This window comes from Bos mutus, chromosome 8, assembly GCF_027580195.1.
Source record: "Bos mutus isolate GX-2022 chromosome 8, NWIPB_WYAK_1.1, whole genome shotgun sequence".
In the NCBI taxonomy this organism is placed as follows: Eukaryota; Metazoa; Chordata; class Mammalia; order Artiodactyla; family Bovidae; genus Bos; species Bos mutus.
Window position 1 is genome coordinate 64,195,574 of NC_091624.1, and position 144,179 is coordinate 64,339,752.

The 144,179-nt window shown below is 39.3% G+C and overlaps 1 protein-coding gene and 1 pseudogene across 5 annotated transcripts; one reads left to right on the forward strand and one right to left on the reverse strand.

Moving 5' to 3' along the window:
* The first annotated feature begins 8,764 nt into the window (after nt 1–8,764).
* CEMIP2 (cell migration inducing hyaluronidase 2) lies at nt 8,765–91,806 on the forward strand. 5 transcript variants are annotated; one of them, XM_070375771.1, is made up of 24 exons: nt 8,765–8,890; nt 27,376–27,718; nt 34,349–34,489; nt 35,061–35,622; nt 39,487–39,656; nt 43,421–43,609; nt 45,333–45,502; nt 46,816–47,025; nt 47,329–47,534; nt 47,676–47,745; nt 52,468–52,596; nt 54,372–54,460; nt 59,837–59,968; nt 61,594–61,629; nt 62,356–62,511; nt 64,982–65,159; nt 67,665–67,880; nt 71,955–72,163; nt 75,878–76,060; nt 78,312–78,531; nt 83,003–83,101; nt 87,397–87,551; nt 89,364–89,467; nt 89,806–91,806. In XM_070375771.1, exons 2-24 carry the CDS (start codon nt 27,388–27,390, stop codon nt 90,000–90,002), a joined length of 4,152 nt encoding a protein of 1,383 aa, XP_070231872.1. In that variant the 5' UTR covers nt 8,765–8,890; nt 27,376–27,387; the 3' UTR covers nt 90,003–91,806. The 5 variants fall into 5 exon arrangements, with proteins under 5 accessions (XP_070231872.1, XP_005887901.1, XP_070231873.1 ...); XM_005887839.2 differs by lacking the exon at nt 8,765–8,890 and adding an exon at nt 9,490–9,983; XM_070375769.1 differs by lacking the exon at nt 8,765–8,890 and adding an exon at nt 11,911–12,064.
* Nucleotides 49,407–50,672, reverse strand: LOC102278197 (phosphoglycerate mutase 1-like; annotated as a pseudogene).
* Nucleotides 91,807–144,179: the final 52,373 nt, after the last annotated feature.

The window sequence follows — 144,179 nt, forward strand, 5'->3', positions numbered from 1 at the left end:
CTTAACAACTGGACCACCACAGAAGTCCGAGATATTTTTTTATTACTTATTAATATTTTTTTATTAAACTTAATGGCTTAAAATAACAACTAGTTGATTTGCTAATGATTCTGAAATCTAGATTGGGCTCAGTTGGGCAGTTCCTCTGCTGTTCTTGCCAGTGGTCATTCATATGGCTGTGTTTATTTGGTGAGGTAGGTGGGGCTGACCTCAGCTGGGATACTGAGGTGGCTGGGTCTTCTCTCTCTATAAGATCATCTCTCATCCTTTTACCCCGCACATGGTCTCTCAGTATAATGAAAAATTGAAAGTAGAGCACTCTTTCTATGTGGCTTCTCCAGCAGGGTAAACAGATTTTTATATAGCAGCTCAAGGATTCCAGGGACACAAAGGTAAAAGCTGTCAGACCTTTTTAAAATTGTTGCTTATGTTCAACTAAGCAATTTTCTATATTTCTATATAAAGTGAAGAATCTGTCTAGAAAATTCTTAGACCTTAATAATTTCTTTTTATTTGTTTGGTATCTGGATAAGGCCAGTCCAAGCAGAAATTATGCAAAAATTTCTCCTGAGTCCATAAATTCCAAGCCTAGATTCCCTGGTCCTCAGGGCTAAGCTTGCTCTAGTCCTTCCTTTTTCAGCATTGTAACTCATCTTCCTTCTGAAATTTCTGTTCTTAGGGTTAACATCCTTAGGTCTTGATTTAACTATCACTTCCTGCATTCAGTTGGCCCTTGAACAGCTCAGAGGTTAGGGATGCCCACCCTACATGCAGTTGAAAATTCTGATATAACTTTGCAGTTGGCCCTCAGTACCCCAAGGTTCTGCATCCATGGATACAACCAACCTTGGATAATGTAGTACTGTTGTTGATTAGTTGCTCCGTTGTATCTGACTCTTTTGGCACCCCATGAACTACAGCCTGCCAGGCTCCTTTGTCCATGGGATTTCCCAGGTAAGAATACTGGAATGAATTGCCATTTCCTTCTCCAGGGATCTTCCTGATCCAGGGATTGAGCCTGCATCTCCTGCATTGCTGGAAGATTCTTTACTGCTAAGCGATTGAGGAAGCCCATGTAGTACTGTGTAGTATGTATTTACTGGAAGAAAAAAAAAATCCACCTATAACTGGATCTGCACAGTTCAAACCTGTGTTGTTCCAGGGTTCCCTGTATTCTGTGACTATATTATCTTAAATATTAATACCTCCCCCCCACCTCACCTCCAACAACTTGCACGAGCACTTTTGAAGCCTCTGCTGACATTGTTCTTCCATGTTGCATTGGCCAAAGCAAGCCACATGGCCAAGTTCAGAGTTATTATGGAAGCGGACCTTGCAAGGACATGAATACCAGGAGATGTGGTTCATTGAGGATTATTGATGTAACTTCTATCACACTCATTGTTCATAATTTTGTTTATTTCCCTCAGAGAATTTATCATAACCTTTCGCTGATGGCTCAGATGGTAAAGCGTCTGTCTACAATGCAGGAGACCTGGGTTCGATCCCTGGGTTGGGCAGATCCCCTGGAGAAGGAAATGGCAATCCACTCCAGGACTATTGCCTGGAAAATCCCATGGACAGCGGAGCCTGGTAGGCTACAGTCCGTGAGGTCGCAGAGTCGGACACAACTGAGCGACTTCATTTTCACTTTTCTTTATATTATCATTTGCTTATTGACTTGTCTGTTTCTTTGTATTAGTGAGAGAAATCCATACTGAAGTGCTTTGGCATTGCTATCTTGTTCACTTCCAAAGTCTATCAGTGTTTGCCACACAGGCCAACAATAGGCATTAATATTTGTTGAATAAATAACTGAATTTTCTAGGCTGTGTTCAGCTCATTTCACAAAAGACCCTGTGGTGATATGACCATGGAGAGGGTTGAAATTCTTTCTTCCATTTTGAAGCACATTGTACATTTTAACAGTGTTTTTCTGAAAATAATGCCTCAGTTTAAAGACGTGTTGTAAATTTTTATATCTGAATGGAACATAAAATCAGATTTTTCAACTTCTGTCATTTTGGCCATTTTTCATTGTACTCTTAGAAATTGGGAAACATTTGATTAATTTTGTTAGCTTAGAATAATAAATATTTCAAGTAATCTTGATTATCTTTCAGAACAGTCTCATATTCATTTCTTTACAGTGGAATATAGACATGTTGCAAAAGAGATTTGTGGAGTTGAACTGGACTGATGGTAACTTCTGGCAAGTTGTTAATTGTGGATTTTCAAGTCACTGGTGATTTCAAGTTTCCTGAAGAGGACTTTTTTTTTATCCAGTTGAAACTATAGGAATTTATTTTTTTTTCCTTGTACTTTATTTAGCCTTTAATAATAACTATGGGAAACATAGAGAGCTTTTACACAATATACTTTGGGGAATTTGGCAGCTACAAATTTATGCAGATAAGGTGCTCTTAATCATGCTTTTTCTTTCTAATTCTATTCCTTTGAAGAGTTCACAGGATTCTTGATCTTTCAGTGTAGAGTGAGTTTATGCATCTTTGCTGGTTGCCTGGAAGGGAAGAACAGGAAAGAAGGGATAAAACCCAGGAGACAATGCATGATTTCAGGGTATTGGTATTATTTCACATGAAAATCTATATACATAACCAACTTTCTCAATTCTTACACAAATCCACTATTTAAGATCTATCAGTATACATCTATATATGAATATAATTAAAAGGTGTTATATTTCTCAGGTGTATTTTTCAGTTTACTTATATCATACAATCCTCATACAGCAAACATAAGATAGTGGTACCAATACTGTATGTATTTTAGACATTATATAAGAAAATTTTAATCCAAAACAGCAGTAGCAACCCTTTTTAAAAACAAATTTCTTTCTTTATTTGGGTGGGCCAGGTCTTAGTTAGGGCACATAAGATCTTTTGATTTTTGTTGTAGTGTGCGGGCTCCTTAGTTGTGGCCTTTAGTTTGGGATCTTAGTATGGCATATGGGCTCTAATTCCCTGACCAGGAATCAAACCCAGGTCCCCTGCATTGGGAGTGTGGAGTCTTAGCCACCTGACCACCAGGAAAGTCCCAACAGTAGCAACTCTTACAGTTTTAGCAACTTCATTCTAGCTGAGTGACCTCAGGCTACTCATTTCCTTTCTTAGGGACAGTGTCCTCAATTGTGAAATAAGACAATTGGGGAAATGTCCATTCTAGTTCTTGGGTTTGGGTGACAGCAGCAAAGCAATATCACTTATATAAAGATGTCTGTAAAGGCCTTAAAATAGAAAAATACTAAGGGCATATAATGTAAGAGGGTTTTGTACAAAATCTGAAGGAATCAGGATGGGATATCACTTTTTTCCAGAGTAAAAAGTCATGTTATTTAATAGAAAAAAGAAAAGATAAGTAATTCCTACTTAGTTAACAGAATTTAGAGGCTTAAAAGAAAATAAATATTTTTTTTTCCTTTCTCTGAAATGACTGTCAGAATTTTAGCTATATCTGAATTGCTTACATCATATTGATACTTTAAAGTAAGAATCTAGGGGAATTCCCTGGCAATCCAGTCCAGTGGTCAGGACTCTGCAGGGAACTCAGATGCAATTCCTGGTTGTTGAACTAAGATCTTACATACGGCATGGTGTGGCCAACAAAAAGAGGGGGAAATAAAGCAGGTATCCAGAGAGTTGAACTGAAAATATATACAGTCCTCATAACAAGCTGATGAAGTGTGAGAATGAGGTTGGCTCGATGGAAGGACATAAAGAAAGAAAAGATGGTTTTGTAGACACTCAGCTGTATTAGAGCAGAGAAAGGTTACACTAATATTCTGTAATGTTATTGCACTGGGTCACTGCGGGGAAAGTTCCTCTAAGACTTTTAATTACTGTGAGGATGGCAAACAGCATATCAATGCCTTCCTAGTGAAGCATGAGTCATCTGGAGAATCATTTCCATATCTTCCACCAAAATGTAACTGGGAACAAGTATGGACAGAAAAACATGGTTTAAAAAAGATCTGTTCAGACCCTCATAGAATGAAAGGCTGTTTGTAGGAATTAGTTTCTACAGCCTTGGGGAAAACAGAAAGGGAAAGAGTGGGTGATAGTCAAGAGAGGTTCTGTCTTAAAAGGGTTTGGAGCTGGAAAATACAGAGCAAGAAGAGGCACTGAAATGCTGAGCATGAAGCTGAACAGACTGTTTCCAAATCATGGTATTTGGTCCTCTGCTCTCCTGCCCTCTCTCCAAGGGCTCTGTGAACTTCGTCATCCACTCAGTGAGCAGTGTCACTCAACAACTGATGCCCTGAGGATTTAAAAATGAATAAAGATCAATCTCAAATATCTCAGTCTTCAGGTCCCCAGTTTAGCAGCTGTAAGGGAATAGGTGGGATGGGAATAGCTGGGAGGGAGTCTTGTGTAATAATCACAGTGCATTGTGGTAATGGTTGTAGCAAATGAGTGTGCAGAGCCATTGGAGCTGAGAGGAGGCCCTCACTGGTGACTCTAGAATGTTCTCAGAGAGGGTAACATTTGCTACAACTCAGGAGAGGGAAAAGGATAGCGGCAAGTATAGTAAAAGGTTGGGCCAGTCAAGGGGCTAGCTTCCCAGGTGGCTCAGTTGGTAAAGAATCTGCCTGCAATGCAGAAGACCTCCTGCAGGAAACCTGGGTTCAATCCCTGGGTCAGGAAGATCCCCTGGAGAAGGAAATGCCTGAAAAATCCCATGGAAGTCAAGATACAGAATAGGAGAACTGGCATTCCAGAGATATGTGAAGAGGGAAGCCAGAGAGATTTGCAAGAAAAAGACGTATTTGGAGTCTGACTGCTATTTCTCATCATTTAAAAGAAAGTTGTAATGTCGTTTAGGTCAGCCGTGCCAATCTTTTTGGCACCATGGGGTGGGAGGGATGTTTTGGGGATGATTCAAGTGCATTACATTTATTGTGTGCTTTATTTCTAATCTAAGGCTGCTGCTGAGGTTGGGGACCACTGCTTTAGGTAATGTTCATTGCACGTATCTCATGGCCTTCACCTCCAGCCTGGATCCAAGAGCACTCAGTTTCCTAACTGCAGGTTGTGATATAAGATTCCAATTTAGCAAATCATGGAAGGCTAAAGAAGAAATGACCAAAGACACCCATAAAGCAATTTGCTGAACACTTGTGAGGTGTGCAGCTAAACTCTTTCGAGCATTACCAGATTTAATTCTCCTAATGATTCTATGGGCTAGGTACTATTTGTTCAGTCGCTAAGTCGTGTCCCACTCACTGCGACCCTGTGGACTGCAGCATGCCAGGCTTCCCTGTCCTTCACTATCTCCCAGAGTTTGCTTGTGCTCATGTCCATTGAGTCAGTGATGTCATCCAATGATCTCGTCCTCTTTCTATTCCCGTTTTTAAATAAAGAAACTGAGGCACAGAGGCATCATGTTCAGTTGAGCTATGCACTCTGCTTCTAACCCAGACAATCTGACTGCAGGGCCTCAAGGCTTAGCCAGTGTGTTACCCTTTCTCATGACTGTGAGCACTGCCACCACCAGGAATCAAAAAATATCAGATAAGTATCATCCCACTCATCCTGGGGCTTTCCCTCCTCACATGGGAAGGAGAGCACAACGGTGAGAATGAGGGTGTCACCACTGTGTGAGTGGGTGACATGGGGTTCACCAGCCAGATCTGCCTTCAAGAGAGGACATGCTGTCCAGCTCTGAGTGCTGTCAACAGCTGGGCCTTTCAGGGACTGCCTCAGCTGCTGAGTCGCCTTCTTGAGGTCATGCTACTCCCCAGGATGTACCAGATCCAATGACTAATTCAGAAGGCTGTAGAAAGTCCAGACATGTAGGTCCAATACCTCCTATGAGTCAGGCTAGCTGCAGGGCCTCTGAGGTCTGCTGAGCCTGTTGTTGGGTTTACGTTGACGCTCCACTTCTCCCTTTGTTCCATCCTGCTTCCTGTTCCACCCTCCACAGGTGTCAACCCCATGGGCACTCCTTAATGATCGTCCTGCCACTCTGTCTCAGAGCCTGCTTCCCTGGGGACCCAATCGGTGACAACATCAATTCCATTCTGTTACCCCTCACTTTGTCTCCTTTGTAACGTCCTTTCACATTAGTTTCAAAACCATCCTTTTTTTTTTTTTTTCTGTTTTTTAAGGACCTTTGATTTTTCATATTTCAGATAAATATCCAAGAACAAAAGTTAATAAAATTCTCAAAGGTAGGTTACACAAAGATTTAACCTGCTCCCCCCCCTTTTTTGTTTTTGTTAATTGAATTTATTTAGAGCAGCATTAGGCTCACAACACAAAGCAGAAAATGCCATGAGTCCCCCTATATCCCTTGCCTTTCTTTCACATGCACAGCCTCCCCTATTGTCAACATCCATTTTCTTTGGTTTTGGCAATATATATAGGTTATAGAGGGGCTTCCCAGGTGACAGTAGTGGTAAAGAACCTGCCTGCAATTGCAGGAGAGATGTAAGGGATGCGGGTTGGCTCCCTGGATCTGGAAGATCCCCTGGAGGAGAGCATGGTAACCCATTTCAGTATTCTTGCCTGGAGAATACCATGGACAAAGGAGTCTGGTGGGCTACAGTCCATAGTGTCGCAAAGAATTGGACACGACTGAGCAACTGAGCGTGCATGCATACATAGGTTATAGAAATATGATCTCTTTAAAACCAAAGCTTTCATTACAATGGTTTATGTAAACTTTTAATAACTATTTTTGATTTTTGAGTTGTTGGCTGACTTTATTCCAATAGGCTCTTGCTGTGTGAACTTGGCAGGCTCCTTAAACTTTGAGTCTCAGTATCTTCATCTCTAGAATTGGGAGGATTATATGAGATGTCCCAACTTTAAACAAAGTGCTCGGCACATAATAAAGATTCAGAGAATGGACATTTTAATGTAAAGTTGGCACTGGGTATATTTGTTCCCTGTGGCTGCTGTAATATATTACTACAAATGTGGGGGCTTAAGACAACAGAAGTTTATTCTCTGAGGCTCCTGGAGGCCAAAAGTCTGAAATCAAGGTGAGAGCAGAACTGCTATTCCTCTGGAGGCTCCAGGGGAGAATCCTTCCTTGTCTCTTCCAGATTCTGGTTACTGCTGGCATTCCTTGACTGCATCACTCCAATCCCCGCCTTCCTGGTCACATTGCCTCTTCCTCTCTGCCTTCCTTTTGTAAGGATACATGTGATTGCAGCTAGGGCTTACCCTGAAAACCCAGGATAATCTTTTAAACTCAGGATCCTTAATGTGTATAGACTCTGTTTCTATATAAGGGGACATTGCTAGGTTCTAGTAATTTAAATCTGATTTTTTTGGGGGACCATTTTTTAGCCTACCACACAGGGTGACACAGTTCCTGTCCTGTCTTTTCAAGGCATGGTTCTGGACATTTTACTTTTCAGTTCAGTTCAGTTGCTCAGTCATGTCCGACTCTTTGCGACCCCCATGGACTGCAGCATGCCAGGCTTCCCTGTCCATCACCAACTCCCAGAGTTTACTCAAACTCATGTCTATCAAGTCGGTGATGCTATCCAACCATCTCATCCTCTGTTTTCCCCTACTCCTCCTGCCTTCAATCTTTCCCAGCATCAGGGTCTTTTCAAATGAGTCAGCTCATCGCATTAGGTGGCCAGATTATTGGAGTTTCAGCTTCAGCATCAGTCCTTCCAATGAATATTCAGGACTGATTTCCTTGAGGATGGGCTGGTTGGATCTCCTTGCAGTACAAGGGACTCTCAAGAGTCTTCTCCAACACCACAGTTCAAAAGCATCAATTCTTTGGCGCTCAGCTTTCTTTATAGTCCAACTCTCACATCCATGCATACATGACTACTGGAAAAACCATAGACAACTACAATTGTCGTTTGTTCCCCCCAGTTTTTCCTTGGAAACCATCTGCCTTATTTTAAGAACCTTCCTCCCTCTGGTTTCCGTGGTGGCTCAGCTGGTAAAGAATCTTCCTGCAATGTGGGAGACCTGGATTCAGTTCCTGGGTTGGGAAGATCCTCTGGAGAAGGAAATGGCTACCCACTCCAGGGAGTCGGACACGATTGACTGAGCGACTTTCACTTACCCTTTGACAGAAAGGACCGTGGGCATCAAAGTTGGGTGGTTTCTTTAAAGTCTCAGCATTAGACCGTGTTACTATTTTAGAGGCATCTTTCCAAGGTTTTATTTAATTCCAGGATGCCCTCTAGCACTTTTTCTCAAACTTGCACATTCCTGGCACCTCTAATTCAGTAGGTGGTGCTAGGTCCCGGAATCCAAAATTTTCAGTGCCTCTTGGGAATTTTACCAGAAAAAATTTAGAAAGATTAATTCCAACGAAGTTCTGAACCAAAACCCTCGAAATTGGGAATTCCCTTTCCCGCCTTCTGGATGTCACAGTTACATGACTGAGTTTTTATTAAAAGGGCGGAAGAAAAAAAAAGGCAAGCCTGAAAACTGAACGGTCCTATCTGTACAGTATCCACTGAAAGAGTTCCCTAGAGGGAAAACTTCCACTTCCGAATTAAGTGGCGGATGACGACAGCCTGGATTTGGCAGTCCTACTGCTGTCATTAGCCCGGAACCTCGTGGGTCTGACTGATCAAGCGCTGGCCGCGCCCTCAGCGGGAGCCAAGGCTTTCCTCGATGGGAGCAGCCCCAGCTGTTGTGGCCTCAGGGTATCCCAGCCTTGGTATGGGTGTCCATAAGAGAGGTACAGCGTAGTTGGGGTGGGCCAGAGAGTGGTTTTCAGCGCCACTCCCGCAAGCGACAGCCGCTCCTGAGTGGTGCAGGCAAGGGGAGTGGGGGAGACGTAGGTATATTTATACTGAACTGGATGCCGAAGTCACTCTGCCGCCGGAGGAGCTGTCCTGAGTTCTCCCGAAAAGGCTAAGAAACCAGCACCAGGGATTGGCCAGGTGGGGGCAGCCTTGGTGCAGTGGCGGAGCGCACAGAAAATTTTCGGGAGTTGTGGAAGTCCCTTCGGGGATGCTAGGCGCAGTTTGGCTCAGCCAGGAGCGATGAAGGAGCCTGTCCGGCTCAGCCTTGAGAGGCTGGGCCGCAAAGTCAGGCTCAGCCGGGAGGTGATAGGGGTAAAATGTCCAGGTCAGCCGTGGAGTGATGGGTGGCTAAGTGTCGGGTTCAGCTGGGAGTAACGGGGTGCTGTTGTCAGGCTCAATGGGGATGTAATGGAGGTGCAGAGTCAAGCTTAGCTGAGACCCAGTGGGGGCTCAGGTTAGGCTTAACCCTGGAGGTGATGCGTGCCTCAGCGGGGGGCGCTGGTTGGGAGGGCTGCACCGGCTACCGGGAGGTCAGGTGCTGTTCCTGGGCGCCGCAGCGAGAGGCGCTAAGTGCTGCTGTCCGCAGCTGGAGCGAAGCTGCAACAGCGGGCGGATCCCTGCGCGGCCACCACCTCCTCCGGCCGCAGGCTCCTCCTCTCCCCCCGCCTTCTTCGTCTAGCCCGCCCGCGCGCCCAATCCGTAGCCCTCGGCACCGCAGAGCCGGGCTGCTTGTCTGGCCGGCGGAGGCTGAGCGCGACTTTAGCGAGCCGCGGCGCCCGCCGACCAGGGACGAGCCCGACTCCCGGGACCCCGCTCTGCCCCCGCGCGGCCGCCCCCTCCCTGTTTTTGCTGGGACGCTCCGGCCGGAGCCACGATTCTCCTCCTCTTCCTCCCGAAGGGGAAGGGACGGCGAAAGCGGAGCGGCTGCACTGGAGAGAGAGAGCCGAGGCCCTTGCCCCGGAGGCTCGGGACTGGAGAAGGAGGAGGCGGAGGCGGAGGGAAGTGCGCGTCACTCCCGGGAGGAGAGTGTTTCACCTCCAGGCAGAGGCTGCGGCTGCCAGTTGCGTAAAAGCAGCAGCGGCGGCGGCGGCGGCAGCGGGCTCCGGGGCTGGACGGGCTCCCTGGCCATGGAGGGAAGATCCGGACCCGGGGACGCCAGGAGCTCTGCTCAGTGTCTTTGGACTGCTGTGTAGGCACCTGAATTAGCCAACGCTAAGCGGGGGAGGGGAAGGTAAGAAGCAACTGGGTCACCAGCCCCCTCTCCCTGCCTGGTCTCCCTTGCTCCCCGCTGGGGGCCACTGCGAGGACGCGGACCGTGGTCCTCCGGTCCTTCCTGGCTCCCAATAGTCGCATCTGGGCCTTTCTATTGAAGCGGCAAACATCCTCCCGCCCCCCAACAGCACCCTCCCGCCCTGCCCCCGCGCACCGCCTTTCCCCTCTTTGGATTAGGAGTAACAAGGCTCTCCAGAGTAAGTCCTCTCCATAAGAAAGGGTCTTTGGGAACCGAGTCTTGATTTCTTTTTCTCCCTCTCTCTTTTCATTACTTTTACGGGGAAGGAAACAATGGACCTTTGAAAGTCGGTGGGAACAGCCTTAAACTTTTTGGAAAGGGCTGGATTGGGGGAATAAACCCCACAGGAAGCAGACTACAGTGAAAGATTGGTGGAATGTGCATTGCAGACTTTCGGCTTCAGTGCGCGCGCGCGTACGCGTTTGGGGTGATCTTTGTCTCTATTCCGCTGGGTTGGTTCCCACCCCCGTTGTCCCCCACCCCAGTTTCTGTTAGTTAAGGTGGGGCGATTCTTTAAGATCTCGTGCAGCTTTCTTTAGAGCTGGGGAAAGGCTTAGCACTGGATCCTCCACTTCTAGCTTTCCAGTGCAAAGTTGGGAGGTCTTGGCAAAAGAAGGGGATCTGGTTCTGCGAGGACCCCTGAGTGCTGCAGTTAATGCTGATTGCTGCACTCCTTGCAATAAAACTAAGGCTCTGACGTCCCTGGATGCTCTTTGCTGAGGGTTGATTTGTGTCACCAGATTTCCCGTGGAGCGGAAGCCACTCACTTAAATTCTCCGCATTAGGTTAGGAAAACAGACTTTGATATATGTCTCCTTTCATCAGCACTAGGGGTTACGAATAGAGTGCTTCATAATTTTAAGAACTTTCATTCTGCACAGGAGCCACTCACTGGTTTGTATTCACTCCCCTTCTTTAAGTGTGATTGTGATGCGATATTGCATAATTTCATGTGTTGAGAGTGTGCAGATGCTACCTTCTGTAGCTCTTCCCAGAACAAAGTGAGAATGATTCAGAGGAAGGGGGATGAAGGGAAGTTTCACCTGAGCTGAAGGAGGACTGAATCCTCAAAACAGCCTGCTTACCTGTTGGAAACATCTCTGTTTTAAAAACCAGTACCTTTAAAACGTTAGCCTTATGGTTCTTTGGTTGGCTAGAATGAAGCTTTTAATGTTTGTTTGACCCTTGAAGGAAGCTTGCTATTTTCAGAATTGGTCGGGCATCACACTTTGGTTGTGTCTTTGATTAGCTACTCAAAGTTCCAAAAGAATTTGCATTTCTGGGCGAAATAGAAGATAGTGCATTTCTTCTGCTTAGTATGGGCTTCTCTTAGTAAGGGCTTATCTTCATGGACTGTATAGTCCATGGGGTCGCAAACAGTCGGACACAACACTCACTCACTCACTTTTGTAGTAAAGGTTGGGTAGCGCCTTCTGGTGCTTTATCCTAAAATCACACCTCTCAACTCTACAGGATGAGTGTGTGTGTGTGTAACTTAAAGTCTTGTAGTTTTTTCAGTTCAGTCCACTTGATGCTGTTTTACCTTAATGTGTTGAGAGGCCCAGAAAAGTAATGTTAAAAGTGAGTTCTGAGTCACCACCTCATTAACAGTCACAGACTCATTAACAGTCTGTGAATGAGCAAGCAGGCTGAGGACTGGGCACTGTGTACGTGGACAGGAGATTTGAATCAATAAATTCTTACATGGTACTTGTTTATATTTCCTTTGTCACAGCTAATTGTCTGAGTAAAGTCTCTTTTCTTGATCTGGCTGGTAACCAACCCTTCAAATTTTCAAAAGTCTCAGATTTCACAACAGGAAACCAGAATGGGACAACACCTTATTCATGTTCCAATAGACATAATCAAGCCTGTTCTCAGCTATGTTTGAAATGAAAAGGAAACAAAGCAAGAGAGTGAGGTAGGCTTGTGGGCAATTTCTGAAGTTGAAAAGTTACTACTTACTAGCTAGGTGCCTCTGGGCAGGTTTCTGCAATTGAGAATGATGAACCGGATGTCGGGTAAGAAAACTTAAATTTTCATTATCAAATTAACAGTTTTAGACTCACAGGAGATGCTGTATGTATGTAAATGCATATCTGTAAAGTGCTGTAAAATACTTATAAGTATTGCATCATCCTCCATCCACCCACCCACCATCCCTTCAGCTAACAACTGTTAACCACCTATTGTGTGTCAGGCTGTCTGGAAGCAATCTGATTGCCCACTCTCTTGGTGGGGTGTTCTTTTTGGTAGAGAGAGGGAGTTAGATGCAATGGTTGAAATTTGAGAGGTCACGAGGAGCAAAGATAGTCTGTGGTGGCCTCCATCTATAAAGAAAGATAAAACAATCTCTGCTGTTGAAGAAATGAGTCTATTCAGGGGCAAAAGGAAGTGAACAATTAGAAGGCCCAGTAAGTGGAGAATTATGCATAGAATGCTTTAGGAACCCAGAGGAGGATCCGAACGGGAATGCGAGGGGGAAGCAATTTAGTGAAAAAATAAAATTTGCCAAATCAGACAAAATAGTAGGGGCTGGAAACTGATGTTAGAGTACCATTTTGAAATATAAAGATTGGAGAAGTCAGATTTTAGTTGAAAACAAGGCTCTTACAGTTAACCATTTGTTTATTGGGCAAGTCCCCTGATTCTTCACATAATTGTTTCTTCATCTGTAAAATGACTTTATGGAATTCTTTGAGGATTAACTTTGATTTAATTTGCTATATATATGATCCCTGGTGGCTCAGACGGTAAAGTGTCTGCCTACAACGCGGGAGACCGGGGTTCGATCCCTGGGTCGGGAAGATCCCCTGGAGAAGGAAATGGCAACCCACTCCAGTACTCTTGCCTGGAAAATCCAATGGACGGAGAATCCTGGTAGGCTACAATTCATGGGGTCGCAAAGAGTCGGAGACGACTGAGCGACTTTACTTACTTACCATATAAGCTAGTGCTGTTTGGTACTCTCAAAATATGTTCTTTTTTTTAACAGCTGTAAATAGATACAGTTTATATCTTAGTGTAATTGGTCTCAGTCACAGATGTCTATTTTATTGGCCCTTTCCTGAGGGATCTGAATCCCATCTTGAGTGTAAGTCTTCAGCTGTTGTCATATGGTGAAGCTCACTGTTCCCATCATCTTCATCTCAGCCATAGGAAATCTTTTCATTGCATTTGGGTTGTGAACGCTAATTAGAAGTAAAAGCTGTCTAGTACAGTACATCAGATGAGAGGGGCTTGTCTGGGTGTGTACTGTAACTTCCGTGCTCTCCTCCCTGCCTCCCAAGCCAGGCTTGTTTTTCTCCTTTTCTTGATCCTAACAAAAAGCTGTGCATCTGTGTTTCTGAGACCATGAAAATCACCCTTAATAGTTTTCTCCATTTGTAAAGAGGTATAATTTTCAACTACCCTGTTAAAGACTGTGCTCTCAATAGCAACAGCTGCTGTCTAGGTGAAACTTGAATCTGTAAACAGTACTTGCTTTAATATATGTGCCTTAATTCTCCACTTGAAATAGACTTAAGCTCATCTGACATTTTAATAAATTGCCTTTGATAGAAATCCATACTCAGCTATTTAAAACTGCCATGTTACATGTGACTTTTTAGGGGGAAGGGTGGCATGACTATTAATCAGTTCTCAGGACAGTTACATGCTGAGTCTTGACATGCAGTTTAATGGGCTTCAAAAATAATATTAAAATGAGGAAGTTGAGACCCACAGAGGCTAACTAATTAGGTAAGGTCATGTAGTAAATTAATGGCTGAGTGGGGACAAGAACCCCTTTGTCCCTATTTTCAGCCAGCATTTTTTCTTTTTCTCCAATATATTCTATTATGCTCCTGTTTGGTTTTGTTAGAACTTAGTTATTTTAATGTTTTAATAGTGAAATAACTTGGATTTGGGCTTAGGAACCCATTGCACCCAAGTTTAAGGCAGACACTATACCTTCTGTTTCATTTGCGAGAATCTAGATGTGGTATGGTGCACAGAGGGGGTGAAGCTAACTTGTAATAAATTTGTCAAATAAGGAACTAAGTGTAAAAGTATGTTAACTTTACTTGCATTTTCCATAAATAGTATACCAACTTAAAGTATTGTTGAAGTGCACATTTTTAAAAAGAAGCAAGTTCCTGGGAACATTATTCAGCTTTGTGTTTGAATCATATGATAAAAACATGTTAGAAACAGGTTTGCGTGTTCTTTGGTTTTCCCTGTACTTGCTTTGAGAAGACTTTAATGCTGCTTGTTAGAAACTATGTTCAGCAAATGTCTGATTACATTCCTAAGATGTTCAAGGCACTGGCAAGTTGCTGTCAATGATACAAAGATGTGTGAGGCATAGGGTCTTTATTAAAATGTCTCTTTACAAAAAGTGAAACAGACTCGAAGCTGTGTATGACCTGAAGCATAGAATTCCTATCTCCCAATAAATGAGTCCTTGATCTAGTAGGCAAATCTGCTCTGAAATTATTATTAGACTAATCAGGCTTATAACAAGATATTTCTTTTCATTACACGATGACAAGTGATTAATCTTTTACATTTATCAGTGCTTCATCTTCATTTGGACTATAAATAAAAACTTGGCAGCATTTGATGAGATTTTATATTATGAAAAGTTTGCCTAGGAGAGCTTGTGGTGATCTTAGCTTTGCTGTGCTTACTCGCTCAGTCGTGTCCAACTCTTTGCGACCCCATGGACTGTAGCCCACCAGGCTCCTTTTGACTTTAACATTGCATTTAGAAGTGTGGCTGGAAGCAACATTGTTGTTGCCTGAAAAGGTTGCAGTTTGAGACAATCCATATGGAGCAACCAAGAAAAGAATTGTCCTCATTGACTCTGAGTTTGATGTAAGTATTCAAATATAGGCATATTCTCCACAAACTAGATGTCCTAGTCATGTCTGAATACTAAGTGTCTCTGAAGAATAAAATTATTATTGATTTGGGGGCTCTTGCCTAATTACTGGTTTGTAACTTAAGACTACAAGCCTTCTCTTATCATAATGGTCTCTGTTTATAGTGACTCATTTTCCTGAAGAATAAATGAGCTTTTTTTTTTTTAAACACACATCGAAGTTAGAAAGTTCATTTTAATATTTGAGGGATTGGAAAAATTAAGTGTAGCATAAGGACACATGCCTGATTCCTGTTTCAGAAGGAATGAAAAAAATGAGTCATTAAAAAAAAATGTGGCTAAAAAAAAAAACCCCACACATATAACATCGTTTTTGCTTCCCTGGTGGCTCAGTGGTAAAAGAATCTGCCTGCAATGCAAGAGACCTATCCCTGGGTTGGGAGGATCCCCTGGAGGAGGGTATGGCAAGTCCTCTTGCCTGGAGAATCCCATGGACAGAGGAGCCTGGTGGGCTACAGTCCATGGGGCCGCAAAGAGTCAGACACAACTGAACATACATGCATAGGATTTAAAAAATATTATACTTCATTAATGCAAAAGATATGGCTTTAATTGTTTAATAGGTGCTTAGTCATAGCCATCCCCTAACCATCCAATGTCATAGAATGAAGTGCCAGTAATGCTGCTGCTGCTGCTGCTGTTAAGTCGCTTCAGTCGTGTCCGACTCTGTGCGACCCCATAGACGCCAGCCCGCCAGACTCCGCCATCCCTGGGATTCTCCAGGCAGGAACACTGGAGTGGGTTGCCATTTCCTTCTCCAATGCATGAAAGTGAAAGGTGAAAGTGAAGTTGCTCAGTTGTGTCCGACTCTTAGCGACCCCATGGTCTGCAGCCTACCAGGCTCCTCTGTCCATGGGATTTTCCAAGCAAGAGTACTGGAGTGGGGTGCCATTGCCTTCTCCGCAGTAATGCTGAGAAGCTAGCAATTTGGTAGGCAGTGGGCTGTGTTTGAAGGTATAGGAGAAAAGGCCAAATGAGAGATGAATCATCTTCTCTACATGATTAATGACATCTTTCGATGGATGTTCGTTGCTGTTTTCCCAAGTGCCTGCTGATTTAGACACTGCCCTTAGGATATGGCCACACTTCACAATATATGGTCAGTTCTTGGATAACTTTCCCCAGCTGCCTGGTTGCCATGTCATCTGAGCTTGGGCTTAGCCTTAAAGTATTTCTTCTTGTTCCCAAACTGTGTGTGTGGCATGTGAGCTCATCACTCAGCCCCTGTTTGCCTCCTTCTGCTGGCTGTATTCTGTCCCTGTTCAGCCATGCAGAGTCTAGTCTCTGCTCTAGCTCTGAGTAATTGCTTGTTCAGTGGAGGTCCTACCTTTTGACTCTCTGGTACTCTTGAATTTGACGAATGTCAGAGAGACTGTGGAGGAGGTGTAATATGGTCCCTATAGTAGGCCTAGTTTTCACAAGCCCTAGGAGGACAGGGACTGTAATTCCTTTGTATTAATATTTTGGCCAGGAACTCACCTGTGGATGACACCCACCAGGCAGCCTGTCAGAGAATAATGAAAGACCTTATGAGTTTGTTGTTTTCTCCCTATGTTGGTTATTGCTGGACAATGTGTTGTCATTTTAGGGGCAAAATTCAGTGGTAAATTTTATTCACACATACAAAGGAAGCTATTAGTAGTAGTCTGATGGTATACATTTGGGTAAGTGAGTTTGGAATTAAATAAAATCAAGCTATCACCTCTTTAGACACACCAGCCCAGTGTCTTTGCTTCAATGTGTATTATTATTACTTGTTTACCTGTGTTAGCCCCGACCCCCACCTCCAACACTAGACTTTGAGCTCCTTCACTCCCCACCTCCAACACTAGACTATGAGCTTCTCTAAGGTAGAGATCATGTATATTTTTTGTATTACTGGGTCCTAATCTTCACAAAATCTGTCTCATAAGTGATGCCCAAGCCCGTACACATTCCCTGTTTGAAAAGGCTTTTCTCTTAGATATACTGTGTTAAAAATAGACTATGTTGTATAGGTAAAAAAATTACACATTTGGATTATGGTCCTAGCCCTATCGTTAATAGAAAATTTGCTTTGTTGCTGAATTGAGTAGCCTGGATCTCTTCAGTCTGGTCATCGCATTATTCATCTGGAATATTTCTTAGTTTGAAAGGCATGTCAAAACATACTTGTTACATGCTTCCTACTGACATTGCATTTTGATGTCTGTATATCACTGGATTATAAACTTTTGGTACAGTTATGCTTATTTTTCAAACACATCTGTATTGTCTTTTCTTTTTGTCCCACCTTTCAATGTTCTACCACCACGACTTTCTTGCATTTTTCTTCTGGAAGAGCATCTTAAAGCTTCGTCCCTGCAGCCCACAGGCAGCTCTGCCCTTTGCTGTGATCTTAATTAAATCGGCCTCCCTCAGGTCAGGCTTAGGCTTTGGTTCTTTTTTTCGAAGGCCAGCTGCAAGGCTGATGACATGCCTGCGCCTGCCATTGTGTGCCTCTGCAGGGCCATCCTTCACTGTCAGCAGGTTGGGAGTCTCTCCACAAGAGTGAAGGGGGATGGTCTAAAGACTTGAGAGGGAGAAGAAAAGAGAACAGCTTTTCAGGAGAAAGAATTAAGGAGAAAGAGGAATCTGAGAAATAATAAGCAGAAGAAAGGAAACAGAAGTGAGGAGCAGAGGACTGGTAGGTAAAATGACACTCTCATTCTGTCTTCAATTTTCCAAGTTGAAAAACAGTCATCCTCTAGTTTTATCCTTTAGTTTAGTTTTTTTTTTTTTTACTGCCAACCAGAGGCCTATGTACTTTGCTTTTTTTTTAAATTTTATTTTTGATTGGGCGAGGAATGTTCGGTATTCCTCACTTGTCACCCTTTCTTCCGCCTTGGTGTGTAAATCTGTATTTTTTGCTCCCTTTGCTTCTCTTTTGTTTCCCGGGATAATTCTCCAGCCTTTTCACTCTATCAGCCATCTTGGCTTTAGGGTCAAGCCTTGCTTTTCATGGATAGACTAACAGATTTGAAAAAAGACAGGATTAATGAGTATATTTGGTGGCAGACAAATCAGACATCTGCCTCCTATGTTTTGCATAAATGAGAGGAGTGAAATAATGAATTAAACTATTTCTTAAAGGGCCACTCAACTTAGCTTTAGAGTGGGAAAGTGTTCACTGGGTTTACTTTGGGCATTAGATAATATAAATACTCTTTGTTTTGAGAGATTCATATTTTAACAAGAGATTCCAATAGAATTTGCCAAGGATATAGACATGAAATTGTAACTAATGAGCTAATCTAAAATCCTTAAGTAAAGGCCCCATAAGCATATATTGTTTTCTTGTTTTCCATGTAAGCAAATTCTTGGTATTTGTAGTTAATTTTTCCTTTCCAGGGATTTACTGTTTCTTGACTACAGTTTTCTAACAAAGAGAGTATAGCTTAAATGAAAAGTAAATTTCTAAACAGGGAAAAAAATGTCTTCTAACTTTAAATAATAATTGTTCCAATGCAAATGCTTGTGGCAAAACATTTTTTAAAGTAAATTTAGTCTTTTTAGGGCTATACATTTGAAATGTATTAAATAGAGAGTTATTTCCCTTTGAGGGGAGAGATGTGAGCAATATAGGATGCCAAAGTAGAAGGCAAGTGTCTTTTGATATTTACATAGTAGGTTAACTTTTGAGTATATCATTCATCGTGTGTGTCTAAATTGACCAAGTGCAGAAAGAATAGCATTAAAGAGTCTCAGTCCCTTATCCTTTTACTTCGTAGGAAGCTATTTATCATTAAGGTTTAGTGCATTCCTCTTCTGCTTCTGAGCATTGATTTGGGTAATTAGCAAAATGAACAGGAACCAGTGCAGGTAAATTAACTGTGCACAGTGTCTTATTTCTTGGGAATGTACCAGGTGATAGTGACTCATCCTGATTTTGAGAGTTGAAGGAAAAAGACAGAAGGGCTGTGGCAAGTGCTGGGCAGGAAGGGAGAATGTGAATGTGACAGAGTGAAGGCTCTTGTTTAGACATCTCAGAGTATTCAGTTCTTTTAGATTCTGCTCACATAAAACCAAGCAGATCTCTGAATGAAAGTGAACTTAATTTTTTCCCACCTTCTGTCTGTTTTCTCTCAAATAGTTGTAGGAATAGACCTAGCATTTATGCTGAATTCCTTCACAGTGTTTGTTGTAGAAAAGGGTATTTTATCTTGTGTGCTCTGATAAGAAACCATGAAATAAAGTATATTCCGCTAAACTATGTATAAGAGAATTCCCCCTTCTGAAACTTCCTTTGCTTTGTTCTTTGCATTTGAAAATCTTTATATGAGAATATTGATAGCACTTAAAATTTGACAGTTTGTGAAATTAAAGATCCTAAAAGTCAGCTTTGCTAAGTTTGTTTCTTACTGAATAGTTTTTATATGATTGAGGTATTGAGCTCATTGTTTATCAGTGACATAACCTGAATCTAAAACAAAACTGGATGGAACATCCTACTTCTCCCACGCAGAGCCCAAACCTGAAAATCACCTTGATATTATTATTTTTTGTCCTTTTCCTATAAATAGGAGATTGGAAGTTAGAACTATTAATTGAAAGCTCAAAGCCATTAGAAGATAGTTAAGAATTTTATTAGGTCATGATTCCTTGTTCTTCAGTTGCTCAGTCATGTCCAACTCTCTGCGACCCCATGGACTGCAGGACGCCAGGCCTCCCTGTCCATCATCATCTCCGGGAGTTTGCCCAAGTTCATGTCCATTGCATCGGTGATGCCATCCAGCCATCTCATCCTCTGTCACCCTCTTCTTCTTTTCCAGCATCAGGGTCATTCCCCGTCATTACTAGTAATTATAAACAAAATTATCATTTGTTTTCATGATAATTTATGAACACCTCTCTTTCCTGGCGTGTTTACTTTTACTTTTTTCCGTGACTGAGCATACCAGTCAATGTGTTACAAAGACGTACTAAGATATTAATAAAAGGAAAAGTTTCCTTAACCAGGTTTTGGCCAATTGTACTGAAACTGCTGGAAAGTAGACTCACTTGTAAAACTGACCTTTAGCTTGGATACTGTTTCAAGAGTTATGTACTTGCTCCAAGAAAGATATGCTTGAGGAGATCATGCCAGCTTCTCGACTGTTCCTACAAGCCTGAATTTTCCATTCAAAAATAAGCTTTCATATCAAGTGTAGGCAGGATTTAGGAGAGCTTAAATGAGTCAAAAGTACTGCATTTTCATTAGGAGTTTAGTATGTTGGGGCTAAGGGCTTCCCAAGTGGTGCTAGTGATTAAGAACACACCTGCCAATGCAGGAGACGTAAGAGACTCATGTTTGATCCCTGGGTGGGGAAGATCACTTGGAGGAGGGCATGGCAACCCACTCCAGCATTCTTGTCTGGAGAATTCCATGGAAAGAGGAGCCTGGTGGGCTACAGTTCATAAGGCTGCCCAGAGTCAGACCCGACTGAAGCGACTTGGCACACATGGACATGTGATGGGGCCAGTATGTGTGGCATAGCAGTGGGCTTTGGGACTCCCTCAGCATTGGCTTGGAGGGGCTGGATGATTTTGCTGACTATGGGGCAACCGTACTTAACCACTGAGTGATGAGCACTTGTGGTAGGCAATTGGTCTTCTGTATTAACAGCTCAGCAGTAGAAAGAAAATGAAAACTCAACCTTTTTAAAGAAGGAATTTTCAATTAAATTGCTGCTATCTCTGTATTGAGAAGACGTTTCCTCTGATAAAAGCTTACTTGCTGTCAGCCTAACAATATAAAGTGAAATGGAACATTTCCTTTTTCCTAAGTACCTACTGCATTTTATAGTGTGTGGTTAAAACTTACAAAATATTGTGAAAGGTTGAGCTTGTCTAGATAGTTGGCTGCTCTTTATCTTTAGAATTCCCATTTGCATTTGTTAATAATACCTTTTAGTCACCCACTGGGTTGCATATTAGGGTTACATTTTATAAAAATTAATGTGCTGGCTTTTTTGCTTGAAATGTTCTCAGCTTTCTTCAAATTAGGGCAACTAATACAGAGATTAGACAGATTTCCCAGAGCTTCAGGGATGTTGAAAAAGGAGTCAATGGGAAATTCCAATCTGTGTGTGTGTGTGTGTGTATGAGAGAGAGAGAAAGAGAGAGAGGAAAACTTTTAAGTTCTAAGTTCAGTAAGCACTTAACTGAGTTCCTACTGTGTGTAAGTTCCCATGAGAATGCCAAGAAAAGTAAGATGTTGTACCTGCTCTTATGGGGCTTCTGGTCAACTGCAGGAGAGTGATATGTACTTACATCAATTGAAACATAAGATAAAAGCAAGGTGATTCAGTAAGAGTTTTAAACAGAGTACAGGGAAGAACAAGCAGGGAGCTTATTGTGGAATCCTGAGAAGGTGTCATGGATGAAATAGCACAATGTTTGAAAATTTTATAGGGGGATATTTCAATTTTCTTAACATCATGCACCTTTTTAATAAATCATATAAACCCAAAACTATGATCTCCTGGACAGGGAGGCCTGGCATGCTGCAATTCATGGGGTCGCAAAGAGTTGGACATGACTGAGTGACTGAACTGAACTGAACTGAATGTTATTGAAATTTCAAAATTAATTACTTTCTGAGATTATTTTAATTTATACTAAATAAATTAGTTGAATTCTCTTACCAACTGCATAAGCCCCTCCTGCAGTTTCTGTTTGAGGGTATACTCTTTTTGTACAAGAAAAGAATTTTATTTTAAATAACAGCAAATTTTTAAGATTGTGTGTGTGTGTGTGTGAGGACAACCGAGAATTTGACAGAAGTACTAGGTTTTAAAATACTTCCCTTTTTTCTCAGCATTTACAGATCTTTAGGTTGATATGATTTTTTCATATTTTTAATAATTTCTTTCATTATCTACTTTAAATTTTGCCTAAATCCCCTGTGCAGATTTTTAATTGCATGATTTTATTTTTAATTAAGTACTACCAAGCTTTTTGGGCTACTAAGTTTTTTAATCATCCAGGAAATAAATACTCACGAGATAATTCTTCCAAGGAACATCCAAATACCAAAAGTTATGTTTCAGAACCTTTTTAAAGTGTATTTCCAAATTTGATATGAATGACTTGGATTATTGTTCATTATGGATTTTCTGCATTTAGAGGTTTAACACAGTCTGTAATAACTCTTAAAATCTTGGTGTGTTCCTTCTGTATTCTGTGCGCTTTCCACTAGAAATACAGTCCTTTTAAAAATGACAGGTGATATAAACAAATGAACAGTGTATTAAGTAGAAACTTCAGGCTGTAGTAAAAATTTTAAAGTGACACCTAATGCTCACCTTGAGTAAAGCGTGAAAGACTGGGGGAAACTCTTCATCCTCTTTCCTCTATTAGGTCTCTGTTTTGGGGACATCAGACTCAAACTAATGCAACCAAAGGTAACAACCTTTCGGATTGAACAGCCTGAGTACCTCTCACAGTATTTTACAATATTTCCTTGGTCAATTTCACTCTTCCTTCAAGCAAGGGATTTAAAAATTGGATTTAGGACTCTATGTATAATAGTGTTTAAAATTTTATACTGTTTCACTTGTGCAAATACTCAAAATAAATACTTGGGATAATTTTTAAAAGTAAATAAATAAAATTGATTTTAGGAATTGCATTTCTTGGGGATGCTGTATATCTTTTGTCTTTTCACCCATAGTTCTACCACAATTCTCTAATGACAGCAAGAGCTCACAATTATTTATTGAATGAGTGAAATGTCATTTTTTCCCATGAATTATTGAAATCTATAACTAGCAATTAATATATTTTAAAGTAATTAATTTATAATACCAATCCTAAACTAAACTCAGTAAATGTAAAGTGAAATCCTAAAGCAATGTATTTGTCTTATATATTGTAAAATCATAATAGAGATTATAATCTGCATATAATATTATTTTCTTGTAAATTTACTCTTAAATATAGTTGCAATAATTTATAATTTAAGAAAATAATGATTGTATTTATTACTATGTATTTTCATGTTTTTCAGTAAAATAGAGCTAATGGGCTCAGAATATATAGAAAAAATATATATTGTTTTGGAGGAGATTTATAGGGAAAACACATCATGATTATTTCTGATTTATTGATCGTGTCAGTTTGTGATTAACACCATGTGAAATTTCATGTTAGGATACCATTTTGTGAATGTGAAGACAAAATTTTTTCCAAGTGGGATGGTGATTTCATTGAGCCTCTCAGTGCCTTTTTTGTTGTTGTTGTGGGTACATCTGGAGACATTATCTCCCACAAAAGGGGCCTCCAGCCTGTTAAGTAATAACAGCCTTTCTCACCCTGAAACAATAAAGTTTCAGATGATTGCAGCTTCAAATAAAAGAGTCCCACTCTCTTTCAGAGGAGATTATAGTCTGATTCCCCTCTCACCCTGGTGAGCCTGGCACTCAAGAATATCTAGTTTAGTCCTTTCTTTGTTAATGGATGATCATAAAGGGGTCTTTGTCATACTTTCTCATTTGTTTCAGCAGGGTGTATCCATTATTTTGTTCTGCTGCTTGGCACATGCAGCAGTTTCTTCAATAGCACCTTGAATCATGTTGTTTTCCCTTTGTTATGGAGCTTAAGCTTCATCTAAATAATTACTTTTGTTCAGAAATCAAACTCCACAAACCAAGTGCTTTTGACAGACACACTGACTCTCAGAATGTTCTTTGCCCCATGTAAAATCAGCATCAATTCCTGATTAGATTCCCTTTCTGTCCCCATTAATTTCCAGGTCGTTTGGGTCCTGGGAACACTTATTTGTGGCTTCTTTAATTGGTCACATTTTGTGTTTAGTGGATTTGCTGTAGTTTAGAGCAGTTTAGAGGTACCCTTTTTTGTTGTTTTGGCAGGGGATGAGGGGGATTAATTGTAAGAGTATTGAATGAAGTCAGGTGACTCTGAGATGCTACAGTTGTTAAGGAGGGGAAGTAGTGAACATCATGTTTCTTATTTATCCACAGCTGTTGCAGTAAGAACATTAAATGACAAGGCTTCTTTCGCTTTCTCCCCCTCCCTCCCTTCTTCCATTCTTTCTCTTTTTCTCCCTCCTGGCCCCCTTCTGTTTCATTTGACAAAATTGGAGTCAGGTTTCATTTAAAACTTATTCTTTTATTCAAAAACTAAATGCTTAATATAAAGAATATAGAAAGTAAAAAGGACTGCCTTTTTGCGTTTGTGTCAGGTTCTCTTAGATTAGAAAGAATTATATATAGTCTGGTAGACTTCTGCATGAAGAAGTTCTGAGAATACTAAAGTGCCCTTTCAGACTCAACACAGTTTTGGTTATACCCTTGCAGAATGGATTCTTTGAAATTACTGTCTCTCAAGTGTTTTGGAAGACACCTTAGTGTAATTGTTAGTCAACATTCTTAGGTTCAAGTCCTGGTTCTCTGTAAACTAGCTAATTAACTTTTCTAGTCCTCAGTTTCTGGTGTGTAAAATGGGGATAATTGCACCTATTCATAGATTTGTTGTATTAAATGTGTTAGGTGAGTTAACACATGTAAGGTGTTTAGAACAGGACCAGGTAGGAAGTGCTCTAGCAATGTTCAGTTCAATTCAGTTCAGTCGCTTAGTTGTGTCTGACTCTTTGTGACCCCATGAATCACAGCACGCCAGGCCTCCCTGTCCATCACCAACTCCCGGAGTTCACTATTTTTTAAAACCATCTTAAACATGATATTTGAATGCCTGCTATTTTTTAAAACAAAATTTCAGTATTTAAAAAGATAGTATAGACTTTCTCATTAAGTGAATTCACAGGCTATTAAGTGATAGCATGGTTAAAAATAAGTTATATTACCAAGATAACAACAAGAGTGTGATCACTCACCTAAAGCCAGACATCCTGCAGTGTTAAGTCAAGTAGGCCTTAGGAAGTATCACTATGAACAAAACTAGTGGAGGTGATGGAATTCCAGCAGAGCTACTTCAAATCCTAAAAGATGATGCTGTTAAAGTGCTGCACTCAATTGGCCAGCAAATTTGGAAAACTCAGCAGTAGCCACAGGACTGGAAAAGGTCAGTTTTCATTCCATTCTCAAAGAAAGACAATGCCAAAGAATGCTCAAACTACCGCACAGTTGCACTCATCTCACACACTAGTAAAATAATGCTCAAAATTCTCCAAGCCAGGCTTCAACAGTACGTGAATTGTGAACTTCCAAATATCCAAGCTGGATTTAGAAAAGGCAGAGGAAACAGAGATCAAATTGCCAACATCCACTGGATCATAGAAAAAGCAAGAGGATTCCAGAAAAACATCTATTTCTGCTTTATTGACTATGCCAAAGCCTTTGACTGTGTGGATCACAACAAACTATGGAAAATTCTGAAAGAGATGGGAATACCAGACCACATTACTTGCCTCCTGAGAAATGTGTATGCAGGTCAAGAAGCAATAGTTAGAATGGAAAATGGAACAACGACTGGTTCCAAATTGGGAAAGGAATATGTCAAGGCTGTATAGTATCACCCTGCTTATTTAACTTCTATGCAATGGCACCCCACGCCAGGACTCTTGCCTGGAAAATCCCATGGATGGAGGAGCCTGGTAGGCTGCAGTCCATGGGGTCGCGAAGAGTCGGACACAACTGAGCGACTTCATTTTCACTTTTCACTTTCATGCATTGGAGAAGGAAATGGCAAGCCACTCCAGTATTCTTAGCTGGAGAATCCCAGGGATGGGGGAGCCTGGTGGCTGCCGTCTATGGCGTCGCACAGAGTTGGACACGACTGAAGCAGCAGCAGCATGCAGAGTATATTATGCAAAATGCCGGGCTAGATGAAGCACAAGCTGGAATCAAGATTGCAGAGAGAAATATCAATAACCTCAGATATGCAGATGACACCACCCTTATGGCAGAAAGTGAAGAGGAACTAAACAGCCTCTCAATAAAGGTAAAAGAAGAAGTGAAAAAGCTGACTTAAAACTCAACATTAAGGAAGATCATGGCATCCAGTCCCATCACTTCATGGCAAATAGATGGGGAAACAATAGAAACAGTGACAGACTTTATTATGGGGGGCTCCAAAATCACTGCAGATGGTGACTATAGCCATGACATTAAAAGACGCTTGCTCTTTGGAAGAAAAGTTATGACCAACCTAGAAAGTGTATTAAAAAGCAGAGACATTACTTTGCCAACAGATGTCCGTCTGGTCAAAGCTTTGGTTTTTCCAGTAGTCATGTATGGATGTGAGAGCTGGACCATAAAGAAAGCTGAGCAGAGAAGAATTGATGCTCTTCAACTGTGGTTTTGGAGAAGACTCTTGAGAGTCCCTTGGACTGCAAGGAGATCCAACCAGTCCTTCCTAAAGGAAATCAGTCCTGAATATTTATTAAAAGGACTGATGCTGAAGCTGAAACTCCATTACTATGGCCACCTGATGAGAAGAACTGACTCATTTGAAAAGACCCTGATGTTGGGAAAGATTGAAGGCAGGAGGAGAACGGGATGACAGAGGATGAGATGGTTGGATGGCATCACTGACTCAATGGACATGAGTTTGAGCAAGCTCCATCCAGGAGTTGGTGATGGACAAGGAGGCCTAGTGTGCTGCAGTCCATGGCGTTGCAAAGAGTTAGACACCACTGAGTGACTGAACTGAACTGAACTGAAACATGTATGCTTGCCTGTTGGAACTTGTGGTTCCACCTTGTGGTCCTTTGACAGATGGACTTTAACTTCCGTTTGAAGAGCTTTACAGTAATTATACTCAAGGGTGAACACCTGATTCAGTGTCACCAAGGTACATTTAAAAATATAAACTCCAGGGCCCACTTTCCACCCACTGAGCCAGAATCAGTGGGGTGGAGAGCCTAGGAATATACTTCTTTAACAAGCTTCCCTTGTGAATCTTATGCACAGTTGAGAAAAGCTGCCCTAGAACAGTGGTTTTCAACCAAGATGCCCATTAGAAAATCTGTGTCATTTAAAAGCTATGGTGGCTTGCCTCCTGACAATATTTGGGGTGTGGCACTGGGCATTAACATTATCAGGTGATTATAGTGTGTAGAGTGGAGAAGCAGTGGTGTTAGAAGTAGATCACTGAAGGTGATTGTTGACATAGTTTAATATATCAGGATGTAAGCTGACTTGATATTTTCAAAAAAGTCATTACAGTGGTGACTGGGGAGAAGGAGGGAGATGTTTTTGCTTCATGGGTACAGAGTTTCTGTTTGGGATGATGAAAATGCCCTGGAAATGGATGATTGTGATGGTTGTACAACATTGTGAATGTGCTTAATGCCGCTGGATTATACATTTATAAATGGTTAAAATGCTAAGTTTCGTGTTATATATATTTTACCACACTAAAAACAAAGGCATTACAGTTCTCACATTTCTGAGCCTAAATTTTTTTTTTTTCTGTTTCTTTTCACAGTGACAGTGTATCATGCATGCCACTAATTCCAGGGGACACTCCCCTGCTTTCCTGCAACCTCAGAATGGAAACAGCCATCATTCATCTGGCTATGTTCCAGGGAAGGTTGTCCCACTGCGTCCCCCTCCTCCTCCAAAGAGCCAAGCTTCAGCCAAATTTACCTCCATCCGACAGGAAGCCCAGGCCAGCTTTGGTTTTTCATCTGAGGAACAGCAAGTCCAGAGAGAGCGCCAAAAGCAGAAGAGGCACAAAAATACTTTCATTTGCTTTGCTATTACTAGTTTTTCATTTTTTGTTGCACTTGCAGTCATTTTAGGAATATCCTCAAAATATGCTCCAGATGGTGAGTGCATATAGGAGAAGAAAGAAGGGAAGGAAATAGAATAAACTCTGAAAAATCTTTTGTTATCTTAACTTGGCTCTAGCTAACTTATATATAACTAGGTAATAGGAGCTATAACTTCTTATGAATGAGAGCAATTGTTAAAGGAATCCATTGAAAATGATAAAAAGATTGCTCTTCCTTTCCATTTTGCCACTTTGCCCCAGGGCTCAAGACCTTCTTGGAACATTTCTTTTCAAAACAGTAATATTAAGAGTCTTTACTGAAATCTTGTGGTGGCACAATTTTATCTTTTGTAGTAAATTTTCAGATTGCCACAAGTTTTTAGTAATAAGAATTACTAAAAGGGAAAGTGAAGTTGCTCAGTCGTGTCCGACTCTTTGCAATCCCATGGACACCAGGCTACTCAGTCCATGGGATTTTCTAGGCAAGAGTACTGGAGTGGGTTGCCATTTCCTTCTCCAGGGAACTTCCCGACCCAGGGATCGAAGTCAGGTCTCCCACATTGTAGACAGACGCTTTACCATCTGAGCTACCAGGGAAGTCTTAAGAATTACTAAATGCAGGGATAAAGTACATTTAATTGGGGGAAAAAAGTGAAAGCAATAGGATTTGTGTTCTGCCATTTGAAACCAGTTGAGGGGACAGTTCCAAAAGAAGCTCCCAGTATTTTTTGAGGAATAACGTGTATCCTTAAAGGAAAATATCCATTAGTAGGTATAAGTTCTGATACACTTGGCTTCATAGTTAAACTTCATTTAGGAAGATTTTAATTTCTTAAATGGTTTTTGCTTTTTGAGTTGGTAACATAGCAGTACTTTGAATGATATTGTCAGTCAGTCTCAATATTGTGTTGCTAAAATGTGTGTGTGCTTAGTCGTGCCTGACTCTTTACAACCCTATGGACTGTAGCCCGCCAGGCTTCTCTGTCCATGAGATTTCCCAGGCAAGAATAATGGAGTGGGTTGACATTTCCTCCTTCAGGGATCTTCCCAACCCAGGGATCGAACCTACATCTCCAACGTCTCCTTCATTGGCAGGCAAATTATTTGCCTTTGAGCCACCTGGGAAACCCCAGTAGCAATAAAGACTGGCCTTATAATACATCCCATCCATCTCTAAAAATCAAAGGGCTCAAAGCTGTGGAGAAAGCAGACTAGGCCACCAGGATTAGCACCATATTGGTCTGCATTTTTTAATCGTCTACAACAGATTTTTGTTGAATTCAGTTCAGTTCAGTCACTCAGTCGTGTCTGACTCTTTGTGATCCCATGAATCGCAGCACACCAGGCCTTCCTGTCCATCACCAACTCCCGGAGTTTACTCAAACTCACGTCCATCAAGTCAGTGATGCCATCCAGCCATCTCATCCTCTGTCGTCCCCTTCTCCTCCTGCCCCCAATCCCTCCCAGCATCAGAGTCTTTTCCAGTGAGTCAACTCTTTGCATGAGGTGGCCAAAGTATTGGAGTTTCAGCTTTAGCATCAGTCCTTCTGATGAACACTCAGGACTGATCTCCTTTAAAATGGACTGGTTGGATCTCCTTGCAGTCCAAGGGACTCTCAAGACTCTTCTCCAACACCACAGTTCAAAAGCATCAATTCTTCTGTGCTCAGCTTTCTTCACAGTCCAACTCTCACATCCATACATGACCACAGGAAAAACCATAGCCTTGACTAGACGGACCTTTGTTGGCAAAGTAATGTCTCTGCTTTTGAATATGCTATCTAGGTCGGTCGTAACTTTCCTTCCAAAGAGTAAACGTCTTTTAATTTTCATGGCTGCAGTCACCATCTGCAGTGGTTTTGGAGCCCAGAAAAATAAAGTCTGACACTGTTTCTACTGTTTCCCCCTCTATTTCCCATGAAGTGATGGGACCAGATGCCATGATCTTAGTTTTCTGAATGTTGAGTTTTAAGCCAACTTTTTCACTCTCCTCTTTCACCTTCATCAAGAGGCTTTTTAGTTCCTCTTTACTTTCTGCCATAAGGGTGGTGTCATCTGCATATCTGAGGTTATTGAGATTTCTCCCGGCAATCTTGATTCCAGCTTGTGCTTCTTCCAGCCCAGCGTTTCTCATGATGTACTCTGCATAGAAGTTAAATAAGCAGGGTGACAATATACAGCCTTGACGTTCTCCTTTTCCTATTTGGAACCAGTCTGTTGTTCCATGTCCAGTTCTAACTGTTGCTTCCTGACCTGCATATAGGTTTCTCAAGAGGCAGGTCAAGTGGTCTTGTATTCCCATCTCTTTCAGAACTTTCCACAGTTTCTTGTGATCCACACAGTCAAAGGCTTTGGCATAGTCAATAAAGCAGAAATAGATATTTTTCTGGAACTCTCTTGCTTTTTGCATGATCCAGCGGATGTTGGCAATTTGATCTCTGTTTCCTCTGCCTTTTCTAAAACCAGCTTGAACATCTGGAAGTTCATGGTTCACGTATTGCTGAAGCCTGGCTTGGAGAATTTTGCGCATTACTTTACTAGCGTGTGAGATGAGTGCAATTGTGTGGTAGTTTGAGCATTCATTGGCATTGTCTTTCTTTGGGATTGGAATGAAAACTGACCTTTTCCAATCCTGTGGCCTGTGCTGAATTTTCCAAATTTGCTGGCATATTGAGTACAGCACTTTCACAGCATCATCTTTCAGGATTTGGAATAGCTCAACTGGAATTCCATCACCTCCACTAACTTTGTTCATAGCGATGCTTTCTAAGGCCCAGTTGACTTCACACTCCAGGACGTCTGGCTCTAGGTGAATTAGTGCCTTCTTAAATGGATATAACATTTGAGAAAAATGGCAATCCACTCCAGTACTATTGCCTGGAAAATCCCATGGACCGAGGAGCTTGGTAGCTATAGTCCCTGGGGTCACAAACAGTTGGACACGACTGAGCGACTTCACTTTCCTTTACTTTCCTTTACTGGTTATAGGCTTCCCTGGAATGAATCAGATGGTAAAGAATCTGCTTGCTATGCAGGAGACCTGGGTTTGATCCCTGGGTTGAGAAGATCCCCTGGAGAAGTGAATGGCTACCCACTCCAGTATTCTTGCCTGGAGAATTCCATGGACAGAGGATCTTGGTGGGATAGAGTCCATGGGGTTGCAAAGAGTTGAACATTACTGAGTCACTAGTACACTTTGACTTACTGGTTATAAGACTTTAGAAACATTAGTCTATTTAGTTTTCATGGGTGATTTAAGGGTCTTAAAGACTTTAAGGTTTAGGGGGAGATAATGTCAATACTTGTGAAAAAGTAGACCTGAAGTAAGAGAGATGTTCATTTGACTTTTTATTTTTTTAATGTATATGTGGTTTTTTTTTTTTTTTTTTTTTGAGTGTAGTTGCTTTATAATGTGTTAGTTATTAGTTGCTGCTATACAGCAAAGTGAATCAGCCATGTGTATACATGTATTCCCCTCTTCCTTGGATTTCCTTCCCATTTAGGTCACCATAGAGCATTAAGTAGAGTTCCTTTTGCTATACAGTTGGTTCTCATTAGTTATCTATTTTATACACTGTAATGTATGTATGTCAATCCCAGTCTCCCAGTCCATCCCACCCTACCTTGCTGCCTTGATATGTCTCTATTTCTGCTTTGCAAATAAGTTCCTCTATGCCATTTTTTCTAGATTCTATGTTTTGTGTTAATATAAAATATTTGTTTTTCTCTTTCTGACTTATACTTCATTCAGTATGATAGAGTGATGTTGAGGTGTCTCTCAACATCTTTGTTGGCCAAGCCAGTGGACCACATAAAGAACTTGCAACATTGCTTTTCATTGCACATACCATTGACTTCTTTCCTCTTTTCTCCAGAGAAATAACTATGTTCACTGCTGTTGATTCATTCTTTCCAAGCAATCTGCAGTAAATGGATGCTAGATTATGGAAAACCAGAGCTAAAATCTGTGGCTTTAATTGACATTTTCATATTCCAGCTAAGACAGTGAATTGGTGATGTGGTTCCTTGACTCAATATTTTTTAGTTTCACATTTTGGCAGCATAAGGGCAGAATATCAATGGAAAGATCTGGTGCTGAAATATTTCAGAATCAGCCCTACTGTGGTTACTGCTGTTACATAACTTTAATAATGGATCCCACTATTCAATAAGTGGGTAGCCAAGAAGGTGGGGCTGGCTAAGCTATTTTTCGATGCTTTCTGCAGACTACATGTTTTCTCATTAAATGTACTTTACTGGAAAAAAACAGATTGGAATTTTGGGTGATAAAAAATTTTTAGTGAATATAATATAAATATTATAAATATTTATAAACAATTAGGGGAATTATATAATTATTATAGTAGGCTTTAGATCTTTTGAGATTAGATTCCTTCTGAATTTTCTTCTCTAACTGGGTCCATTGCTTGTTTCTTGGGACCTACATTTGCTTGTGATATGATGGAGAATTCCAGTTAAATGTTTTATGGGTAGAGAGGGAGGTACAAGAAAAGCTCAAGAAATCCTCAATATTAAGTCAGAATGAATTCAAGACATTTCTTGTTTCTTTGAAAAGTTTGACTATTCTTAGTATATTAGTGATGATCATTGATTTATCAGAATTAAATATCAATGATTATGAAGCTGCTAGGACAAAATTAATTCCATGAAGTAATTGCCAAGGTCTTACCTAGTAGGACTAGTTTTAATGGTAGTGGTTACTATCACCTCAAAGAGAAAGCATAAACCAACATGAATGCTTAGAAATAGATGTTTGCATTGGTGGTGTACAAGTTCAAAATGAGGAATCACAATTTACTTCCTATAAAAAACTGTGTCTTTGTGATGTATGAAGTATCTCTACTTTTTCTCACATTATCCTGTAGTATATACCTTCCACCTTCATACAAGTGTATCCTGTCCTTTCTAATCTTTGCTTAGTTTAAATGTAGGTGACATCTGGCTATTCTAAATGAGCAACCAAATGGACTTGGACCACAAGGGATATTTGCATCTCTAGTATTCATATCTCCCCTTCATGCTCCTCTTATTTAAATTCTGTCCACTCTTTGGGGATCTAGGTCTGCTCTATTGAAGCTCTCTCAGTTACTCTAGCACCACCTCTCCTTTCTCTGAGCTTTTTTGCATCTAAAGAAACTACCATATTTTTCAGTATTATTTCATACAAAACTCTAAGGGCTGTGAGCTCATTCTAAATTTTATGTATTATAAACTTTATGAATTTTACACTGTCTAGTCCAGAGTGGACAAATTGGTCCTCCATAACTATACTTGGTCATTAATTGGTCAAAATTGATGTGATAATGGAGAGAGTAGCATGAAAACATATATACTGCTAATGCTGCTGCTAAGTCGCTTCAGTCGTGTCTGACTCTGTGCAACCCCATAGACAGCAGCCCACGAGGCTCCCGTCCCTGAGATTCTCCAGGCAAGAACACTGGAGTGGGTTGCCATTTCCTTCTCCAATGCATGAAAGTGAAAAGTGAAAGTGAAGTCGCTCAGTCGTGTCCCACTCTTGGCGACCCCATGGACTGAAGCCTACCAGGCTCCTCCATCCATGGGATTTTCCAGGCAAGAGTACTGGAGTGGGTCGCCAGTGCCTTCTCCAAACATATACACTAACATATGTAAAATAGTCAGTGGGAATTTGTTATATGATTCAGGAAACTCAAACCAGGACTCTGTGACAATCTAGAGGAGTAGGATAGGGTGAGAGGTGGGAGGCAGGCTCCAGAGGAAGAGGACATATATATATCTGTGGCTGATCCAAGTTGATGTATGGGAGAAATCAACACAATATTGTAATTATCCTAACATTAAAAATAAATTTTAAAAAATTGGTGTGATATTTTTTCCTCCCTCTTCCAAATTATAGCAGAAATGAAAGGTCTCATGCATTAAATGGCTTTGGCAATGCAAAATACTTTTTGATTTTCATCAATCATGTATTCAAGAGGCAAATTGTAGCAAAGGAACACTGCAAGGAAAGTAAACCTCATTTCTTAAAGGGGAACTTTCATATCACTCAACTTGCTGAGTAGTCTTGGGTTTGGCTTCTCTAATCTGTAGTTTCCTCATCTCTGAAAATGAGAAGTCATGTTTTTGACCATTTGCCTCTTGCAGTTTTGTTGGGGAAATGTACGTGTCTGAAGATACCGCTATTTATCAGCAGCTGCCTTTGTGATAAAGGAAGTCCCATTATCACCTGCTTTATGATTCACCATGCATAGGAAGGAACCTGGGAAGACCTAATATACATATTGCTTAGCAATTTTCCTGTTTTTTTTTTTTTTTTTTAATCTATCACTGTGTTGTGAACTTCTTTTCTTTTCTAAACACAATTCAGAGTTTTACCTCTTACTGTTGATTTGTTTCCAGAGTAGATAGTTCAGAGGAACTCTGTTTTTACTGGACTCTGACCCAAACTAGATGGCAGCAACTTGGTTTTGTGGTGAAACCTTTTTTATGTTTTGAGGAAGTAAAGGATTTGACATAGCTCTGCTTGGTGGGATGGGGTAGGAATTCCATCGTTATGGAAAGAAATGAAAATATGTCAGCCCATTACTTGAAAATTGCAATAAACAACAGCAGTACTTGAATTTGGCTAAAGGTATTTTTGTGTCTTGTTGGTTTAATGGGGTATTGATGTTGCTTTGTTTTATAGAGAATTGCCCAGATCAAAACCCCCGTCTCAGGAACTGGGATCCAGGACAAGATTCTGCAAAACAAGTTGTTATCAAGGAAGGAGATATGTTTCGTCTGACCTCAGATGCCACAGTGAATTCTATAGTTATTCAGGATGGAGGTAAGTAACGGTCCCTGTCTATGGGAACAGCAACACTTGATGTTCTTTATGTAGAAAACTATCATTGGCATTTAGAATGTGGTGTCACTCTAACTGTGGAGACAGGAAAGATTCCTAAGTTAGAACCGTAGAATTCAACAGTGAGAAGGGCCTTAGAAATCACTCAAGTCAAGACCGTTGATTTATACAGAAAGAAAGAGCTCCAGAAGGTCATTTCTCATAGCTAAATCTTTGTTACAACTATGGAGAGTGATGAGAGAATTAATGTAGGTTAATATAGGTAAAAATGAGATTCAGATGTGTAGAGTCTTAGATATTTTTCTAGAAATGATTTACCTTTAAAGTGAATGGATTGAAATTCTTACACATGGGCATGTTTAGCGTGTTGAGATATGAATTCTCCACTTCTTTGTTTTTAAAACAGATTCAATTTTCTAAGCAGACTTTTAGTAAATTCTTTTTCCCAACTTAACTGCGCAAGTGCTTTTTTCCCCTCTTAAGATGAAAGCTATTTTTCTGTATCTTAGAAAGATATTTCAGAAACTGGCTTACTTAGTGTTATTCCCTGCAGGACTGCTTGTATTTGGGGATGATAAAGATGGATCCAGAAATATTACTTTGAGGACTCATTACATCCTGATCAAGGATGGTGGGGCGCTTCATATTGGAGCAGAAAAATGCCGCTATAAATCCAAAGCGACAATTGCCTTGTATGGCAAGTCAGATGAAGGTGAAAGTATGCCAACATTTGGCAAAAAATTTATTGGTGTGGAAGCCGGCGGGACACTGGAATTACATGGGACACAGAAGGCATCATGGACATTGTTGGTGAGAACTCTGAATTCTTCAGGCTTGACCTTTGGCTCCTATGCCTTTAAAAAGGACTTTTCCAGGGGCCTCAATGTGAGGGTCATTGATCAAGACACAGCCAAAATTTTGGAAATTGAGAGATTTGATACCCATGAATTCCAAAATGAAAGTAGGCGACTTCAGAAATTCCTGAGAGACCAGGATCCAGGACGGATTGTTGCCATAGCTGTTGGAGATTCAGCTGTTAAAAGCCTCTTACAAGGAACCATACAAATGATCCAGGACCGGCTGGGAAGTAAGCTGATCCAAGGGCTGGGCTACAGGTAGGCATGCATATCTTTTTTTTTTTTTTTAGCATGAAGATATATTTTACAATTTTTTATTTATTTAATTTTGACTGTGCTGGGTCTTCCTTGCTGCAAGGGCTTTCTCTAGTTGTGGCGAGCCGAGGCTGCTCTCTAGCTGTGGTGCTTGGGTTTCTCATTGTGGTGGCTTCTCTCGTTGGAGCACAGACTCTAGGGCCCTCAGGCTCAGTAGTCGAGGCTTGAGGGCCCAGTTGCCCTTTGGCTGGTGGGATCCTCCTGGACCAGGGATCAAACCCATGTTCCCCTCATTGGTAGGTGGACTCCAAACCACTGGACTACCAGGGAAGCCCCATACATATCTTTTTTTTACTTTCCTTCCCCCTGCATATTTGAATCTGTGTCTGTGTGAGAGGAGAGTGTGATGGAGAAAGTCAGGTGTCAGAATGGCCTCTACAATTTGGAAGTCTGGTTGCCTCTTGCTTTGAATTGGAGGACAGAATACTGGTTACAAAGCTCTTTTCAAAGCTTTGATTTACGAAACACTTTGTGAATCTTAGCATTGAACTTGTGAAAAATTAAGAACAGGAGTGTGGTTCTGAAAAACAATCAGTTTAAGGAAATTGACTTCCTTCTTATAGTATCTTCTGAAGATCATATGAAATTCAGGCTAATTGAGGCACCTTATGAGTTGGAAGGGAGAAGGCAATGGCACCCCACTCCAGTACTCTTGCCTGGAAAATCCCATGGTCGGAGGAGCCTGGTAGGCTGCAGTCCATGGGGTCGCTAAGAGTCGGACACAACTGAGCAACTTCACTTTCACTTTTCACTTTCATGCATTGGAGGAGGAAATGGCAACCCACTCCAGTGTTCTTGCCTGGAGAATCCCAGGGACGGCAGGGCTTAGGGCCCCATTCTGAGCTAAGGTGTAAAAGTTGTCTTAAAAGCATGAAGAGGGGTGGAACATGCACAGGTTTCTTTTTCTTTTCTTTCTTTCTCTTTTTTTCTTTTGTTTTTTGAATCCTTTAATTTGAGTCTTGTTTGATTGGCACTGTCCTATGAGACCCTGGCACAAGTTGGAGGGCTAGGAAGTTCATCCAAATAGTAGTATTCATTCCTATAATTTATTCTTGTCTTCTTGTGCCATATTCTGGTTAATCATGATTTCTTAATGCAGTTCTGGGGAAGTAGCTGGCTCAACATTTACAAAGCAGAAGTTTTCTGCTTACTATTCACAATAAAGTCAGGGGATATCTGCAGTGAAAAGTTAGAGAACTTCAAAACTGGCATGTTGAAATGATCTAGTTTCTCTTTTTTTCCTTTGATGGTTGATTTATCTAGTTATTATTTTTTCCTTTGGTTAGTGTTGGAATGGAATATTATCTGTAGAAGTTGTAGAGAAAGTTAAGACAAAAATTAGTGAAGAAAAAGGGTCTGTAATGGTTTTAAAACTCTTTTTACTCACACAGGGAATATTTGTTGTTGTTCTGTCGCTAAGTCATGTCCCACTCTGCGGTCCCATGAACTGCAGTATGCAGGCTTCCTTGTCCTTCACTATCTCCCGGAGTTTGCTCAAACTCATGTCCAGTGAGTCAGTGATGTCATCCAACCATCTCATCTTCTGTCGCCCCCTTCTTTTCTTGCCCCCGGTCTTTGCCAGCAACAGTCTTTTCTAATGAGTCGACTCTTTGCATCAGGTGGCCAAAGTACTGGAGCTTCTCTTCATGCTCATGTGCAGGTATTTCTGTAATTGATAGACCTAGGAGTGAAAGCATGGTCTGCTCAGATACCCACTCTATTTCATTATCCAGTAGTACCAGAGATAGTAACTTTTGTTTCTTTATGTCATTATTGTTCTAGATTTGTGTGATCATTAGCTCTGAATGTTTTGTTTAACTTTTGGGGTAATCTTCTCCCTATTGTTTTCAAATTCCTTTTAAAATATTGTGGCTGATTTGACGGAGAAATTAGAATTGTGATCCTTTGCCAATGTTCCTTTGCATTGCCATTATCTCCAGGGTACATAAACATGCCCCTTTGAAGATAATGTTCTGGCACGTTGAAATTTTCCTCAAGTGGAGGAGGGAAGTAGGAGTGTTTTGGAGATAGTGTCAGTAGAATAGAACATTGTTTAATAGTTGCTGAGGCAGTTCTGGTAAATAAAGGAAGCCTCTGATAGTCTTCCTCTCCTTCCCTCATATAGGAGATAATAAATTGAAGCATTCTTCATTTGATTCTTTCTGCTGTATCAAAGAATATAAATAGAGCTATAAAGCACAGTCAGCCAAAGAGTAGCTAATCCATGCAGGGGCGGGTGTGGGATTTGTAAGGATGTAGGCATGCATTGGTTAACTTTCATCTGTGAATATCCAGCCATCTGTCTAGCATAGATTATATTTGGCATTTTTTCCCCCTACAATAGGAAGTTGAGATTTTTCTTTTCATGTTTTAAACCAGGAGTCTTAAGGCTAATTTTCTGATGTTTTGTCTTTGTTCTTTCTTTCTTTCTTTTTTTTGAATTGACTTTGATCATAAGCTTGAGCAAAGTCCCTGGAATGTTTATCACAGTATCACAGTAATAAAATGGTGTTTTTCAAGTGTATGCTTTCAACAAATAGTTATAAAGCATATAAAATTAAAAACCTGTTGAATAGTGATTCTATAGCTTTAATAATATTAAACTAATAACCCAGTGGTCTCAGCTTTGTTTTCACATCTGAGATCTTAAAAAGTCCCATGCCCAGGGCCCACTGTACATCATTTACATCAGATCTCTGAAGCATAGGACATCCTCCCCGCTCCCCACTGGCAGTGTGTGCAGTCAAAGATGACACTTACTGCTCTAACCTCTGACCTGTGACTCAGGTTCTCAGTGTGGTTCCCAGACCAGCAGCATCAGCATCACCTGGGAACTTGTCAGTAATTCTATGGCCCCACATCAAACAATCAGAAGGTGGGGCCCAGCAGTCTGGTTTAACAAGCCTTACATTTAATTCTGATACCAATGAGGTTTGAGAACTCCTGCTCTAACTTGGTGGTTTTCCAGTGTGGCTGCACAGTCAGAGCATCTGGGGAAGTTTAAAACAGACTAATGGTAGGCCCCACCTGTAGAGATGTTGGTTGCATTGGTGTGGGCTGGGTCTAAGCTTGGATATGTTTCTAAAGCTCCCATATGATTCTGTTATGTAGTTAGCTTTGAGAACATTGCAGAGATAAGAGTGGAAAAGAGACCAGACAATAATCATTTAAAAAGAAATGGGGGCTTCCCTGGTGGCTCAGATGGTAAAGAATTTGCTTGCAATGCAGGAGACCTGGGTTCAGTCCCTGGGTTGGGAAGATCCCCTGGAGAAGGGAGTTGCAATCCATTCCAGTATTCTTGCCTGGAGCATTCCATGGACAGAGGAACCTGGTGGGCTACAGTCCTTGGGGTCACAGAGAGTTGGACACACTGAGTAACTAACACACACTGGTGATCCAGTGGTTAAGAATCTATCCTCTAATGCAAGGGATGCAGGTTTCATATCTGGTTGGAAACTGACACCCCACATGTTGAGTGGCCAGAAGATTAGAAAAAATAGTAAAAAAAAAAATAATGTGAATGAAAAGAGTGTGCATTGAGGAAGTCAATGATTAATTGAAATCATAGTAATCAGTGTTTCACCTGTTACAGAACTGGACAAACAGGGATTTAAAATCCAGGTGCATTTCCTTCTGTGATGTCAGTTTTTTCAGTCAAGTTTGTACTTGCAACCACATGTGGAAAAAGAGTTGGAGGGATTGACAAAAATGAAATAGAATTAATAGCACCTGTCATAACATCTGTGTTGGGGATTTGGGTCAGTACCATAACAAATAATCAGTTGCACCTGCTCTTTTTCCTTCTAGGCAAGCTTGGGCTTTGGTTGGTGTCATTGATGGTGGCAGTACTTCTTGCAATGAGTCTGTAAGAAACTATGAGAATCATAGTAGTGGAGGGAAGGCTCTCGCCCAAAGAGAATTTTATACTGTGGATGGTCAGAAGTTCTCTGTGACAGCTTATAGTGAATGGAAGGAAGGTAGGCGAGCAGTTTATACTCTTGTTAATACGTTGGTAAGTATTGTGACAGACGTTTTTTAAAGTGACATTGTATTCAAATGACAGTCTATTTTGATTTCTCAACTGGTTGAAGAAGAAACCTGTAGTTTTCCAACTATAGTTGATCTTTTAGGCTGAAACAAAACTTTTTTTTTCTGGATTAGAAAATGATCTAGTTTAGGCATCCTCAGTTGGACATTGTTCTTCATTCTTGAGTCATTAGGTGTGGTTAATGGATTTGTTTCCTAGATTTAGTATCAGTCGAACCAATCTGGATGTGAGCTGTCTTTTATTATGTTCTGTGATAGTGAACTGGTTTTGTACTTTGGATCTTATTGTTATATAGCTGTATGGACAAATATTACCTTTAAACACACGCTGTGTAAACAAATTACTCATTTTCTTAGCAATGTTTTCATGATAATTCAGCTACTACGTTTATCTTATAGACAAACTGGAAAACGGAGAAAAGTACAAAATTAAAATTAATGTTTCACCCTATCATTCAGAGTTAATTAGCATTTAAAATCTATGTTCCCTCCCCTAGTGTTCATTTTGTCTTAACCTGCTTTCCTTTCCTTAAATAATATATTATAAAGTTATCTTAGGTCTTTACTTTTCTTGAGCATATTTTGAAAATTAGAATCCACCTTTCAGAAGAACTATCATGTCTAACAATGATACTCTGACTTTTTTTTTAATGGAAATTCACTGAAGAATTTCTGTATTTTGCTGCTAGATTTTTTTGGCTCCAGGTGAATTGGCAGTCTCCTGTCTGTGCTTGCCCACTACCTTTCTTTTCCAAGCCAGTATTATACCAAAATTAATGTCAAATGAGTAATTAAAAGGTGCTTTATTACATCTGTAATTACCCAGAAAGGTTTATTTTAGGCTGGCCACATACCTCTGTTTTTAGCAGTACTGTAGCAAAGTATTCACTGAAATGGATTTCTGGAGACAGAATGCCTAGGTTCATGTCCCAGCTCTTTTGCTTACTGTATGATGATGGCATATAACTTTAACTTCCTAACCCTTAGTTTCTTCATCTGAAAGTGGGGATAATAATGGAACTACCACATAGGGCTGCTGTGAATATCAAACATGAAGAATATGACATTTTTAGCACAGAGTATATAGTAAGCACTCAATAAAGGTTAGCGTTTTAACAGTAATGCAAACATGACTTGGGATATAACTGTATTTTGTGTCCTTGTAATTAAAAAAAGAGTCTTTTGCTTTAAAACAAACAGATAAACAGTTCCTGGTATATAATGGGACTTCCACATGCTCCATTTAAGGAGCCTTCTGAGTTTGAGGTGAGGAGATGGTATCTATTTATGGATGAGACTGGAATCAAGGCTAAGTTCTCTGCCTCCAAGACTATTGTTCTTTCAACCACATCATGGTTGGCCTCTGGCAAAAAACATAGGTAGATGAGAAATATTTCTGAGCAGGAATTTGGACTTGCATGAAGAGTTTAGTGGAACTTCTTTCAGTAAGATTCCAGGCAGAAGGACGACAAACTTGGAGTCAACATTTCCTTTGTGAGAACTTTTGCTTACATTTTCACATTACCAATGACTGCTCTTTTCTGGGAAAGTATACATTCTGGCTATCTATTGTAGGATATTGTTTGTGTTCTGTGTTCTCAGTGTTTCCTGTTTTCTGGAAGAGGTAGCAAGTCACTCCAGGAAGCTAGGATGATGAACGTATTTTCTTTCATACTTCCAGTTCTAGTGCCAGTAGGAGATATCTCAGGAAGGATTTTCTTCTACATCCAGAAAAAAGTGAAGAATTGTTGAATAATACAGATTTTTCTCTATGTAACCTTGCTTTTTTTTTTTTTAACAGAAACAAATTCTAATGATCTTTTAAGTTAAAACTTATTTATCTAGAAAAAATTTTTTAAAAACATCATTGAAATTTTTTATGAAAAAAAGTTAATATTTCTTAGTTTCCCTTTTTTAGATAAATCTTTTTGGTTAAATCTGAAATTTTGGGTAGTGATTATCATTGCTACCATGATATTTTGGCTTATCTTTACTCTTAACCTGCCTGTTTTAGTTCTTAGGAAGGAAGAATGATATAGAGGTTAGGAAAATTGGACTCTGGAATTAAATTAGCATTCATTGTGGGCTCTTTTTTCAGCTATTAGTCAGACTCCCTGGCCTTTGCTTCTTTTATCTCTAATGCATATAATAGTTCCTCTATCTCAAAGTTGTTTTGATGAAAGGTTATTATGTATGTGAAATCCCAATAATTGTTAACTGTCATTGATAGTTATTATCTTTATTTAGACAAAATTCCATTATGGGCTTTAGTATTTATGTGAAAGAAACATAAAGAAAAGACACTTTACATTTTTAGGTTCCTTCCTTTTTTTTTCTGTTTTGTTTTGGTGCTTTGTAGACACAGGAAAGCATGGTAGATCAGTCTAATGGAGCAGATTTCAGAACTTGCTCAGGTTAGGTATTATCAGGTATCCCTAAGACTGTAAGGATATTTGTATTATTCTTTGTGTCTTGCCTAAATATCCTGCATTTTGATTCCTCTAACTTAAGTAAATGAGTTTTTTTATTCCTATTATTGACTATTATATTTTTTTAAATTAAAAAAAAATTTATTTATTTGGCTGCACCAACTCTTAGTTGTGGCATGCGGGACTTTAGTTATGGCATGCAGGATATATTATCCCGACCAGGGATGGAATCTGGGTCCCCAAGCACTGCAAACTTGGAGTCTTAGCCACTGGACCATCAGGGAAGTACCTCATTGACTTTTAGGGTCAGTATCTTCAAGTAGCCCCAGAGTAGTTTGTCAATTAATTGGAAAGGTGATACTGAAATACAGATAGTAAACAGATATCTTTGAAATATGGTGTTTCCCCACATTTCCATATTTTCCATAGCTTCCATCTATTCCATATTCATTTGCATTAAATCAGGTTTGGGACCATGACAGGTTGTATCATGGACACTTTGAGAAGCAGGGAACAGTGTAGAAGCAGTGCAGAAGCTTCTGCACTTGGTTGCATGTTAAAGAGTGCAAGTTAGAGAGATGTTGGGTCAGCTTTTCAGTTTCCATCTGCCTAGTTGGGAACCAACTCTGAATTTCAGAAGGGGGTCTCAGGAAAGATCAGTGATTAGTAGTTTCTGGATTGCATGTCTGATGTTACCCCAGGAAAGGTGCTGAGTTGGCCTGGGGCACTATCACGTGGCCTTTAGGTCCCTTTGCAGATGATCGTGGGGACACTCATCCCTTCAGTAGACATTTGATGAGTCTGCACTGTGAGACAGAGCAGTGAATACATGGTGCTTTGCCCCCTTCACTGATGTCGCTTCCAGGGAGGTGAGCTGTCTTCCCATTGGAATGATACTAATCATACCAGAGTCAAATAACAGAATAAGAATACTGGAGGAATGGTTACTTCCAAGAGGATGTTTGGGAAGTCCAGAAAGGTTTGCCTGAACTTTATAAGATGAATAGTATCTTGGTTGGTAAATTAAGAGTGGATGGACACTGTAGACAGAGACTAAATGATGAGCAGAGGTCTAGAAGTGAGAAATCACCTAAGGCCAGCTTTTATATTTAATGTTAAGATTCTGTGTGTTCATGTCCTATCATTTCCTGTGCATGGGTCAGACTGAAGCATTGCTGGCTTACATTTATCTTTCGATTTGTGAATCAGTTGAAGGGGTTGATTTTAGAAAAAAAAATCACTTTGTTTCTTGCTTTTTGGTCTAGGTATTTCTTTTTCAGGTTTCTGGGTAGAGGCCATAGATGGAGTAAAACTGCACCTGCTGGATGATGTTAGTAGTTGGGAACCCGGAGATCAGATTGTGGTCGCAAGCACGGACTATTCCATGTACCAAGCAGAGGAGTTTACTCTTCTCCCCTGTCCTGAGTGCAGCCGCTTCCAGGTCAAAGTCAAAGGTATCAGACTGCTCAGAAGGCTTCTTGGGAAACACTCTTCTTGAGATACGATTCTTGGGATTCTTTGTTTTTCCTTGAGTCGTCATTGTCACCATCATTGTCATCAATATTGAAGGTCTTAGCAGTGGGGAGCTTTGAACACTAGAGTCCCAGAGGATGTTGGATAAAAGTAGTCATCAAGCAATAATGTTGCTGTTAATGATGTATCATAGACAAATCAGTGTTTTTATGCCAGTTTCTATGTTTAAAAAAAAAGAGATGCAAACTAGATGGATTGAATTTTTTCTTTGAAGATGCTTTCAAACTTCTTTTTTATTAAATTTCTGCTATTAGATAATAGTAAACTAGGTTTATTTTTTAAATAGAAGTGTCTCTTTTTTATGTAAAAAAATGAAACTCACAGTCTTTGAGTGTCTGCTTTCTTGGCCAGAAGTAGATCTCACAAATATTTAAAATGAAACCGAAAAGATACTTTCATAAAACTACATTTCCTATCATAATCTTGACGAATGTATTTTTTGAGAGAGAGCAATATACAGTGGGATCCTTACTGTAATCTCTGTTTAGAAAGGATGACTGACATTTACCAGTTACTTATTTTGAGGCTGGTGATAGGCAAAGCTTCTTCCTTCATTGCCTCAGTTATGGAATTCATTGTGCATTCATTCATTATATTGCTTTCCATGCTTCTGTAATACAAATTATGCATTATACATTTATGATACAAAACAAAAGAATTTAGAGTAACTATTTAATAAGTACTCACTCAGTGGGTACTTTAGAACTTTCAAGGTTAAAGGAAACTTTTTTGCTTTAAAAAAAATGAAATTGACTCACTTGGCAGTTTTTTCCTGCTTCACTCAGTGTTGTACTCTTCCTTCTTGACCATACAGGCCATAAGCAGAAAACTGAAAACTAAAAAATCATCATACCATCTGGCATTAATTTAGTTTGGAAATTCCCATTGTTCCTAACAAGTATACATGATAATGAATCTCCATTATTTGGTTTATTTGTGTTTTTCCTTCCTGAGTTTGTATAGTTAAGATCAGATAAAAGCTCATTGGTAAAGTGTTTCTAAGTTTTTAGTAAAGGTGGGGATTTAAATGTGCATAAGAAGTGGAAAGAAAAGGTCGTTATTTCTGGACTGTTAATGTCCAAATGCAGGTTACTTTAGCTTTGAAGGAGAAGCAAAAAAAACTTTCCACCCTATTATCAACATCTACAAAATCATTAGTTTTCCTAGGTACGGCATGCACTGGAGTATTCATGTATCCTCAGGGGAGTAGAACAAGAGCACATGGACAGGAAGCAGAGACAGCATGGATTCTTAGCTAGCTTCCAGATTATTGGTGCTGTTCAAGAGAAGACTGAACTATTGGCTTTGCCAAAAAGTTCGTTTGATTTTTTATGTAACATCTTCTGGAAAAACCCAAATGGAACTTTTTGGCTGACCCAGTACTTTAGGGAGGAGTAAGCTCTCTGTGTGTGGGTTTGATAGTTGGGAGTGAGGGTTAAGGGCATTGAGTGTGGGTGATTGGAGCAGAAAATCCATAAAATCTCTGCTTCCTGGGATTCTTTTGTTCTGAGGTATCGAAGAATGGAAACAAACAATAAATTTAATAATGTCTTGAAGTTACAAGATAAACATTACTGTCTTTTTGATATAAGTTTTATGTTTTCTTTGTTCTGATGTTATTTTTGCCTTGCCCTCATCGACCAGAAATGCCTCAGTTCCTGCACATGGGTGAGATTATAGATGGTGTAGACATGAGAGCTGAGGTTGGAATTCTTACCCAGAATATTGTTGTCCGAGGAGAAATGGAAGACTCATGCTATGCTGAAAATCAGTGTCAGTTCTTTGATTATGATACCTTTGGAGGACATGTCATGGTAGGCAAAAGGATTTAATGAATTCTTTGAAACTGTGACTGCTAAGTACATGTTTGACAAAGCTTTCAAGTTTTGGAATGGCATCTTTATGGCTATTAAAATCACATTTTATTTCTCTTTTCAATGACAAGGAGATTTTAGATGATTAAAAGATAACATTATATCTTCATGTAGTTGATCTGGACTCTTAGTTAAATCATTTAAGAATTGTCCTGTGAAGAAGGAAATCAATTTATATTGGGAAGAATCAGTTATAAAGACAAAAAAAACCAAATAATCTCAGTATCATGCATGCAATCTCTGAAAGGATCAGGTTTGTTTTTTTTTTTAAACATGATATTATGAAAGGGTAAGCAGTAGTGATGTACATATTCAAGATATGTTTCTGTAAAGATATTTTTTATATGCAGATTTTTTATTCTGTAAAAGTACTGAGCACTTATGTACTAAATGTTGCTCTGTGTACTACTAATCTATTTGACTCCTGGGCTGCATTTTGGCTACATGTGTCTTAAAATCAGTTTTGTGTGAGGAGGATATTATTTTTGGCTATGTTTCTGTTATGCTGATTTCTGAAATGTTGGTCAGTGTCATGACTTTGTTTTTAGTAGTGTGATTGAAAATCCAGAGTTTATAAATATTGAGACTGCCTAAGTTGTGGATCATAGAGGCATTTTTAAAAAAAAACAGAAGTAAACAACATTATATGCTAACTAAATCATTGAGGGAGGATTTAGAAATAATTATTTATCAAACTTCAGTGGAGATTATAGAAATGAAAAAACAAGACTAGATAGGAAATGACCAAAATATTTGAACAAACCCACACATATATACAAAAATCATTTTTGTAGCCTTCCTGGTTACCTTTCCTTGATTCCTAATAAGAGGCTATTTTTTATTACTCTTTAAAGTATTCATTTATGTAAAGAAGCATTTGCTAAATTCTGAGCTGGAGATCCAGGAAAACAGGATGTAAAAGAAAGATGCTTTCATTTCTGGTCTCCTTCAGATATTTTCTATTAAAACAATATTTTGGGGGAATTTCCTTGGTGATCCAGTGGTTGAGAGTCCGCCTTCGAATGCAGGGGACTCAGGTTCGATCCCTGCTCAGGGAACTAAGATCCCACATACCACAGGGCAACTAGAGAGCCCATGCACCCAACAAATATCCTGCACGCTGCAACTAAGACCTGATACAGCCAAATAAATATTTTAAATAAAAAACAATGTATTTTGTTACTTTGCTTCTGAGCTACTTTACCCTAAGCTACTTTGCTTATGTGTTAGTTTGATTTTTGGTTATCTTATAGATAAAGAAAAATTTTACTTCAGTCCATCTTTCTCATGTGGAATTGAAACACATGGGTCAGCAGCACCTGGGGCGGTACCCTGTTCATTTTCATCTGTGTGGAGATGTGGATTACAAAGGAGGGTACAGACATGCAACATTTGTGGATGGCCTGTCTATTCATCACAGCTTCTCCAGGTGCATCACTGTGCATGGGACAAATGGCTTGCTGGTAAGTAACCTCATATTGTGTTGATATATTTTATGAAAACAGTCACCTCTCCTTCATTCCCATGACTTGTCAATTTTATACAAGTAAGCCGTTGGGCCACAAGTCTTACTCTGTCCTGCTTTCCTGAGAATTCTGCTGTTTTTCTCTGTTCTCTTAAGAGATCAGTGAACCCTGACATTTGACTTTGCCCCATCAGCTAAGATGAAAATTTTTTGCTTTTGTACTCAGCATGCCTCATGAATAGCACTTGTCAACCACAGCCAGTCTTGTTACCAACGACATTATACACTTGTATTTTGGCAGATAAAAGACACCGTCGGATTTGACACACTGGGTCATTGTTTCTTTCTGGAAGATGGTATTGAACAGAGAAATACTTTGTTCCACAATCTGGGACTCCTCACCAAACCAGGCACACTCCTTCCCACGGATCGGAATAACTCCATGTGTATCACCATGCGGGAAAAAGTATTTGGAAATTATATCCCTGTGCCTGCCACTGACTGTATGTGAGTAATTGGTGGAGTGAAAAGCTCACGTGTGATGGCCAAGGCCTGTTGGCTTTTGGGGATATGTTTAGTGGGAGGTTTTTAGAAGATGGGATTTTTCCTGACGAATATTTAAATCACCTTAAAAAAAATGTCTTTCAGGGCTGTTTCAACTTTCTGGATTGCTCATCCCAACAATAATCTGATTAATAATGCAGCTGCAGGCTCACAGGTAAATAACACTAAAGTGCATCTGTGTTTTTGCATTCTTGTTTGTCAGTGTCCTGGTTTATGTGTATATGCAACAGAGTGTGTGGTAGTCTAACTCAAGCACCTTGCTTTCTGGTACTGCTTATTTTAGCCAGCTCTCAGAGCAGGCTGTGGTTGAGATGGTTCTTCTGTTTCTTCACATCATTTGTGCCAGTTAGTATTTATGAGTGTACAAAGACAGATGCTAAATGGAAGAAAAGAGGGGGCTAGTATATCGGGTTATCATGTCATCTCCAGAGTGTATTTTTAGTGTATTATGTACAATCCTTTTGGCTTCTCCTATTTCAGTCATGTGTTCATGAGTAAAAAAAGCCCTATGAGACTGGGTTATTCTGTAGAATATTATGACAATGGTCATTCTGGTCAAAGGGCATATCCTTTTTGTTAAATACAGGGATTTTATACACTTGGAAATTCCACCTCCTTAGTAAAGCAAGGACTCAACTGTGTGCCTTTATTTAATTTATGTATTTATTTTTGGCTGCACTGGGTCCTCGTTGCTTTTCTACGGCTTTTTCTAGTTGCAGCAAGCGGGGGCTACTCTTCATCGTGGTGAGTGGGCTTCTCATTGTGGTGGCTTAACTCTTGTTGTGGAGCACAGGCTCCAGACACACGGGTTTCGGTAGTTGCTCCATGTGGGCGTGGGACTGTAGAGCACAGACTCAGTCGTTGTGGCACACAGGCTTAATTGCTCTGAGATGTGTGGAATCTTCCTGAATGAGGGGTCGAACCTGTGACCTCTGCATTGGTGGGAGGATTCTTAGCCACTGCACCACCAGGGAACTTCAGCTGTGTGCCATGTACTAGTTATGAGCCTTATATTGTTTCACATATACTCAGGGATAATTTAAGAGAATAAATGAACTATTTTTGGATGACAGAAATGTCTCCTGGATAAACTCGGAGAAATTTACATCTGTAATTGAGTGTTTTTATAATGCAGCTGCTAATTTATAATGTACAAATGAATCTTTAAGACATAATACTATTATGATTATATCTATGCTGAAAACTGTATAGGACAGAAACATGAGCTTTCCAGCAAAACCTGAATATTCATATACATACATCATGGCTATTAACACTTTAAAAAGGAAAGGAATACCTATCATTGTTTTCCAGAATAAAGGAAAAAATTACCTGGAGGGAGTATTTCTTCAAGATAGCCAGAAAACAGGTATCACTGGGTGATGGTAGAATTTACATCTGTGGTTTTTTTTTTTTTTTATTGCATATCACTCCTTTATTTTATACTGATCTGGAAAAAAGATATTTTTAGTACAGTTATGCTCAAATGAGTACTGGGCCCACGTGCTGGGCCAAGCAATTGTAACATGATTCAGAAGTCAGGCACAGTGAGAGACACACTTGGACATGATCAAGAGGCATTCCGCTGCCACAAAACAGTACGGCAGGGGAGGGATTTTAAAACACACAGCAGGATGAACTCCTACACCTTAGAAGTCAAGGAGCTTATCCCATGATGGTATAAGGAATGACTTATTTGCTGATGACCACATGTGGGAATATTTCAACCGCCACTAAAAACCCCAGAAGGGTTTTTTTTTTTTGTATTTATATATATATTTTTTAAAGTAAATGCAACACAAAAACATTCAGGATTGATCCAGCCTTTTAGAGTCAGGGAGGAATATTTGATTGAGTCACCATGCAGGTTACATTCACCTTCCACTGGAATGACTGGAGCCCCGAGTCACCTAACAACTGTGCCCGGCTGGCCTCTGGGGACACGAACAGGCTCTTACTTCTCCTCATTGGTCACACCTCAGCATGGTTTTCTCCCTGTCCCCTACTCAAGCAGCTCCTTAGTAATAAACCACCATCAAATCCCCCAGTGATGACCTCTCAACACTTCTGGATAAGTCTTCCCTCGGCTTGGACTGAGGACCATGCCCCAGACGTGCCATTCTGACTAGACTGTATGAAGGGAGTGGGAGCAAGAGATAAAATGGCTAATGTGGAATTGGGAGCCGCTGGTCCTCACCTGTAGCTACAACTTACAATGCCTATAGATGTCATCAGTGGGACATGTGCCAGGGAGAGGTGCAGAGGAATAGGGTGGGCCAGGGCAGGGGAGGAGGGTAATCCTTGGGAAAGTAATCTGCTGCTTGCCCTCACTTCTTGGCCTTGCCCTGGGCAGCCACAGCCTCTATGGCTTTACGCATGGTCTCCTCATCCCTCAGGAACTGCATGGGCTTGATGGGCTTCAAGTTCTTGTCCAACTTATAGACCATGGGAATGCCAGTTGGCAGGTTCAGCTCCATGATAGCCTCTTCAGAGAGACCCTCCAGATGCTTGACGATGCGCCAAAGGCTGTTGCCATGGGCTACAGTTAGTACCCTTTTCCCCTCCTTGATCTGGGGGACAATTTCTTCATTCCAAAAGGGCAGAGCTCTGGCAATTGTGTCCTTCAGACTCTCACAGGAGGGCAGCTGGTCTTCAGTGAGGTCTGCGTACCTGTGATCCTTACTGATGTTGCTATAGAAGGGATGGTCGGGCTCCATGGGAGGTGGCGGGACATCATAGGAGCACCTCCAGATCTTTACCTGGGCCTCACCATGCTTGGCAGCAGTTTCTGCCTTATTGAGGCCAGTCAGACCCCCGTAGTGTCGCTCATTAAGGCGCCAAGTCCTCACCACTGGCAGCCACATTTGGTCAATGGCATCCAGCACTGTCCAGAGGGTCTGGATTGCTCTCTTCTGCACTGAGGTGAAGCAGATGTCAAACTCATAGCCAGCATCTCTCAGTGCCTGCCTGCCTCGTGAGCCCGGCTGGGCTCAGGTCCGCGTCCTACCAGCCGCTGAAATGGTTCTCCAGGTTCCATGTGCTCTCACCGTGCCGGATCAGCACCAGCTTGTAGGCAGCCATGGCTGCGGTTCGGGGTGCGGCGCAGACTCTGTGGTTTTTCTTAAAAACATAAAGCATAAGATTCTGCCTTGACAGGGCAGAGACCTGGGCATTCAATCATTTCAGTCTTCTATTCATTCATGTTTCATCAAATATTTCTTGAGCACATATAGGATTTATACTGAGATGAGATTTTGAGTAGAGGTGGCCAAGGATTTGATGTGCAGTCTTACCCCAGGATCATCTGATCTACATTACATTACAAATGAACACAGAGCAGAGACTCCTTTCAGCTATTTTCAGAAATCATGGGTTGTAGATCAAAGTAAATTGCAAAGAGTCCATGAAAAATGTAAGTTGTGGTTGCCAGACATCCTTATGAGGGCTCATTTGAGAAAAGAAGAAAGCAGGTGTCTATCTTTTTCCATCTCTTATATGTTCCTCTCCCTTTTCATTCTGTGAGTTCTTTTTTTTCTCTTTAGAAAAACTGCTCCTGTAAAGCTCATGTTTTGGCAAGGGTTTTCCTCCCAAAGTAAATCAAACCCTTTTTTCTTGTACCTTTCCACTGCCTTTTACAAAGCTCCCTTTACCTGTCTTGACACCACAGTGTTTTAACAGGAAACAGCTGCTACCTCCTTATCCCCCTTTTTCCATCCCTCAGCCCCAAACTCTACTGCGTCTTGGGAGGGTTCACTGCCCTTAGTTTATAAGGCTATGGTGTGGAGCCTTCTTCATAGCCCTCTGAGTCTGTTTTGTGCCCAAAAGCACAGAGGTGGCAGACACATTCTTCAGAGGAGTTTGTTTTTACTGAGACCTATCTGTAAAGTTTTATCATGGAAAAATGCCAAATACTGCTTTCATTTTGCTGATATGTTTTTCACAATTCATCTATGTTCCTAAAGGACTTTGTCAAAACTAGTATAGTACTTATTAGCTATACTTTAGTTGTCTCTGTGTTTCCCATGAGACTATGAATTCTTTGAGAATAGGCTATTGTATACCTGGCACTAAATGTATGTCTGCTAAATTTGAATCGATACTGTACTTTTGGACTATATATTTGAGTTTTAGCAATCTGCTTAATCAGTGTTCCTTGATGTGAATTGTCCTTCACATTGGGCTGATTTTTAATTAAATTGTAAAGTAAAAAAATGTCACAGAGATTAAGAGCATTTCATTTCATTTTATATCCTATTTTGAGTGTCAGAAAATTTCAAACTCTTAACACTGAGATTGAACAGACAGGACCCAGACTGAGACAGCATCCTGATTCATGCATGTGGTGGTTTTTTCTCTTTGGCAAAAATTTGCCTCAGGATAGGAAGGGCACTGGAGTTGTTTGAAAGAAGTCAGTGATCTCTGTGTGTTGATGGATAGTTGTTTAATAGGTATGACTCATCTATTGATCAGGTTTGGAGGTAAATAGGAAAAAAAACCCCATATTGCTAAAAGGCTATCCTGTCCTGGTCATGTGAAAGGAAGGGAGGCTTGTTTGGTTCTAGTTCTGCATGACTTTTTAAAGCTAATGATAGGAAAGTTATTTTGAATAAAATTTTGGTATCAGCCAGTTCTATCTTTTGTCCCATCTTAAAAGCAAAAGTAAATTAGCTTTTAAAAAAATCAAACCTGATACACTGCTTTGAGAGTTGGTTACATGAGTACACAACTTTTTAGAGTCAACGCTGAAGCTGAAACAATGAACAATTCGTGTTAAAAAGATTAAACTTGTTTGTGAAATGCTTAGTTTACGTGAGGGTGTTTCATAGAGTGGTTTTATAAAAGGATGCCTTTAATGACCTTGCCCTTTTAATTATAGGATGCTGGAATATGGTATTTATTCCACAAGGAGCCTACGGGGGAATCGAGTGGATTGCAGCTCTTAGCAAAACCAGAACTCACTCCACTGGGAATATTTTATAACAACAGGGTCCATTCAAGTTTTAAGGTAGGTTCCTAAGTTTTAGCAATCAGTATGTATAATTTACAGGATAAAGGATGGACTACTGAGAGATGTTAATACTAGTTAGAACTTGTCATCAGAGAAAGTAATTTGTGATTAAAAAAGCTGACTCTTAATCCTGCCCCATTCAGGATGTATAGACAGCTTTCTGTTTATATACACACAGAAATAAATGCTGTGGCACACATGTGCATGCACTCTGAATAATTATAATAATGGACTTGAACCATGAGTCTTCATCCTCTTTCCTTCCGCTCACTTTCCTTCCAATCTTTAATATCATTGCATGTTTCTAAGGACGTACACATTAGTGTATTATATGCTTTTGGGGCTTAAAAAGCATATTTTCTCTCTTTCAGTGCTGATGGAATGTCCTATTGGACATTTAATATAGTTAAACAGTGAAATACTGTTTGAGAGTATTTGACCTAATTTAAAATGATATGTAGGTCAAATAGATGAAAGGCCATTTAGGAACTCTAATTTTCATGGTATTTGACACTTAACCTCCTCGGTGATAAACACATCTGGTTCATTTTGTACTCTTGAGGCATCTTGATATTTTTATCATGTGATACAGTACCCAGATTCTTTCCTCTGATGTGATCCACATCAAAGTTCAATTAATAATTTCCCTTTATGAAACTCAGAGGATCCTCCTTTAAAAACCTAAGTGTGATATAATTTGAAGAACTTAGAATCACTTGATGAAGACAAGAGAGGAAAAAACTTTACACAGAATTGTGATATTTATGAACTGAATAGTTGATTAAGAGTGGTAATTATTGAAAACAGTGCTTCAAAGTAGAAGTCCTCAAAATTTTAAAATTATTGGTGGTATTACAAAAAAAACCTCATTCTAATTAATTTTGTAATATCATGTACCATGAGGAAATGTAATATTCTACTATATCAATTCAAAATAAAAGATATTAGATCTGAATAAAGGGTGGATTATTAGATTTTAAATTTAAATTTGTTAAATTGGAGACTACAGTATTCTTTCTTAAAATGCAGTTGATTACATAACCTTTATTAAAATCCTGTTGTCTGGATTCTTAAGCATACTGACTCTGCATCATCTGGCATTTGCTTCTCTTTAGTCTTCTTTCTTACCTTCCTCCCTCCATATATTTCCTGATAATCCATCTAAGATTTTTTTTCCCCTCAGATGTGCCATGCTTTCTCTCATCCCCAGAGGTTTTGTACAAATGATTCCCTGGAGTGCTTTCCTCTGGGTTCTTTAGATGTTTCCCACCCACTCCCTGCCCTTCAGTCTCTGACCTGGTCTTCTGTGTGGCTGGTTCCTTCAAGTGTCAGCTTTCGAATTCAGGACATTCCCTGAATTCTCTCTCCTGCCTTCATAGAAGGTCTCATCTTGGTGCCTTTCTTATGTGCTGCCAAAGCATCATCTATTTTCTTCGTTATATGCTTACTATATTGTTTTGTAATTGTTTATTTAATTGCGTATCTTCCTCCTCGTTTATGGAGTAACAGCAAAGACCATGATTTTCTGGGTGACGTATAATTCTTGGTGACCCCCAAGGTGGGCACTAAAGAAAGGTTTGACCAAATGCATAAAATTATTAAAAAAACACACAACAATAAAGTAGCCATTTTTGTAATACTTTTTTTGGCTGTTTACCTCTTCTCCCTCCTTTTTTGGTAGATGTGATAAGCTAAAACTTATTTTCATGTATCCTATATGTCATTATAACGTGGGATTTATATTCATTTCAGTCCATGATTATGTTTTCCAGGCTGGCTTATTTATTGACAAAGGTGTCAAAACAACCAATGCTAGTGCTGCTGACCCGAGGGAGTACCTCTGTTTGGATAACAGTGCAAGGTAGAACTGGTCCTTTTAAGTCACACTCGAGCCGTATCTTGCCAAAGTAAAACTTTCTGAGTTGAGCCATTGCCCTCTTCTCCAGTAACATAGTTAAACTGAAGTTTTCTAGGTTTGTAGGAGGGTTTTGAAAAAACATTTATTTTGCTGTTCTGGGTACTGTGGCTGGGCTTTTTATCTTAGTTAGATGCCAAAGAAATTGATGCTTCTTCTCTTTTTGACAGTTGCAAATTGATGTTAGAAAGAGTTGTAGAAAGAGAAATAAAGAGAGATATGTTGAAAAAGGGTCCAAATTTGGCCTACAGTAGAATATGATTCATCAAAAAATAAGCTAAGACGTTTTAGTATAATCCCTGAAAACCAAGGAATATGTAATTTATTGTTAGTGGTCAAAATGGAATATTGCATTAAATCTATTTCAAAGGGAAAAGTCTCAAACTTGATCAAGCTAGTTCTGGTTCAGTTGTTTGTAGTCTCAGATTCACATCATAGCTGGGCTCTTTGTTACTCTCCTTTATAACCACAAAATGTAATTGGTATATGGATCAGCATTTCAACAAAGTTTTTCTTTTTTTCTGAACATCCTGTAAATGAGCCAAAATAAATAAGATGTCTCCAATGGAAACAAAATTTTCCGGAAGATGGCAACCTAAGGTCATACTCAGTAGAAACTGTGTATGACCTTAAGTTGCCATTTTTTTCTGGGAAATTTTGTTTCTATTGGAGACATTTAATTTATTTTGGCTCATATACTTCATGTTAAAAAAAAAATTTGTTGAAATGCTAATCTATATCCCAGTCATTTTCCAGGTGGCTCAGTGGTAAAGAATCTGCCTGCCAACGCAGGAGACGTAGGAGACATGGGTTCGATCCCTGAGTCAGAAAGATCCCTTGGAAGAGGAAATGGCAACCTACTCCAGTATTCTTTCCTGGGAAATCCCATGGACAGATGAGCCTGGTGAGCTACAGTCCATGAGGTTGCAAGAGTCAGACATAACTGAGTGACTGAGCATGAGCATGATATGAGCCAAAATAAATAAAATGTCTCCAATGGAAACAAAATTTTCTGGAAAAGATGGCAACTTAAGGTCATATTCAGTAGAAGCTGTGTGTATGTTATTTTTCTATACTTCAGATGGATTGACCAACTAAAGGATTTGAAAAGGAGCTAGGTTTAATAGACTCTGTTTGCAGTCATTTATAAAAGGATGCCAGGTGCTGTTGTTCACAAAGGAATAAAGTAGGAGCCACTCTGTAGGTAGGTGAAGCAGAATCACTGTGACACAGTAATAAAAGAGAAAACCTGAATATGTTAGTCACTCAGTCATGTCCGACTTTTTGTAACCCCATGGACTGTAGCCCGCCAGGCTCCCGTGTCCATGGAATTCTCCAAGCAAGAATACTGAAGTGGATTGCCATTCCCTTCTCCAGAGGATCTTCCCAACCCAGGGACTGAACCCAGGTCTCTTGCAATGCAGGCAAATTCTTTACCATTTGAGCCACTATGGGTGGCACTTAAAGAAAAGGATGCCAGGTGTTGTTCACAAGGGAATAAAGTAGGAGCCACACTTTAGGTCAGTGAAGCAGTTTTACTTGTGACACAGTAAAACTGGGGAAATAAGTTAGTAAAACTACTCATTATGAAAGATCAAGTTAAGCCTGAAAAATATTAAAGCAATGCTCAGATGATGTTTGAGAAGTGGAGAAATTGTGAGTATTGTTTAAATAAAACGCAGAGTGGTAGACACTTAATAGCTGAGCAAGATATGACGTAGAAAAAGAGGAGATAAACTTGAGATGAAAAAGGAGCATATAGATGGCAATAAATTATGAACCAAAAAGAGAATATTAACTGACAAAACAAAGGAATCTTGCTAGAAGATTACTACTGTTTTTTGAGAGTTTGTTATAACTGGTAGAACTAGTAATGTGTGCTTTGCTAAGGTATTAATAGTATTAACCAAAAAATCTTTACATAAAACACAATCGACTCTCTTATCTGCCTTAAAAATTATATGTGTGTATATGAAGGGATGAATGAAGAGAATGTATTTCAGAATCTGTTGATGTTTTCATTATACTTGACAATAAAACAAACCTACTCATAATGGTTTAAGAAGCTCCTTAGCCTGTGTATGCATGTCTGATATCATGATAATGATGATCTTTTCTGTGCTCTCTATACTTTTCTCACTAGTTTATAAAGCATACAGGTTGGTAAGGAGTTAGACTCCATTTGGAAGTTGTTATTGAAAAGAACTGATTGTAGAAGAGTAACAAGACATTTGGCAACTAGTATATACATTTAATTTTGTATAAACTGATGAATAAAATATGCCCACATGCATTCATGCAGTCCAGACATGACTAAAAATGATGAAACTCAAACACAAATGAGTAATAAGTCAGCCCATGAATTAAACATCCAGTTCATGGGATTCAGAAGGTATTTAATGTGTTCATCAAAGGGGAAGCTGACTTAATAGTTAATCAGATGAGTCTTTCCTTATATCTTCAAGATGTGAAACTACAGGAATCCAAAGATAAGAATATTTTAACTCCAGAAAGCTCTCAGGTTAAGACAGGGAAATTTCATCTAAGAGAGTAAAAGAACATGAAAACTGACTAGTACATTTAAAGCAGAAGACAAGTGAGAGTCGGGGAGTGTGCTGAAGGCTCATAAGTTGAAGGGGATGGAAAATTAGCTGCATTTTCTACAGACTAAGTGGAAAGGAGGATGAAAAATAAAGGGCATTTAAGCAAGTGGTCAACGATTTATATGGATAGGAATTTCATAAAAAATGAGATGGCTACAGCAGAAAATTAGATGTTGCTTTATTGTATTTTTTTTTTGGCTTTCTTTTAGAACATTGTGTAGTTTCCTTTCCAGAACTGTTCCATCTGCTTGATATTATGAAATGACCGCAGATCTGTTTTGCAGCAGCTACAATGCCAAAAGAGTGGGCCACGGCTCAGTCTTTTTACCCCTTAGGTCAGAGCTATTTAGTGTAAGGGGTCACATACACAATCTTGTGGAGTGCTTTCTAGAGTGCTGTCCTTATTATCTGTTCTCCATGATCCTGTCACCAAATAGCAGCTAGTGACCAGTTAAAAAGTGAAATTCGGTTGTATCATTGCTCTGACTCCATGTTTCTGACAACTTTCCATCACACTTATTGATCCACCTACTTTATTCAGGTATGATTGACATGTAAAAAGCTGTGCATATATAGTATCAAGAACTCAGTAAGTTTGGAAATAAGTACACACCTATGAACCATCAAGGGCAAAGTTTCCTTCTGTCTCCTTTATGGACATTATTTTATGAAGTAAAAAATTAGTTTTTTTTGTCAAAAGACCTATAGACTAGCTGTCTAGAATTTATTTATCTTATAAAACTAAAGCTTGTATACCTTTGACCATCACCTCCCCATTTCCTCCTCCCTCCAGCCCCTGGCACCGCCATTCTACTTTTCCCATTGCATTTAGAATAAAGAACCACATCCTTGCCTGAAACATGCCTTCCTCTCTGTCCTCTTCCTCTTGCTTTGTACTTACCAGCCAACCTGCTTGTTGTTCTTGAACATGCCAAGCTCGCTCATGCCTTTGCACTTGCTGCTTTTTCTGCATAGCTGCTTCTCCCATTGTAACATACGTCTTTGGTGGGTACTGCCATGTCCCAGCAACTTTCAAAATAGCATTTGTGCGAATGATACTTCATGGTTATATGGTTGAAGCATCTCAACTTGCTGAATGGGTTTTTGTAAAACTTTCTAGTTTTTCTCTCTCCACCTCCCCAGCTTTGTAAGATTATGATGGAAGTGATCTTATTTTAAGTTAGGAGGCATTCTGGAATTATTTGAGCTGTTACACTTAACAGTTTTTAACGCCAGTTTTTTTTCCTTGGTCTTTTCATTAACATCCTTGTAAACATTTTAGGAAGAGAAAGAAAAAGTAAAATTGTCTTTATAACTAATAAGTCGATGAAATACAGTCTACTTTTTAAAGTGCTGATATTTTACTTTTTATATTTTTATAATAATAGATTTACAGTATATTAGTGTCAAATGTTGGAGAAGGCAATGGCAACCCACTCCAGTACTCTTGCCTGGAAAATCCCATGGGCAGAGGAGCCTGGTAGGCTATAGTCCATGGGGTCGCTAAGAGTCAGAGACGACTGAGCGACTTCACTTTCACTTTTCACTTTCATGCACTGGAGAAGGAAATGGCAACCCACTCCAGTGTTCTTGCCTGGAGAATCCCAGGGACGGGGGAGCCTGGTGGGCTGCCGTTTATGGGGTCGCACAGAGTAGGACACGACTGAAGTGACTTAGCAGCAGCAGCAGTGTCAAATGTACAACAATGATACAGTGTTTTTATAGATTATACTTCATTTAAAGTTATTATAAAATAATGGCTTCATTTCCCTGTGCTGTATGGTATATCCTTGTTGCTTGGGTTGCCATTTCCTCCTCCAGAGGATCTTCCCCACCCAGGGATCGAACCTGTGTTGCTTATGTCCCCTGCATTGGCATGTGGGTTCTTTACCACTAGCACCACTTGGGAAGCCCTGTTTATTTTATACATAGTAGTTTATATCTCTTAATCCCATACCACTATCTGCTCCCTCCTCCCTTCTCTCCACACTGGTAACTATTCTGATAACTACTCCTTTGTTCTCTGTATCTGTGAATCTCTTTCTTTTTTGTTACATTCGTTTTATTTTTTAGATTACACATATAAGTGATAATGTGGAGCATTTATTTGTCTTTCTTTGTCTGACATATTTCACTAAGCACAATACCTTCTAGGTCCATCCACATCACAGATGGCGAAATTTCATTTTTTATGGCTGAGTAATATTCTATAAATATAATCTCTTTTAAATTTAGGCATTTTATAGACATTGAACTCAGATTTCCCTCTATATCTAAAACATTTCACCAGCACACAACTCAAATAATACTCTGGTTCACAGATATGTATGTTGGAATATATGATTAATTTACTCAGTAAGTTTATTTTAATGTCATGTAACTTAAAAATTTGTGAAAACATGCTGTATTTCTTACTTTGAGGTTTTTGTTTATTTTTGAAATGCTTTTAGTGCTTGGAATATTCTGTAATGTCCACTCTATAAGATAAATTGATGAAAAACAAATACGAAATCAGTTTTCTGCAAATTTGTGATTTTTTTTTCAGTATTTTAAATGTAGATATTAAGTTGTATCTTGGTTTTTTTGTCTTGTTTTGGTCAAGACAAAATCTTGAATCTTGTTTTTTGACCCTTAAGCTTATAATTTTAAATAGCTGATTCCCATTGCCTTTTCATTACTCTTTAAAAGTGTCTTTTTTTTTTTTTCTCCCAACCCTAAGGTTTCGGCCTCATCAGGATGGAGACCCTGAAAAGCCACGTGTTGCTGCTTTAATTGACAGGCTCATTGCTTTTAAAAATAATGACAACGGAGCTTGGGTTAGAGGAGGAGACATTGTTGTTCAGAATTCAGCGTGGGTATTCTCTATGAAGTTATTATCTGATGACACTGATGTATTTATTTTAAGACTATTTTTAAAAACTCAGTAGACCGAAAGTACAGTGGTGGTTTCTGGAGTCACAGTATCATTACTAATAGACAGGACAAGCTCTGAGGAAGTATATTAACCGACTGCAAATGTTTGGAATCGTCTCATTCTGCTGCTGTTATTGGAACTAAACTTGTCTGGTGACATGAGAGCTTTTTGATGAGATTAAACAGAAACTGGGACTTTATATAACAAACACGGTCTATGTCAGAGAACTAAATAAAGATTTCGAAACTGCCTTCACTTTTTTCCTTCCTCTTGGAAACTCAGTTTCATGATGTTCTTCCACTGCCATTCAAAACAAAAGTTGAATTCCACCTTAATAAGTCTGTTGACTTATGTTTTAACATGACTTGAGGCAGTAAGCCTCTCACTTCTTTTCCATTTGTATACTTTTAGGAGAAGCCTGAGGTATGTCGAGCTAAGATTCGGTGTTCAGGAGTTTAGAAAAATGTTTTTTTCTGGCTGATACTGATATTAGTTGCTTGACATTTATCACGAAAAAACTGACACTGTATAAAATCTGTAGAAATAATTTGGAATTAATATTGAAAAGTTTTGAAGAGAATACTATGATCTAATTGATAAAAATTAGTCATTCCTTGGTATTCATGGGGGATCAGTTTCAGGACCCCAATGGGTACTAAAATCTTGACGCTCAAGATCCTTATATAAAATGTCATAGTATTCAGTATTTGCATATAGCCTATACACATCCTTCTGTACACTTTAAATCATCTCTAGAGTACTTATTATACTCAAGACTGTAAATGCTACCTAAATAGTTGTAAATACAATGTAAATGCTATGTAAATAGTTTCCAGCACTAGAAAAAATTTTGCTTTTTGGAGTTTTCTGGGATTTAAAAAAATATTTCTTATCCACAGTTGGTTGAATCTGTGGATACAGAACACACAGATATGGGAGCCAACCTAATGATAAAAATTGTAAATATAGGTTTTTAACACATATTCTCTTTGGGCTTCTCTGGTGGCTCAGACGGTAAAGAATCTGCCTGTAATGCAGGAGACCTGGGTTTGATCCCTGGATTGGGAAGATCCCCTGGAGAAAGGATGTCTACCCACTTCAGTATTCTTGCCTGGAAAATTCCATGGACAGAGGAGCCTGGTGGGCTATAGTCCATGAGGTTGCAAAGAGTCGGACATGACTGAGTGGCTAACACTTTCACTTTTCATGTGCTCTTTACTCTGTGCCAGACGCTGTTCTAAATAGTTGAAATGAATTAGCATTTTAATGCTCAGATATCCTATGAGGAAGCTTATAGTGTTATTTCAGCCTTTAGGTGAGAAAACTGAGGGACACACAAGTAACTTGCCCAAGGTCACACAGCTAGTAATTGGCAAAGCTGAGATTCAAACCAGGTGCCTTTACCGTGGAGACTATGCTTTTAGTCATTGGAAAGTGAAATTTTTGTGTGGTCTTGGAGAATAAATATTATTGGAACTTCTTGGATTTTATGACAATTAAATATTGAGAGAATTACTTCTTACATGATGTGATAAATTAAAATGTTCCTTCATTCTCTTTAGATTTGCAGACAATGGAATAGGACTGACCTTTGCCAGGTTTGTAATTACTTAAAAAATATTTATCTGTTTATTTTAAAGTTGTAAGGTAAAATAACCTTGATTTTTTTTTGAATAGCACAGGAATGCTGTATCATTTATTAACATTAAAAAAATAGCACTCACTTCTTGATGCCACTAGAGGGCCAAAAATACATTTTTATTGATTAATTGAATTCACACCAAAGTAGGTTGCTCTAGCTGGAATTGCACAGAAGGATAGGCCCATCACATTTTTTGCTTAGAAGAAAACCCTTGAGCTTTCGATTAAAGATCTTAAAAAGCAAGGGAATAAAGAGGAAAGGAGTAAAAGTTGGCAGCAGATTAAATATTTTCTTTCTTAAAAGTTGGTCTCATTTCACAATGGTCCTTAAGAACTGAACTTTTTATGTTACATATTTTTCCCCAGATAACAGTTACTCTCATGCCCATCTTAAACATGTTTGTCATCTCCTTGTATTCAGGGCAAGTTTATTCTCCTCATTTGCAATATTGTTGCTTGAGACTAAAATAATTAGTTGTTGCTGCTAAATTAAATCTCATTTGTTTAAGTCTAATTTCCAAACCACATATTAATTTATAAGAGGTATATTCACAATATAGAGGCACCTTTTGATGACTCGCTAATATGTATTTAAGAAGCTGCTGGCAACTTTGCAAATTTTTAGGTTTTTAAAGTTATAGCTTGCCTTCCTGTGTGATTAATGATTATTCTTATTTTAACAGTGATGGAAGCTTCCCAAGTGATGAAGGTTCCAGCCAAGAGGTATCTGAATCTCTCTTTGTTGGGGAGAGCAGGAATTACGGCTTTCAGGGTGGTCAGAACAAGTATGTAGGCACTGGAGGGATAGACCTGAAGCCTCGGACATTACCTAGGAACAGGTGAGCATTGCTGTATCAGAGGAATGTTACCTTTAAACAATAAATGAAGCTCTAACCCTTAAAAAAGTTTCCATAATAATCCTGAATGGATTCCCACTGTAACACTTTTCCCACCATATTTATTATTATTAAAATGATTCATGTTATTATTGCTATTTCTATTGTATGTATTATCCTCTGGGATTCTGGAGCATTAACTATTAAACATTATATGTAGATGTCATTATCAATTTTATGGGGCTTCCCTCAGTGGTAAAGAATCCACCTGCAATGTGAAAGCCCTGGGTTTGATCCCTGGATCAGGAAGATCCCCTGAAGAAGGGAGTAGCTACCCACTCCAGTATTCCTTCCCTGGAAATTCCTTGGACAGAGAAGCCTGACCGGCTATGGTCCATGGGGTTGCAAGAGTCGGACATGACGTAGCAACTAAACCACCACATCAGTTTTATAATGAAGGAAACTATCCTGTTTATCCTTTTTGGATAAAGTCTTATGTAAGCTGGTAGTTGTTTTTTTTTTTCCTTTCTTGAGCCACAGAAAGTCACCAAACCATAAACTATGGACATCAAATCAGTTTTTCCTTAATATGGTGATGTTAGTCTTAAGAAATAGCCACTGGAAAAAAGAAATTACTTATTGAAAAGAGTCCTAGAAAATCAGTTGATAGATGCCAAGGCTGACTTAAAACCTAACTAGCTGTATAATTAACAATATTTCAGATGTTGAAAGGGTATGGGGTAGACTTTTGGCATGTTTTCTGTCAAAATAATCACAGTCATTAAACTAGTACTTAGCACTATAAAGATTCTTCAGAACTTTTGGGAAACTATTACCTAATTAGTCAGCTTTGAGACACAGTTTAGAGTTGTCGTCATTTTACTTGTAAGAAAACCAGGTAGAGAAAAATTAGTGTTCTAAAGTCCTTACATCAGAGCTAATGTCAGATTTCATTAAGCATCAGTCCCCTTAAAGCTATCCACTGTGTCTGGATATTGGGCTAGGACAGGTCAGCGGGGTAAGGCAGACAGACAGGTGACTTTAAGGGACAGGTGGTGAATATTGGCCAAAGGGCTTAACTAGCTTCTAGCAAAGGGCAGCCTATCCTTGGCCCTATCCTGTGCTTATTGTTGGGAAATACTAAACATCTTTACTACATGCTACACTACGTGTAGAACTTCTTTTAGTCAGACCATGGAAGCCACTAGGAAAGGAACTTCATGGATTTTTAATAGTTAACATTTATTAAATGTTTATTATGTATCAGGCCCTGTTCTGAATATTTTATTATTCAGTTAATCCTTGTAAGCCTGGTGAGGTAGGTGTTGTCATCATCCTGCTTTATAAATGAATAACTTACTAAAAGTAGCTAATGTGGGACTCAAAACCTGTTAGTTTGGCTTCAGTGCTCTGCTCTTCACAATTAAGCCAAAGCTGTCTCTTCTAATATGTAAATTAAAGGGGAAAAAAAAAGCTGTATTAGTTGGGTATGGGCTGCAGTAAAATGGTGGGCAATTCAATTTCATTATTTTTATTTTACATTGGCCTCCAATTTTACTTCAAAATGCTGTTGCTTCTGTGCTAGCAAGGAATTTTTTAAACAGATTGCTGGTTGGTCAATGGGCCTAATTTTTATTTTACTGTATCTTTGCAGCCTTTTCTATGGCAGAGGACCATTTTGCTATATATTCTTGGATACACAAAGATAGGCATAGATTTTTAACCAGATTATTTGACTTTCTTGGTAGTGTTTATGATTTTTTATTGCAAAACACTGCCAAGTTGTAAACTAATTAGTTGCTATAGAAGTCCTCTGCAATGCCATTAAAAAACGTAATAGGGGAAAAAACCTAAGGGATCCAGAATATTATGGGTTTTGTACATTAATTATGGTTAATAACATATGATTAGTAAGTTAAGGAGCTTATGTTTGGACAGAAAGGAGTAAAATGAATAAAATGAATTTCTCAATCTAGCTATAGTAAGCCTTGCAGACTTGTACTTTTAAGTATATCATTTCTCCTTATTACTGTCATTTAGTGGCTTGAAAGGAGGTCTCTCTGATTAAGCACAGATTTGTCTTCTTGTGCTAGAGATTGCGGAATTAAAGCTAAATGGTATGATTTATCAAAGAAAAGATCTTAACTGAGTTGTTTCAAGGAAGGCAGTCACCTCTTGGAGAGGCCTTCACTGTATCCTAAATAGCATCTCTGTCCTACTCAATTCTATTCTGTTCCTATGTCTTTTGTTTTCTTATGGTCTTATCTGAAGTTACCCATTATGTTTTTGTTTGCCTTTCTCACTGCAGTATAGGTTTCATTAGATTGGAGATCTTGCTTCATTAGCACTGTATCCTAGAATTGTACTCAGTGTATATGGGATATTTAACAGTATTTATGAAACAAATATGTAAGTGAAATGCTGTTAAACAGATGGGCCCATATGCATTAAACAAAATTTTGTATTTCAACAGGACATTTCCAATTAGAGGCTTTCAGATCTATGATGGGCCCATTCATCTCACCAGGTGCACTTTCCAAAAATATGTGCCAACTTTAGATAGATATACCAGTGCTATTGGCTTCCTCATGAAGAATTCCTGGCAGATAACCCCTAGAAATAACATCTCCTTCGTGAAGTTTGGTCCACATGTAAGTACGTTCTTATGGTTCCTATACAGTGACTATGGTACCAAGTGGAGGGATGGCACATTTCCAGAGAAAGAAACACAAAGATGGGATTTGCACTGAGTTTTTAGGCTTAAGAGGCGAATCCTATGCAAGAGTAACTCCTGATTTCAGGTACTCTGTCCTGCTGAGTTTAGGATGAGAACAGAAGTCCCATGTAACCTAGAGTATTTTTGATATCAACAAAGGGAGAATGACTTAATGTGATGATCACTGGTGGGAATTGTAGAATTTCATAGGAATAAGAGGATGTATGATTTTGGGGAATTCAGTATAATAATCCATAAAGAGATTTGGGTTTTACCTGGTATTTTACTTTTCTGAGATTATTCTTCTGGGGAGCTGGAGAACAAAAGATTGGGAAAGAAGAGAAATACTGGGGTGATAGGAAACAAATTGGGTTATTTCTGATATAAACTATTGGAATATTTTTATGAAGATTGCAAAAAAGACTTAGAAATAACTGTTTACAATACAGTAGGCCACAGAACCAGAGAAGGCGATGGCACCCCACTCCAGTACTCTTGCCTGGAAAATCCCATGGACGGAGGAGCCTGGTGGGCTGCAGTCCATGGGGTCGCCAAGAGTCGGACACGACTGAGTGACTTCACTTTCACTTTTCACTTTCATGCATTGGAGAAGGAAATGGCAACCCACTCCAGTATTCTTGCCTGGAGAATCCCAGAGACGGGGAAGCCTGGTGGGCTTCCGTCTAAGGGGTCGCACAGAGTCAGACACGACTGAAGCAACTTAGGAGCAGCAGGCCACAGAAATCGTTTTCTCAGTAGCTTCACCAGTACCCTCCTTACCATCAATACATAGGCCAATCTGATTATATACCCCCAGCCTCTTCCCATCTTGCCACTTCAAAGATGACAGTGGTGTAGAGATTGAGTCTCAGACCATCTTGCTTTCTGCTCCCACAGGCAGCCACAATTGTAAAGTGACTCATAGTTTTGTCGTTCATGTCCATAGGCAAACTCTGTGGTTCCCCAGTTTAAAAGAGAACTTAGGTTAGTTTATCAAAGTCTATAACTGGTTTTTGTGAATAGACGAGGCATGGAGCAGAGGCACAGGGGCAAACTGATTGACTGGTTCTCATCTAGACTGCATAACTCCAGGGGAAGAGGAAGAGCTACACTGTGGACAGGGCTGGATGTAAATAGGGTGGGTCTTGGATTGCCTATCCATTGTGGAGGTTGGCAGCTCACTTACAGCCTGGATGTTCTCTCCATACATTGAGTTTAGTGATCACTGACATGGTCATACTTAAAAATCAGTTTTTAGATGTTGCATTTGTTGTAGAGTTAGAGTTCTCGCAGCCTAAGAGAATCCATGCTGTTTAAGGCCAGTGTTTCATCAGCCTGGAATTTTCTAGGTGCTGATGCTCTGGAACCATTTGTGAAGGGTATGTTCCGCAAATTTGTTCTTCCTGAAAAGATGGAGAATATGTCCTAGACTTTAAGATTTAACCATGGGAGGTATAAGTGAAGAGAGAAAAGAGTCTAGAACTAAGAACTTAGAACCATTTGTCCCACACATCACTGGCTTTCCATTGAGTTGCTTATCATTTAGATGTTCAGTTGATTTTAAAACTTGCCAGGGCAATGAGTGCATAAAAGCATCATAAGGTGTATTTGCATGGTTTGAATAACATTAGCCTGGTGGGCTACAGTCCATGGGGTCGCAAAGAGTCAGACACAACTGAAGCAACTTAGCACACACTGAAAGATTATAACTTATGTAACCTGTAGCCTGCTTTGTAGCTAGCTATGTACTATGTGTTTGATAAAGGTATTGAATTAATGTTACCTGACATGAAAATTACTGACCTGGACTTAGTCTGTGTTGAGGAGAGAAAAAAATAACAGACACCTTTCAACAGGTTCTAATGAGTCCAGTGGTCAGGCAACCATACCAAGACAACATTTAGACTGTTTCAGTTTGGAACTGTACTTATTTTTTGGTGACAGGAGTCATTCACAGGTTAACTAAAACATTTGAAGTAAAATGAAATGATTAAGTCAGGAGATCGAACTTGTAATATATTTTAATTTAATTGAGGTATAATTTGCATACAGGGACATGCAGAGATCTTAAGTGAAAAGTTTTTAAGTTTTAACAAATACCTTGACTACCTAGTTCCTCTTTCCACAACTATTCTGGTTTCTGTTACCATGAATTCGTTTTATCTGGGGATCAGGTAATCAAGTTGAAAAAAGGGAAAACATCAAAGATGAAGTTGAAAGCTTGCTGCAGAAACTAAGGCTTCAGGAAGTTTTTTTTTTCTGTTCAAGTCATAATTAATCAAAAATGTTGGTTGACAACTATGCTGTGTCTCAGAACTGCATAGTCTTTAAGGTTTTGTAATGAATTGTAATGAATATGAAGTTGGGTTCTTGCAGGGGACACTGGGTACCATGGCAGCAGCCCTCATTGTAGGATGTCCTTGTTTTTCATCGCTGTTAGGTCTCTCTTAATGTATTCTTTGGAAAGCCTGGTCCCTGGTTTGAAGACTGTGAGCTAGATGGTGATAAGAACTCCATATTCCACGACATTGATGGCTCTGTGACGGGATACAAGGATGCTTATGTGGGAAGAATGGACAACTACCTGATCCGCCATCCAAGCTGTATAAACGTGACCAAATGGAATGCAGTGGTGTGCAGTGGGAGCTATGCCCAGGTAGGCCAGAATGCATTGTCTGATCCCCGCCCCCCAGCTCCTGACAGCACTGTTTCTGTGAGGAGTACTCTTCAGATCTTCTGGCTGATGGATACTTCTCAAAGCATGATATTCTTTTTTTTAAAGCAGTTAAAAAAAAGAAAAATTTCATTAGAAATCGTAGACTCATAGAATTTGATTTAAAGTTCCCCCACTACAAACCAATTTAAAAGTGGAAAAGTGAGCCCAAGAGAAGTAGGATTAATTTGCACTTGGTTAAATATGGTTGGGAGATAGTTGGGGTGAGAAACCATATTTCCTGAGTCTTAGGCCAGGTTTTCTGGCCATGCTACAGCTATGCCCCCTGAGAAGGCATTTTATTCTTTGCTTTTAGGGTTACTGATGCTAAGTTGCCTCAGTTGTGTCCAACTCTTTGCGACCCTATGGACTGTAGCCCATCAGGCTCCTCTGTCCATGGGATTCTCCAGGCAAGAATATTGGATTGGGTTGCCATTTTCTCCTCCAGGGGATCTTCTCAACCTAGGGATTGAACCCGTGTCTCTTACAGCTCCTGTACTGGCAGGTGGGTTCTTTACCACGAGTGCTACCTGGGAAGCCCTTCAGAGTTATTATCTCTATTTATCTCTAAATTAGGGAATCTAGCTTGTGAGGCAGAATATCAGTAGGTCACATGGAAAGTGATATATTCTCAGAAACAGAGTTGGGAATTGGAAATAAGTGGACAAGGAAGGAATTCAAGGAAATTCTGCAAATCATAATGTATCTATGAAAATATGAAGGAGATGCTATAGATTGGGAAACATGTCTTTGAAAACATTAAGCTAGTGTGCATTTATTAACTGGATGCCAAGTTTAAGAGGATGGAATACTTTGGGAGGTATAATGTTCAGAAAATAGATGCTGGAACTAGACCACATGGCTTTGAATCCTGGCTCTGTTATTTTCTTAAATACGAGATGTGTAAGTTAATTAGCTGCTCTGTGCCTCTGCACAGTGAGGATAATATTAGTTTCTTTCATATGTGGCTGTTGTGAAGATAGAATGCATGAGTACTGATAATACATTTCACCCATGGCCTGGCACATAGTGAAGTGCTTGCTGCAATTAGTATTATTTGAAGAACAGGGCTCTAAGTTGCAAAGATGATTTTAATAGTGACATTTTGGATGGATAGAAGATTGCAGAATGAAGGTACCAGTTGCCCAGAATTTTGAAGAGAGCAGAATTTTGTTTCCATATTTTAGACAATTACATAGTCATATTTAATTATAAATGTTGAGGGAGATAAAAGAATAAAGGAAAAGGATAACTGGAGCATGAGGAGGAGAATTAGAGGAAGAGCAAGGTATTCTCCAAGGCAGACTGGGCTCTGATAGTCTCAAAGGCAAGAAAGAAGCCTCACTTGCTGATGTGCTGCTGAATTCTCTTATTTGTAGGATGGGTTTTTCCTGGGGAAGGACCAGTTTGGTGATGGAGTACCTTTGCTGAACTCTGGCTACTTTACCCATCAAGTGTGTGTTTGTGGCTCCTGCTTTTCAATTTCTTGAGCCCCTGGAGTCTTATGGTTTCTGCCATTTAATAAGCCTTCTCTAGTGGGAGTTTCTTATAGCAGATTTCTTTATTACTCTTCAGACTTTGAATCATCATTGTTAAAGAATGCTATGATTCTTAAAAATAAAAAAACAGCTTCAAAAAGATTCTCATCAATAGACAAGACAAAGGGCTTAAGAGGGATAAAGATTAGAGAGATTTTTCTGGTTTATTTTAATGGAATACTAGCTTCTTTGTTGTGGGATTTCTCATCCCCATGGGAGCAAGAAGAATCATATTTGCCTGAGTTCCAGGAAGGACCAGGGAAGGATGGAGAATTAATTATAGTAAAAAATAAAGAAGAAAAGAATGTGGTTAAAAATGTGATTTATTTTTTCATTCATTTTATTCTTAACCAGATTTGCCCTCTAAAATTAAGTAGACTCATTAATGCCTAAGAAGATGTAGAAATTCGAGAATTAAAACAAAAATAAGAAGCTTTTAAATTCTTTAATAGCTACAGTTGTAGTTAAATTGCTAGCCATGTGTATTCAAAGGTACATGTATCTGTTTGTCTTTCTTAACCTGGTATGTACTCACTAATGAAGACTTTATATTTTATTTTAAATGTCTCCGTAATTTGAATTTGATATACTTGAGAATGTGAACCTGATACTTCTGTCTTACAAAGCAAAGCAGTAATTCTATTTTTTTGTTGTTTTTGTTTGTTTAATCCTGCCCATGAGGCTCTGGGAATGGTAAGATAGAAATTTTCTCCTGGGGATTTGAAATTTGGGCTGGGAGCCCAGATCTACAGCCATTTGTTGTTCCTTGGATGATATATAATACTGTACGTTTTCAGCAAAAATTAGAAACAACTGGATCTCAAGATAGAATAATCATTATTTAGCTATTTGTAAATATTTTTAATGGAATGTCTGCTTTTCACTGACCCAAGGATAAAGGTCCTCAAGAAGAAAGGTGGTATCATAAGGAGCATGCTGTGCTGTGCTGTGCTTAGCCGCTCAGCCGTGTCCGACTCTTTGCGACCCCATGGACTGTAGCCCGCCAGGCACCTCTGTCCATGGGGATTCTCCAGGCAAGAAGACTGGAATGGGTTGCCATGCCCTTCTCCAGGGGATCTTCCCAACGCAGGGATTGAACCCGGGTCTCCCACATTGCAGGCAGATTCTTTACTGACTGAGCCACCAGGGAAGCCCAAGAATACTGGAGTGGGTAGTCTGCCCTTTCTCCAGGGGATCTTCCTGACCCAGAAATTGAACCAGGGTCTCCTGCATTGCAGGCGAATTCTTTACCAGCTGAGCTATCAGGGAAGCCCTCATAAGGAGCATGTGCCACCTCAAATCTTTGGATTTGGAAGAAGGCAGGTTATAGATATGTATTTGGGGTAGAGTGTGTATTTTATTATATTTTATATATAACCTTTATATAACCTATTATTGGGTTGGCGAAAAAGTTCATTTGGGTTTTTCTGTTGCAACATAATGAAAAAACCCTGAAAGAACTTTTTGGTCAACCCAATGTAATGAAGTACAGGTCACATATAAACATTTAAATAAACAATAAATAAATATAATATATTAAACATATATATTTAAATGAAGACAATCAGTCTCAAACTATGTATTTCCTATCTATATTTTAATCTTTACATGGTGTCATTAGAGAAGAGTTATATCAAAATAGTCAAACACAAATCAAAGTTAAGACTTCCTGGCTCAAAGAGTTTATAATTAAGGAATCACTATGGACAAAACTGTGGAAAAGAGAAACAGAAAACAGAGAAGTTGTGTGGATTAAATGCAGCATTCTGCAGATGTTTCGATACTTCTGGGGAATTCTGTTACAGATGCAGATTTGTTTTAGGAAATTGTTCTGAGGTTATTCCTTGGAGGATGCATTTGGGGAAGATTTTGTTTTGGTGTAGCATAGGGCCCAAATGCCACTGGAATAAACCCAGAGCTTTCAAATTTGCCTCAGTTTAATATGTTTTTCCATAACATATTTTTTTTGCAGAACACTTTATAACTTTTTTTTTAATGGGTGAAAAATGACTTCTTGGGTTGATGCAGGTCATGGAAAATCGAAAGCCAAAGCTCTAAGATATTTTAAATTTCCACCTCTTATTTCAGAGGAAAGCCTTTCAGATTTAACTAGAGGGTATCAGTTTTCACATTAATTTACTAATTTTTTATATGTGTGTACTTCAGATTGAGGGATTTCTTTGACAAGCTATGTAAACCACAAAGGTTTTATATTCTGATGAATAAGCTGGCCTGTTGTGGAAGAGATGATGAAGATCTTGGCTAGTAGAACACATGGTCTGTTTTTACCATTTCAGTTTAAGTAGGCTTCATTGTAAGTGGAGCTTAGGATGAAGTTGGCTACTACTCATTTTTGTCTGGCACAGATCATAGAATCTCTCTTTTGAAAGTAGAGACACTTGACTTTTGCTGGAAATGTTTTTTTTTAGCTATTTAAATTTTCATTCTCTTTTCTTTAATTCTTAATTATTTTTTGAAGGTCTATGTGCAGACATGGAGCACTCCGAATCTGACTATGACCATCACACGAGATGAGTATCCAGACTACCCTATGGTGCTCCGAGGAATTAACCAGAAGGCAGCTTTCTCACAGTACCAGCCTGTGATCATGCTGGAGAAGGGCTACACCATCCACTGGAATGGGCCAGCACCCAAGATTGCTTTTCTATACCTCATAAACTTCAACAAGTATGCTTTTGTTACCGTTATTTCAAATAGTTGAGCAAGTAGTAATTTAATGGAGAGAAATAATAGCCGATCTCCTTTGTAGCAAGTAAAGAATGCCGGTTTTACGTACTTTGTTCCTCCTGTGGAAAGGCTATATATGTTATATTGATGGACTTAAGGGATTATATAGGTTAAATCCTCTCCTTTTAAAAGCATGTATTTTTCTCTATGGCCAAGGTATTTTGTGCAGAAAGCCATTTAAGGTTTTTTTTTTTTTTTTTTGCTGTGCCACGTGGCTTTTCTGTGGAAATGTGGATCTTAGTTCCTCCCCAGGGACCGAACCTGGGCCCTCAGCACTGGTGAGAGCACCAGTCTTAACCACTGGCCTGGCAGAGAATTCCCCAACAGTAGATTTTAATACTGTATGCTGAATACTTTAATTCTCCATAGCTGGGATAGGAAGACATTTTTATCTGGTGTTCCAGCTGAGCACTTGGTTACCTAGAAAGTAAAAAAGTTTTTGAGGCCAAATTTAGACTTGACAGAAGAGAGTGGTATGATTGATTATTCATGTCATCAGTGGGCACGGAGTGGAAAATTGTGGCATGAATGCCAGATATTTTGCACCTCTGCCTGTATGTGAAAGCATCTTTCTATTCCCTCTTGACTTCTCAATTGTCTGCTCTCATAGTATTACTTTTTTTTTTTTATAGTATCACTTAATCAAGACCTCTGTTTATTTATTTAATTAATTTAAATGTTTACTGTGTGCCAGTTGATATAAGGATGACCAAGAGAAATACTTGTCCTTTAGAAACTCACAGTGTACAGGTAGAATAAAATTTAAGTAAATAAGCCAGTACTATTTTTTTAATGGACAAAGGATAAGAGCAATTATTCTGCATAAGGGAGTTGGGCCAGGCTACACTGAGGAAGTGACAGTAAGTGATCATTTTGTTACAAAAGCAGCAGAGTCGGTAAAGGGCTAGTTCTGCTCAAAGACTGATGTATTTATTGATTGTGGTGGGAGCCTAGGTTAGGGGAGTGACAGAGATGAGACTAGAAACCAGAGCTGGGACTATCTAGATATGTGTGGTGGTTAAACCATGGGACTCCATGAAACTGCTCAGATATGTCCCTGAAAAATTGAAATGGTTTGTTTACCTGATTGGTCATAAACCTTGACTTGTCAGAACTCTCTTAAAGTACTAACTGAAATGAACAGAAATGGACATAGATCATATAGGAATTCGCCTCTAAGTAGGGCACTTTAAAGAGTGGCTGAACATATGGTAGATGCTCTTATTCTGAGATGTTAGGCCTCTGGCATATGCTCTAAACTGAACTACTACTGTTTTCCTGTAATACTTGTTGCTGCCAAAGAACTGCACCTTCACTTACTAAGTCAACCAAGACAGAAAAGGAAAACAAACTCTCAGGACTCATCTTTGGCTCTTTATTTTCTCTCATTTCTCTATCCTATTAGTGGCCAAGCCTGGTTGGTCCTGTCTCCTTAATATTGTTCAAATCTCTTCACTCTTGCCACCCTCACTGCTTATGACTGAGTCATTGTCATCTCACCTAGATCCCTGCAGCAGCCTCCTACTCGGTCTCCCCGTCTCCCCCCACTTCCAATCCTTGGCCTACATTGTGTCCAGGGTGTAGTTCTTTTTAAAAGCCAGTCTGATCATATCACTCCCGTCTGTGAGCTACCTAGAAGTCAATGAAAGAACAAATGATTGTCAGAGAGGGTGGGGGATACATGCCAAAGAGTGATCAGCAGTCCAAAAAGTTATAGCTGGCAGATTGTGAATCTGAGGGTGAGATATTACAGTCAAAAGGTAAACAGGGTTCTGTACATACCAAGCATAATTTTTTGAATAAATACTGAGCAAGTAAAAAACATTTTAAAGTGAAAAAAGGGCTGAGCCAGAAGTTTCAAAACTCCATATGGGCTTGAAATTCAGTCAGACTTTCCTTGTTTAATCATCTAAAAGTTTGTAAAAATTATATCATGGGCAGAGGCAAGAGGAGATGTAAGTTTTTTTTCCCCATGTTTAAGATAATTACAGAGAGATCATGGATTTTGTCATAGTGGCACTTTTGAAAATAACAGTTTAAAAGATATAAATCTATACTTATTGCACAAAGAAAATGCAGAAAAACATAAAGAAAATTGCAATAACCTATAATTCTTCTAATCAAAGTAAGGCATTATAAATGTGTATAGGGTTCTCGTCTCTTTCCACCCTCAAAGGTTCTCTGAGTATATCTCATACCAAAATGTGTTTAACTATTCCATTCCCCCATGAACATTTAGATTGTTTTTCTCCTGTCCCTCCTCTCCTTTTAGTATTACAAATAATACTGGATAGAACATTTTTCTTATTATTTTTGGTCTGTGTTTCTAATTCTTTAGTGGGATTACTGAATGAAATTTGTGTGAACACTTTTAAACCCTCATTACATATTGTGGTAAAATTCTTTAGAATGATTAAAAAGTTCTGGAAATGAGTAGTGGTGATGGTTGTACAACCTTGTGAATGTATGTAATGCCACTAAACTGTAAAGTTAAAAATGTCTAACATGGCAAATTTTGTATTTTACCACAATTTAAAGAACATCAGAAAAAAGCAAATGATAAAAAAAGGAGAAATATTTTTAATGGTTTTTGAAGAGTATTAATTTTATATCCAAGAACATTAGGTAAGAAAAAACACTATTGCAATTTGGTAATATTATCAAAGACTTAAAAAATGCATATCCTTTGTCTCTAACAATTCTAAGGCTTCCCTGGTGGCTCAGTGGGAAAGAATCTGCCCACCAAGCAGGAAATGTGGGTTTGATCCCTGGGTTGGGAAGATCCTCTGGAGAAGGAAATGGCAACCCACTCCAGTATTCTTGCCTGCAAAATCCCACGAACAGAGGAGCCTGGTGGGTTACAGATACAACTTAGTGACTGAACAATAACAAAAACAGCAACTGGCAATTTTGCCACTAGGAATTTATCTTGCTGCTGCTAAGTTGCTTCAGTCGTGTCCGACTCTGTGTGACCCCATAGACGGCAGCCCATCAGGCTCCCCTGTCCCTGGGATTCTCCAGGCAAGAACACTGGAGTGGGTTGCCATTTCCTTCTCCAATGCAGGAAAGTGAAAAGTGAAAGTGAAGTCGCTCAGTCGTGTTCGACTCTTAGCGACCCCACGGACAGCAGCCCACCAGGCTCCTCCGTCCATGGGATTTTCCAGGCAAGAGTACTGGAGTGGGGTGCCATTGCCTTCTCCAGGAATTTATCCTAGTGTTATTATAAAAGATACAAATATATTTATGAATAAAAAAATCCTTTGGAAAACTTAGCAGCGTACATTTCCACAATCAGGCTATTAGTGTTTATTCCATCTTAGTGTACCCATTCCCAACCATCTCATTTAATTTTATTATCTGCTTACAGTATCTGAGTACATTTTATCCAACATCTATTCACATTCTCTGAAATCTTGTTGCAAACAAGATTTTTCTAAGCCGTATCATTGTAAATATACGATGAGAGAAATCTGGGTAACGTGGAAAGGTGGATAACTTATGTGTGTTAGGGTTCAGGACTTTCATTGTTAGTGGCTCCATACACAGTAGAAATTTAAGAAGGAGAAGATCATGGCTAAAATTTACATATGCTGTAATACTCGAAAGATATTGGCTCAAATGTGGACTTGTGTTTTTATTGTCTCTCCTTTATAGGAATGACTGGATTCGAGTTGGTCTCTGCTACCCACCAAACACAAGTTTTCAGGTTACCTTTGGCTTTTTACAGCGGCATAATGGCTCATTATCCAAAATGGAAGAGTATGAGCCTGTGCATTCGCTGGAGGAATTGCAGAAGCAGCAGTCTGAGAGGAAATTCTATTTTGACTCCAGCACGGGGTAATTCAGGGCAACCCATGAACGAAAATTTTTGCTGTTTTTCTTTAATGGTGAAATTACTAGTTCTTCAGTGTAACTAAGAACAGGCTGTGATGTGACGGCTAGTTAGAAAAGCAGCTGATGTGGGTAATTCTCTGCTTATCACCATTAGAGGTTTAAGAAGAACTAGAATGACTCATAATTACAGTTGGCAATAGGAATCGAGTGAGATGTTTGCCGTATACCTATTAAGGCAATTTAGAGAGAAAAATTATCCTTGTCAATAAAGAACCAGTAGGCCCAGTTGAAAATTAAAATAATGTTTTCCATAACAACTCTAAAGATGATTATTTCCATATGATATAGTTCATATTTTAGCAAAAGCTCATTTTTCTCTTCCTTTAAGGCTATCTCTCAAGTTGACCTTGGTTTAAAAAAAAAACAAAAAGCACTGTGTAACCATGGCATATTTGCTTTCAACTTTCTCTAGGCTGCATCTTTCCACTTTTTAATTCTAATCCTGTTCACCTGGGGTCCTGTTGGCTTTGTCTGCTTTTATCCAGTTACAGTCTCTCAGCCTTTGGGTTATGGTAGGCTTGATCTCCTGTACTCTTCCAGAAAGTAGCATGCTCCTCCAATATCCATTCCTTAAGCTGACATTTCTACTCTATACCATTGTCTAGGTACTATAAAGATACTCATGTATATAAGATGCATTTCTTCTGCAAATTCACTGTCCACTGAAGGATGTGGGCATGTAAAGCAAGTAGTTAGAAGGTGAAAGGTTTAAATGCTGTAAGTCCTATAGCATGCCTTTTGAGATAATCCGCAAGTTCAGCCTTGGGTGGTCAGTGACACCCACGAGGGTGACACTGGGGCTAACTCTTGAGGAGTGAGTAGGAGGAGACGAGTAAGTGTTCCAAGAACAGTATGGATAAATGCATGGAGGCATGAAAAACATGGCATGACATGTTTGGGGAAAGAAAATTTTGGACTGAAGAGAAGGGTGGCAGGACTGACTGTGGGGGAATGAGGTTGGAGTTCACTCAATTGTCTTGTTCCTTTGGGTAAGAAGCAACTCATTTGCCCTCCAGGGCTGGTGCAGCAGCCAGTGTGATTAGCTTAAACCCTTTCGTATCATTTTCTCTTACTTTTAATTTCTAATTAACCTTTAAAAACCTAGTTGGAGTTTTATTCTATAGATGACAGAACAGCTACATTCCCAGTTGATTTTCTGCAAAAATAAATGTAAGGCCCAAATTTGTAAGGACAGTCTGGTAATCACAAATTAATGATTAATATGTACAATGATAGGAAATATTGCTTCATCTGGGTATTTCTAGAACCTTTCAGCCTTTGAGGTTCAAATTCTTTTTAATTCTGTTCATTTTGATGGTTTTAATTATATATCAAAAGGCACATGCCTAATTAGATCCCTGTCATTCCTTATGTATATGTTAAAATTACTAGATGTTGGAACAGTGGCTGATTTTCACCTCATAATCTCAACTTTGTATTGTTTGTTGACTTCATTTTAAAATGTGAACTTGTGAACTCCAGTAATCAATCACAGTTGATCAAGTCATTTTTGGAATCTTGACTTCCTTTGGTTTAGAAGGCCTAGGTTTGCTGACAAGACATTGGACTGCTGCCTAGAAGTTGCTTTTCCATTCATTTTGGAGGAGAATTCAGACTGGGTAGGACTGATCATTTCACTTGATTTTGGCCAAAGTATAGACAGAAGGACTCCAGGCCCATCTGCTCTTAGTATACATCACAGGAATTGATTTGAGACCATATCTTGGCCTTAAACAAACCAGTCTCAAAGTTGCTATTTTTATTATTCCAGTTTTGTGCCTTAAAACAGAATAATGTATAAACTAAAAGAAAAAGAAAGAAAGAATAAACCACCCTAATTTACCAAATTCTAAACTCAACATAAGTATTAGTTTTCCAAGGAATTTTTGAGCCAAGCCAAATTCCATCTTCCCAAATTACCTATTGAGGTTATTCAAACCAGAAATTTACTTTGATACTGTCCATAATGACGGAATCAGATTTTCATGATATTTTCTGAAGTGGAATTGTGTTTGACTTAGAACCCTATGAGGACAGAAAGGAAAGAGAAGCAACTTTATTAGTTTTATAAGTTATTTTCCTTTTGAGAAAAAAATTACTTTATTGGAGGAATATCCCCACTGGCCATGAGTTAATTTGAAAAGTTTTTGAAAGTCAAAATCTAATACCCTTTGGACTGGTCTGTTTTGTGCAGGTTGCTGTTTCTGTATCTTAAAGCCAAAAGCCATAGGGATGGTCACAGTTACTGTTCATCTCAGGGATGCGAAAGAGTCAAGATCCAGGCAGCAACAGACTCAAAAGACATCAGTAACTGCATGGCCAAAGCATATCCCCGGTATTACAGAAAGCCATCAGCCCTCAAGTCGATGCCGTCCATGCTCAAAGGACTCTGTCAAGGCTGTGGAACCCGTCAGGTAAAACAAGGAATAAAAGTGGGCTTTGGTCCAAGAGAAAAAGTCAAAAGGTTCTGTGCAGTCAGCACATTTCCCCTGCCCCGAAACATCTGTGCTGCCCATTTATTTTATTTTTTAAATTTATTTTTAATTGGAAGATAATTGTTTTACAATATTGTGTTGGTTTCTGCCATACATCAGTGTGAATCAGCCATAAGTATACACATGTCCCCTTCCTCCTGAACCTCCCTCCCACCTTTCACCCCATCTCACCCCCTAGGTTGTCACAGAGCACCTGATTTGGGCTACCTACATCATATAGCAAATTCCCACTGGCTATCTATTTTACGTATGGTAATTTATGTTGCTATCCTACTGTCGATTTGTCCTCCTTCCTCCACAGTGTCCACAAATCTTTTTTCTATGTCTGCATCTCCGTTGTTGCTCTGCAGATGGATTCATCAATACCATCTTTCCAGGTTCCATATATATGCATTAATATACAACATTTGTTTTTCTCTTTCTGACTTCATTCTGTATAATAGGCTGTAGGTTCATCCACCTCATTAGAACTGACTCAAATGCATTCCTTTTTATGACTAAAATTCCATTGTATATATGTACCACAGCTTCTTTATCCATTCATGCTGATGGACATCTAGGTTGCTTCCGTGTCCTAGTTACTGTAAATAGTGCTGCAGTGAACATTGTGAAAAAGAACGTGTGTCTTTTTCAGTTATGGTTTCCTCAGGGTATATGCCCAGTAGTGGAATTGTTGGGTCATGTGGTAGTTTTATTTCTAGTTTTTTAAGGAACCTGCATACTGTTCTCCATAGTGGCTGTATCGTTTACATTCTCACCAGCAGTGCAAGCACCAGGGCTTCCTTTGTGGCTCAGATGTTAAAGCATCCGCCTGCAATGCAGGAGACCTTGGTTCGATCCCTGGATTGGGAAGATCCCCTGCAGAAGGGCATGGCAACCCACTCCAGAATTCTTGCCTGGGGAATCCCCATGGACAGAGAAGCCTAGCGGGCTACAGTCCATGGGGTTGCAAAGAGTAGGACACAACTGAGTAGCTAAGCACAGCACAACAATGCAAGACGATTCCCTTTTCTCCACACCCTCTCCAGCATTTATTGTTTGTAAAATCATAAATTTTTTGATGATGTTTGCTGCCAGTTTATAAATATTGAATGGTTTCTCCTGAATTTTGGCCCACTCTAGAATTTAATGATCATAAGAAGCAAACCAGTCCAAATTTATAATAAAATCAGTCAAAGTGTATTTACACATCAGTTTGCCCTGGGTCATTATGGATTTATTGGTTGTCATCTTTTCTTTCTCAGCTGTGATTCCAGTACATTATCACTATTATGTATACATGTCAGTGATGTGGAAATATCTGTTTTCTTGGCAGTGTGAAATTTATCTTCAGAAAAGGCATTCATGGAAATTGTTTCCTTTAAGATGAAAAACTATTAATTTGAAGCATATGCTATTATGTTTACCTATAATTAAAAGTACAAACTGACTTTGGCTAGAAGTGAAGTGCTTCCTGTGACATATTCTTAATGAGACAGTCTTCTAGATCTTGAGAAAACTTGGCAGTGAAAGTAAATCCAAAGTATGAGCTAAAATCAGGCATGGGAAACCCCATAGGAAGTCACATTGATTCCAGGAGAAAAAGAAGTACAGAATCAATATTGCCCTAATTAATATTTAACCTATATATAAACGAATATGGGTCAAGAGGAATGGTTCTCAACTTGTGGTCCCCAGACCAGCAGCATCAGCATCACCTGGGAACTTGTGAAAAATTCGAACTCTTGGGGCCCACCCAGTTCTACCCAATCAGAAACTTAAGGAGTGGGGCTTATGGTCTTTGCTTTAACAGGCCCTGCAGGTGATTCTGATAAATGTTCACATTTTAGTTTCATGGGCCTGGAGGAGTTTTTAAAAAAAGTTCTTACTGCCACAGAAATGCATACTGTAATCAGTTCAGTTCAGTTCAGTCACTCAGTCGTGTCCAACTCTTTGCGACCCCATGAATTGCAGCACGCCAGGCCTCCCTGTCCATCACCAACTCCCAGAGTTCACCCAGACTCATGTCCATCGAGTCGGTGATGCCATCCAGCCATCTCATCCTCTGTCGTCCCCTTCTCCTCCTGCCCCAATCCCTCCCAGCATCAGAGTCTTTTCCAATGAGTCAACTCTTGAGTTGGCCAAAGTATTGGCCAATGAGTCTTTTCCAATGAGTCAACTCATGAGGTGGCCAAAGTATTGGAGTTTCAGCTTTACCATCAGTCCTTCCAAAGAACATCCAGGACTGATCTCTTTTAATAAGAGGGAGAAAACCTCTAAATATTTCTTTTATTTCTTATTTCTAATTTTTCTTGTTTCTGTCTGTTGGTGGCAGTAAGAACAGGGAAAGGAAGGGGGATTTATGCTTCCTGTTGTGATATAGGATGATTATTTTTCTGGTGACAACTCACTATCATGGTCTTGGTTTCTTATACTCTTGAGCCACCTCTATACTCCAGTTCAACTAAACTAACCAACAGACCAAAAAATAAACCAGGTATATAAATAAGCTTATATGAGTCCTGTGTAATGTTTTGACTGTTAAAGTGAAATTGTCAGATAATCTTTGTGGAGAAGTAAATTTTCCAGCCTAATTCTCAAGTTGAATTTGTTAAGAAAGTCCTTCATTACTGAGAAGACTTCAAATAATTTATACTTGTTATAAGAAATACTAGAATTTGTAAAGATAACTTAATCATCTTCGAAACTATTCTAGGCCTATCTTGTTAAATGGTTCCATGCATTGATGTTTAGCATTCTTTATTTTTGGGCTTAAAACATTGATCAGAATTCATTTCTTAAAAATGTATTGACTGCTGACCTGGCAGTTGAGAAGTATTTGAAGCATCTATGGACACCACTTTTACTTGGAAATTTGAGGAGAATTTTTGTTTTAATGTCAAAAACACATGTAAATTAGAGATAAGTAGGAAAATTCACAAGAATTTTTGACTTCAGACCTGAGACTTCAAACAAATGTTCAGCTTCTGGATGCTTAATATAATGATTATCTGCTCTTGCCATGATTATTTATTCTTACTGACATTGATTTATAAGAATATACATATCTATATCTATATCTATATCTATATCTATATATATATATATAGTTTTTTTTTTTTAATTTTTTGACAGTACCACATGGCTTGTGGGATCTTAGTTCCCTGACCAGGAATTGAACTCAGTCCAAGGTAGTAAAAGTGCTAAGTCCTAACCACTGGACTGCCAGGGAATTCCTTGGTACATATACTTTCAAGTGTTAAATTGTGTGAAGAGTTGAGTGCTTTTAATTGAGAAGATAGCCTTTAGGGAGGAGGTAGATGGTGGGATTTGGAGGCTGGAAGTGGTTTGAAGTAGAAGGGAAAATGGAAGGGCGTTCTTGGGGAAGGAACAGCATCTGAAAAGGCAAGTGGCAGAAGAATGGAAAACTGAGAGAACTGCCCTGCATGTTGAATGTGGATAGTGGGAAATAGAATAGAATAGTGGCTCTATTTGTGGAACATTTTGCAGGTCAGGTAGAGGAATTTAAATAAAATTGGTGATGTACAAGGCCCCTAAAAGTTTTTAAACAGAGTAATCCTTGTCATCTATACTTCTTTCCTCAATACTGGAGTGACTGAGTCACAGTTGAGGATAACTGGTTTGAAAAGAGCCTTCAAAAAGATTTGTAACTTTTTTGCATGAAATGTTTACAAAGATTTAGATACAGAGCATATTTATATAGTCATTTAGAGAGCTATCTTATTAACAAGACTGCAATGACTTGAAACTGGGATTGCTCTAGAAAATGAGGAACATACCATTCATGTATGGATGTGAGAGTTGGACTGTGAAGAAAGCTGAGTGCTGAAGAATTGATGCTTTTGAACTGTAGTGTTGGAGAAGACTCTTGAGAGTCCCTTGGACTGCAAGGAGATCCAACCAGTCTATTCTGAAGGAGATCAGCCCTGGGATTTTTTTGGAAGGAATGATGCTAAAGCTGAAACTCCATTACTTTGGCCACCTCATGCGAAGAGTTGACTCATTGGAAAAAGACTCTGATAGCTGGGAGGGATTGGGGCAGGAGGAGAAGGGGACGACAGAGGATGAGATGGCTGGATGGCATCACTGACTCGATGGACGTGAGTCTGAGTGAACTCCGGGAGTTGGTGATGGACAGGGAGGCCTGGCGTGCTGCGATTCATGGGGTCGCAAAGAGTTGGACACGACTGAGCGACTGAACTGAACTGAACTGAACCATTCTCCTATTAAAGCTTAAATCAAAAAATAAAATTCCAGGTCATGAAATACGTACAGAAAGTTCAGAGGAAAAAAAACAAAAAAACCATTCACTGGCTTTGATATAGTTGAGTTTATTTTGAAGGATCTTTTTGGAAGGTTAACATAGATATGGAACTTCTTCCCCTTGTAGGTGGTGTTCACAAGTGATCCTCATATAAGCTACCTCCCTGTGCAATTCCGGTCACCCAGTCAAGCAGAGATTCAGCGTGGAGATGCGTCTGTTATTTCTGTGAGTACTATCTGCTGTGTGCACTGCCTCAGCTTCTCACTTTTTCATTCTATCCTGGTAACATGAATTATCTCTGACAACATTCACTTGTTTCTAATCACATTTTTATTGTTTGTAGTGAGCTATACAACAGAGGTATAAATACTCCTAAACATATGTGTTTTTAAATAAATGAAATTTATTAAATTTTTTTTCTCAGTTAAGTTTATTGATTACTTTTAGGCAAATGTTAAAATTATTCAGGTGACCCAGATTCCTTTTCTATAGGAGAAAAGGTATTTTTGGTTTAAAAAATAGTCATTGGTAATCAATATGTAGAAAATTGTTTTTAACCTCAGTTTTTGAAACTTAAAGAAGCTCCCCAGTTATTTGTTTAAAATATGGAAGTTGAAGATTTTAAAATCTCCTCAGCCTCTTATTTTTTTTTTTCTTTTAAATATTTTTACTCAAAATCTTAAATGTACAAATCTTCATAGAGATACAATTATTGATTGACTCAAGACATATTAATAACACCTGTATGAGTAGTTCTAAGCTTTAGCATACACATAAAATTTCTGGAGAGTTTGTTAAAAATGCTAATCCCATGTTCTTCAGGTGTGAAGCTCCCAAATATAGTAGTCAAGCACCTTAGAATCTCCTTTTGCCTTGCACTGCATTCTTATTATCATAAAGATGAGCCAATTATATTACATGAAACTTGGGAGAAGTGTAGTTAACAATACATGAAACAACTCGAACACTAAGTGATAGAGAGGGTCGGGAAAAGTGTAATGAGAGTACAAGGTTAAAATTCACTTAGGAAGGAAAAGATTATACCGTGAGGGAGACTTAGAGGAGGACTTGGAAAATTTCTAAAGAGAATGAAGAGCTGGATTCTGAGTTTGGATCAACCTACAGAGTAGCATATAGTCTGAGAGCCACAAGAGAAGTACACAAAGAGGATGGTTCACTGTGGCTGGGCTAACTCTAACATCTCATAGCTCCTTTTTACTGTCTGCCCCCTCCCTGCACCAATGAAAAGGTCATTGATCATTATTCCCATTGTGATAGGTTTAATTACTATTTTTTACTTAATCTTCCCATAAGTTTTTGAGATATCACTGTTATCCCCATTTTATAGGTGAGGAAGTTGGAGTTTGGAGTGTTTAAGTAGCCATGATTCAAATTGTGATCTCAGATTTTCACATATAATGCTAATGGCATTATTTTATTTTATAGTCATGTGTGTTTTAGTCACTGAGTCATGTCCAACTTTTGTGACCCCATGGACTGTAGTCTGCCAGGCTCCTCTGTCCATGGGATTCTCAAGGCAAGAATACTGGAGTGGGTTGCCATATCCTTCCCCAGGTTTATTCAGCCTCTTATTTTGAGATTGCTTGGCTCCCAGTTTTTCAGATAAGGAAGGTGACAATGCAAAGTGTTAACTGTCTTTAAGTAGGTTAATGGAAGTATAAACGTTAGCCTGAGTGTCAATATTGGAATTTGGCCTAAAAGCCAAGTTTGCCAGCAAGGTTAATCAGCTCTAGGAGTGAAAGTGAAAGTCACTCAGTCGTGTCCGACTCTTCGAGACCCCATGGACTATACAGTCCATGGAATTCTCCAGGCCAGAATGCTGGAGTGGGTAGCCATCCCCTTCTCCAGGGGATCTTCTGAACCCAGGGATCAAACCCAGGTCTCTCGCATTGCAGGCGGATTCTTTAGCAGCTGAGCCACCAGGGAAGCCCAAGAATACTGGACTGGGTAGCCTATCCCTTCTCCAGCAGATCTTTGGAACCCAGGAATTGAAACGGGGTCTCCTTCATTGCAGGCGGATTCTTTACCAACTTAGCTCTCAGGGAAGCCCACTTTAGGCATGTGGCCTGTCCCAAACTGAGTTGACCAGAGTGCATCTGTATAAAGGGCTCTTTGGGTAGGAGGTATCTAGCCGACTGATACCCAGCCAGGGCCTGGGCTTAGTCTCATGTGGTCTCTTTGGGAGCTGTTTTTTTTTTTTTTTTAAGTGGTGGACAACACATTTACAAATTCACATATATGTGAAAACTTAAATCTTTTTTTTTTTTCTCTCTCAATCTCTTTTATTATGTTAAAGTACACATAACATAAAATTTACCATCCTAACCATTTTTAAGTATATAGTTCAGTGGTATGAAATACATTCATAATATTGTGTGGCCATCACCATTATCCACCGCCAGAATTTAACTCTAAATTAAGAACTTTTTAATAATTTTGAATTAAAAATACCCCTACTTAAGATGAGGAAGGTGAAATGCAGAGTTATTAATCATCAGGCATAAAGTTTCAGTTGAGTAAAATACTACATAAACTCTCAAAATCTGTTTTACAGCATTTTCCCTGTAATCAGTAATAATATATTGTCTACTTAAAATATTTAAGAGAATGGATTTCATGTTAGTGTTCTTACCACAATTAGAAAGAAAGGAGGGAAGAAAGGAAAAGAAAGAAAGATCCTTACTTAAATATAACTCCAAGGTTTCTCACATATATATACCTATTGCTCTATGTTAGCATGTCTTCATTTTGTAGTATGTTCATGATGGAGGAGCCTAGTGGGCTGCAGTCCATGGGGTCGCTAAGAGTCGGGCACGACTGAGCGACTTCACTTTCACTTTTCACTTTCATGCATTGGAGAAGGAAATGGCAACCCACTCCAGTGATCTTGCCTGGAGAATCCCAGGGACGGCAGAGCCTGGTGGGCTGCCCTCTATGGGGTCGCACAGAGTCGGACACGACTGAAGTGACTTAGCAGCAGCAGCATGATGTAGGAAGTTTGTTAGCTCAACATCTCAATAAAGTCAGCAGTGTGAGGAACTCATCCCAGCCTCCTTGTGTGGAATCTGGTGGGTGTCAGTTGCAAAGGGATGCCACTGGGTGCTGAGTCTCTGCTCTACTAGCTTACTAGGTAATTAAACAAGATAAGGTATTGCCCAGACCATCTCAGGTAGGGTATTCCTTTGGGTGTGCAGACATTGTTTGACTCCATTGCTGGAGTCACTGCGTGCCTGGGACCGTAAAAGAGGTCACAGAGGACTGTGTTTTGTCATGTTTACCTCCACTACTTTTCACATGTATTACCTGAAAAGTCTTTGCTGGACGTGGCCTTGCTTTAGTTTTTATGGAAAATTTTGTGTTTCTTTTAAGCAGCAGGTTTTTGGAGGTAATTTTCAATCGGACAGTTTGAGTGTGTTAAAGATCATGATTTTTTTTTTTTTAATCAAATGTGTCTCAGTTCTAAGTATTTGGATTTTAAAAAATGGGTCATTTTCAGTCTTTCTAAATATAGAATGGCACTATATATTAAGCACTTCTAGAATTATTCTCTGGACTAGAGCAGTTTAAATACAGGCAAATAGCCATTTTGAATTCCTGTGAGATCATTAGTGATTAGAAATACAATTTAAGTATAACTTCTCCAAGTGAGGACAGGTGTAATGAAGAGAGCATCTCTCCTTTGTTAACTTTTAACATAGTTTATAATTTTACACATTTTAAAGAGAATCAGTGCCTATGGCATAGTGTTAAATCATTTTTCAGTCAAGATTTTTTTCTTTCTTTTGGTTGAGGAATTTATGAGATTTGGGTATATCTGGAATTCCTTTTTCTTGAAAATGTCTCGAGCCATTAATTTAAAGAGAACGACTGGAACTTTCAGTTCACAGTAATTATTTGAACAAGATATCACTACTCGTGACTTAAATCCTGGTAAAATTTCCTGTTTTCCATTTTGATTTTAAAGGAGACCTATATATGGAACAATGCAGATGAAACGATCTGCCTCTTCTGATGTTTCAAACCTAAACTCTGACGGGGCGGGAGTTTATGTGGGTTAAGGAAGTCTATCTCTCTACTTACCTACCTATACGACTAGATACCTATTGTATACAGTTATATATTTTTTCCTGAACCAATGTGACAACATCTGAGCTTCAGTATAGAGGCCGTCACCTGATCACTGAGTTGGAAACTGACCCCAGTGAGAGAGTATGTATATAAGAATGAAAGCCCTGAACCTGCAGAGTCATCCTACTCAGCTGAGTGTAGGCTGCCATGTCTTGCTTAGAGCATCTTATCCAATCAGTAAAGACCAGTCAAGGTAAAAGCCTATGAAAACACAGACTCAATTTCAAATGTTGGCAGAGGAAGAGTGATGGAACATGCAGTTTGAATTTTGGAATTATTACTTTTGATTCTTGGGTTTAGAAGACAGAGGGAAAGGGGCTGGAAAGATACTGAAATGGTAATGACAGCAGAGGACGATCTTGTGTTCTCAGATCAACGGCACCGACTTTCCCTTACGAAGTGTGGGCGTCCTCCTCCTGATTGTGGATGCCTGCAGTGTTCCCTTCCGGTTGACTGAAAAAAAGATTTTCTCTTTCACTGATGTCAGTCGCATGGAAGAATACTTAAAAACAAGCATCCCTCCAAGGTAGGTGAAGCTTGCCCTGTATAAGGGATAAGATACCTTAAGGATGACACCTGGCTCACTCTGAGTTTTGGCTTGTCTACTTTTTTACTCTGGGTATTTAGGATTCTTGAAGGATGGATACTCATTCTTTTCCCAGTTTCAGGTTGATGCCTGTGTGATCTAAGTTGCTTATCATTGATAAGTGAGGACTTGGATGTTAGAAGAGTTTGCAAATGATGGGAAGGTTCTTGGAAGGAGGAAAAGCTCAACATTTTGGATCGTTCCTATCCCACTTCTTAGTATTAAGCTGATCTACATTGTACCCAACTCTCTCAGAAGGCTCAGTATCATTTTAAAACAATTTTATTGAGTTTTGCCTTTGTAACAGTCTATCCTGCTGATGAACCCTTGGACAGCATTGGGCTATGACTCTGGTATAGGAAGTTGCCATCTGGGTCACTTGGAATTGACTGGAAAGGACTAAATTGATTTTTTAAGTAGATGAGTGTGTGATCTCTTTTTTAAGAGCCCTAAGAGTCAGGCACGACTGAACGACTTCACTTTCACTTTTCACTTTCCTGCACTGGAGAAGGAAATGACAACCCGCTCCAGTGTTCTTAGTGTCTGAACAGAGGTGCACCTTGCTGTATTTGTGTTAGGCAGACCCTGACTGGAGGCAAGAAGATAAATTCAGTCCCCTTTCTGCCCCCTTTGCTTTGCTGCGGACATTGATTTACACACAGGCTTTCATTTAATGAAGCCCCAAAGTGAGGAACATAGGCTTCCCGCAAAGTCCTATGTAGCTTTTGAATCATCATCAACTGATCTGGTCAATTCCGCTCCTTAAACTTTAAAGAACCAGATCTCAACAAGTCCCGTAAAGTCATTATATTCTTTGAGTGTAGCATTCTTTGTGTACATATAGCTCTATCTTCTGGTTTAATACATTTGTAGGTATTTACTTTGCAAGGCCTCAATTTTCTTTATGTATCTAAAGATTTTTTTCCCTAATGTTGGAAAATAAACACAGTCACTTCACCTAAAACAATCTGGAACATAAAGCTCACTACAGATGTTTAGAGCAACACAATAGTCATGCAAGGCACCCAATATATTAAGAAAAGAAATGCTTTATTAAAGGATATATGATAAGAGTAAAAGGAGAGGCTCTCCCTGCTTCTGGATGGAAAAGTTAATAAAGATGTTCAGTTCAGTTCAGTCACTCAGTCATGTCTGACTCTTTGCAACCCCATGAATTGCAGCACGCCAGGCCTCCCTGTCCATCACCAACTCCTGGAGTTTACTGAAACTCACGTCCATCAAGTCGGTGATGCCATCCAGCCATCTCATCCTCTGTCGTCCCCTTCTCCTCCTGCCCCCAATCCCTCCTAGCATCAGGGTCTTTTCCAGTGAGTCAACTCTTCACATGAGGTGGCCAAAGTACTGGAGTTTCAGCTTTAGCATCATTCCTTCCAAAGAAATCCCAGGGCTGATCTCCTTTCGAAAGGACTGGTTGGATCTCCTTGCAGTCCAAGGGACTCTCAAGAGTCTTCTCCAACACCACAGTTCAAAAGCATCAATTGTTCGGCGCTCAGCTTTCTTCACAGTCCAACTCTCACTAGTTTTCCCTGTATTTAGAGACCTCCTTGTAACAGAAACGTTAAGATCTAGGTGCAGAATTGAAGTGGACCCTTGTGACAGCAAGGATGAAAAGGCATGTGGAGTGCTTTTTGTTTTTTGAGTTCTGCTTTTATCTAGTATATACTTCAGAAAGGTACTCAGTGAACACATGCTGAATTACTGAAACTTGCTCTGATTTTCTAACTTTTACAGGTCAGTTGTCCTGTTGAGCACAAGAGGACAGATAAAGCAGTTCAATATTTCGGATTCATTAGTACCTCTGGGATTAGCCAAGCCAGCCAATCTTTATAACAAAGGTTTGTATCTGTATTCTTCCATAAAAAGTTTTTAGGAGAGCAGCAACATATACATTTTTATGGTGGAGTGTAGGTATCAGCCTGCTTTCATGAGCTTGTTAGGCTGGGGTGGGTATTATGAAGTAATTTCTAAATCAGGAGACAGTGTTAGAGGAAGTGTGTTGGGATGTAGTTTGTTATTTGGGGCAGGAGGTGGGTGGTAAGAGTTCATTCTCTGACGTAAGGAAGTATAGTTTTTTTGTTGTTTTTTGTTTCGCTCACCTCCACCTCACCTTTCACATTATCTTGCCTGAAACTAGTAGAGATACAAATTGAACTTTGTTTTTTTTCTTTTAAAGGGAGTACCATATTTTTGGGATTCAATGGAAACTTTAAACCATCCTGGACTAAGCTGTATACCAGCCCTGCTAGACAGGGCCTCGGGCTGCTTGAACAATTCATACCTTTGCAGCTGGACGAATATGGTTGTCACAGAGCTGACACTATCCGCCGAAGAGACCTGGAGCTGTTGAAGCAAACTTCAAAGGCACATTAGAGATTGAACTGTAACTTAAGTGCTGGGGGATAAAATGTGAACTAACTTATTTAATTTATGGCATTTTAAAATGACACTGTTAACCCAATGGAACCATTTTCCTGTTTGAGGCAGAAAGGGGAGAAAAGTAAGAGTTTAAAGTGATTGCTTGAATACCAGCTCATGCACCTTCTAGTTGTACAAAATGTTAAAGAATTTATATGTATTTGTTAGGCTGGTATATTTCAGAGATCAGTTCTCTTATCCCTCACATCCCACTCCTGTGTTTTGTAGTGACCATAAGCAGTGCTTCACCTTTTGTACAAAATGGGATGTTGTGAGGGAAGGGGAGCTTCTGAGAGTCAGCCTGAGTCCTTGAGAGGACCAGCTCTTGTAGCACCTTGGATACTTGAAGTCTAATGTTCACTTGTGTCGTTGACTTTGGGTCAGCAGTTGACCTGGGTGGCTGGCATGTTCAGGAATGCCTTGGTCCCTGATTCCAGGCAGCCTTTGAGGATTTTGTATGATACTGAATGATGGAGTTTTAAGTGGCAACTCAGGCCCAGCTCATGCCCTTTTTTGCTTGGACATGTGCTATTTTTATTCATTTGTATATTGATTCCTTCTAAGGATTCAACTTTAAAACAGCAAGTATTATTGGGAAAAAAAGGGCTTTTATGGGTTCGACATCCCTTTAATCTGTGACCATTGGGCAAAAATTGGACCCGCACCTTGGTCTGATGTTGGTGGGACCATTTTTGCAGCTTTAATCCTTAGCCTGTTTGACTGTATATTTGTATTTAAAATGCAAGAGCTGAGCTAAATATTTACATTTTTTTAAAAAAGAAGCAGGCCATTTTCCTGAACTATTAACTTGTGTCATTTCAACTTGCACAGAGGAAGTCTGTTCTTGGAGTACTTCTGCACCCGTGTGGATTTTTTTAAAAAAGCTTCTCTGCTCACCAACCTGGCAGGACAATTGCAAAAAACTTAATGATACCCCAAAATATTGTACTCAGGGAGAGGAAAAACAGGAGAACCTTTTAAGGGCCAGAATCAAGGAGAGAATATTCAGAAACAAACCTCTTTTTAGCCTTAGAGGAGTCCATCACTCTTAAGTAAATCATTAGAGCCCACTGAAAAAAAGGCACTGTGATGCCCTATTTTTCTTCCTACTGGGTGTGTGCATCTCCTGTCAGTGAGGACTGCATGTGGCTAAAGGAGATTGGTGCCAAAGCCAGGATGTCACTACACCAAGAGGAAAGAGGTGTTGAAACGCTTTTATCTTTTCCTAAACCCACAATGTATGAAGTGTAACGTGGGGATGGCCACAGCAAGGAATATGGTCAGGCTGACTTTGGCAATGAGTACAGACAAATTCACTCTTCTCTATCAAGAGCAACAGCTAACAGCCTGTCCTTTTGTGCCCAAAAGAAACTGCAGAGCAGCTCTGTGACTATTTCCATTACTTTACAAAATATGCTACCTCAAAGTGCTACCGATAAACCTTTCTAACTGTAAGTACTCTTGTTAAAAGAGTACGTGTCTTAATCAAAGTTTAGGTTTTGGGGTGTTTTTTTTGTACATTGATGAATGAAATCTTACCTATTAAATATATTATTGGATCATGGTTCCTCAAGGTGATTAAAGTTTGTTTGTGTGTGTGTGTGTTTTTAATGACAAATATCTTTTATGTGTGATTTTTAGAGTTTGGCTCTTTAAAGATTTGAAGAGGATATGTAAGTTCTAAAGCACTCAGTTTTTCTGATTTATATGCTAATGGTCAGGGCCCAATTTAAATAAAATAAAAATATGTGTGCATGTATTTTTTCATGTATGTGTGTGACTATCTATCTAGCAAGAAATTTTTTTTTTTTCCATTCCATATCCCATCTGTAAAGAAGCTATGGGCAGAAATAATGAAGAAATTTTCATCCACTAGGTAGATTTTGTAAGACTAAGTAACTTCAGAAGGCCGGTGCAGAGGTTCTTAACTTTGGCTGCGCATTGGAGAAAGCTTGGGAGCTTTAAAACCTATGATGGCCTGGTCTGTTCCCTCCACTCCAGCTCCTGCTTCACATTTAATTGGTGTGGGGTGCAGCCTGGCCATTGGAATTTTTTTAAAAGCTCTCTGGGTGATGCTAATAACATGTAGCCAGGGTTAGGTATCACTGCACTAATATAATAGGCCCACTGTTTAACTTCAGTCTATAATTTTTTGTGTGATAAAAACAAAATAATTATCTATTTTTATTTGTGATTCCTATATTGCTTATGGAACTCCCAGCCCTAAACAAAACATTTTGCTGTTGTCTGAACTTTCAGATAGCGTTTTTAGTCCTTAGTTGTCTCAGATTATTAAATTGGTTATCAAAGCTGATATACACATTTCAGGCAGTTGGGAGCTTGCAGTCTGTTTTATTTCTACTGGGAAAATGTGTTCAAAGGTGATTTATAAGTTCATAAGCATTTTCCATCAGGTGAGGCAGTTGGTTGAGTTCCAGAAATGTGGCCGTCCACGAATTGGCCAGCTGATGAGAAACACAGGGCCTTCTCATATATCGACAGACTTGGGTTTTAAGTCTTTCCTGTGAGATTTCTCCCTCTCCACCTGAATCAGCATGTTGTATATTATCTTCAGAGGCTGGAAGAGAGTGCTTGTGAGAAGATGAAAGGCAGGCTCATGGTCTTACAGAATAGGACTCCAAAGCAGCCACTAAACTGATGTTTAGACCTGAGCGTGGGGAGGAGGTTTATGACTCCTCTGTTCTCCAGCTCCATCAGAAGAGAACATATCCTTGTACCATTAGATGGAATATTTGGTTTGGAGGAGGGGTGAGCAATGCAGTGATGGATAGAGGCTTGAATGCTTCAGATAACTTAAGTTTTCATTCCTTAAGGGATGAAGTAATGTTTGGATAAGTCCAGTTGAAAGGCATTTCAGTAAGCAGGTATGCACTTAATTTAAGTGTGTGTGTGTGTTTTTAAGTTGGTTGCAGTAGGTAACTACTTAAATTCCATTGTGACAGTGTTTGTTGATTTCATGATGTGTGGTTGGAGTTTACCCTCCAGAATTCTTGTTTGGCTTTCAGATACTTGTGAAATCAAGTTTAATAACCTGAGAAATTCCCCTAGAAGTGAACACCATGAATGGGAGTAATTGGGTAACAGATTTGTATATTTATGGTTAGTCTTAACTCAGTAATAATCCAGACTTTTAGAAATATGAGTGCAAACTCTGGACTGGAGCTCATTTTCAACAAAAGGGAGGGAAAAAAGTTAAGAAAAGGCATCGCCAGCCCCTTGCTCACAAATAACAAAATGCTGTTTACTTCTTGCTGGATTCTTGGCATCATTTGTAAGACCGAAGGTTTTACTCAAATTTATCTTCGATAAGAGAGAGAAGCTGAAAAAAAGGATGCTAGTTAGGCCTTGGTGTTTTAGGGAAGGGCACACAACACTGCTTTTATATGATAAAATTAAAGAATGACTGATTGAACTATGAAGATTTCTGAATGAGGAACTGTGCCCCACAGGGCATCCAAAAATATCAGCCATAGCAATATCTGAAAATCCAGCAAATAGTGGGTCAGAAAACAACTTCATAGATTCATTTAAAATTTTTTTCTAACATGAACATTGTAATTAGCCTGGTTATGAAAGTAATAACAGATTTAAGATTTGTCCTCAGAAAAGCTTAGACTTTTTCATCAAAATTGGTAAGTCAAGAACTGGAAAACTAACCTGTCGAACAAACCTGTCCCCTTGACTGGTTTTGTACTAATTTTGAGCTAAGAATGGTTTCATATCTTCAAATATAACACATTAGAAAAAGTCAAAAGAAGAGTTATATTTTATGATGTGAAATTATGTATAATTTATATTTTGGTATCCATTAATAAAGTCTTATTGGAGGACAGTCATGTTCATTTTGTTACATATTGAGTATAGCTTGCATATGGCAATGGCATGTTTGAGTAGTTGCCCAGAGACCATGGCCTGCAAAGCTGAAAATATTTACAGGCATGCCTTGTTTTATTGTGCTTCACTTTATTGCATTTACCATATATGTTTTTTTTTTTTTTTTTAACAAATTGAAGGTGTGTGGCAATACTGCATGGAGCAAGTCTATTGGTACCATTTTTCTAGTAGCATTTACTCACTTGGGTTTCACATTTTGGTAATTCTTGAAACATTTCTAACTTTTTCTAACAAATTATATTTTTTATCATCTGTGATCCGTGATCTTTGATGTTACCACTGGAAAAGGATTACAGTACTCCCTGAAGCCTCAGATGTTGATTAGCATTTTTTAGCAATAAAGTTTTTAAATTAATAAGTGAACATAGTAATGCTGTTACCCACTTAATATACAACAGTATAGTGTAAACTTTTATATGCACTAGTAAAATAATTTGTGTGACTTGCTTTATGGTGATATTGTTTTATCACAGTGATCTGGAACCAGACTGGAAGTATCTCTGAGGTATGTCTGAACTGTATTCCTTTACTGAAAGAGTTTGCTGACCCTTGATCTTGGTGTAGAGTATACTGGTGTTCATTGTACTGTTCTTGGAAACTTCCTAAGGCTTGAGAATTTTTAAAACAAAATTAAGGGAAAAATCTTCATCAGAATCACCTGAGGTACTCGATGAACCTGCAAAATCCCAGGCTCCAACTCAGACTGGAGAATTGGCATTCTTGGGAATTGCAGCTGGAAATACAATTGTATAACACGCTTCTCAGGGGACTTCTCTGGCGGTCCAGTGATTGAGAGTCTGAGCTTCCAGTACAGGGGGCACTGGTTCAATCCCTAGTTGAGGAACTGGAACCCCACATGCCGCACAGCACAGCCAAAAAATTAAATAAATAGTAACAATAAAAACAAGCTCCCCAGGTGTTTCTTATGAGCACTAACATTCGAGAACCCCATAACAAGTAGTAAGCCCCTGTTATCGCTCTCTCTCTTTTCCTTTAATAGAGGATACAGCTGAACAAATGTTTTTTTTTTTTTTTTTTAAACTCTGACAGCTCCATCTACACTGTCTTCCCCACAATGTTTGGTGACTAATACAGGGCAGAACTGGTGCACAACACAGTATGTGGTTGTTTCTGGGGCAAAGGTTTGGAGCCTGTGATAAAGTCTCTTCACTGCCTGAAATTCTCACTGTTAGAATTATTCCTTTGACTAAAATTACTTCTAGAAAGAAATCCCAGCCACCCTTGAAAGTTCTTTTTATTATTTTAAGAAGTCTAAAGGGAAATGTACAATAAGCTACAATCAGGCTGCATGACTAACAAAAACATAAGTTTCTTTGCTTTTGGATGGAACTGTATTCATCCTAGTTATCCCACATTTATCAAAGTGCTGATTGGCAATTGCAGGTCTATTTTTTTTAAAGGTAGAATAAATTATTTCATATAAGCAAGTTGCTTTGTACACAAAAGCCTCTTAATACGTGAGCTTCATGGAGAGGTTTTGGAGACGGTTGGATGGATTTGAGGGTCCTTACCAGGAAGGAGGGTAATATACTCTCTGGGAGGGCATAGAAGGTTTACCTTGTTCCACCTTCTCCCACCAGCTTTCATTGATCATAACACCCAGTTCCTGAGGGAGGAAGGCTTTGGTCAGATAGGTTTCTGATGTGGGAGAATTTAAGATCTTCAAACTTGGGAGACAAGGGGCATCATTACTTCCAACATGGGTGAGAGAAGAAGGGAGTTCCGACGGGGGAAAGACCATGCCAGGACTTGTTGCCTCTTTCAAAATTATGCATGTAGCAGTCTTCTCAGGAAAACAGCTCAGTGAATAATGGATTCCAGACAGAGTGACGTGTCTGATAGGGTTCATTGTTGAAGGTATGGTGGGTGTTTTATCTGATGCCACTAAGGCTCTTACCAGCTGTGTTTCTTCAAACTGTTTCCTAATCCTGATCCTCAGCCTTTTCATCTATTAAGTGGAATCACTAAGAGTTTTGTAAAATTACAGAGGGGATCAACTAAGAATAGTCAACAAACCTACATGTTTTATTTACAAAGAAAATCAGATTTCCAGACGATTTGTTATCTGAAAACTAGGTTTGTCTCTTGTTGGGTATTAAGCTGAAGGACACAACCAAGCTACAGATTGGGAGAATGAAAATTTATTACATGTGATGAGTAAGAAGAACACCAGGGGGTCTTTCCCAAAGCAGTGTCTCCTGGAACAGCAAAACTGAAGTTTTAAGCTAAGGGTACAAGCACAGTCATGAAGGGGCTTGGCTGCAGACCGAATCCAAGCTTTAGTTGACTGAGGTCAGAAAAGGTCAATATTGTTGTCCTGTTTGTTGTTGGTCAGTCATTAAGTTGTGTCCGACTCTTGGCAACCCTATGAACTGCAAGTCAGCCTTCCCTGACTTCACAATCTCCCAGAATTTGCTCAAACTCACGTCCATTGAGTCAGTGATGCCATACAACTATCTCATCCTCTGTTGCCACCTTCTTTTGCTTTCAATATTTCCCAGCATCAGGGTCTTTTCCAGGGCTCTTCACATCAGGTGTCCAAAGTATTGAAACTTTAGCTTCAGCATCAGTCTTTCCAGTGAATATTCAAGGTTGACTTCCTTTAGGATTGACTGGTTTAATCTTCTTGCAGTCCAAGGGACTCTCAAGAGTCTTTTCCAGCACCACAGTTCAAAAGCATCAATTCTTTGGTGCTCAGTCTTCTTTATGGTCCAACTCTCACATCCGTACATGACTACTGGGAAAACCATAGCTTTGAGTATAAAAATCTTTGTTGGCAAAGTGATGTCTCTGCTTTTAAATACACTGTCTATGTTTGTCATAGCTTTCCTTCCAAGGAGCAGGCTCTTTTACTTTCATGGCTGCAGTCACCATCTGCAGTGATTTTGGAGCCCAAGAAAATAAAATCTGTCATTGCTCCCACTTTAACCCCTTCCATCTGCCATGAAGTGATGGAACCAGATGCCATGATCTTAGTTTTCTGAATGTTGAGTTTTAAGTCAGCTTTTTCACTCTGCTCTTTCACCCTCATCAAGAGGCTCTTAAGTTCCTCTTCACTTTCTGCCATTAGAGTGGTATCATCTGCATATCTGAGGTTGTTGATATTTCTCCCAGCAATCTCGATTCCAGCCTGTAATTCATCTAGCCCAGTATTTTTGATGATGTACTCTGCATAGAAGTTAAATAAGCAAGGTGACAACATACAGCCTTGACATACTGCTTTCCCAATTTTGAAGCATTCCATCGTTTCATGTCCAGTTCTAACTGTTGCTTCTTGACCTGCATACAGGTTTCTCAGGAGACAAGTAAGGTGGTCTGGTATTCCCATCTGTTAAAGAATTTTCCACAGTTTGTTGTGATCCACACAGTCAAAGGCTTTCGCATAGTCAATGAAGCAGAAGTAGTTTTTTTCTGGAATTCCCATGCTTTCTCCACGATTCAACAAATGTTGGTAATGATCTCTGGTTTCTCTGCCTTTTCTAAATCTAGCTTGTAAATCTGTAAGTTCTTAGTTCATGTACTGCTGAAGTCTGTCTTGAAGGATTTTGAGCATTACCTTGCTTGCATGTGAAATGAACGCAACTGTACTATAGTTTGAACGTTTTTGGCATTGCCCTTCTGTGGGATTGTAATGAAAACTGACCTTTTCCAGTCCTGTGGCCATTGCTTAGTTTTCCAAATTTGCTGACATATTGAGTGCAGCACTCATATTGATTTTTTTTTTTTTTTGAGGACTAAGGATTAGGGAATCTGTATTTTTTAAAATTAATTTTTATTGGAATATTGTTGATTTACAATGTTATGTTAGTTTCTGCTATTGGGAATCTGGAATCTGTATTTTTTAAACAAACTTCAGAGATAATGTGAGATTTGGGAACCACTGAGAACTCATTACGAAAGCCCCTGCCCTAGTTTTAACACACTTCCTGTACTCAGTTGTTTGTATCTAGAAAAGAGGCCCCCAGGGCAGGCAGTGCTTGTTTAGTGAGTTGGTTTGAGCATCCAGAATGAGGTTTGCATTTAGGCCCTTCCTTGGACTGGCACCATAACTCAGCAAACCAGCTGTGTTCAGACTCCAGCTATGAAACGTGGAAAGACCACTGTGAAGTGGAAACACGCGGCTGCACCCTGCTCTGTCGCTGGCGTGTGCAGTTTCCTGCTCTGCACTCTCACGAGTGAAAACTATCGTTAATGGTTTGCCTCTTCTAATCCCTTTCAGCATAAACTAACATGAAATGCAAAAAACTCATTTCTGATTCTTTTTCAATACTTTATCCACATTTCACTCCTACTTATCAAGTAGGAAAAATGCTGTTGTGCAGTGAAATGGTTCAGAGGGAAGGTTTATGTGATGAGCTGAAGCTGAGTTAGAGGTCTTGGAAAGTGAGTGCCTTTGGCAACAAATCTTACTATGTTTATGGTACCCCATTTCTTTCTAGCACAACTCCACCTCCATCTCCTCTTCACTGCCCACTGCTATGGCCTTGTCACACTGGGCGAGACCATGTTCCCAACCCTCTTTGTACCTTTGATTCCCCATCATTGCTCACATGTTCCATGTCCAACCCTCAGCATCCTTGGCCCTTTGTAAACTAGTTCAAAGTCAGACTGGTTCACGTGTCTAAAACAAATTCCTTCTCAGGCAAAAAAGCCATTTTCATATCTGCCCACAGTGCCTATAATGCTAAAAGTAGTGTGTGTTGCTTGAAGTTTTAACTGATTTGGTTGGTTTTTAAGACAATTTTGCCCTCCTACATACTTCACCCGCACATGAGGCTGATTCCATTGAAGCCTGGAGAAAGTTTACAAATCTGGAAAATTTACAAACTGGATAATCATTCATTAGGTAATGGAGTCACTACCATCTACAGGATATGAATAGTTGTATTTGAACGGAGTCCCTTCCAATGAGCTTCAGGAAGGTTATGGATAATACTGTGATTTTCCTCCTGCTTAAGCAATGTTCTCAGAACATGGAGACTAGATGAGTAACTCTACCTGGCTCTGAAACATATAATCTATTTGGATTGCAGGCCCAGGGTCTTGGCCACAAAAAAGTGTATTTATTCCAACATCTTCCTGGAAGCTGTGCTCTGTGAGCCCTGGAAAATCCCCTTTGTTTATGGTATCCTGCATTTCTGTAAATCACCTTATTTCAATAGCTGAAAGGAAGAGATTTGGTAATTATAGCTTTCCTTTGTTGCAGCTCTATATTGAAAACATATGCCAACAAGGTTAGGTAAGAATCCAAGTAGATAGATGATATATAAACAAGATTAGGAATCATGAGGATTAGGGGCTTCCTGTGCAGTTTTATCCAGAAGAAAAAGGTCAATTATAATACAAACCCCAAATTGGTTTTTTTTTTTTTTTTTGCTGGAGGGTGTATGGTTTTATTAAACCAATAATCTATGCTTTCTGTCTCTTGCTTACAATTCCTTGAAATGAGTTAGTTTATTTCAATTATAAATTTTTAACATGGTATCTACAAATATTACATTTAAAATCTATTAAGTATAACTGTTGGGTAGTCAACTTCTAATTTATCAACTTAACACCTATATTGCAGCTACCTATCAGATTAAAATAACGAGAGTTTCTTTAAATTTTATTTAGTTCTTTATTTTATCTGTTTACAGAAGGTAAATGATAAATATGAAGCATAAAGGTAACCAATGAAAGACTTGGAAGTAAAGGGTGAGGAGAGAGAGGAATGACTCTACACTGGTTTTCTTTAACTTTTTACTTAAGCTCTCTCTGTACTTAAGTTAACCAGTCAGAGCCAGTTGAATCTATCCAGTCATTGAACTTCTGAGTTTGCTTAGTGAGATAATACTATTTTAAACAAATCCTTCCCTCCTTCTTAGTGTGTGTGTTTTGCTCTCATATGTCTGAAAGTTTATTCATTGAACCAATATCATTATTTTGGTGAGAGCTACAAAGAGAATATTACACTGGTGACTATGATGTTAAAGGAAAAATATTCAAGACACTTGTTAAAGATGGTAAGGCAGACTTTATTCAAAGGGGCTATTACAATGGAGTTTTGCAGTAGGGGAGAGAGATGGAGTGCAACTCCAAATATAACAAGGACATGTGAAGAATTATACCCAAGGAGCAGGGTGGGAACTGGTGGATGTAAAATGACTAAGAAAAAGCAGCAGGGGTTGGGGGATTCTGGCTTGACAGGAGTTTTGCTGAAGCTGGGCCCAGGTGATGAAATACTAAAGAGTCGGGAAGGGGAATGAGAAATTTGATTAGATATTAAGGATGGGGAGTTTTCAGTAAATTGGAGTGTTGCTAAAACTGGATTAAAAAGGCCGAGGACAGAGCCCAAGGTCAGGAACCTCGTCAGAAAAAAGACCCAGAGGAGCCTGACTCAAGTTTGGTCATGGAAAGAGCCTTTGTCAGTGGTTCAAGAGTGAAAGTAAGTTTACTGTTAATTACTATGGGGAAGTTAGCTATTTAGATGTGCTCACCTGCTTGGTATTAAATTGAAAGCTAGATAAAGAGGGTTTAGACTTTCTCTCTGATTAGATTTCTGTGAGTCAAACTGCCTTGAAATGGGCTGTTGAGTTATGAATGATAAAGTTTCAGATACAACACGGAAAAAGAACAGGTTTTAAAGATGGAGGAATCCTGGTTATGGATTCTGCCATTATCTATTGTTTCCCAAAGTACAGGATTATCCTTCTTAAAATGTAGTTTGTGGGCCGTTTCTATCAGAACTATGCGGTTTACTGTCAAAACTGTGGATTCGTAGGTTCCATTCTAAATGGGTTGAATTAGAATCTTTGGTTAAAACCCAGAAGTCTGCATTTAAACAAGCAACCTAACCAGTGAAGTGAACCAAAAAACCCAGAAGCAGGTTTGTAACAAAGATGGCATTACAACCAATGGGTAAAGGATACACTATCCAATACATGTGAGAAAGGTTGATTTTCCACATAGAAAAAAATGCAGTTAAATCCCTACCTCATAGTATGAAGAAAAATAAAGGCCATGTAATTGGAATATTTAAATGTAGAAAGTAGAACTATTAAAACTTCTGAAGTGAAGTGAAAGTTGCTCAGTAGTGTCCCCCAAGAACTGTCCATGGAATTCTCCAGGCCAGAATACTAGAGTGGGTAGCCTTTCCCTTCTCCAGGGGATCTTCCCAACCCAGGGATTGAACCCAGATCTCCTGCATTGCAGGCATATTCTTTACCATCTGAGCCACGAGGGAAACCCATTAAAACTTCTAGACAGGGGGAATTCCCTGGAAGTCCAGTGGTTAGGACTCGCTGCTTTCACTGCCATGGGCTGGGATTCAATCCACAGCCATCCAGTGCAGCCAATAAATAAATATATAAAGCATTTAGAGAAAATATAGAAGAATATAATTTTGATATTGGAATGACCTTAAATACATGAAAGATACAAAACATGAAAAAATAATTCTACTAAATTACAATTTAATAATTTTGTGTCACAACAGATAAAATAAGCAGTCAAGAGAAACACTACAAACGTGGATAGGGTATTTCTAACAAGTATAACAAATAAGAATTGGTATAAAAAACCTAAGAACTTCTCTAAATCATTAAGAAAAATAAAAGCAAACCAAGGGAGGTTTTTAATCATATCTAACTCAGAACAGGGAATCTGAAGCAAATACATATATGAAAAGATGTCTAACTGTATGATTATTTAGGGGGGATTCAATTAAAAAGTGAAATATTATTCAAAGGGTTCAAGAATATGTAGAAAAAATAAATTTTTTAGGTAACACTGTTGGCTGGAAAGTATACAGGTACAAACACTTTGGAGATCAAATTGGCAATAAATATCTAATAGCTTTGTGTGTATGCTATCCTAATTATATATATGCCTATGAATTTCTGTTCATGTGTGCAAAAGAGGTATGTAGAGATACTTACTGCTGTTTTTATATGGGTCAAAAATTGGAAGAATGTGAACACTCATCATTGATGGACTGCATAAATACATCATATCAATACTATACTCATACATGGGACTACCATACTCCAGTCAAAATGAATGAATTGTGTCTTAGTGCATCAATATAGATACAACCTAATGCTGGGTAGCGGAGAAGGCAATGGCACCCCACTCCAGTATTCTTGCCTGGAAAATCCCATGGATGGAGGAGCCTGGTAGGCTGCAGTCCATGGGGTTGCTAAGAGTTGGACACGACTGAACAACTTCACTTTCACTTTTCACTTTCATGCATTGGAGAAGGAAATGGCAACCCACTCCAGGGTTCTTGCCTGGAGAATCCCAGGATGGGGAGCCTGGTGGGCTGCCGTCTCTGGGGTCGCACGGAGTTGGACACGACTGAAGTGACTTAGCAGCAGCAACAGCAATGCTGGGTAGACAAGGTACAAATTGATACATATGAAATGATAACCTTTATGGATACAAACTCAGGGAGTTGGTGATGGACAGGGAGGCCTGGAGTGCTGGGATTCATGGGGTCGCAGAGTCCGACACGACTGAACGACTGAACTGAACTGATGGATACAAAATATTGTTGAAGTTGCATGATCCAATTTCCTCTTACAAGAGGTTTTCTTTCTATTCTTGCTAACTTTGGAAATTAATTATCTTGTATTTTGATATCAGAACATTCAGGCTAAAATTACTTTATCATTCATATGGTATTATCACATCCAATCTTTTGTATTTTGTTTTACAAACTCTTAAAATGAACTGTTAATTTTAGAATAGTTTTAGATTTATTGAAAAATTGTGAAGAGATTTCCCATATACCTCACATCTAGTTTTTCCCATTATTAACATTATATCTTACATTGTTAGTATATTATATCTGCTATAATTAATTAAATAATAAGTCAAATAAAGTTCATATTTTATTCAGATTATCTTAGTTTTTAACTAATACCTTTATTGGTTCTAGAATCCCATTTAGGATGCTATGTTAAATTTATTAGTCATGTCTCCTTAGGCTCCTACAGGTTGTAGAGTTTCTCAGACCTTTTTTTGTTAATGACTTTGACTGTTTTGAGTTGTACTGCTCAGGTATTTTGTAGAATCCCTCATTGGAGTCTGATATTTTCCTCATGATTAGATTGGGTTTTGGAAAAGAAGACCACAGAGATAAAGTACTGTTCTAATCACATTATATCAAGAGTGCCTATTATTTACATTTACTTATCACATTAAGTGGTAATCTTTATCATCTGGTAGAAGTCGTGTTCGCCGGGTTTCTCAGCTGTAAAGTTGTCTCTTTGTCCCCTCTCTCTATACTGTACTTTTTGCATGGAAGTCACTATGGGCAGCTTACATTAATCTCCTTTTTAAAAGAGAAATTGTAGCTCAGAATGATGATGTAATTTGCCTTACCTCATGGAGTTACTTATACCTAATCCAAGGGCCACAGTAAGAGGCTTACTTCATGTAATTTAATTTTAAAATTAATCAATGTGATTCAGTTAATTTTATTTCACTTAAATTTTACATTTAATTTACACGTAAAGTTAAGGTTAAGAGAGTGCGCTTAGCACATGGAAAATAGTGTCTCCTTGCCCCCAACAATCCTTCTACTCAAAATATATAGTTTTATTAAGTAACATGTTTTGTGCATGTGTGCATGCATGCACACACATATACACACAGCTGAACTCAAAATGAATACAGGAAAATTTATACAGGTTGGAACTGGAAAGGAACTAGTATCAAAGAGCAGGAGCTAAAGTTCCAAGGGAACCAGAAATTTAAACCAGAAACTTAGTCTGCCCCTAACACTTGCCATCCAGGCAGGAAATTCCAGGGTCCTGAATCTTTGAAATACGGTCCAGAAGACAAGAGGTGCATGCCCAGATGGCTATATCTTCTTCAACTCCTGGATGAAGGCCAGAGGGACCCTTTAAAGTGCTAGGTCACACATCATCAGGGCCATATACCCAGGTCCGAGGGTGTTACTCTGAATAGTCAGGGAGACCATACTCCAGGAAAGAGAAAAATGATTGTAAAGTGAAGCTATGGGGTACAAGAAGTGATGATGAACAAAGGAAGCAGTAAAACATATAATTCTAAAAAATACTTTCCACAGAGTAACAGGCATAACAATATTTGTGTTTGTGTTTGAAAACAGACTAGAAATAAAATACCACATGCTAACTTGAAAGTTATGAGGTAGAGGAAGGTGCTAAGTGCTAAGGTCCTTGTCTTTTTCAGGAGAGAAAAGAGAGATTGATTGGCTTTGTCATCATATTATAAATGCTTGCTAAAAATCAAGCACAAAATGCATAACTCCCAAACTGGAAAGTAAAAAGAAAAGTTTGAGAAATCTATTTAATGAAAGCTAGCACCACACCCAAAAAAAAAAAAAAAGAGAGAAAAAAGAAAACCAATAAAAATAAATAGCAAAAAATAAAATAGAGTAAAATGGCAGAAATTCAAATGTATCAATAATTACAGTAATTAGCTTCAGATTAAATTCACTTTTCTAATATTGGATTAAAAATCTGGTTAAAGAAATAAAATATAAGCTGTTTATAGCCAGGCTTTACACAAAATATTATGGAATAATTACAAATGAAAAGAGAAAATAAAATTATATATAAAAAGTTGATGTAACAATATTAATATTGAATAATATTAATAGAATACTGCAGAAAATTAAGCAGAAAATATATATTGAAAAAAAAAGGAAACTTAATGTTAGGAGGTAGCATTAAGGGACAAAAATAAATATCTCAGAAAAGTTGATAGATAAAGAAAGCCAAATTAAGGAACCAGTCCCTATGGCGAATCATGGAAGTAGGAAACAGGCACTCATTTGCTCTTGAATTCAGGAACTGTGGTTCAGTCTCCAATTTGCTTTACAGTGTATGCCACATATTTCCCCTGTATTTCTTAAGTACATATTTTCAGTTCTCCAAACTTAACACGTGTTCTCTCTTGAGGTTCATACAAACTTTTCTCTCTACCCACCACATCTTTCTCCTCCCCACTCCTTTTCTTGGCTAACTACCTCTGATCTTATTTTAACCATTTTATCCTCTGAGAAACCGTCACTGTGCCGGGGGCTCCCGTGGCACCTCATACTTCTCCTACAGTGGCACGTGCACACCTGAATTGTAATTGCCTGTTACTTTCCTTTCTCCTCTGGTATGTAGTAAGTGTTCTGAGACTAAAGCTGTACTCTTTTCTTTTATTGCAGTACACTGCCTGGCATATGATTTGCTTCTTGAGTAAATAAATCAGTGAAGGAATGAGATAAGTAAAAATGAAATCTGATGGCAGCTGGAGAGATTAATTATACCTAAGCTTAGAGACCACTTCAAAGAAGAAGAGAACTTTAAGAAAAAACTTGGAAAGTGAATTAAAGGTTGTTCCAGGTAAAGGGACCAGTGAGAACAAAGGCCTGGAGGCTAGAGAGCAGGGAACAGCAGGGAATTTTGAGTAGTGAAATTTAGTGTGAAAGTGCAAGTCACTCAGTCATGTCTGACTTTTTGTGACCCCCATGGACTCTACAGTCCATGGAATTCTTCAGGCCAGAATACTGGAGTGAGTAGCCTTTTCCTTCTCCAAGGGATCTTCCCAACCCAGGTCTCCTGCATTGTGGGTGGATTCTTTACCAGCTGAGCCACAAGGGAAGTCCAAGAATACTGGAGTGGGTAGCCTATCCCTTCTCCAGCAGATCTTCCTGACCCAGGAATCGAACTGGGATCTCCTGCAACACAGGTGGATTCTTTACCAACTGAGCTATCAGGGAAGCCCTGAAATTTAGGGTAGCTGGAGCATATATGGCAGTGAAGGAGGGAGAATGAGGCTGAAAACTGAGATTGGGATCACCCTATAGAGCCTGGAATGCCATACTAAGGAGTGTAAACTTGCGTCTTTAGGTGAGATAGATCCATTAAAAATATTTAAACAGAAGAAATGATTGTGGTAGTTATTCGAACAACTCACCAAATAGTTTCAGTTCTTCCCACTTCTAAGCCCCTATTAGGATTATACTTCCCTGTCTGCCTTTGAAGTATGAGCACATAACTTACTTTTACCAATACTAATATATGCCATGTCTTCAGAAACTGGAAGAGACACTATCTGATCTGCCATTGAGTCCTGGCCTTAGCTCTCCTAGAAGCATGAATTTTGGTCCTTGAGTGAGAATGACATAAAGAAGACCCTTGGCTATTTGTCACAGACATCAATAAGGCACAAGGTTTTATTGTTATAAGACACTGAGATACAATGCTTACTGCCTGTTTCTGCTATTATAGGTTCTTTTTTTTTTTTTTTTTGCCTAATTTTGTTTCATATCTGACGGATCAGTTGGACTTAAGGCTGGGAGAAAAATTAGGAGACCATTCTATTATGGCATTGGCAGTAGGGAAAGTGAAGAATGGACCATGAGCACAAGGACAGGGACTGCAAGGATTTTACTCATTTATGAATTTCTGGTGCCTGGCACAGTTCCTAGAATAAAAGAGGAGCAGGGGGAGAATTCTTGTTCTCATGTTTTCATAAGCATTGTTTAGTATTGCCCCAAACTATCTGTCCAAGTCATTTTGACTTGTAAATGTGATCTTATATTGAAATAGAATCTTGGTCCCATCACTTCATGGCAAATAGATGGGGAAAGAATGGAAACAGTGACAGACTTTTATTTTGGGGGGCTCCAAAATCACTTCAGATGGTGACTCTAGCCATGAAATGAAAAGACGCTTGCTCCTTGGAAGAAAAGTTATGACCAAACTAGACAGCATATTAAAAAGCAGAGACATTACTTTGCCAACAGTCTGTCTAGTCAAAGCTATGGTTTTTCCAATAGTCATGTATACATGTGAGAGTTGGACTATAAAGAAAGCTGAGTGTCAAAGAGTTGATGCTTTTGAACTGTGGTGTTGGAGAAGACTCTTGAGAGTCCCTTGGACTGCAAGGAGATCCAACCAGTCCATCCTCAAGGAAATCAGTCCTGAAGGACTGATTGGAAGGACTGATGCTGAAGCTGTAGCTCCAATACTATGGCCACCTGATGTGAAGAACTGATTCATTTGAAAAGACCCTGATGCTGGTAAAGATTGAAGGCAGGAGGAGAAGGGCATGACAGAGGATGAGATAGTTGGATGGCATCATCGACTCAATGGACATGAGTTTGAGTAAACTCTGGGAGCTGGTGATGGACAGGGAGGCCTGGCGTGCTGCAGTCCATGGGGTCACAAAGAGTTGGATATCACTGAGTGACTGGACTGAACTGAACTGAGGTAGATTAAATAAGGATCTTGTGCTGTGTGTTTTGCTTCAGTCCTGTTGGACTCTTTGCAACCCTATGGACTGTAGCCCACCAGGCTTCTCTGTCCATGGGATTCTCCAGGCACCAATGCTGGAGTGGGTTTCCATGCCCTCTTCCAGGGAATCTTTCCCACCCAGGGATTGAACCCTTGTCTCTTATGTCTTTGAGAGTATCCTAGATTTAGAATAGGCTATGAATCCAATGGCTGTTACCCCTCTAAGAGAAAGGGGAGGAGAGTTTGGCACAGGGTTGGGGTTGGGGAAGCCTTGTGAAGATGGAGGCAGAGACTTACAGTTATGCAATTACTAGTGGAGGAATGCAAAGGATGCCAACAATCATCAACAAATAGAAAATAGGTAAGGAATGGAGTCTCTTATCAGAGTCTCCAGAAGGTACCAGTGCTGCTGACACTTTAATTTTGGATTTCTGGCCTCTAGAACTCTTAATGTACATTTCTGTTTGTCGTTTTTGCAAAATTTGTAGGTTTATTTCATGGGGTGGGGTGGGGGCAAGTCAGAACTCCTGTTTGCGGGTCATCCTCCTCCTTCTGAGAGCATTCTCGGTCTGGTGTGGGCTTCGTGGTCAGAGTGGAGCCGTCTCCTGCGCAGGCGCCCTGGTCTTCACTCCGTGCTCACACACTTGTGTGGCCCGCAGGTCTGTGTCACCGCCCTCCGCGTCTACCTCGGTCCCAGGACCTGCTTCGAGATCATTCCTGAGTGCCGGCTCCTCGCCTTTTTCTCTTTCCATTCCCTTTGAATCACCATGGCTGGTGAGAAGAGGTCCTTCTCACCAGAGAGAAGCGTTGCTGAGGAGGGAGGTGAGGTGCCAGAGGAGTTTCTGGTGCTGGGGCTGGACACCGGGCTTGGGGTGTGGAGCCCAGAGGTCTGGTCCTGTAGGTGTCGAGGTGCCACGCCCTAGCCAGGAACTGAGAGGCTGACGAGGGGGTCAGGAAATAGATGTGGAACTTGAGGCGTGCCTTGAAGGTAGTGGCCCTTGTGGTAGGTGCCGGGCCCGAAAATGGCCACCTCACAGTTATACAGGTCGCCCGGTCCACCAGGGTCACGTGGAAGCCCTTCTTTGTCTCCTCCTGCAGCCCGGTGAGCCGGGCAACCCGCGGCTGGGTCTTGAGGTGAACGCAGGGCTCAGGGGCCCTGGGGCCCTCGGAGCTGGGGCTGGGGCTTGAGGAGTGCCAGAGCCAGAGCTGGGCCTGGGCTTGCTCCTTGCTGCGCACCGGACCTGAGCACCTCGCTTGCTCTGGCGCTGCGCCACTTGCTCACCTCCATCTGGCTGCCGGATTACTATTGTTTTAAGACACTAAATCGGTGATAATTTTTAATAGTAGCCCTAGAAAATTAGTATCAAACTTGTGCTCCACTTCTCAACAGCGTTGGAATAACATTTTCAGTTACATTCTCTTCCTACATCCCATGCTCCACCCTTTGCACAGGAGTAAGTGATTAACCTGATTTGTGAGGTTGGGGAGTTCACTTGTTTCACCTCACGCTCTTCCAGGCTTTTTTAGAGTAGCCTGTGGGATGTGTATGTTCTCTTACTCATCTCTACCATTAATTAAGCAAACCTGATTGATGATGACCTGAACCTGTTTTTAGAAGATCGCTAGGCATGAAAAAAGTCAAAGTTGCTCAGTTGTGTCTGACGCTCTGTGAGTCTATGGACTGTAGCATGCCAGGCTCCTCTGTCCATGGAATTCTCCAGGGAAGAATACTGGAGTGGGTTGACATGCTCTGCCCCAGGGGATATTCTTTACCCAGGATTGGACCCTGAGTCTTCTGCATTGCAGGCAGATTACTGTCTGAGCCACTGAAAGGCAATACACAGTTCTCCATGTAGTTGGCTAGGCACATATATGCTTTGAGATTGTCCCTTCAGATGATTAGCATGATTGGATGTGTGTTAAGGGCCCTGAGGGCTTGAGAAACTGGAGGTCTTAAAGATGAAGGTTCTGTATTTGAGTCATAACTACTGTGTGACATGTTACTTTAAACTCTTACTGAGGTTTACTTGCTACTCAGCCATGATGAAAAACATAATATTTAATCAACTTTAGGATTCCATCGATTCTAAGACTCACCATTGTTTTATGTACTGCCAAGAAAGAAGAAGAAAGCTGCATATGAATCAGCCCAGAAGCCAATTATTGCTTTGAAATGTCTCTCAGCTTTTCTGAGAGTCTGGCAATTTCTCTTGCCTCTGGTGGCATCCACTGACTTGTGATAGTAAGTTCTTTGCATATATTTCAGTAATGAAATATAACATTATTTACTTGCAAACATCTTTTTTTCTCAGTTCCTATATTTAGTTATTCCTTATAAGAAAATTTGGCAGTGTGGTCATTCTTCCTACAAGGAATATTTTCTGTTCCGTTTCCATGTCTTTCTACATACACAGTAGACTTTGTTTTACTCATATCAAATGTATATCCTTCTGCTGTGTTTCTGTGCCTTTCTGCATTTTCCAAATATTTTGTTTAAATGCTGAATCGTAGCAAAAGATTTTTGAAAACGTTTAACAGCAGTTAAATTCAGCACTGTAGTGCCAGATTGCACATAGCTCAGCAGAGATGATGACATTCATATGAACAGCTATGACCAATGAGGCATATACCAGCAATGACAGCTCAGTCGTGGTGCTGCCTGGCTGGTAGGGATTGTGAATGCAACACTTTGGGTTGTAAGAAAATTCAATTTCAGTGTATTAGATTTGAAAAAAAACAAAGTGTGCCTTAGAATTGCTGAAATATGTAAATTAAATTTTTTTTTGCAGAAATAGGTAATCAAAATCTACAAATAAACTTTGAGCTTAATTATATCCACTTTTTTTTTTTTTTTTCTGCAGTAGGGACCTAGAAGTAGATAAACCTATAATTGATTAAATCAGTGTTTCAGTATTGTATCTTATTTGAAAATGACCTAGATAATCAGTGAATTTCTATCAGTTCACTTGATAGAACTCTACCAAATGAAACTCTACCAAGTTCATTTATAAACTTTTACTCTACTTACATCTGTTGAGTCACATGTTTCTAACAGTCATGTTCAGATTAGTCATGAAAATTCCAGTAGCTGATAAAGAGCTAACTATTATCTTGCTGGCAAATTTTTAACAGAGATAGTGAAAGTCACTCAGTTGTGTCCAACTCTTTGTGACCCCATGGACTATACAGTTCATGGAATTTTCCAGGGTAGTATAGTGGAGTGGGTAGCCTTTCCCTTCTCCAGGGGATCTACCCAACTCAGGGATTGAACCCAGTCTCCTGCATTGCAGGTGGATTCTTTACTAGCTCAGCCACAAGGGAAGCCCTTAACAGGGATAACTGATTTGTAAATGCAGGTATAATTAAAGTTACATGTCTGCATTAAATTTAATGCTGGTAATTCTGAAGACATGCCTTTTTAAATTAAACCAGCAAATTTAAACTAGCTTTTATTTACTGAAGATTATCCTAGGTCATGAGGAGGGCATGGCAACCCACTCCAGTATTCTTGCCTGGAGAATCCTATGGACAGAGGAGCCTGGTGGGCTATAGTCCATAGGGTCGCAAAGATTCAGACACGACTGAAGCGACTTAGCATGTGCACAGGTACGCATGAATGCCAAGCAAGGAGAACAGGCATCTCAGACTCAAAAGACTGATGGCTTTCAGGCAAGGATTTTTAAAGTTATCATTAGGAGTAAGAGTTGCAAGGTGTGTGATCAACTCATGGACATTCTTCTGGCTGGTTGTTAGTGAGGTTTCAGGTGATGTTTCAGAAATCTTAATCATCAGTCTTTTGGTTTCAGCCAGTCTAGGGTCTGTGTACTTGTGGTCAGCATGTAGTCACCATCCTCCATCTGCATGGGGTCTTAGTTTCTGCAAAATTACTCAAAGATATGTATCAGGCTGTTAAGTATATCCCTGGAGGAGGAACTAAGTGTCCTATGACTCTGTTTTATTGCTGAATTGTTCTTTAAGCTTATCATTACTTTTCTTGCTTGACTGCTTTTCCTTTGTTTCTGCATTCCCTCACTTTTCTAATCATTAGCTATTTGAATTTGCTCTTTGGAACTCAGGGAAGGCCAGATATGAAGCTGGGAGCATGGAGGAGCTTGTCCTTGGAAGGGCTCTGCAGAGTCCTGCTTGGTTTCAGTCTGATTTCTAAGTCAGACCCAGACTGGAAAAAGAAATAATCAAAGTTCAAAAGTTCATAATGCAGAAAGTGTGGAGTTAGGAACTGAGAGGAATTGAGAGGGACTTCCCAAGTCCAGAGGCAGTGAGAAAGCAGTGAGCTGAAGGGCTCAACAAATATCTTCACCTCATTGTCAATACCTAGACCCTATGGGTGGGGGAGCTTCTTTTAGCCCCCTCTTCTGACATCAGCACTGCTTTAAGATAAACTGAAGCATATTAAAAATGTTAAGAGTTTATTTGAGAAAATATTTAAATCAAGCAGGGCCAAACCAGAAGTGGCTAGAAGTGCTCCACTGACCAGAGCTGGGTAGAGGCTTTCATAGAGAAAAGGTGGAAACAAAGTAAGGCGTTTATTGATTGACTGTAACTTAAAGCCTGTTGATGATTTGTGATTTGTTGTCCTTAGCATTTTGATCTTGTAAACTTGAGGCAAATATAGGCTTAGATTTTGGTTTGCTTATGTAGCACACCACAGCATTTAGCGCCACCTTGGCCTAATGGTCTTAAATGAATTTAATAGCAGGCATGGTTCTAAATGCTGTAGGCATTCTTTATTGTCTATTCTCCATTTACAAGAACAACCCCTCTCCCCATCTTTATATTCTGTCTTCCTTTAGTCACACATCTTTCTTGTCATTTCATTTTGCTTTGCTTCGTTTTTGTCCCTTTTTGGGTCAAGGTTGATTTGTTCTATGGAAATGGCTAGTGCCTGATTTCCCACACTTTAGAGTTCTGGGGTGAGTTAAATCTACAGATAATTCTGAATGGTGACAACCCCCATAGATACATTTATTTGAGAACTGGCTAAACTGAGTGATGCCAGCTTAAAGGGAATCCTAGAAATTTGCTTTCATGTAGATCAAATATTTGAACCCAGTGAAGAACAGTTCTCACTTTTTCTAGCTCTTACAAATCCTGTAAGGCTCAAATTTCACTTGTGCAATCTGAGAACAGTTTTTGCTCTCATCTGGTGTGACTGGGGGTGGGGGAGTGGAAGTCAGTTGTTCAAAGGGAGGCTCTCTTTGCTCATCTTGACTCTCAAATCTGTTTCATAGGAAATTTTCCATAGGGATTCTAGAAAGAGAAACAAATGGCTTAGGCAGAGAGCAACATTTGCTCTATTAAACATTCCAGTGGCTGGGTATGTGGCCAGCAGGGCAGCCAAACCTAAGGAATTTCAAGGAGCATAGCTCTTTTTAAAATTGGAGTCCTATGTCTGGACACAATGCTAATTGTTTGGCATCAGCCACTTGATATACAGTCCTATGGGGACATCAGTGTTTTCTTTTGACAAATTCAGGCTAACTTCTAGCATTTATTCAAGAAGGTTACAACTAGAAAAAATTGTGTAACAGAGCTTGAGAAAGTGGTCATGGGCAACAGTCTCTCCTTTCACTATATATTGTGTCCTCTTCCTTGCTTTTGTAGTTATCAGATGCTAAATACTTGAATTTTCTTGGGTTCTCTTTTTCTAGGAAGAGCAGAGTATAACCCGGGAAAGCATGTATATATCAGAATGCTGTAGTCTAAACAGCTGGCATGGGAAACAGGCTTGGACATGGAGGCTGCTGGTAACTTGAACAAAGCCCAAACATGCCTGAGGTTAACTTGGTTTAAAGGAATCAGCAGAGCCTGGGAAACAACCAAAATGTGAAACCTTTGTTTGGAAAGTTTTGCAGGCTAGCCAGATCTGAAAAAAGCTTTTCCATCAGGATTTCAACACAAAACACTGAAAAAAACAGAGGATGCCTCTATCTTCCCTTGCTACTGGCCAGGTTTTGAGTTCAATGATAGGATTAGTGTGTTGGATGTGGAAAATATGCAATCAGCTTCTTTGAGCAGTTCAAGAATCTGTCCCATCCTGAACATATAACCCTGCAAGGTAGAACTTACTTCGTTGCCTAAGACAAAAGTTAGTTAATATCTCATGTTTTCATTGTGCTTCAGTAGTTGCAGGACTTACTGTAAGTTTGGACAATGTCAACTTGACACAGGAAGCTTGACTTAGAAATGCCATTCTGAATGTGTGTCTATCCTCCTGCCATGCCTAGATGCCATCTCTGGCTCAACCACCAGAAAATGTTCTCAGTGGTGCAATGGTAATACTAAAAATACTGATTAAAAAAAGTCAAGTGAAAAACCATATGTAAATGTAAATTATGAAGGTTCCAGGACTCTGTAGTGTCTGTGCACTAAACCCTATCGTCTTCCACACATAAATTCATCTATTCAGTCATCAAACAATATTTATGGACCCAGAATACACATGGTAAGCACTCAATTTGTTGAGTGAAAGAATGTTTTGTGACCAAACATCATCATGTTCCTTTATAGCAGGGGTTGGCAAACTATGGCCCAAGGCCTCTTTTGCCAAATGAAGTTTTATTGGAATACAGCTACACTCAGGGTTGACTATGGCTGCTTTTTGGCTAGTATAGAAGAGGTGAGTGGTTGTGACAGAGACCATCTGGCCTGCAAAGTCCCATATATTTACTAGGTGGCCTTTTACAGAGAAAATGTCCTGATTACTGCTCTACTGCTAAACTTTTATACCTTCTCCTAAATAGTGTATCCATGAATATTCCTGGAGCTCTATTTCTCAAAGTATGTTCCAGGGAACACTAATTCAGGGAACTGTTCCTGGTTTAGGAAGTTCAGAAAATAGAAATTTATAATGTATATTGTTAAGTCTGATAACTGAAAAAACCTATATAGTTTTGATTCACTATTTTAAAATTCATTTGACCTTATTAATCTTTTTTCTCACCAATTAGTGTTTTATAGAAGGAAGTCACTACATAAACACTTTAGGAAATGTTGATGAACAGAGTTCATTTTGCATGGTAATTGCAGTCACTGGAAGTGACTGCCCAGTGCATTGCACTGAGAATGGTCATGAGGTACTGCTAAAGCAGTGGGGAGGAATACAGCAATTAATTACCTAGATCAACTATGGTGTGTATGCTGAACATTTGCTGATACTTGTTACACTTTACAGAAACTATACTTATGGTCTTTACAGTTTCTGTGACTTCAAGGATGCTTTTCTTGTGTAACTTATAACTTAGTTATGAAGAAATTCCATGAGGAATTATAGTGAGAGTGCTTTTCTTATCTTCCAAGAGAACTGCTTATAAGATGAAATTTGATTGGTTGTATAGATGCAAACTTGATTATTATACATTATTCTGCTTCTGATTTTCCCATTTCACTTGTGTTACCTTTTGTAGTTGTTCTCTAGTCCTCATATTATGTTCTTTTTCCATCTTTATTCTCTTTGCTTTCAGATTTTAAAGTTCCTATTGACATATGCTCAGGCTTAGAGGTTTTTCCCTCAGACATGTCCAGTCAACTAATGAGCTTTTGAAGGTATTTACCATTTCTGTTACAGTGTTTCTGATTGTTAGCATTCATTTTTGATTCTTTCTTATAATTTGCATCTGTCTGCTTATATTACACATTTTTTCTTGCATGTTGTCAATTTTTTCCGTTAGACTTATTGGCATATTGATCATGATTATTTTAAATTCCCTGTCTCATGATAATGGGTCTGTAATAGGTCTCATTCTTGCCATATCTGAGTCTGGTTCTGATGCTTGTTCTATCTCTTCAAACTAATTTTTGCCTTTTAGTATGCCTTATGCTTTCTTGTTGTTGAAAGTCAATCATGATGTATTGGGTAAAAGGAATGCCAATTAATAGGACTTTGGTGATGTAGTGGTAAAGTGCTGGGGGAAGGGGAAGTGTTTTATAGTCCCATGATTAGGTCTCAGATAATCACATTGGTGTGATCACTCACCTAAAGCCAGACATCCTGGAATGTGAAGTCAAGTGGGCCTTAGGAAACATTACTCTGAATAAAACTAGTGGAGGTGATGGAATTCCAGTTGAGCTATTTCAAATCCTAAAAGATGATGCTGTGAAAATGCTGCACTCAATATGCCAGCAAATTTGGAAAACTCAGCAGTGGCCACAGGACTGAAAAAGGTCAGTTTTCATTCCAATCCCAAAGAAAGGCAATGCCAATGAATGCTCAAACTACCACACAATTACACTTATCTCACACACTAGCAAAGTAATGCTCAAAATTCTCCAAGCCAGGCTTCAACAGTATGTGAACTATGGACTTCCAGATGTTCAAGATGGATTTAGAAAAGGCAGAGGAACCAGAGATCAAATTGCCAACATCTGTTGGATCATTGAAAAAGCAAGAGAATTCCAGAAAAACACCTATTTCTGCTTCATTGGCTATGCCAAAGCCTTTGACTGTGAGGATCACAACAAACTATGGAAAATTCTGAAACAGATGGGAATACCAGACCACCTGACCTGCCTCCTGAGAAATGTGTATGCAGGTCAAGAAGCAACAGTTAGAACTGGACATGGAACAACAGACTGGTTCCAGATAGGGAAAGGAGTACGTCAAGGCTGTATATTGTCACCCTGCTTATTTAACTCCTATGCAGAGTACATCATCGAAAATGCTGGGCTGGATGAAGCACAAGCTGGAATCAAGATTTCTGGGGGAAATATCAATAACCTCAGATATGCAGATGATACCACCCTTATGGCAGAAAGAAAAGAAGAACTAAAGACCCTTTTGATGAAAGTGAAAGAAGAGAGTGAAAAAGATGACTTAAAACTCAACATTCAGTAAACTAAGGTCATGGCATCTGGTCCTATCACTTCATGGCAAATAGATGGGGAAACAATGGAAGCGGTGACAGACTTTATTTTTTGGGGGCTCCAAAATCAGTGCAGATGGTGACTGCAGCCATGAAATTAAAAGACGCTTACTCCTTGGAAGAAAAGTTATGACCAACCTAGACAGCATATCAAAAAGCAGAGACATTACTTTGCCAACAAAGGTCCATCTAGTCAAAGCTATGGTTTTTCCAGTAGTCAAGTATGGATGTGAGAGTTGGACCATAAAGAAGGCTGAGCACCAAAGAATTGATGCTTTTGAACTGCTGTGTTTGAGAAGACTCTTGAGAGTCCCTTGGACTGCAAGGAGATCCAACCAGTCCATTCTAAAAGAAATCGGTCCTGAATATTCATTGGAAGGACTGATGCTGAAGCTGAAACTCCAATACTTTGGCCACCTTATGCAAAGAACTGACTCATTGGAAAAGACCCTGATGCTGGGAAAGACTGAAGGTGGGAGGAATGGGGATGACAGAGGATGAGATGGTTGGATGGGATCACTGAATCAATGGACATGAGTTTGAGTAAACTCTGGGGGCTGGTGATGGACAGGGAGGCCTGGGGTGCTGCAGTCCATGGGGTTGCAAAAAGTCAGACATGACTGAGCGACTGAAGTGTACTGAATTGATTAAGTCTCAGTCTTTTAGTGAGCCTGTGTCTCTGGGCTGTGAACTTCACAAGTGTTTCTCAGTCCCAAGCTCTACACCATGGGTGGGATAGGATGGCCAGAGTAGGCTTGAGTTGAGTATTCCCTTCTCTGAACTTGTTAGACTCTGATTAAATATCATTAAGTTAGGCTTTTGTCAAATAGTATCTTTTAAGGGCTGACCTTGTTAAGAAAAAAATTCTTTAGGGTATTTCAGAATGATTCCTTTTCCCTTCCCTGGAAGCATGAGACAATTTTCCCCCAAATTCACTGTGAGAACCTGGTAGGTAGAACTCAGAAAAGCATCAGGGCCTCCTGATGACTGGGTCCTCTTGGAGGTTTAACTTTCAGACTTGTCCACAGTGAACCTCCAGCAGTTTTCCGGGTACAGCTTAGGTTTTACTACCGTGCTCTTGGTTCCTGTGGAGGGTTTTGCTCTGGTACGTTGTGATTCTTTGTATCCACCTGTCTGTCTCTCCAATTTGGGGGCAGCAGTTTGTCCTATGACCTCACTTCTTTGATAAATATGAGAATTGTTGATTTTCACTTTGTTTAGCATTTTACTTGTTGTTAGGATGGTATGGCAACCTTCAAACATCGCCTGCTGGACCAGACACAGAAAGTCTACCTCATTCTGTATACTTTCCTGGATCCTAAAAGGATAACAAAGTGGATTCCTTGTCAGACCTTGTGTGTCAAGAAGCCATTATAAATTTACTTTTTTTAAGTTCCACTTTTGGTTGAAACATACAGCAGTTTTAAAAAAGAGAAAATGAAAGTAATAGATATACTAATTAAAAAGGATAACATTTCCCTGTACTAGAATCACAACAGAACAACAAAGCTATACTTGGGTTGGACCATGCTGCACTATGTCTGAAAGCAGGCAGAACTTTCTTGAAATGAGGCCCTTGAATAGGGTTCTCCTGGTTAAGAAAGGAGGCTGGAGAGCTCCTTGGGGGTGTCACTTCTATGCACTTAGTGCCTGGGAAAAACAGATTCTGTACATATTCACAATGTGATAATGAGGCGAGGCCTACACAGTAGCAAATCTTCAATATCTGCAATACCATCAGGGACATAGGAGAAGAGAGGCAGTTGCAGGGTGCCTCTAGACCTGGGAGACTGGCTGGAAAGGAAGGGGAAAAAAGACATTTTACCAAAATGAGCTTGAACTACAAACTCTAAAACATATGAAGAAATCTAGTCTTAAAAGGGCAACCAATAATTTGAGACAAATTCATTTTAAGTACAATTAAAAATAATAGATCATTATGAAAAAAAAGTATTTATTTTTTATGTAGATAGGAGATTCATATTTTATTTCTCCACTGACATATTTACAGCAAATGTAAATTAAAAGCCTGCTTGCACACCAAACCCAGGTCCTTTTGGTGGTTCAGTCAAAGAGGTAAGACCTCCAGAAAAAAAGTCTTTAGATACATGTATTTAGGATCCTCAGAGTGTAAATGAAGGAAAAACTTTCATAAAAAAGAATAAGAAACAAAAACAGACAGAAATGAAACAAAAAGATATGTATGAATTATAAATCTTGTACATGACAAATATAAGCAGTGGAATAAGACACAGTATATTCTAAACTGATATGGTTGAAGGAAATGATAGTGCTCTGGATGGTTGTATTAGAAATTCCACAAGAATGCAGCACAAAGAGTAAGATTTAAAAAAATGTGGAAAAGGAGGGAAGAGACTTCTGAAGACACAGATTGAAAGGCTTCAGCATACATCCAACAAGAACTTCAAAAGAAAAAAAGGATGGTGAAAAATTACTCAGAGAGGGACTGAAGACATTTAAGAGTTAAAGAAATTCACAAGTCTTCATAAAGAACATGAAGAACAATGAAAAAAAAAATAGAAATAAGTGCACATGTAGATGAAAGATGGTACCATTGCAGACTCCAAGCATAAAGAGAAGTCTTAAAAGCCACAAGAGAAAAAAACAGAATTCCTGTTAATGAATACCTATAGATGAATAACAAACTTTTCATCTGCAGCAGATGCCAGATTACAACAGATGTTTTCAAGGTGTTGATAGCAGATAACTGCAAACATTGAATTCTAAATCCAGATAAACTGTGACTCAAAAATTAGGACCTTATAAAGACAGTTTCAAAAATCACTATAAAAGTTTACCACTTAAAACCTTCAATGAGAGAACCATGAACACATATCCAAGGATCAAGATGCAAAAGAAGAGAGAGGAGCTAAGATGGCGGAGGAGTAGGACGGGAGAACACTTTCTCCCCCACAAATTCATCAAAAGAACATTTAAACGCCGAGTAAATTCCACAAAACAACTTCTGAATGCCGGCGGAGGACATCAGGCATCCAGAAAAGCAACCCAAGTCTTCGAAAGGAGAGAGAAGAAATACAGCTCCACCCACCAGAACACCGACACAAGCTTCCCTAACCAAGAAACCTTGACAAGCCACCTGTACAAACCCACACAGAGCAAGGAAATGCCACAATAAAGAGAACTCCACAAACTGCCAGAATACACAAAGGACACCCCAAACTCAGCAATTTAAACAAGATGAAGAGACAGAGGAATACCCAGCAGATAAAGGAACAGGATAAATGCCCACCAAACCAAACAAAAGAGGAAGAGATAGGGAATCTACCTGATAAAGAATTCCCAATAATGATAGTGAAATTGATCCAAAATCTTGAAATCAAAATGGAATCACAGATAAATAGCTTGGAGACAAAGACTGAGAAGATGCAAGAAAGGTTTAACAAGGACCTAGAAGAAATAAAAGAGAGTCAATATAAAATGAATAATGCAATAAATGAAATTAAAAACACTCTGGAGGCAACCAATAGTAGAATAACAGAGGCAGAAGATAGGATTAGTGAATTAGAAGATAGAATGGCAGAAATAAATGAATCAGAGAGGATAAAAGAAAAACGAATTAAAAGAAATGAGGACAATCTCAGAGACCTCCATGACAATATTAAATGCTACAACATTCGAATCATAGGGGTCCCAGAAGAAGAAGACAAAAAGAAAGACCATGAGAAAATACTTGAGGAGATAATAGTTGAAAACTTCCCTAAAATGGGGATGGAAATAATCACCCAAGTCCAAGAAACCCAGAGAGTCCCAAACAGGATAAACCCAAGGCGAAACACCCCAAGACACATATTAATCAAATTAACAAAGATCAAACACAAAGAACAAATATTAAATGCAGCAAGGGAATTCCCATAAGGATAACAGCTGATCTTTCAGTACAAACTCTTCAAGCCAGGAGGGAATGGCAAGACATACTTAAAGTGATGAAAAAAAAATAACCTACAGCCCAGATTATTGTACCCAGCAAGGATCTCATTCAAATATGAAGGAGAAATCAAAAGCTTCTCAGACAAGCAAAAGCTGAGAGAATTCTGCACCACCAAACCAGCTCTCCAACAAATACTAAAGGATATTCTCTAGACAGGAAACACAAAAACAGTGTATAAACTCGAACCCAAAACAATAAAGTAAATGGCAACGGGATCATACTTATCAGTAATTACCTTAAATGTAAATGGGTTGAATGCCCCAACCAAAAGACAAAGACTGGCTGAATGGATACAAAAACAAGACCCCTACATATGTTGTCTACAAGAGACCCACCTCAAAACAGGGGACACATACAGACTGAAAGTGAAGGGCTGGAAAAAGATTTTTCATGCAAATAGGGACCAAAAGAAAGCAGGAGTAGCAATACTTATATCAGATAAAATAGACTTTAAAACAAAGGCTGTGAAAAGAGACAAAGATGGTCACTACATAATGATCACAGGATCAATCCAAGAAGAAGATATAACAATTATAAATATATATGCACCCAACACGGGAACACCACAGTATGTAAGACAAATGCTAACAAGTATGAAAGGAGACATTAACAATAACACAATAATAGTGGGAGACTTTAATACCCCACTCACACCTATGGATAGATCAACTAAACAGAAAATTAACAAGGAAACACAAACTTTAAACGATACAATAGACCAGTTAGACCTAATTGATATCTATAGACATTTCATCCCAAAACAATGAATTTCACCTTTTTCTCAAGTGCACATGGAACCTTCTCCAGGATAAATCACATCCTGGGCCATAAATCTAGCCTTGGTAAATTAAAAAAAATAGAAATCATTCCAAGCATCTTTTCTGACCACAATGCAGTAAGATTAGATCTCAATTACAGGAGAAAAACTATTAAAAATTCCAACATATGGAGGCTGAACAACACGCTGCTGAATAACCAACAAATCACAGAAGAAATCAAAAAAGAAATCAAAATTTGCATAGAAACTAATGAAAATGAAAACACAACAACTCAAAACCTGTGGGACACTTTAAAAGCAGTCCTAAGGGGAAAGTTCATAGCAATACAGGCATACCTCAAGAAACAAGAAAAAAGTCAAATAAATAATCTAACCCTACACCTAAAGCAACTAGAAAAGGAAGAAATGAAGAACCCCAGGGTTAGTAGAAGGAAAGAAATCTTAAAAATTAGGGCAGAAATAAATGCAAAAGAAACAAAAGAGACCACAGCAAAAATCAACAAAGCCAAAAGCTGGTTCTTTGAAAGGATAAATAAAATTGACAAACCATTAGCCAGACTCATCAAGAAACAAAGGGAGAAAAATCAAATCAATAAAATTAGAAATGAAAATGGAGAGATCACAACAGACAACACAGAAATACAAAGGATCATAAGAGACTACTATCAACAATTATATGCCAATAAAATGGACAACGTGGAAGAAATGGACAAATTCTTAGAAAAGTACAACTTTCCAAAACTGGACCAGGAAGAAATAGAAAATCTTAACAGACCAATCACAAGCACGGAAATTGAAACTGTAATCAAAAATCTTCCAGCAAACAAAAGCCCAGGTCCAGACGGCTTCACAGCTGAATTCTACCAAAAATTTAGAGAAGAGCTAACACCTATCCTGCTCAAACTCTTCCAAAAAATTGCAGAGGAAGGTAAACTTCCAAACTCATTCTATGAGGCCACCATCACCCTAATACCAAAACCTGACAAAGATCCCACAAAAAAAGAAAACTACAGGCCAATATCACTGATGAACATAGATGCAAAAATCCTTAACAAAATTCTAGCAATCAGAATCCAACAACACATTAAAAAGATCATACACCATGACCAAGTGGGCGTTATTCCAGGGATGCAAGGATTCTTCAATATCTGCAAATCAATCAATGTTATACACCACATTAACAAATTGAAAAACAAAAACCATATGATTATCTCAATAGATGCAGAGAAAGCCTTTAACAAAATTCAACATCCATTTATGATAAAAACTCTCCAGAAAGCAGGAATAGAAGGAACATACCTCAACATAATAAAAGCTATATATGACAAACTCTCAGCAAACATTATCCTCAATGGTGAAAAATTGAAAGCATTTCCTCTAAAGTCAGGAACAAGACAAGGGTGCCCACTTTCACCATTACTATTCAACATAGTTTTGGAAGTTTTGGCCACAGCAGTCAGAGCAGAAAAAGAAATAAAAGGAATCCAAATTGGAAAAGAAGAAGTAAAACTCTCACTGTTTGCAGATGACATGATCCTCTACATAGAAAACCCTAAAGACTCCACCAGAAAATTACTAGAACTAATCAATGATTATAGTAAAGTTGCAGGATATAAAATCAACACACAGAAATCCCTTGCATTCCTATACACTAATAATGAGAAAACTGAAAGAGAAATTAAGGAAACAATTCCATTTCACCATTGCAACGGAAAGAATAAAATACTTAGGAATATATCTACCTAAAGAAACTAAAGACCTATACATAAAAAAAAAAAACTATAAAACACTGGTGAAAGAAATAAAAGAGGACACTAATAGATGGAGAAATATACCATGTTCATGGATTGGAAGAATCAATATAGTGAAAATGAGTATACTACCCAAAGTAATCTATAGATTCAATGCAATCCCTATCAAGCTACCAACGGTATTCTTCACAGAGCTAGAACAAATAATTTCACAATTTGTATGGAAATACAAAAAACCTCGAATAGCCAAAGCTATCTTGAGAAAGAAGAATGGAACTGGAGGAATCAACCTACCTGACTTCAGGCTCTATTACAAAGCCACAGTTATCAAGACAGTATGGTACTGGCACAAAGACAGAAATATAGATCAATGGAACAAAATAGAAAGCCCAGAGATAAATCCACACACATATGAACACCTTATCTTTGACAAAGGAGGCAAGAATATACAATGGATTAAAGACAATCTCTTTAACAAGTGGTGCTGGGAAAACTGGTCAACCACTTGTAAAAGAATGAAACTAGAACACTTTCTAACACCATACACAAAAATAAACTCAAAATGGATTAAAGATCTAAACGTAAGACCAGAAACTATAAAACTCCTAGAGGAGAAAATAGGCAAAACACTCTCCGACATACATCACAGCAGGATCCTCTATGACCCACCTCCCAGAATATTGGAAATAAAAGCAAAAATAAACAAATGGGACCTAATTAAACTTAAAAGCTTCTGCACAACAAAGGAAACTATTAGCAAGGTGAAAAGGCAGCCTTCAGAATGGGAGAAAATAATAGCAAATGAAAAGATGCTCAACATCACTCATTATCAGAGAAACGCAAATCAAAGCCACTATGAGGTACCATTTCACGCCAGTCAGAATGGCTGCGATCCAAAAGTTTACAAGCAATAAATGCTGGAGAGGGTGTGGAGAAAAGGGAACCCTCTTACACTGTTGGTGGGAATGCAAACTAGTACAGCTACTATGGAGAACAGTGTGGAGATTCCTTAAAAAACTGGAAATAGAACTGCCTTATGATCCAGCAATCCCACTGCTGGGCATACACACTGAGGAAACCAGAAGGGAAAGAGACATTGTACCCCAATGTTCATTGCAGCACTGTTTATAATAGCCAGGACATGGAAGCAACCTAGATGCCCATCAGCAGATGAATGTCAATATTCTTGACAGTCTTGAATAAAAGACTGCTTGAATAAAAGTCAAGCTTTCATCAGCAGATGAATGGATAAGAAAGCTGTGGTACATATACACAATGGAGTATTACTCAGCCATTAAAAAGGATACATTTGAATCAGTTCTAATGAGATGGATGAAACTGGAACCTATTATACAGAGTGAAGTAAGCCAGAAAGAAAAACACCAATACAGTACACTAACGCATATATATGGAATTTAGAAAGATGGTAACAATAACCCTGTGTATGAGACAGCAAAAGAGACACCGATGTATAGATCAGTCTTATGGACTCTGCGGGAGAGGGAGAGGGTGGGGAGATTTGGGAGAATAGCATTTAAATATGTATAATATCATGTATGAAATGAGTCGCCAGTCCAGGTTCGATGCACGGTACTGGATGCTTGGGGCTGGTGCACTGGGACGACCCAGAGGGAGGGTAGGGGAGGGAGGAGGGAGGAGGGTTCAGGATGGGGAACGCGGGTATACCTGTGGCGGATTCATTTCAATATTTGGCAAAACTAATACAATATTGTAAAGTTTAAAAATAAAATAAAAAAAAAAGATGCAAAAGAAGAGAAACTAATATTCTTAGAATGCTGTTGTGTTTAATTAACCATTGACATTGTTGATACACACATACACACTCAAACTTCTAGATAAGAATACCGAGAGTGGAAGCAGAAGTCGTAGTCAATGTCTTCTCATTATGTAGGAAAAGAAGACTTTGGTTATTTAGGAGTTGGATAGAGATGGTAAATAATTCTAGGCCGGTGTTAAACTTTGGTATCTGTCAGAATCACTTGGTGCACATAAGTTGTGGGTCCCATCCCCAGAGTTTATGATTCATTAAGTCTGTGTTGGAACCTGAGAATTTGCATCCCTAGTAATTACCAAGTGATGCTGATGCTGCTGGCCTGGGGTCTACACCTTGAGAACCAATCCTCCAGACTTAATTAGAAAAATATTGTCACTGACTCTGTAGATCAAAAAATTGAGTGTCTGATAATAGAATAGAATTAAAACTATGTATAACACAAGTTAAAATGATATAACTAAGCCCATAGACATAAAGACAGTCTTCACAATACATAAAACTGAAAAAGACTTTATGCCCAGACTATATTAAGAATTTTTGCAAACATCGAAAAAAAAAGACAAAATCTTAGAACATTTGCAAAGCATATGAAGGCAGTTCACAGAAAAGGAAACCAGCATGGCTAAGTAAGCAAATGAAAAGTGCTTAGTCTCACCACTAACCAGGAAATACAAATTAACACAGGATTTGTATCCAACAGATAGGTGAAAACTTAAAAGTCTCATGATTCTAAGTGTGAGTGGGGAAAGTAAAGAAACACAATGGAAATCTGACATACAGGTGGTGAGAGAGTGAATTGTTGCAATCCTCAGAGAACAATTTGACTATATTTTGTAAGGGTTATAATCCTCATGTTATATCAAAATAAAGATGTACATTCCCTATGACCTGGGAGTTCTGCTTACACGGAACCCAGAAGAACTCTTGCATGTGTGTACAGAGGTATGTGAATGAATGTTATGGCAACATTGCTTTGCCAGGCAAGGAGGAAGAGACACACAGCAGGCTCCTGCCCTTGAAAACTGTGTGTCCCAAGCAAAGATTTGGTGAGGAGTTTTAATAGCAATAGTTCAAGAGTGGGGTTGCTGATAAGATGAGGGTGTGTGTAGGGCCTGCACTCCTTTAATCTGGTTTTAGATCAGGCAATCTCTTGATAAGCTTTTCTGATCCTATAATCTAGCCTCAGATGGACTTCTCTAGAATGAAGAATGCTAAGAATATTCCATTGGGAGTTTTAGTTCTATAAAGAGCTTAAAGGATATTTTTATGTGTATCCCCTGAGGTGGAACCAGGACCCTGCCCCATGGCTGCCTTACTGTTGTTCAGTGTCTCTTTGTGACCCCATGGACTGCAGCACGCCAGGCTTCCCTGTCCTTCACCATCTCTCAAGAGTTTGCTCAAACTCATGTCTATTGAGTTGGTGATACCATCCAGCCATCTCGTCCTCCCTCTTCCCCTTCTCCTCCTGCCTTCAATCTTTTCCAGCATCAGAGTCTTTTCCAATGAGTAAGCTCTTTGTATCAGGTGGCCAAAGTATTGGAGCTTCAGCATCAGTCCTTCCAATGAATATTCAAGGTTGATTTCCTTTAGGATTGACTGGTTTGATCTCCTTGGAGTCCAAGGGACTCTCAAGAATCTTCTTTAGCATCACAGTTTGAAAGCATCAATTCTTTGGCACCATTCTGTTTCTTATCTTTGCCCACTCACACTTAGAATTATCAGGCTTTTAAATTTTTACATATCTGTTGGATACAAATCCTGTTTCTTGGTACTCCTTCCTTACCTCTGCGTTCCCTTCCTTCCCTGATTAGCAGCAGTTTGAACCTGTGCTTTGTAACCCAAGGAAGGTCATGGAGGCTGGAATCTGTTTCTGATAAACAAGAAATAGGGGACACGGAAAGGTGTCCATGCCCAAGAGATCCACGGGGTCCTGCCTGGTTTCAGAGAGACCAAGAGAAGTTCTTTCTGGAGAAAGTGGTACCTGAACCAAGTATTAATGTGGTTTCCAACTCTTATCTCTTTGGCTTTTTCTTTCCCCTCTCTTCTGTTTTGGTATTTGTTGTCTGCTCTCCTTCCTTGACCCTTTATTCTTTTCTCATTCTACTCACTCTCTCTGTATATCTGTGGCCTTGACTGCCAGCTGTATCCTGTCTAGATCTGTTTCTTAAACTTCAAGCTAGATATATTGCACACTCTTTCCTCCTACCAGCTTTATTGAGGTATCATGGACATGTAACATTGTGTAAGTTTAAGGTGTACAATGTGATGATCTGATACTGGTATATATTGAAAAATATTTGCTGAATCATTCTTAAACACTTCTATCTAGTATGGAAGTTTCACAGACAATTCAATCTAAGACACTTAAAATGGATATTTTTTTAAACTCCTTTAACTATATCCTTCCTCCAATGCTTCCTATCAGTGAATGCCATTATAATCTGTCTATATACCTAAGCTAAGCATTTAAGAGTTCATTCTACTGTGTCTATTTGGCCACTAAGAGTTACTGATTTCGCTACTTCATATCTTTTGTAGCTCTCTACTACTTGAATTTCATAGCTATTACCTTAGCTTGGGCCCTCCTCATTCTCTGCCTGTTGCATTCACCTACAAACAGGTCTCTCCATTTTCAGCCTTTCTTCTCTTTAAAGATTTAAAGATCTTTTCCTTATCGCTACTACAGTGACCTCTCAAAGCACAAAGCTGGCCTCTTTGCTCTTCTGATTAAGGTCCTTTGATCACTCCCCATGGACATCAAGCTGCGATATGAACTGGTTGACCTGGCTCCTAAAGGAGGCATCACATCTGGAATTCCCTCTGCTTGTTCATAATTTCCAACAAATCAAGCTACATATGGTTTCCTGAATGGACCAGTCTCTCTCATGCTTTGGTGCTTATGCATATGGTGTTCCCTCTGCCTGGGACTTCTTTGTCCTCTTTCTCAAATGAGTATATCTCAGTCACCCAGTTATTACTTCCAAACTGCAAAAATTCTTCCCTGTCTCTTCATGTCCCAGTTTGGCTTACTCTGACCCATAGGCTCTGTACCACTGTAGAATTTTTGGATCTAGCATTTATCATACCGTATATTTATTACCAGGTGTTCTGTCTGTATCTTTACTTGGTCTGTGAGGTCCCTGAGTCTAATGACTGTGTTTTTGTTCTCCGTGGCCTCAGATCCTAGGGTAGTTCCTGGCACATAGGCATAAGACATGTACTCAGCAGATGTGTATGGAATGAATAAGTGGATCCAGCGTTCTCAAAGAACTTTCCCCATGGCCATCATGGTGCTGAATGCTTCACAGTCTTCATTATAAAAACAAAATAAGGAAGTAATAGAAATAAGTTAAAACATTTCTCAAGAAAGCTAGAAATAAATGTTGAACAAATGAATCTTTAATAGGGTTTTTAAAACAGTCAAAACTGACATGTAAAGCAAAGCCACACAGAAAAATTCCTACCAGGCAAAATGGCATAAAGGATCACAAAATTATGAAGTAGCAACATAGTGAAACAATTATAAAGTAGCAACACAGTGAAACAAGTCCTGAAATAGGGAGTTTGAAATTTACTTAACGGCATATGTTGGAAGAAAGTCATAGGTGAAGCTTCTCAAAGACTGGAAAGATGTCCTTAATAATAAGAACTCCCAGGTGGTCCAGTGGTAAAGAATCCGCCTGCCAATGCAGGAGACACAGGAGATGTGGGTTCGACCCCTGGGTCTGGACCCCTGGGTTGGGAATATCCCCTGGAGTAGGAAATGGCAGCCCACTCCAGTATGCTTGCTTGGAAAATTCCATGGACAGAGGAGCCTGGCAGGCTATGGTTGATGGGGTCACAAAGAGTTGGACATGACTGAGTGACTGAACACATTTAATATTAATAATTTCAACTAACCTTTATGAGCATTATGGGTGCCAGATATCATACTGAGTATGTTACATTCATATTCTCAGTTAACATTTACATAACACTATGAAAACTATATCGGAGAAGGCAATGGCACTCCACTCCAGTACTCTTGCCTGGAAAATCCCATGGACGGAGGAGCCTGGTGGGCTGCAGTCCATCGGGTCGCTAAGAGTCAGACACGACTGAGCGATTTCACTTTCATTTTTCACTTTCATGCATTGGAGAAGGAAATGGCAACTCACTCCAGTTTTTTTGCCTGGAGAATCCCGGGGATGGGGAGCCTGGTGGGCTGCCGTCTATGGGGTCGCACAGAGTCGGATACGACTGATGCGACTTAGCAGCAGCAGCAGCATGAAGACTATATAGTTATTATGCCCAGGTTACTGATGAGAAAAACCAAGGCCTTTTTAATAAGCCAGATCTGCTGGATCCAAACCTAATGCTTTCTGCCTCCCAAGAAGGAGGTTTATTGCCTTGACAACAGAGCTTGGCTTAGGTAATGCACAGACAGGGCTTGTCCTCCATGGGGCCACACCAGCCAAGACGTATTTCCCTCCTGTCCTCTTGGTTGCCTTTTGCACATTTCCCTTGTAGGGAGTCTCTGAGGAAAGGAATTCACAAGGTCATATGTAAATGGACCAGAGGCTATGGAGGGAAGTAAACATTTTTACTTAATCCCACCTCGCATGGGAAGTTTCCCTGTAAGGTCTGTGGGTAGGATTGCTGAGAATAAGCTTCCCCTTCCAAATGGGCAAGTAGTAGGGCCAAGAGCCAAAATAGCTTGTCCAAAGTCCCCAAAGAAGTTAGGACTAAAGCAGGAGGCTGAGTTTCCACCACGGAACATTCAGGTGGCTTAAATTGGTTGGGTACCTGCATGAGAAAAAGGGCTTAAGAGAAGGAAGTGCATCCTTACCATCAAGTTATATATTGATTGTAGAACTCTGTCTTCAATTGTTATGAAGTTTCTCAAAGTCTCTGGTTCAGAGCTTAGCTCACACCCCCAATGTATGTTCTTAATGAATTAGGAAGATTTTACGGACTATACAGTATCTGATTTAACCTTCACAAATTCCCATCAGTTAGATATCATTGAACCTTTAATAAAGATGAGAGTATCGTGACTTTTAGCAGGACTAAATAACTTGTTCAGGGCCACCCTGAAAATAAGGACTGGAACTTGAGTTCCAGAGCAGGAGCCCTTGTGGTCACAGGTTGAAAGATTTGCCTTTTGCTGTTTTGTATTGGCTCACAAGAGCCCATTGTTAATTCAGGACTTTCCAAGCTGATTACTCAGTTGTTAGTAGTTTGAAATTGCACGCTATACGTACTTTTATTACAGAAATTTGCAAACGCTGTAAGTAAGGGCTCCCTCCATCTGTGAATAGCCAGTTCACAGAACTTTTTAGTGTCTGAAGCTTCATTACTCCCATGATAATCCTAAATAACAAAGTTTCCATTAAATGTTACATCACAGCTCACTTAAGCCTTGCTTAAAGCTTCAATACATCCAACCAAAGAAACTGCCTTTAATGTGCTCTTTGTAGGTCTGGATCCTTATAAATAATAGATCCAGGGAATAACAGAGGTTAATATTAGTGAGAGGATTCTAAAAGATGTTATTTTCTCTGTATTTTATTTTTGTTGAAATGCTTGGAAACTTTCCTGTTATTTATTTAATGTTTAACTTCCTCCACTAGAATATGAACTCCATGAAGACAGACACTTCATTTTTGGTGCTCCTTGGTTAGACCATCGTGTGAAAAAGGATCACAAAAATATGTTCCTCAAACAGCAAATGTAGTTGAAACCAGCAGTAAGTTCACCAGCAGCAATCAAACAAGGAAGTTGTTATAATCCCACTGTCTTAACTATGAAAATCTGGTAGCCAAAGAATCAGAAGATTCTAGCATGGTTAGGCTTAGCAGTGCTTTTAGCCCACTCCCACCTTCTAGAAGAAGCACAAGGAGAAATGGTAGGTCTGCAAAATCCTGAAACTTCTTATAAATATTCCCACGTTTGTGGAGAAACAGACTGAAGAAGTAGGTAGGTAGCTTAGGAAGAAGTCAAGGGAAACCCTTAACTATCATTATCTTTTCTCAGTAGAGAAAAGAAGGGCTTCCAGAGCTTTAAATTTTCCAGGGCTTTAAATAAATTGAGCAGTAATCTCAAGACTTTGGGCATCCTTGACCCATAGGAATATTTTTAGGGGAAATAGAACCCACAGCTTTGTGATGTGAATTCTCAGAAGGATATTAAGAGAATCTCTGAAGAAATAGAAGAACTCATGTCTTTTAAGTTGCCCAGAGCCCCAGCAGAGCTTCCCTCATCCCTTTGCACCATAGACCATAGAAAAATCAATCTAATACAATAATCACTTCTTAACCTTTAGCTTAAAGAAGAAAACCATGCAGACTCAGATGAGCTTTAAATAGTGTCACCGAGTTGGCTTGCATTCTGTTAGATCAAAGAAAGGTTTAGTTAGAGCTATCTGTCTTAACCTTGTGTTAAAAAAAAAAAAGTGCTAGATAGAGTGAAAAAAGGGAAGGAAGAAAAAAAAGGAAGAAAGGAGAGGAGGGCAGCAGGAAGGGAAGTCGGAAGGAAGGAAACCAGACTAGAAGATAAGAAGGAAGGGATGGAGAGGGGGAAGGAAGGAAGGAAAGAAGGAAGGGGACACATACTGGGAAAAACACAGATGAATAGTTAAGTCCATATTTCTGTGAGGGGTTTGGGTCGTAAAAGGATTATGAACAAAAATTCCTTATTAAGAACAGGGCTATTAGAAATAAGAATTCAAAGATAGAATGGTACAAAACAGCAGCCTGAAGTACAAAAGATTTCAGAGCTAAGGGAACAAATTAAGAACTGAAACAATGTCATTACCAAACTTATACATAAATTAGAGACAACAAAGAACAGAGTACACACAGCTGAAGATCAAATTACTTACACAGAGAAAAAGCTGGAGATAATCACAGTAGAATAATTTAAGAGTTGAAAGCAGTTAGAACAAGGAGTCTCACCACCGCTGGTCCTCTGCTCATGTTTATGTTCATACTCTACCAGTTCTCTCTCATTGGGATCCCCAGTTCATTGACCTTATTACCTCTTTCTGTTATTCGTCCAACTCTCTAGTGTCGTTTTCTCTTTATCCAGCTTAGATATAATAAAAAATACATTCCTTGAAAACCTGAATAATGCTTTTTATTTTGCCTTTTGGCAAATTCTTGCTGGAATGATAGCCTTTCTGTTATGGATGATGCTTGGTTTAGAGCCAAAGATTTCCCATATTGAAAGCTTTGATTCAGTGGTCTGTTGCTACAGTCAACCCCTGGGAAACTTGAGCTTAACTATCTTTCTCCCCTTATTATATTCATTTGACAAAACAAACAAAAATTAAAATTCAAAACAGAAACCCTACCATGAATAAACCCAACTATCATCTACTCTGAGCACTTGAATGGGGGTTGGAATTACTAATACAAATGGATTTACTAGTCCCACTTATAAGTTTGTGCCCATAATTTTCAAAAGAGCACTTGATCCTCCCTGTTTTCTTTTTACTCTCTGATTCTTTGAAATGACCTTTACACACTTCCTGTCCTCCTGCCTTTAGTATCACTCTATTTCTACACTCTCTTAGGTGATGTTTTCTCTTTGCCTGACTGATAAAAGCAAACAGATGGCGACTTGACTTTCTCCTTCATATTTACTCAATCCATATCTTTCTAGATGTCTCAGCAGCAAAGTGGCCACTCCATCCTTCAGAAACTCCCTTCAGAACATCCTTTAGGACTTTGCTAGTTCTCTTCATCTCTCCCTGTGATTCTGTCTACTTTACTGGATTCTCCTCCTTCCACTCAAGGTGTGAGTGTATCTAAAGGCTTGGTCCTGGGTCTGCTTTATCAACATTGATGCCATATGCCATCCTCACATATGCTGATTTATTTGGGGGTAGGGACCTGGACCCAAGTATTTTTTAAGGCATTTCAGGTGGTTTTGTTGTAGAGTGAAGACAAAAGACCACTGTCTACACAAGGTGATTTCCCCCTTGGTGTTAATTCCATCCGTATGTTGACTACTAAATTCCTCTTTTCACTGAACTCCTGACGAGACATAAATAGCTCTGTCTATTGGATTTCTCATAGATATCTCAAATGTAACATTCCCAGACTGCTGTTTCCAATGCAACCTATTACTTCTTCAGCTTTTACCCCTCTCAGTAAGTGCCACTCATTTAACTTGTTGCTTGGGTAAAACAAAACCAACAAACCTACCAAATGAACACACACTAGAATTTGTCCTTGGTTCCATTTTTTTCTCATTTGTTCTCCTTGCTCTGGAGAGTCCCTTCTACTCTACTTGTCACATATCTCAAATCTGCTACTGTTCTATATCTTCTCTATTATTGCTCTAGTCCAAAGCACCATTGGGCTTCCCTGATGGCTCAGCAGGTAAAGAATCCTGCAATGCAGGAGATACTGGACACGCTAGTTCGGTCCCTGGGTCAGCAGGATCCCCTGGAGAAGAGAATGGCAACCCACTCCAGTATTATTGCCTGGAAAGTCCCATGGACAGAGGAGCCTGGCGGGCTACAGTCCATGGGGTGGCAAAGAGTCAGATACAACTGAGTGACTAAGCACACAGCACAAGCTGCCAAGTAGTATTGCCTTGATTACTACAGTAATCTCCTAACTGGACTTCCTACTTCTACTTTTTCACTCCACTATCTCTCTTTTTTCCTTTTTACGAGTTATTTATTTACTTATTTATTTGTTTTGGGCTGTGTTGGGTCTTTGTTGCTGCACGGGCTTTTCTCTAGTTGCAGTGAGTGGGGGCTGTTCTTCACTGCAGTGCATGGGCTTCTCATTGCGGTGGCTTCCCTTGTGGAGCACAGGCCCTAGCGTGCGTGGGCTTAGTAGTTGTGGTGCACGGGCTTAGTTGCTCTGTAGCATGTGGAATCTTCCCGGACCAGGGATTGAACCCACGTCTCCTGCATTGGCAGGCAGATTCTTTACCGCTGAGCCACCAGGGAAGCCCCACCATCTCTTTCAATTCATTCTCTACTCAGGAGTCAAAAATTAGTCTTCTAAAAATGTAAATTAGTCATGTCCCTCTTTCCTCCTTTGCTTATATTCTCTAACATCTTTATGTTGGATGAGTATCAACCTCATATGCTGGCCTAAAATTCCCTGCATGAAATGACTTCTGTCTGCCTTTCTAACCGTATACTCTTATCTCCTAGTCTCCACTAGTCACATTGGCTTTCTTTCTATTACTCAAACATGCTGCACTTATTTTGGCCTTAGGCATCTTCTGGTCTTTTCTGTGCATAATGTTTCCCCTTAAAGGACTTTTCTTACTGACAGTTTTGAATTGTTCAAGGACTCAGCTCACATGTCACATCTAAAGTGATATCTTTCTTGGGTAAATAGCCTTTTACCCACTTATTTTCCATGTGCCCATATGTACATAGCACCAATCACACATGATTTGAAAACTATTTTGGGCTTTTTTTCTTATATGTTTTGTTCATTTTCTCTCTCCTCCTTTAGCAGGTAAGTTCCATGAGTGTAAGAATCTTACCTGTTTCTCACTCTCATCTCCCCAGTGTCTGGATGCCCCAAATGTATTTGTTGAATATATTCAGGAATGGAAAACCTATGGTAAAAATGATCAGTGTTGAGGATCAGTTCAGTTCAGTTGCTCAGTCGTGTCCAACTCTCTGTGATCCCATGAACTGCAGCACACCAGGCCTCCCTGTCCATCACCAACTCCCAGAGTCTACCCAAACTCATGTCCACTGAGTTGGTGATGCCATCCAACCATCTCATCCTCTGTTGTCCCCTTCTTCTCCTGCCCTCAATCTTTCCCAGCATCAGGGTCTTTTCAAATGAGTCAACTCTTTGCATCAGGTGGCCAAAGTATTGGAGTTTCAGCTTCAACATCAGTCCTTCCAATGAGCACCCAGGACTGATCTCCTTTAGGATGGACTGTTTGGATCTCCTTGCAGTCCAAGGGACTCTCAAAAGTCTTCTCCAACACCACAGTTCAAAAGCATCAATTCTTCGGTGCTCAGCTTTCTTTATAGTCCAACTCTCATATCCATACATGACCACTGGAAAAACCATAGCTTTGACTAGACGGACCTTTGTTGACAAAGTAATGTCTCTGCTTTTTAATATGCTGTCTAGGTTGGTCATAACTTTTCTTCCAAGGAGTAAGCGTCTTTTAATTTCATGGTTGAGGATCAAATACATTTAAATAGAAAACTAGGGGTAAACACTTGGAGGATTATGACTACAAAACAAATCTAAAGTGTTAAAAATCTTGACAAAATGGAAATCACAATATAACTCATAAAACTAAGAATGTGAAGGCTAATTTCTTTATTGTTCAAGTATAGAGTCAGTCTTTATTTCATTGCTTAAACACTTCTTTTGTTAAATTCAAGAACAGTTAAATCAATTAAATTTTACTTAAAAAACAGCATTTCAAATACTATTGTTTTACATTTTCTCCCTACCTATCCATCTTCTTGCTGGTATACTGTAATAGAAAAAATGTTATAAAGAGAATGACTATTTTGAATATGATTGTTTTGAGATATGAGAGTTCTGGTGATTTTTTTTTCTTTATTCTTTCATTCCACCCCCCCCAACTATGGCTTACATTAAAAAAAATCATGCATTAATGAAGTCATTTTAAAAAGTAATGAGTGGAAGATGAAAAAGTTTATACTACATGTGTAGAGAATACCCTTTCGCAGGAAGCTCACTATGAAGGAGAGAATTGAAGTAGGATCAGCCTGGGAGGTTTTCTCTAAAACTTTGCTAGTTTGTTCCTTATTTAACAAGAGAGTACTAGAATATATTTGCATGCAGATAAAATGGATTTAGAAGCAAGGACATATGTATGTGGCATAGGGAGATGATCTATGGATCAAGGTCCCTTCCAGAGAAGAGGAGAGTAAGTGAGTTTCATAGGCCATTTGGAACTCGCCTTTATTAGGTGGGAGGTAGGTGATTTATCTGTTGTAAAAGGGAGAAAAGGAGAAGGTGAGTGAAGAGATGCTGGATGGTGTGTATATTTAGAATTAGTGGTTGGAAGTTGAGGTGTTTGATAGCTAATTACTTGTATTATCTCTGTAAAGTTGGAGACGTGTCATCACTTGAGAATGGGTATGGGAGTTTGAAAAAATTGGAAACGTATAAAATGAAGAAACTACTAGAGAAAAATAACATCAACTCAGTTGATGTTGCTGATTTTAAATGTAAAATGATAGCACTTTATTCAGCTGAATGACTTTTCTCTAGCTTTGCTCAGTTCTTTGGGTGCAGGAATGGGGACAGTGGGTTGTTGAATTCACTTAGGGTGGGTACTTTGAGAACAGGTTTCTAGAGAAGTTCAGGAATTTACAGAAGGCTTGTGGTGGAATCTGAGATGATGAAGAGAGACATGAGGAGGCTCTCTGATGGGTAAGGAGAAATTGGTTTGGCCTGTGGATTGAAAGATTATGATGAGTTTAGAGAAATATTGTCCCTGAGGCATTTGAGCTGTGTGTCGTCCTTTCATGCACAATGGAAGTAGACTAGACGGAACACTCATATTAAGGTTTTAATCCTAGCCACCCTGAAGTACGGCTGTGTGCTTGGGCACAAGATACTTGAGACTCAGTTTCTTTATATGTAAATAAAAGGGTTGAATAAGATCACATCTCAAACTTCAGCGTGTACCGAATTACTGGAGTATCTTCTTAAAAGGTAGATTCTAGTTTAGTAGATCTTTGGTGGGATCTGAGGTTTTGCATTTGTAAGAAGCGACCACGTGATTCCAACATTGTTGGTCCATGGATCACATTTTGAGTAGGCAAGGAAAAGAGACATTTTATAGTCTTCAAAATTCTGTTTATAAAACTCCGACCTCCTTCTTGTCTTCCTTTTCTGAACTTTGCCAAGTCATTTTGAAACCAAGATTTCCAGGAAGTAAATAGAGAACGATGCAAACTCTGCAGAATAACCCACGCCCAGCAACGGAAACAGAAAGGGTTGATGACGTCTTAAGCTTATGCCTGTCTGGGTGGGGGTAAGTGATATGACCTTTTTCCAGGCATGGCGTGTCAAACAGCAATGTACTATCACTCAGGAAATGGTTCCAGTACAAACAGGGACACCAGAGATCACGCTTGTATGCAGACTGATCACTGCAAATAACATGTTACAGACAAGACACTCAGATAGATTTCATTCCTTTGTCAGGTGAAAATGTTTGTGTCAAGGTTCTTTTCCTTGAAACATATGTTCCCAATCTAATACATATATATACACATGCAAAACCAACCACCAATAAGTCCTCTTTTACTCAGCCAGTTTTAGGCTTCATTTTGTTTTAAAGCTTAAGACTTTAGGAAGCTCTTCTGGTACCGACTTAGAGACACCCACTTAAGCTGTTCCCATATTGTATATTTCCCATATGAATTTCCATTTCAAAAGGTTCCAATTACAAGGATGTATTTTTCTGGTCTGAACATGTTTTTCAGGAGCAACTGATTCATGTTTCAATTATTAGAAAAATAATAAGGACTTTAGCAGGTTTAATCTTTTAGCTCTAAAGAGAAAGTTTGTTATAAGAAGAAATAAGTGAAAGACTGGAACATAAGATTTTTGTAACAGACATAACTGTTTGAAGGCAGTTTCCATTTAATGAGATAGGTGTTAGTGATGGTAGGAAATGCTGAATGTGAGTAATTGAGGAAGAGTCAGAGTCAACATTTCCTTTTGGGATCAGTTTCAATAGAGGAGGAAATCATTCTGAGAAGTAATTTTTGGCTTATATTGCAAGTAAAACTGCCCATTGGCCAAATTTAGAAAGGATTGGGAAAGACACACTCAGGATCTAAATGTCAGCTTTTAGACTTCATCCTGTGGGGCAACCTCTCACCACTGAGATTGAAAAAAGGGACTGATGCCATGGGTAAAATAGATAACTGGTAGGAAGCTGCTGCATAGCACAGGAAGCTCAGCTCAGCGCTTTGTGATGACCTAGAGGGGTGGGATGGAGGGGTAGGTGGAAGGGAGATTCAAGAGGGAGGGATATATATATATATATATATAGATGATTCACTTTGTTGTACAGCAGAAACTAACACAGCATTGTAAAGCAATTATACTCCAATTAAAAAAATAGAGAAGAAGCTGATATTATCTCATGACTTCTTCTTGGTTTCTGGAGGTGGGTTGGCCCTGTATTTGAGGATGGAAATAAAAGAGGAAGAGCCATCTTATCTAAGGTCTGTTAGGTTTTCTTTAGATATCCTGACTCAATTCAAGAAATGTCTTGGAATGTGTTTTGCATTGTGGTGAAATCTAAGCCAGCTTTATATCCAGAAATGGTGGTTGGGCCTCAAAAGTAAGGGTGTTTATTGATATTAGTCCTTTGCAGTGGAGCAGACAATCTACTGGACTATGAAAAGAGCAGTCTCAAAAACCCTTTTTGACAGGAGAATGTTGTATTCTGTAAACACAAACTCCATGCTGTCTTTCTTCTCCCTACCTCTTAACACATCTTCGCACATATTGTTGAGTCCACAGGCTATGGATTTGAGGACAGCATTGACTAAGCTAAGTGTCATGAAAGTGAAAGTGAAAGTGAAAGTGAAGTTGCTCAGTTGTGTCCACTCTTTGCGACCCCATGGACTGTAGCCTATCAGACTCCTCTGTCCATGGGATTTTCCAGGCAATAGTACTGGAGTGGATTGCCATTTCCTTCTCCAGGGGATATTTCTGACCCAGGGATCGAACCTGGGTCTCCCGAATTATAGACAGACACTTTACCGTCTGAGCCACCAGGGAAGTCCAAGTGTCATAAGGGGTCACTTTAATTATAAATCCATAGCTCAAAGGATTGAAATGAGGGAGAAAGAACTGGAATAACCTTGGTTGGATTGCATTAAGTCACCATTTTGCAAAGCCAAGAAATTCCAAAGGTTTTCAACAACAAGCCTTGTGGAGACTCTTTTCCCAGGAGGCTGGCTGGGGGATGTGAGTAGCTTTTAAGAGATTGCAGATTACACTGAATAAAGAAGAGATTTTTTTTTTTTTCATGGAAGGAGTTTCTACTACATGTTGCAAATTAAATTCCAGATGTTCATCACTACAAAATCTCTACCAGATGTCCAAACTGGCTGGAGATGTTTATTGCAAGTAAGGCACTCAGCACCTGTCCAAAGAGACCCCGCCCCCCAACCCTTACCTTTTCATGTGCACTAACATGTTAATCATGCAGGAGTGACAAAATATTTAGACTCACTCAATAATTAAAGAGGCTAGGGAAATTCCTAAAACTGTTAATTACTCTAAATGGCAGTTAAATAAATGACTATAGTATTCCTCTTGGGATATTTTTAAAGATTTATTAATCACACTGTTCAAAATATGAGATCCACTTTGGAAAGTTAATTCAGAGTAGAAAACGGACTTCAGATCAAATAATCCAACTCAAAGGAAAGATAGTGACATTTAGCAGCTCCGATTGATGCTATAAGGTAGCTCATTTGCAGAAGAGTTATTTTTTTGTAGAACTTCCACTTTTATAAGGCACAGGATTGCCTCTTCTTTTCTGTTACATGCATGTGATATCCTCAGCACATGCCAGTCCCTGGGGCCAGGCACTACCAGGCTGTTGGAGGTTGGTCCTTAAACAAGTCCCTTTTTTTCTGATCATATTTAAATCTCAATGTCGGTTTGAGTTCTGCAGTTTGAGATGTATGTTAGAAATAAAAGTTAAGATTATAATCCTTGTGACTTTGGAACAAATGCTTCCATTTCTACTAAATCAGTCGGATTTTAAGCCATACACAATGATGGCCTCTGGGGCTTGTCGCTTTGTAGGGAGGTTGGGCAAAAGGAAAGAAGTAAGGTGGTTTGCTTTGAAGCTTACACTTCCATGCAGTTCATCACACATATCCTCTCTCCCTCCGTCTCTATCTACAGCGTTTAGATGGCAAGACAGATTACCTCTTTTGCCTTCTGAGACCTGCCTTTAGAGTGAATTTAGCCAGAATTAATTTTTTCTCTTTGTTAAACAGATTTTCTTTTAGAGCAATGTTCACACAAAATTAAGCAGAAAGCTAATACACACCTCCATGTCCCCTGCTATGTAGACTCCTCCCTATCAACAGCCTTCATGGAAGAGGTACATTTGTGATACCTCTTCATCACTATCACCCAAAGCCTGCAGTTCACACTGGGGTTCACTGTAGGTGGTGTGCATTCTCTGGGTTTGTACAGATGTATAATGACATGCATCCATCATTATAAAGTCACGCATAGTAGTCTCACTGCCCTAAAACTTTTCTGTGTTCCACCTATTTATCTCTCCCTCTCTCCTAACCCCTGGCAACCACTAATCTTGTACTGTCTCCATGATTTTACCTTTTTCAGAATGTCATACAGTATGTAGCCTTTTCAGATTGGCTTCTTTCACTTAGTGATTTGAAGTTAAGTTTCTTCCATATCTTTCCTGGCTGAATCTCTTTTTATTCATGTAAAGGTTTCTTTGTGTTGAAGTGGGGAGAACAAAAACACATAGCAGCTTGCCAGGAGCTGGGCTTCCAGTGTTGTGGTCATTCTATGGAGAGATCCTAGCCTAGCACACCTTGGATTTTGATAACCCATCAATCAACCTGGAAAGTTTTTGTATCCCTATTTGCCTGTCTGTTTTTGCTATTGGGATGTTACACAGATGTTTGATGTTTTTTGGTCCTCTCTTATTGCCTGCCAACTCAATAAACGCAAGAATCAAACAAGGCTTGAGATGGACGATTGTTAGGAGAGGATGATATTTATTCATTTCTACAAACAAAAGGTAGAGAGAGTGTTTTCATATAGACAAACTCAGAATAGTTTATCTTCTAATTCCAGCTTCCTGTTTCAGCAGAGGGCACTCCGACCTTACCTACAACCTAGTGTTTTTTCATTTGACTAGTTTTGGAAAGTAGCTAGCTTATCATATCCATTCTTCAGTTTAACAGTCATTCAGTTCAGTTCAGTCACTCAGTCGTTTCCGACTCTTTGCGACCCCATGAATTGCAGCACACCAGGCCTCCCTGTCCATCACCAACTCCCAGAGTTCACTCAAACTCATGTCCATGGAGTCGGTGATGCCATCCAGCCATCTCATCCTCTGTTGTCCCCTTCTCCTCCTGCCCCTAATTCCTCCCAGCATCAGAGTCTTTTCCAATGAGTCAACTCTTCACATGAGGTGGCCAAAGTACAGTCATTAGTGAGTGTTATTGTCAAAGTGGAAACCAGATACAACAAATTAGGGCTCTGTGTGATCCTATCCTGTGTGATCCTAAAGTTCTTTGTTTCTCTCTTGCCTAAAGCCCCTACTGTTCTCTAATGAAATCCATGCATTTGCATGCAGCTTTTCTGACCAGTCTCTGAACTTCTTGGGACTGGGTCCCATATATTTCATCCATGGGATGTAGCACAATGCCTTCCATAGACTACCCACTCAATAAATATCTATTGAGCAAATGAGGGGGAAAAAAAGGTGGAGTCTGACCAAACTGTTACAAACAAAGTGGTGATTGTACAATGTATTTGATGTTTCTCTAGAAGACATCATTTTGCTTTGTGGAGTCAATAGTTTTCCTTGTTGAAATTGTACTCATGCTCCATGTTGCCATGTATCAAGAGGCAAAAAATAGCATCTGCCTTAGATCTGAACTGGAAGAGCCTATGGTGTCACCACATTCAGCATGGTATTGTCTGATGCCCATAATGGCTTGATCATGGCAAGTCATATAGGTAATTACATGCTAGTTCTCTTAGCACACTTTGGGCTGACAAAAGCCCAAGACAAATCCAACTTGCTAATTTGCATATGGGTCGGGAAGATCTCCTGGAGAAGGAAATGGCAACCCACTCCAGTATTCTTGCCTGGAGAACCCCATGGACAGAGGAGCCTGGTGGGCTATAGTCCACCGGGTTGCAAAAAGTCAGACACGACTGATCGACTTCATTTTCACTTTCACTTTCCTTAGTCCTTAAATGCCCCTCTCTTCATATCTGAATTTCAAAATTCTACCAAACATCCAACCATCAGTTCAGATTCCACCTTTCTCATGAAGTTCTGTTTTAGGCCATCAGGAACCTCCACCTGGCCTCCTGTAGACATTGAATCTTTGAAGAACCCTTATAACTTTTATCCAGTTTTGGATAAACTCTTGTCTATATTTTTTTATGGATTTCCCTAGTGGACAACACTTCATACATATCAGAATTCATTGCTGCAGAAAATAATATACTGTGTGACATCACTGGGAGAGGACTCTTATAAGCTTGCTGCTGCTACTGCTGCTAAGTCGCTTCAGTCGTGTCCGACTCTGTGTGACCCCATAGAGGGCAGCCCATCAGGCTCCACCATCCCTGGGATTCTCCAGGCAAGAACACTGGAGTGGGTTGCCATTTCCTTCTCCAATGCGTGAAAGTGAAAAGTGAAAGTGAAGTCGCTCAGTCATGTCCAACCCCCAGCGACCCCATGGACTGCAGCCTACCAGGCTCCTCCGTCCATGGGATTTTCCAGGCAATAGTACTTTTGCTTCTGGTTTACTCTGAACTTTGCTTCATGTGCTTTTTCTCTGCTTTTACTTTGCGTGTTTTTTTTTTCTGTGATAAATTATAGGCATGAGTCTAACTTTATGCTGAGTCCTCCTGGGGCTGAGAGTGGTCTTGTTCCCTGTCTCACATATGTTTACACCTGTGTAACTATCAATCAGATCAAGATGTAGAACATTTTTATAGTTTCAAATTTTTCTCACGCTTCTTTCCAGTAAAAACCCCTACTTCCAAAAAAAATCTCACCATTATTCTGACTTCTGTTGCCACAGATTGGTCTTGCCTGTTCTTTAATTTCAAATCAATAGGACAGGGACTTTCCTAATGGTCCAGTAGTTAAGAATCCACATTGCATTGCAGGGGACATGGATTTGATCCCTGGCTGGGAAACTAAGATCCCACATGCCACAGGGCAACTAAGCCCAACTGTTGCAACTAAGACCCGACAGAACCAAATAGGCAAGTAAATAAAAAAATCAATAGAATCATAATAGTATGAGTCTCATGTCTGGCTTCTTTTGCTCGATGTAATGTTTTTTGAAATTCATAAAAAATCCAGTATATCCAATAGAGTATCCATTGTAGTATATATCAGCAGTTTATATATATACCATAATTTATTTTTTCTTCTGTTGACATTGTGTTGTTTCCAGATTTTGGCTATTAAAAATTATAGCTATGATGAACGTTCCTGTATCAATCTTTGAGAAGAACATATGTGTTAATTTATCTTAGAAAATATCTAAGAGCCAGATTGTTGGATAACAGGTCAGATGCATTTTTACCTGTATTAGAAACTGCCAAACAGTTTTCTAAAGCTGCCATAATATTTTACATTCCCATGTCTGCATCCTTGATGGAACTTGGTATTATCAGTCTTTCCAATTTTAGCCATTCTAATGGGTATATAGTGTTATCTTGTGGTTTAAATTTGCCTCTCTGATGATGAGTGACATTGAGATACTTTTCATATTACTATTGGCCATTTGGATACCTTCTTTTGTGATGTGATTCATGTTATATTTTGAAATGATTTTTTTTTAAAACTTCTTATTCTGTCATGAGTTCTATGATTGCATTTCTGAGTTATTCTAATTCTGATTTATGTTGTTATTTTATATAATTTATCATTAAAATTATTTGATTAGTTAATATGAAAAATATTAAGTTTCAATTTCATCTGTGAATATTTTTCTGGAGTGATTTAATTATCTATAGAGATGCTATCTTGTACCTAATTTTCTATTTCTTATAAAAATATTGTATAGAATTCAACTATGATTCTTTTCTGTTGATTATTTTTTGCATGAGATTAGTTTTCCTCCACTTTGAGAAAGAAGGGACATGTCAGGATAGCTTTTCTAGCTCCATTGCTGTGGAATTCTGTGTTTCTGTTAACTATTGGTCTTGTTCAGAAACATGGCCTCATACTTTTGGATATCTCCTGGTTTTGTTCCTCATCTCTACTTTCTTTGAATGTTTGCTTTTTTCCCCTCTCTTGGTCAGTTTAGGTTCTATTCCCAACAGTCCTTCCTTATGTGGAGCTTTGCTCTGGAAAAGCATTTTGGCAAATTCATTTCCCACAGTTTGTAAGTCCCAGATTAATTAATTAACTTCCAGGTTTTGTACTCAACTGCAAGCACTCCTTCCAATTCACCTGCATGCAGTCCTCAAATTGGCTACCCATGCTTTCCAGTCAATATATGTTGTCAGTTTTGGAGTTATTTTCTTCTCAGATCCGTTAGATGCCTTCCTACTTCCTTTGGTTTCTTCCTCTATAGATGCTGATACTATCTGGGTCTGTGACTCATTCATATTTATTCCTGTTTGGTTTCATGAGAATAATTTATTCCTTAATATTTTAGCTTCTGTCTGTGCCTTTTTCATTTGGTTCTGTTTTTATGGGATTCAGGAAGATTAAAAAACTATTCTCTTTCACCACTATCTTCCTATATTCTGTTTTGAATTTAAGCCAGTGTGCATTTTTTTCAGTATATTTATATTTTAGGTATTACTCAGCTCATGGAACAGGAAAAGACATCTCCAGAGCTTTAAGTGAACAGATACTGAGTTTTCAACCCCTTAAAATCATACCATGGTAAATTGATATCTGCTGGGCCTTTGCATCAGACTCTTTTGAGAAAGGGAGCTTGGGAAAAATATATAACACTATGTTTAGCTCTTTTTTCTTTTCTTTATTTTTTATTTTTGTTAAACAGTTCCCCTA

Coding starts and splice junctions, on each gene's coding strand:
- CEMIP2 (XM_070375771.1), top strand. CDS start 27,388: ATGCATGCCACTAATTCCAGGGGACACTCCCCTGCTTTCCTGCAACCT. Junction 35,623..39,486: donor ATCCAAGGGCTGGGCTACAG/GTAGGCATGCAT, acceptor TTTTCCTTCTAG/GCAAGCTTGGGCTTTGGTTG. Junction 54,461..59,836: donor TGTTTGGATAACAGTGCAAG/GTAGAACTGGTC, acceptor CCCAACCCTAAG/GTTTCGGCCTCATCAGGATG.